General features: G+C 45.9%; 3 protein-coding genes across 17 annotated transcripts; 2 read left to right on the top strand and 1 right to left on the bottom strand.

Annotated features, from left to right (window-relative positions):
* Window positions 1-6,162: 6,162 nt before the first annotated feature.
* Window positions 6,163-15,020, bottom strand: LOC140897171 (oxidative stress-responsive serine-rich protein 1-like). Of its 11 annotated transcripts, none has more exons than XM_073309564.1 (6): window positions 14,833-15,019; window positions 13,316-13,353; window positions 11,739-12,817; window positions 9,493-9,614; window positions 8,746-8,856; window positions 6,163-7,036 (listed from the first exon to the last, which is right to left on the bottom strand). In XM_073309564.1, exons 3-6 carry the CDS (start codon window positions 11,739-11,741, stop codon window positions 6,334-6,336), a joined length of 939 nt encoding a protein of 312 aa, XP_073165665.1. In that variant the 5' UTR covers window positions 11,742-12,817; window positions 13,316-13,353; window positions 14,833-15,019; the 3' UTR covers window positions 6,163-6,333. The 11 variants fall into 11 exon arrangements, with proteins under 11 accessions (XP_073165665.1, XP_073165667.1, XP_073165662.1 ...); XM_073309566.1 differs by having other exon boundaries at window positions 11,739-11,826; XM_073309561.1 differs by having other exon boundaries at window positions 11,739-13,353.
* On the top strand, window positions 15,016-31,442 carry OSER1 (oxidative stress responsive serine rich 1). Of its 3 annotated transcripts, none has more exons than XM_073309571.1 (4): window positions 15,016-15,154; window positions 18,588-18,693; window positions 24,169-24,282; window positions 25,858-31,442. In XM_073309571.1, the coding sequence occupies exons 2-4, from the start codon at window positions 18,617-18,619 to the stop codon at window positions 26,549-26,551; spliced, it is 885 nt and encodes a 294-aa protein (XP_073165672.1). In that variant the 5' UTR covers window positions 15,016-15,154; window positions 18,588-18,616; the 3' UTR covers window positions 26,552-31,442. The 3 variants fall into 3 exon arrangements, with proteins under 3 accessions (XP_073165672.1, XP_073165673.1, XP_073165674.1); XM_073309572.1 differs by lacking the exon at window positions 15,016-15,154 and adding an exon at window positions 16,443-16,926; XM_073309573.1 differs by lacking the exons at window positions 15,016-15,154; window positions 18,588-18,693 and adding exons at window positions 18,730-18,778; window positions 20,753-20,831.
* Window positions 31,443-31,522: 80 nt separating this feature from the next.
* JPH2 (junctophilin 2) lies at window positions 31,523-105,660 on the top strand. 3 transcript variants are annotated; one of them, XM_073309559.1, is made up of 6 exons: window positions 31,523-33,516; window positions 47,180-47,963; window positions 75,370-75,488; window positions 89,326-90,248; window positions 92,961-93,058; window positions 105,592-105,660. In XM_073309559.1, the coding sequence occupies exons 1-5, from the start codon at window positions 33,138-33,140 to the stop codon at window positions 93,039-93,041; spliced, it is 2,286 nt and encodes a 761-aa protein (XP_073165660.1). In that variant the 5' UTR covers window positions 31,523-33,137; the 3' UTR covers window positions 93,042-93,058; window positions 105,592-105,660. The 3 variants fall into 3 exon arrangements, with proteins under 3 accessions (XP_073165660.1, XP_073165658.1, XP_073165659.1); XM_073309557.1 differs by lacking the exon at window positions 105,592-105,660 and adding an exon at window positions 94,239-96,957; XM_073309558.1 differs by lacking the exon at window positions 105,592-105,660 and adding an exon at window positions 94,234-96,957.
* The last annotated feature ends 16,615 nt before the right edge of the window (window positions 105,661-122,275 follow it).

Below are 122,275 nucleotides of genomic sequence, written 5' to 3'. Positions count from 1 at the left end.
ATGCAACTCCAAAGTCCACATCTCATCAGGAATGTTTTTGCAATTGATACTAACATTTGGATCACTTTATATTTGATAGATATTGGATAAACTGATTCAGAAATAAATGCTATCTGTAAAACAGCAGGTGCTTTCCTACCTACAGCCCTGTATGGAACAAAGAAGCAAGGACTCTTCAAATGTTCTCATGTTTCTGTATGTTCCGATTAACTATTAATTAATTATTTTGATTTATTTGTATTGCGGTAATACCTAGGGGGTCCCAGTCACGGACCAGGATCCCATTGTGCTAGGTGTTGTACCAGCACAGAACAAAATGACAGTCCTTGCCCCAAAGAGCTCACAAATGTGGGTTACAATTATTTTATTTACAGAATTGATGGCTCAAATTGGGAACATGCCTTTCATATGTAATTATTGTAACTGTGCATGCAGCCAGAGTCAGTGCTCAGGTAAATGGCTGGCTAGACATCTAAGGGCCTTCTGTAGGTGCAACTATTTTGACTCTGATTACATTCACAGGATGTGGAGGTACAGACTGGTTGTGCATATTCACACATATTTTTGGCCACATGATAACGAACACAGAGGTCTGGAAATCAGGGCCTCGCTGCCTCACCATTTGGCTTCATATCTGGCAACGTTTCCTGACAGTGTGCTCTGTCATCTGTACCACTGAAACAGTCGCCCAAGAAAAGTGCTAGAAGCACCACTTAAGATTAGACTGATTCAAGTCTGGGAAAATAAAATAAATCCTGTATGGGCTGGGAGGATGAGCTCAGTCACTGAGGGGAACTAAATTTGTGCCCACGCAAGATGCACGTGCAAAATGTGCTGGTGCACGTTTGCACCTGTGAAAACTTTGTGACAAATCGTGTCTAGCTGCTGGTTTGTGTGTGCAAGGGCTGGGCTTGGAGTGCACGAAAGGACAGACATGCACATTTTGCTGGGGCATTTTCAGAGACTGGTCCCCACGGGTCTTTCCCATCTCCAGCTTCTTCTGATCCCCTGACTTTGCCCCTCATGCTACAGACGTAGAACTAACCCTGTGGGGTGAGGGGTGGCTGGAGGGGGACTGAGACATTTGGTGAAATGTGCCCCTGTTTTAGACCATTTAACAGGAGCTCGCCACCTCATTCATTCCCCACAGGCATTGTCTATGGGGTGACGTGCAAGGCAGGTCTTAGGAAGGGCTATTGCTGCCCTTACTCCTTTCTCCTCTTCAGTCTCATGAAACAACCATGGAAGAGATTCACTGTCTATAGCGAGGGCTTGCAAAGTGCAGCCGGAGGCCTCAATGCAGCCTGTGAAGACTTAACAGAAACAGCTGTTCATCTCTAGCGTTTATGACAGGGGAACTCAAGCAGCAGGCAATTGCTACTCAACTGCCAAGAGAGATCCAGCTCGCAGCCTTGAGGCTGTGCACGCTGTATTACAGGTATATAAGTGCAAACGTGGGCCTGCCTTTAGGGGGCTGGCAAGTTGCTGATGTGGCCCTCTTTGTCACAAACTTTGTGCGCTCCTGATCTGCAGCTTACACAGAAGCACAGTATGAAGTGCAAAGAAAGGCAATGCCACCTTCCTCAGCTCATCCTAGTCTTGAATTTAGCATTTTCTATTCTCCAGGCACAATAATAAGAGGTGTTTTCATTGTCTATAAAGCATCTTTCCAGATCCCTTTATATTAATAACTCTCACTGACAATGTACATAATCAAATGGTGCCGCTATTTTGGGCTTAGAACAAGAGGAGAGCCACTCAGTATTAACCTATCAGACCAGATCATTGTCCACCAAGCACCATCTAGTGGACTATTTGATTTTATACTATATATTGTGCAGTCAGGAATAGAAATGACAGTCTCAGTATCTTTCTGAATCCTGCAGATATTCACATCCTTTGGGAGTGTGTACTTGGCTGGCAGTCAGACAGGGTGTGACCTAATAAACCAAGCAAAGGATTGAGAGGCAGGATTGCTAGGTTCTATTCCTGGCTCCGACGCTAACATTGTGTGACCTTGTGAAAGTTCTTTTCCCTCCCTCTCCTGTCATCAGTTTCCCCATCTGTAAAAACGGGGGTGAGACTGATCTCCCCTACCAGCTATTGTGAAGTGAATTTGTTAGTGTTTAAAAGTTGCTGACTAGAGATATGGAAAGCATCAAACTGAAGGCATGCTAAGGGTTAAAGTACTGTGGGCTTGCTAGCTAGGAGATTAGGAGTGAGATTGAAAAGTGGCTGAAAGGCTGAATCCAGGACTTCAGAAACACAGAAACGTGGCCCAACTTAAAAAGAATTGGTGAGTATCTGCTGCTTTGGTTTTTCCAGCTGGCCTGAAGCCAGGGAGTGCCAACATGTATCCTATAGAGTCATAAACATAGGGCTCAGGAGGTTGTCCAGTGAAGTCCAAGACCCCCAGGCCAGGACAGGATTAACTATACCTGCCAGATGTTATCTAACCTATTCTGAGAGTGGAATTCGTCCATGCCCCTTTGAGGAGAAAAATAATTCAGTAAACCTAGCTTCCCCACACTCAAACGGAGCCATTTCTGAGGCTGGCAAGAGTTAACTTATTTGATGTCTTTGTCTCGCAGCGCTCTAAGTTCTGTGAAAGTAACATGAAACAAATGAACATGGTGAAGAATTGGCCCAGCTTTGTTAACTCCTTGTTTTGTAATGATTTTGAGCTGTGGCTAGAGGAAGAGTGAGGAGCAGCAGGAATGGAGGAGCTCATGAGAATAAGGGAGCACAAAAGAGACAGAACCGTCAGAACTCCTCACTTGCCTTGCCTAGCCACAACCAACCAACATGGGTTTGTAGGCACTACGGTTGAGGTGAGGCTTATTAATTTTACCCAAGAGTTTTCCTCCGGTAGCATGGAAGAAAGCAGGATGGTGTTTAATGAAAAAGTTGAATGTTGGGTAAGGAAGCCAGATCGAAGTCAGCGGTTGACACCACCATGAGTTATTATTTAGGCTGAGATGAAGAGGGAGCCAATGAAGGGACTGATGTGATCAGAGAGGCAAGCTATGACGATGATCTTAGCAGTAGTATTCTGGATGGACTTGAGGTGAGCCAGGCTGAAATAGTCAAGCTGTGAACACTTCCATCTAACTCAGGGCACACTGGAAACTTCATTGGAGAACCTGCTTTCGTGCTATTTCCACCTGTTTTGCAGAGCTAAGTTCCATAGTTCAAATGAGATTCCAAGAAGGTCCTAGTACTTTAGGGTGTTTCTTGGAATGGTTTGAGTTCCACTCTTTCCTACATTTCTCCCCCAGCCCGGATCAAATAGCACGAGGACTTGATCCATGCTCTGTGCTGAGAAATCTGCTACATGATTGGTGCCATCTGATGCATTTACAACATTTGAGCTTGATGCCAAATGATCATAATATCAGCCTGTTGGCCCAGGCTCCCCCCATTTCCTGTACATCTTTCACAGCAGCAAGGTCATTGCTCAATTGTAGTTGGTAAGATACAAGCACCACTGCAGTGCTTAGCAAGAGCCACTGCCCCACCGTGACCTGGGAGTCCCTTTCACCAAACACAGTAACAATGGAGATCTCATTTTCAGAGAATGTGGAATGGCTGGTCCAGTTTTCAGTGCTCCTGCCGGTACATGGAGAGTTGGGTTTTGTTTTATGTTTGCTGTGGGTCACAGACAATGAATACCAGTTTCAAATGGAATACAGGCATAGCCTAGAAGCAAAAACACATCACACAGATGCTTTATAATATGGATTTGTTAACATCTTGGGCACCCCTCTCAATAGCAGGCAGTCACCATTTTGTAAGAGGGTATCTTTGCTAAGGGCAGCGCTGTAGTCTTACTCCCCTTGAGAATAGGAAATGGCAGAGGGCATTTCTTCATGGAATTCTCTGCAGATGAACATTATCCATTGACCCCCTGCTGAGAAGAAATGTTCTTTTTTGAAGAATGGGTTAAAAATCATTAATCCTAAAAATCTGTTTTAAAAAACTACCACTTGTGACAGATTTACTCAAAAGGAAGAAAACAAAGGACAGATTGGGGAGGGTATGAGGGGGCAGGAACTGTGTGTGTGTGGTTAGGAGAAAGCCACAGGAAGGGGAAATTGAGTAGTTTGGCTTATAGGGGGATGTGGGAGGGAGAGAGTGAGAAAATGGGCGAGAATATGCGCAGAGAAATACACGGGACATGAGGGAAACTTGGGTGAGTGTACAGGGGAACATGGAGGCCAGGAGCTGGGTGAAAGTGCCCAGTACGCTCTGGCTGGTTTGTGCTGCTCCAGAGAAGGGTAAAAACAGAGACAGCCTACTGCTGGACTCTGGACCTAAACGTTAAATCTTTTTTTCTTTTAATGCTGATATTAGATATCTTCAGACCATTAGAAATATTACATGGTATCATTCTCTTTGCATTTCTTGAGTGTTCCTGTATGAAACTTCCTTTGTATTGCTATTTATTAATAATTCCCACATAAAAACATTGAGCTAGACTTAAAAGGTAACAACATTATAGGGATTTTGTAATTATCAGAAACAAGCATTACAAGCCCAAGAGATTCAGAGTTAAGGCTAAACTTAAAAGAAATCCAAACTGTGTTAAGGTATGGAATGCACAGGAAAGGTACCCAAATAACCTTAACTGTGCCTTCTAGCGGCATGATGAGGGAGAAAAGACAACAAAATTAAAGTGTCTAAAAATCAGTTTAATCTAATCTGCGACTACAAACACTATTACACATTAATAATAGTCATATAGTTATTACATGGCATCATTAGAGGTAGAACCTGTCGGTTCCAGCTGACGCTTGGAGCTGCGGCACAACACAGATGTGAGCAACACAGACGACAATGCACATTGTTGATGAATGCCTGCTAACTAGGTTCAGCGGTGGCCTAGAAGAACTGCATCATGCTACTGAAGATGCCATCGCTTGGCTAGACGACTATACACACGCTAAATAAAATAAAGTACTACAGGGAAAGTTATGGTTCTTTAGGTGCCTTAGCTGTGTTTCCAGACTTCAGCATGTTTGGATTTCTTTTAAAAGCTTAACTCTGAACTTCCTGGATTTGTAATGCTTGTTTTGGGGATAATTACAATATCCCTGTAATATATTTATCCATAAATTACTGATCTATACTCAACCTGAACTCCAGATGTGAAAAAAAGTAAATGAAAATGGAAGGGGGGCGGGATTTAAAAAAAAACCAAGTTTTTGATTTTTGACAAATGAAAAGTGACGGGTCAGTGTGTGTTTTTACAAGTGTGTTTTTTGGTGAAAATTTCAGTTTAGTCAAAGTGCCATTTTCTGCCAACAGAATGTTTTGACAGAAAATTTTCATCCAGCTTCAGTGTTATTGCCCTATACCATCTAGCTTGTATGATGTGTATATAGACTCTCTGCCTATGGCAACATTGGCCCAGAAACAACCAATGAGGAAAAACCCATAAATTGATGTATAAAGGAGCTGATTTTTTCCTACAAACGCAGTGTGGCCTAGTGGATGGGGCACTGGACTGGGATTCAGATCTGAGTTATTGCCAGCTCTGCTATGGGCCTGTGTTGTGACCTTGAGCAAGTCACTTCACTTTTCTCTGCCTCAATTTCCCCATCTATAAAATACACAATACTTACCTCCTTTGCAAAGCACTTTGACATGTACAGTTGAACAGTGCTATGAAAGAGCTAATATTATATTATATTATTATTATATAGGGTGCAGAAACATGCTCTACGACAGTCTGCACTTCTAAACATAGCTGTGAGGAAGAAACCTTCAAAATTTGCTTCAAGTGGAACCATCTATGCAATACTCAGATTCAACAATGAGAGACACCCTGCCCAAAACACAGAATATTTACTTATCCTTCCCACACAAGTGGGCTGGTTTAAGACAGATCCCTAACTACATATTGTTTCTTTAAGTTACTGGGCCTTACTTTGTCTTAAATATTTTGCAGTTAAAAAGAGAAAGGATCTCCCAAATACCACAAATCCCCAGATTCAATCATAAAAGGCTATTCTTCTAAGACATATAGTGAAAGCAGTACAGGCAGCTCAAATGTCCACAGCACAGACCAAAGAACAGAGGGAGTTTATTTGATCTACAATGAATTCTTTGAGCTTTGCAGAGTTTAATGCATTCTTTTAAAACACTAAGCTCAGAGGCTACTGTCTGTTTTTCACTTTATTAAAAAACTACACTGTATGGTGCAAAGAAACATTTGATCAAATACACAGCAATGAGAATGGCCAAATTCCCACTCATGGCTCTGAGGGAAGCACTTCATCCACTCATTACTACTGAATTTCCAGCCCATGATTCTCCATGGATTCCTTGTAGTCAAGTGTACATCATTTCTGCCATGTGGGACATTTTCTTGGGAATATATAAGTAATATTCCATGTATCCGGAAAGATCTTCAATTGTCACATCGTCCACGAAGGCTCGAGCTTGCTCAGAACAAGATCGGGGAGAACCTGATGAAGCCATACCAGAGGGTGATTTGTTCTGCAGAGACTGGGAATGGACTTCTAGCACTGCCTTTTCACATTCTGACAGGACATTCCGCAAGCCAGAAAAAGAGTACACTTCCACATCTTGCCACTGTTTGCACTGGCATTCCTTGTCCACGCAAGGACACTGCTTGCTATCGCTAAGCACAGATAATGACTGGAAATCTGAAGACTGTCTAGAATCCAGGCTGGGTTCAAAGGACGACGAAACAGCAGCAGAATTCTCTCTTGAATTCTCCAAAGGCTGTTCAGTTGTGGAAGCTCCCAAAGGTTCATTTCTGGCTCTTCTACTATCATTGGCATCAAAGCAGGAATCATACTTGTCCCCTGTACACAGTTCTTCTGCAACACAAATGTCTGAGCTGATAGTACTCTTTGCAGTGTCTGGCTGGCTTTTGTATTTCAACTGGCTGCGGGCAGAAGATGCTTTCATACTGCAGTAGGTAAACTTGGGAGGATGCAGGACAGGAGACTTGGAACGCCTACGACGCTGGGTTCTTGATGACCCCCTGGAGGACTTCCTCGCACACCTGTTAGTGAACAAAAAATGAACAATTAGGTTACTCAGAACTCAATTCTGGAGCCTAATGCTTTCCAAAACAGGACCTCACTTAAAGCAAGACAGTGTCAAGTATCAGATCTGAACAATGATTATCTGTACAGCTATAGAAAATCCCAGCACTCCACTGGTATCTGAAACCCTCAGCAGACCAAGTCACAGAAAAAAATTGACAAGAGATATTCTGAATGCACATTCACAATAGCTATAAATGCCAGTGTTGGTGATTAAACTCGTGTCTTTAAATAAAAGGGGATGGGGAGAGAGAACTGACCTTTCCTCCACCCTAGATTATGCTGGAAGCAGAAGAAAGTGGGAGAGTAGCATCTAGAGAGGATTGTAAGAAGGATTGTGAGGGAGCTGATACCCCAAAGGAAGGATGCTTTCCTGCTGTAGGATGGTTTTTGTAATTGAATACACCAAACTGAGGAAGTTTTGAAGTTGCTGTTGAGGGAAGTAGCAACAGACTCAGGAGAAAGGAACTGATGCTGAGTTTTATTTCATTTATACTAAATTACAAAATGATCATCCAGGACACCAGGATCTGGGTGGAAGAAAGGAGAGGAAAGGACTGAGATGACAATTGTCACAGATACTGATACTCAGGAGGATGTAATTGATATCATGACAGAAGAGGAGCAGATATGGAATATTGTTATAAATACTGTAGGAGCAGGAATGTATTGATGTGTAACCTAGTTATTGAGAGAGTATACACTTTTACTGGGATAATGGAATGTTTATTGCACACCATAATGCTTGGATTCAATAAGGGCTGTAGGAAGAACAAACAGGGAAGCAAAACAATGGCTTCCCAGATAAGAACATCTAGGTACATACTTGAAAGACAATGGTGTTAGGATCAGGGATCCTGTCTCCTCTGTTTCCATCAAGTTTCAAACCTCCCAGATCAAAGGGCTACAAACAGGAAGTATTTTGATTCCTGTGAAGATGGGAAGGAGTGTCTCTGGTCAGCAGCTGTTTAAGGAAACAGGCTGGCATGGACAAGCTCCGTGGAGGGGTATGAAGGAACTGGTCCTTCCCGGATCTAAGAGGTGGTAAGCCTTAAGGGGCAGAGCTAGAAATACATACAGTCTGTTCAATTGTTTTTAAGATTGTTTTCTATTAAACAGTCTGTCCTATTGTTTTCTATTAAACGCTTTTGTGCTAAATAACTAATACTTTGCTTTAAGGAGGCTGTTTGGTCACTGCTCACTTCTGTCATTGCCCCAGAGGGAACAGAATTCCAGGGTCTGGAAATAAATCAGATCTGCTGAGGTAATCAGTTAGTACCAGGGGACTGATACCCAAAGCCTGGTCTGAGAATGGAAGAATCACACAGTTCCATTCAGAGCCAGGTAGCAGCTAGTGGCCTGAGAGCTGAAGGAAGACATACTCAAAAACATGAGGAGTGATCAGAGGTGAAGTTAGCCCAGTAACTGTGACACATATGGATACTAGTATCTCTTGAAGGGAGACAAAAGGCTTTGTTAAAAGGCTATTAAAAAGAATCAAGATGAACTCTAAGTTAAGGTTTCTATAAACACAAAAGGGGAAAAATAACGTGGCTCAGCTGCTTAATTAAACAAGCAATCCCTGTTTGAAATGATGTTATGCATGTTTTCATCATCTCTAATTAACAAGGAATAAATATACAGTTCAGTTAACAATGTGTTTTACCCATGCCAAGTCTCTTTGGCACAGACAGGTTGAGGTTTGGTTCCGTCCATAGCTGTTCTTATCGGTGCTCTCAGACTTGTTCCCTCATCCACAGACAGAGATGCGGTAGATCTGAGTGAGAGGAAAAATGCTACATTAAGATAGTTCTGCAAAATATGTTTCAAAGTGTCTCCACATTGATGTTGTGCCCTACCCCTCTCAGAAGGCTACTTTAATGGTACTAGAATGTAAATCCATGTTAAATTTCTGTTGTCACAGATTCATTGCTAACCAGAGACTTATGGTTTCACTGAAAACAGGATGACAGGATGTCTACAGCAGCAGATCAAGGAGCCAGTGGGAAGGAAGGGAGATGTGGGAACAGAAGTGAAGAGGCTACCATCGATTATTCCTCTCAGACAGAAATGAAATGCAAGGCAATTCCTGTATAGGACTCTAGGCCCTGTTTTTCAGAATTGCAAGCATACAACTGCATTATCAGAAATGCCTTGTTTGCCTAAACTCTCTCTCTCAACTGCAGTAAATGCAAATAGCCAGTCAGAAGTCTAATGAGCCATCTATACATACAACCCCTGCGATTAAACGTGTTTCCACCCCAGAGGTAACTACATTGCAGTGGTCATTCAAATGACTCCTTTATGTCCCTTACTTACCTGAGGGGAAATTAGAGGCTTAGGTAATGCCTCAAGTGTTTTTCATTTTATTAAAACTTGACAAACTGAGCTACTTTTCTACAAGCTCACTTACCCTGCTGCATCTACTCTTAGCTTTTTGAAAGCTGTCTGCAGACTCTCTTCCTCTCTGTCTTTATCTTCTGAGTCCATTGATGAGCTGTCAGAGTAACACTGATTGTGCCATGGAAGTGTGCACTGAAAAATATACAAATTGTGATTTGATATTGGGAACTGAAGACTTACCGGTTTCCAAATAAAACTCCACACAACTGAAATGAGCCACCATGTTGTGTTTCATTCCTCTAGTGTCAGTCCCATTGCCTTCAGATTGGAACCATTCCATTAATATTATTTGTTCACCAGGAACTGTGTACTCAGAGTTGTTCACAGTGCAGAGGAAGACAACCTAAGTTTTGCCACGTCCCTACACACTGTTTTAACACAAGATGTACTTTAACACTGTTTTAACACAGACTTGGCAGTTGGTATTAGTTTACAGAACAGTAATACTGGCATTTCAATTTCACTTAGGCACTTGTCACTGACAGAAGGGACACTGACCTCAATCAGCCCTACTGAGTAGTTTCTGGTCAGCACACTGAACCAACACACACTGAGGAACTTTTGTGTCAATAAGGTAAAGAGAACTGTACCGAGAAAGAGTAAGAAAAGTGAAGCCTATGAAAAGTATATATATTATCTGCTTGAAATAATACAGAGAAGAGTTAATTTTAGCCTATAGGGCTACACTACAGACAGGAGTGTAGAATTTAGAGATTAAACAGTTAATTGAGTTGTACTGCTTTTGTAACCTGTTACTTTAGATAGGCCACACCTAGCCTAGACAAGGAGATACAAATAACAGGTAGGGTCCTACCAAATTTACACCTCACTTAGGTCAATTTCACAGCCACAGGGTCTTAAAATCGGTCAATTTCATGATTTCAGATGTTTACATCTGAAATTTCAGTGTTGTAACCCTGGGGGTCCTGATCCAAAAGGGGATGGGGCGGGGGGCAAACCTGCTGTAGAGGGGTTACAGAATTGCCATTCTCACTTCTGTGCTGTGGAGTTTCCTGCAGCTGGAGGAGGCTCCCAGAGGTGGTGGTAGGTCTGATCTCCACAGTGCTGCTGGGAGCTCCCCAACCGGGTGCTTCTAGTCAAGGCTACTGATGAATTAATGCATGGGCCCCAGACAATTTGAAAAATGGGTGCCCCAGCCCTGGCAGGAGCTACAGGGTGGAAGCCTGGAGCCCCAGCAGGTGATGCAGCCCTAAGCCCGGGCAGGAGCTAGGAGGGGGCAGCAGCCTTGAGCCTGGGCACCCTGAGCCCAAGCCGGAGCCACTGGGGGCGGGGGGGTAGAGGGGTGGAGAGAGGGCAACAGCCCCGAGCCCGGGCAGGAGCCAGCGGGTGGGGAGGCTGAAGCCTGGAGCTCAGGCATGAGCTGGGAGGGCAAAAGCTCCAAGTCCCAGCTGGAGCCGCAGCGGTGGCAGACCCCATCCCAGGTCCCTGAGCCCAGGGAGCAGCCATGGTGGGGGGAAAGGCAGGGGAAGGGGAGCGGAGGCAGCCCTGACAGGAGCTGCAGGGGCTGGAACCGCAGGGGGTGGAAGCCCGATTCCTAGCTGGAGCCTGGGTGCCCCCAGCCCCGGCAGGAGCCACTGGGCGGGATAGCACCCCCGAGCTTGAGCGCCTAGAGCCTGGGCAGGAGCAATGGAGAGGGGGACAGCCCTAAGCTGGACTGGAGCTGTCCGGGGGTGGCAGCCCCCAGCCCAGGTCACTGAGCCCAGGCAAGAGCCACAGGGGGTCAAAGCCTCGAGCCCTGGCTGGAGCCTGGGCAGCCCCAGCAGGAGCTGCGGGGGGGTGCAGCAGCCCAGAGCAGCCCTCAGCTCAGCTACCTCAAGCCTGGGCAGGAGTCGCAGGGGACAGCAGCCCCCAGCCTGGGTACCCTGAGCACTGGCAGGAGCCGTGGGGGGGCGGCAGCCCTCAGTCCGGGCACCCCGAGCCCCGGAAAGAGCCGCAGGGGGTGGAAGCCTGGAGCCCAGCTCTGGGGCTGCTGCAGTGCAGAAGTGAGGGTGGTACTCACTTCTGCACTGCCTGTGGAGGTGGGTCTGACCTCCCTCTGATAACAGCCATGCAGGGGAAGGACAAGCCCCAGCCCAGCTTATTTTGGGGAAATCAGATTTCATGGGGAAGGGCTTATTTCACAGTCCGTGACATGTTTTTCACGGCTGTGAAACTAGTTGGGCCTTAATAATAGGAACTGAAGTGTTGGGCATAAATAGCATAATTATATAGAAGGACAGAATGTAGAATATTTACCATTAAACAGTTAGTAGTGCTGTATATTGCTCTTGCAATTTGATCCTGACTTGAAGGCAGTTTTCCTCCCTGCCACACCTAGCTTGGACTAGAAGCAGAAGACAATAAAGCCCACATTGGAAGAAAGTTCTCTGTGCACATGTATCCAATTGGTCCTTGGCTACAAAGATTACATAGAGCAAATGAAAGCATTTTCCTGTCTGAATCTTAAAGAAGTGGCTGAGCATAGTACTCACTATTGAGAAACTGGCTGATCATAATGCTTGCTATTAAGAATTCATTGCTATCTGTTGTTCTAGGTAGATTTTCTCTTCTGTATACTTCCCCACTGCTACTGAAGAACTCTCCCATAGGTCTAAGAGCTAATATCAAGGGATCACTTCCTTCCACTACAGCAGAAGGACCAGCACCTTGATCTGGGGCCTCAGACATCAGCAATGTTCTCCAATAGTCTATTCTTTCATGCACTATGTCAGTGGTTCCCAAACTTTTTACTCAAGTGACCCAGCAACTACCTTTGGTCTTTTTTTTTTTCTGCAACCAACTTAGGGGTCATATTGGGGGGGGTGGGGGGAGGGGCAAAATGAGAGGCCTCCGCACCCAGCTGGTGGGCACCAACCACCCACACCAGCACCCTCTGCCTTGGCACCACAACTCGAATCTTGGCCTAGTGTGGAGGGGAGGCCTGGAGACAGGAGGTTGGAGAGCAAGCACCCTGCACTCACATACTGGTAGCTGCTCCAGTCCCATGGGCATGGCCCAGTTACCCACTCTAGGTGCATGGGATTCCAGTGCCACTCAGGTTTGGCCCAGCCACCTGAGTGGCAATGTGACCCCATACATCAGGTCACAACGCCTGGAGCAAGGACCTGGGCCTAGCCCTGGGGGACAGCTTTGGGGTGAGTGCATGGTGGGTTCACTTTCCAACCTCTGCACCAGGTTCACAACCCATTTAGAACTTTGTTGGGACCCACCATTTGGGAAATGCTGCTCTATGTGCATCATAGGCTGCAAAGTGAAACTTCCAAATTACTTGAGTACATTTCCCTCTCTAATCCATAGTGCACATACAGAACTGGCTTCACGTGGCAACAAGACATGCAGGAAAAAGGAGAGACAACAAATCAGGGTGGAAGTAGAAAGATAAAATCAGTCACTCAGACAGGACAAAAATGCCTTAGTTGTACTCTCTGCTTATGAATTCCTGTCTTGGAGCAAGGTGCTACCACTCTCTGTTCTGATTCAACAGCATTCCAAAGGCTATTTAAGTGGGTAAGTATAAAGGTGTGCAATGTACCTTCAGATCTGGGACTAAACAGGAAGGTAGGTGACAACAACCTGACACTTTCTGTAGTGGAAGCTCAACTATTTTAATTTAATAAGCAGTTGTAAATGTATTAACAGATGCAATAAAACCTTGCATGCCATACAATGCTAACGACCATGCTTTTTGGGCAGCTGTGCTGTCCTTCAGCATGCCATTCCCAATGTATTCAAGGGGAGCGTTCTCAGCACATGCACCTGTTGTGTTGCTGGGTTTCCATTGTATCTATCTAGGTTTTTTACAGTTTAATCACCATGGTATCTGAGCACCATTGTATCATGACGTAGACATCTGCAAAGTAGAAAGGCGTGATAAAAATATTCATAGCCAAAAAGAAAATAACACAATGTGAAGTGTGATTCTTCTCTAAACGATAACTCTATAAAATGCCATTTTCCTACCCTATAGATCTGTGTGTATTCAGTCACACGTCGTTTTCTATCAAAACCATATTTTTATTTCTGTTTACTTCAGTTAGTTCTGCACAGCTCTGGGAGGGAAATGAGATTCTATTCTGGGAGCTTCTGCATCAACAAATTGTTAACCACATTCCCATTGCTTGCTCAGTTTCTGTCCTCAGGGCATGTAAAAACCATGGAAGACAACTCAAGGTAATGATCCTACACTGATGCCCGTGAAGGCGTAATTTAATCTCCATAACCTGCAATCTGATTTGACTCAGTCTTGGATGAGTTTCTGGCACTGGCACGTAGGAAACATCCACCCCAACACTCAGTTTACAAGTACAAAAGGCCACACTTGACTTGGAGTCATTGAGACACAAACATCAAGCCCCACAATGACTCTTCCACACAGCCTTCTCTGAAAAGTGTGATTTTATTTCCCACCCACCTACACATACAAGTTTTGTTTCAAATTTGACTCAGGCCTTGCTACACACGAAAGCGGTTCCGCTTTAACAAAGCCAGTATAGGTGAAGTAGTACAATCCTCCCTGCGGACACAGTTATATCTATACAAACGTGCTTTTTGTGGTATACCTTAGCCACATATATGAAAGGGAATAACCTGTACCGGTATCAGGTACCATTATACTGGTATAGCGTTGTCTACACTAGGGCTTGTACCCACATAACTATTTTCACGAAAAGCCAGAGCCCTGGCCGAGGGTTATGCTGCAAAACCCCCGTGTGTAGCTCAGGCCTCACTTGCACAGACCCTTCGCTCCTGGCCCGGTGCGGCATGAGGAGCAGCAGCTCCCCGCTCCCCTTGTTCTCTGCATTTGTCCCTCCTTGCGCTGGAGAGGAATGAGCCGCACAGGCCTCAGAGGCACCTGGCTCGGGAGGGGGCGCGGGTGGGCACAGAGCGCGCTGCTGCTGCCAGGCTCACTACGCAAACCGAAGGGCAGAGCCGCTCTCCGCGGCAGCGGGCGGTCGCCGTGTAGCGGTGTGCGTACAGCGCCGAGCACATGGGGGGCCCTGGCTCGCCCAATCCAGGCAGGCCAGAGGAGCTGTGGACGCTCCCTGCCGCCCGCAGCCGAGGGGGCACCGTTCCCCAATCCCTCACGCGTGCGATGCTTGCCGGCTGGGAGACCCTGAGCGGCGGCGGCGCTCAGGCGGGCTCCCCTCACAGCCAGCGCGGCCCCATGCCCCGGACGAGCCCCCGCTGCGTCACCTCCCGGGCTCCTGGGGTTGCCCGCCCCAGACCCCCGCGCGCGGCCCCGATCCTTCTTCCACGAGAAGGGGCACGGAGACCGGGGAGGGGGAGGGGGGAGTGAGACAGGCCCTCCCCACCCGGCTGCGTCACTCACCAGAGGGCCTCCGACTCGCTCTCCGAAAGGGGATAAAAACAACAGGAACTGACGACAGCGCACGCGAAAATCAGGACTCCCGAGACGCGCGCGCAACCGCGCCCCCCTGCAGAACGATCGTGCGGGGGCCGCACATGCGCCCTTTGCGTTTCTGCCCCCAGCGCTCCCGGAAGGCGCATGCGTGCAACCAGCCAGCCACCCGTCCCCTTTCTGGCGCTAAGGGTTTTCCCATCCGGGTTACTCGACCGCTCCCGCCCCGCCCCGGAAGAAGCCGCTGGGTCTCGGGGCGGCGGCGGGCTCCTTCCCTGCGGGGTTGAGCGCGGTAAGTGTGTTGGGCGGACCCTCCCCCCTCCCCGCCCAGCTTTGTCTGGCCCGTCCTCCCCCTGGGTGCCCCCTTCTCGGGCGGCTGCTCTGCCCCTTCCCCCGGGCCAGCGCTCGCTGCGACTCCCGGCCAGCGGGCTGTGTCCGTGCGGCAGGACAGCCCAGTCCCCGGCCAGCCGGGAGCCGCCCTCGCACGGTTCCTCCCCGCCCGGCCCCAGCTCTCGGCTTCCTCCGGGTGACCGCGGCTCTTGGTGCTGAGTCACCCCGGCCGGGCAGCCCGGTCCCCGCTGCGGGGGGCGACGCATCGCTCCGGGCTGGGAGCCCAGGGCGAGGCCGGAGCTGGGGGGGTGGCTGGGAACTCAATCACCGAGCTCCCGTCGGGTGTTGCCGGCCAAGGGCGGTGAACGAGTCCGGTTTCAAAAGCGCTAAATTAAAAATTCCCGCTGGACTCTCTTGGCAGCTCCTGGCCCTATAGGTATCGCTGATGTTCCTAAGTGCCTGAGCCTCCTTCAGGCCGGGCTAGACTCTGTACCTCCGGGGACGGACGAACTGATGTCTCGTTTCCGTTTTATTCACTTACAAGCGCCTTACCTTTCCGCCTCCAGTGTCCCCTCAAGGCTTCTCAGAGCCTGGTCTCCACATGAAATAGAACAGTGGTTTTCAACCTCTGGTCCGCGGGCCCTGGGGGCCACAGACTATGCCGAAGCTTCCCAAAGAGGTCCCCGCAGCTCCATTTGAAATTTTGTAGGGATCCGCAAATGAAAAAGGGTCAGAAACCACTGAAATAGAATGAATGTGTTTGCACAGTGATGTTCATACAGCCCAGCCTTTTGCCTGGTGGGGAGTTCCCTGTGATTGCTATTTGCAAAAGAAGTAGGTTCTTAAAAATATTTAACAGTCTCTTTCTGAAGGTAATAGAATAGAAATCGATTGAGATTATATAGTATGAAGACAGGTAAAATAAGAACATAATTTCGGCCGGCATTAACTTGTTTTAAATCTCCAAAACTTTCTTCTCATGATTACAGTCTTCAGAAGCTACCCAGATTATTGAAGATCACTCAGAAGGATTTAAATTCATCCAACCAGTTTATCATAAAATGCATAAGTTCACAATCAGTTTAGTTTTGCCAGTGAATAAAAGTAACAGGACCACATATCATGTAAAAATTCCATCCAAACTAAAACTGTCACTGTGTTAAACATCTTTTACTAAGATTTTTAAAACATTTTTGCTCCATTCCCTTGCTACAGCCAACTTCTGCTATGCTTTTCAGGCTGCTGTGATAGGAAGTGTTCTGGCATCAAGCTTCAAGTTTAACTTGGTATCAGTCTAAAATTGGCAAAAAAGTATAAGCTGTTTTTAAGGATAACTTTTCTTTGGGGCAGAGAAGAATAATTTTATTGAGGCTAGTCCCCACACTGGATTTATGATAGAAATTTTCACCCAAACATCAACGTAAAGTGGTACCAGTACCCAATTAAGAGTGTACCCTAAGCCAGGCTGTTTTGTTAATCTTTGCTCATTTGTCTGCTCAGATGAGCATCACAGTGACCAGTATTGTATTCAACCACTTCCCCTTGTGTTTATTTGCTGCTTCAGTTCATAGTATGTGCGTCAAACACATTATGACACATCCATCTTTCTGGATGTGTCATAATGGCACCCAGCTAGCGGCTAAGGAATACATCTGAGTGAAGTCATTGCAGAGCAAGTAGCAGACACACCAGCTGGGAGATCTGAGGGGGGCCAGATAGAAATGAGATTCTCAGGTAGAGAATTTACCCTTCATATTTACTTGTTTCATTTTGTCTTTTGAGAATCTGTGTGACTATTTAGCTGCAGCTCTTTCATCTAAATTTATTCTCTCTTCCAGCATATCAAAGAGTTAAAATTAATTTAGCAAATGTATTATTCAAATACCAATATAAGTAGTATTGTACTGGTAGCTTGATTTAATAGCCCTTATTAATTAGCCTTCATTATGGTAGTTGATATCTGTTGCTCTTAGGCATCTATCTCTCTAGTGACTTGAGAACTCAACTCTGTAGTCAGTAATATTCCATTTATATCTGTCATATCAAAAGAGCAGCTGCATAAGGAGTTGAGAGACAATGTCTGTGTATGAGGACTTGCCTGCGGGAGTATATGGAGTTCTTACAAATTAAAAGAATCATTTTAACCATAGTGGTCTAGTACTCCTTTACCAATCAAGACCACTTCAGTTTAAACACCGGGTGTTAAAGACTTGTTCTAGTACTTTAATCACTCTAGAACAACTACTAATTTGATTTTGGGCAACTGATTACCAGTAAAATATTGACAAATTGGGAGGAGCTGGAGAAAAGCAACAGAGATTGTTAAAATAATTGAGAGACTGTAAGGATTGCTGTCCAGCTAGGCCAACTGACTGCTAGTTGCACGAGCAGTAAGGGACACAAGTCTAGAAATAGTTTTGGGGCCTTAAACATCCAAGAGGAGATAATTCGTATGAAATGCTTAATATAACAAAGGTCAAAAAACTGAAATTAAGAGAGGGTAAATTTGGGCTGAAAACCTGATAGAACTTTTTGAGGCTGGGATCTAGGCCTGGTCTACACTTAAAAATTAGATCAACCTATCTGTGTTGCACAGGGCTGTGAAAAGTTTTGTGCCCTGGGACTGTAGTTAGGTTGACCTAACCCCCAGTGTAGATGCAGCTTGGTCAATGGAAAAATTATATCGTCAACCTAGCTACTGTCTCTGCGGGATTATTTACTACATAAATGGAAAACTGCCTTCCATTGGGTGTAGGAAACATCTGTGTTATAGTGCTACACTGGCACAGCTGTAGCCCCATAGCTTCGTTGCTGTAACATAGACATACCCCTGGTTTGTGGAGTAGTCTTCAAAGGAAATAGTGGAAACCATATCACTTTACTTTTATAAAACAGGACAAAGCCCCAAAGACTGTACTGTAGGGCAGAGGTTCTCAAACTGTACCAACAGTGACCTACAGGAAGTTGATTGGTGTTGTGGTGCTGGCCCTCCTTGTTTGCTCTACTGCTTCTGGAGTGCAGTTTTGGTTACAGTGGAACTAAGTATAGGAATCTATAGAAAACTCCTGCATTGAAGAGATCTATCCCATCCCTTGCCCCCACTTGGCTCAGAATTGACACCAAATTATTTTACTGTAAAGGTTTTTATTTGCCTAAGCTGTTACACATGATGATGACTCTATCATTCTTGCATATCTTTCTGCTCCTCTTTCTGAATCCTCTCCCAGAAGTGTCTTAATACAGTGACCAGGGCTATGTGTATGCTACAATTTGCTGCTCAGAATTTATTTCTTGAGTTATGATGATGATGGGAAATTATAGTAAAGTTTTGAACACAGTGCTGGTTGTCTCCATTTAATTTTCAAACAACTCACTTTCTGCTTTCAACACCATAGGGTAACTGTCAGCACCCACAGTGCCAAGGATGAAAACAGAAGCTAAGGATGGAGAAGAGGAAAGTCTTCAGACAGCTTTCAAAAAGCTAAGAGTTGATGCAGCAGGGTAAGCAAGCATATAATGATGTATTGAGGAACTATATGACCAGTGAATTGCTAGGGAACCACTCTACAAATCTGAAGCGATTGAGGTAGGTACCAAAGGATTAGGTAGTGGAAGGCTTAACTGTAGCACAACAAATTGAAGTCTTTTTAAAAAAAAAAAAAAAGTTTGTAATCAGAGGGCTATTTAGCTGTGGGGATTGGTAAATGGGATACAGATCAATTCCTATCTAAATTGCTGGTTCAAGTCCAACCTGGGCTAACAGTGACCAAAAATGGTTACTATTTGATAGCTGTCATTTGGCTGCCCATATTAAATGAATTTGGGCTGAGCCCTGGTTATCAGAGGACATGTACACATTATTAGAACGCTGCTAATGTAACTAGTATTTACCGGCAATACCAGCAGCAAGACCAACCACTGAATTGAACCAGGGAGATGGATTCCCTTCCTACCCCTTTGAGTTAAGTGGTCTTGCCACATCAGTATTGAAGATACTGGTGAGGTCATGTAGGAATCCAGTATTGCCACCATTGGACTCTAGTCTCCAGGAATGACAATTTCTTTAACAAAAACACTGAAAGGGAGGATGTTGTGTATATCTTCTCCTTACTTGGGAGACATGATATGCAGTACTTGACTTACTGCTCCACGATACTAGAGCACAAAGAATCTGTCCATCTCACTTTTAATACTCAGAATGGCAACCCTTTCCTACTTAATAAAAGAACACTCAATACAATTATCAAGTCTCAACTCTCAAACCTGGCCTACATTGGAATTTCAGCCACTGGTGTAGCTGCACCAGTGCAAACTCCTAATGTAGGTACAGTTTACACCAGAGCAGCATGATTTGCAGTGATGCAGCCTTCCTTGGTTTGAAAACCCAGAGAAGAATTTTCTGTAGTATCTGGCTGGTGAATCTTGCCCATATGCTCAGGTTTTAGCTGATTGCCATATTTGGGATCGGGAAGGAATTTTCCTCCAGGGCAGATTGGAAGAGGCCCTGGAGGTTTTTCGCCTTCCTCTGTAGTATGGGGCACGGGTCACTTGCTGAAGGATTCTCTGCTCCTTGAAGTCTTTAAACCATGATTTGAGGACTTCAATAGTTCAGACATAGGTGAGAGGTTTTTCGCAAGAGTGGTGGGTGAAATTCTGTGGCCTGCATTGTGCAGGAGGTCAGACTAGATCATAATGGTCCCTTCTGACCTAAATATCTATGAAACAATGTAAACTGGGCTCATGTAAATAACTCCTGTATAAGCTATTTGCACCAAAGCAACTGAACAGGTGCTTACAATCCAAGTATAGACAAGGCCTCAGTTTCAAGCTGGTTAGGGTGCCACTGGAAGCCTCGCAGAGCCCCAGTATATTCAGGGTCTTTCAATACAATTGACCAGGCTCACTGGAAATCTGTGACACCTCCCTTCCCTGCACATGCCCCTATCTCCAATATGCTTCAACTCTTTTCCAGTAAAGAGAGCTCAAAGAACTGATATGATCTCTTCCCACCTTCAGTCTCCAGTCGATTGGTCTGTGTTTACAGCAGAAAGAGGAGCTTCTTTCTGAATATTAATATCTTGGTCTTTTCTGCATGTCAACTGTTCTGAGCCCAGGACAGGGAATAAGGACAGAATTTCATTTAACAGGAAACCTCCACCTCCAATCTGAACCAATTTAGTGCAAGTGTTGCAAAATAATTCCCTGTTTGGCTGAAATCCAAAGTGTCAACCTGAAAGGATACTCTGAACTATTACAACTCCCTGAAAATGGGGGTTTGGGATGGATTTGTGATGTCCTACTTTGACAGTTAAGGAGCATCATAAATAAATGAACACCCTGCACATATCAAACATATTTAATCCAATGATCTCTGATTTGATTTTTAACTATTTGGTTCTATCGCATTTAAAATCTGAAGTTGGGTTAATTGTTAATTAATTTGTTAATTAGATTCAATGATTCCTAATATCAAAGATCAAACATTGCAACTGACTAAAGAGCCTGAAAATAATCCTATGAGAAATGTCACACATCTAAATATTCTTATCTTGCATTCCAGTACTGACCGTGACACTCACTGTATTCCCCATCTGATTCACTTCAGCTCTCCATACCCAAGTTTTTCTGTCTGTACAAATGTAGGTATTACCCTTATTTCAAAGCACTTAGGAGTGAAGTATTATAACAATAGTTTACAAACATCATGTCCACACAGAGTTTTCTTTGCAGGTGCAATACAGTAAAACATAGCTCGTATTCTTATTTCCCATGTTTGGGAGAGGACCAAAATACGTAAGGATATTACAGTAAGGCCACTTTGGTAAACTTAAAATATCAACGTCCTTGTATAAATACTGCTGCTTGGAGCTGGTTGCTGTATAATACTTGGACTTTCCACCGAAATGCCTTATGAGTAAAGATGAATGATCCATGGATTGGATATATGGAAACTGGAGGACACAATAGTGGTGAATGACACGGGTCTTTTGAGTTAGTGGGAGAGGAGGGAGTATGCTTTCCTGACCTGTCTTGTCAGGACTTTCCAGAAGGTCGATAGACATGGGCCTAAACTGTCAGAATTTCAAGCCTAATTTTCACTTGCCCTTTGAGTAACTGCATACACAATTGTAGTTGTGTACAGACTGTGGGCAGCTTTCAAAATGTGGACTTGGGGGGCCCAGTAAATCTTCAAATTCTATTTAAGCCAAGGCTCTGAAAATGTAATGTACTGTAACCTTTCAGCTCTGTTGGCCAAACCTACAATAAGGAGAAGAGTTTCTTGTAGCAAACATTCTTCCTGTACACCGGGACTAGTGTGTTCCAGTTAAACAGTCTATTTATATCCAAGGAATGTTTATATTTAGGAAAGACTGGCTTTAAGACTTGGGTGGTGTTGGGTTTTTTTGTTTTTTTTGTGGCTCTAAAAATTGAGGCATTTTCTGGGGAAAATTCCATTTAAGGCTGTTGTGTATAGCTTAGAGTTGCAGTGTGAAGGTCTAATTTAAAAGCTAGTGTTTAAACAGCTGCCATTCTAATTATTTGTTAAAAATTTTATCCATATAATGCTCCTAAGCATTTAATCAAAATTCAGAGAAACTCCATGAACATCCTTTCCTCACTCCCCCACCCCAATTTTCACCTAAGTGTAATTGACACCAGCAGTTTTTGTCCTTTCAGTTACAGAATCTTCTTTCTACCCTGTTACTCAGGTTGATTTTTTTCTAACTGTTAAGATTTAGTTCAGTTATATTCATCATTCTTCCCACACCATCAAGTTCATAAGGCAGAAGTCAAACAGCCCCTCATCCCTATCCTGGACTTGTTTAGCCAGATTTTTTTATATTCAGATATAATCATGCTTCTTCAGCCACTATCGTACTATGGAACATGCCTCTGTGTTTCTTGCCCTTAGAAATGCTATTTTAGGGCATTCTTGAAATTGACATATCTGAGACATCTTCTGTCTGTATTACTTGTAGGTGGTTGTGCCTATTCTGGGACCTGTTCTTTACTTGCTCTCAGTCCATTTTAGTTTGAATATTCTATGCAGGCACTTTCATTGAAAGCTGTTCAAATGTGCATTGGTCCTATTTTTCCAGGACCCTGCTCCCATATAATGACTAAAGATTTATTGCTTCTAAATATCTTAAGTTTGGTGTTTTTGCCAATCATATTGGACTTCCATACTTAAATTTTTTGAAGTACACTTGGCTTTCCTATTCTGGACTCTACATCAAGTTCTGTTGGATATGTTTTTTCAGCAGTTGGCTCTGCTTTTGTAGAGTATCAAGTGGAAGTCATCCAGCAAGAAAGGGTAATGGAGTAGACTTACTATTTCCATATACACCTCTACCCTGATATAAAGCGATCCAATATAACACGAATTCAGATATAACTCGGTAAAGCAAAAATGGTTTTCTGTCTCATCTACAACATTGGTTCTCAAACTGGGGGGTCATGACCATGTGGGGGTTGCGAGCCCCAACCACTGCACTGGGCTATGACCCCGACCGCGATGCATAGCTACGAGCATCAACCCCTGTGTGGAGCTGCGCAGCTGCGAGCCCTGACCCCGGGCTTGATGTGAAGGACGACATCAGATGTGTCTTTTCTAAAACAACACCAAGAATAAAACTTCTTATGTCAAATACTGTATTAACGGAAATGTTCGAGGCCAAAGCAAGTTTGATTTAACACGGTAAGATTTTTTGGCTCCCAAGGACCACATTCTATCTGGGTAGAGGTGTATTCCAAATCATACAGAGTCTTCAAATTTTACTTTGTGGAGAGATTTTTCCCTGCGCTTAAAGAAACTCACATTCTTGCATTAGGGGCCTGAGTATTTTAGTAATATGCAAGTAATGGTGCTGAAGAAGACTTGAGTTAGAAAAAGCTCACAGACTGATGTAAGCTTTCTCATGTCTCCTACTAGTATAGTAGTGTTGTACGCCATTTGAGAGCTGATGCATTTCACCTTGGTGGTTGATCCACAATCAACTATCTGTAAAGTGCCTTGAGATTCTCCATACTAAAAACCTCTCTGTAGAAAACTCATCCATTTTTACATTTAGTGGATTCAGAAAACATGGGTTTTAAGCATTCATTCATTGGTCATGGGAGGTATGCTTTGGTTAAATCTAACCTTACTTCCTTCTGGTCTTCAGCAATGAGCAGCAACACATAGTCTTCAGACAGAAACTGGATTCTATAAGCCTCTGTCCATTCCACTGCTAGTAATTTGCTTTTAAAACAGTTTTCAAACCTGCCTGAACATAGTTGTAATGCTGTTTGCCCACACTTAACCCATTTTATAACTGTGTGATATCTGAGCATTATAGAATGTAGCTATAGAAAAGACTTACTGGCTCATATACATCATTCCCTATTGCATATTTGTTGGTGTTTTCTTGCCCCGTTAATGCGTAATTGCAGGTATCATTTTGGCTAACAGCTTGCAACAAGGTATGATTTGGTAAATAAGGCTGACTGGAACTGTTATCTTATTTCATATTTATTAATTTTAGTGCCAAAAGGTGTGGTAAGAACATTACAGGACAAATTAAAAACCATGATCCATGCCCGGCAAAGCTTAGACTTCAAAATTAAACATAATGTGATATAACAGATGAGCGTAACAAATAGTAGGGTGAGGAAGGACACAGGTTACTACAATAACATCATATGCTTGCTTAATTTATGTATGTTCACATATTGGTGGTTCACTATGAAAATTCACTGAATTTTTAACACTTCAGTTATAAACTAGCACACTGTGTGTCTTTCCTGGTTTGGTGCTTCAGTGAAGCTTTTAGGAGACTGTTTGTTTGTTTGCAAACAGTTTGCTTAAGGCATTTCTGATGACCTATTAAAGTGTTTTTTGGGAAAGAAAATTCATAGCCTCTCCACAGTATTTTGACATATATATCTTTCGCATTCTCTTCAGTTAATTGCAGTGTATTTATGTTCCTCTTTCAGGTCCACTGCTTCTCTTCCTGTGGGTGAGGGTACAATTCCAAGAGCACTGGTTAGAACAGCTACAGATGAAACCAAACCTAAGAATGTGTGCACATCTAAAGAAGCCTGGCATGGGTAAGCAGAGGGCAGCCTGGGACTGACTGACCTGGTTTTTTAAATGTAAATGAACTGGAATTATTTTAACTCTAATTACCCAATTCTGTTACTGGTTTTGGATTCTAAACGGACTTATTTACAAAAATTTTACCTTTTTTAGTTTCCCTTTTAAAACAAACATGCCTGTCATCCCTTCCCCCTCATTCCCATGCCATTTGTGTTCTGTTTCTAAATTTACAAAGTGAAACACCTCTGAGCTGTGGGTGAAGTTCTGAATGCTACAGCCGCACCAGCATTAGGAACAGGAGCAGAGTAAACATATTCAGCAAGCTGCTGTACTTGAAAATGAGTCATTTTAAGTCATGAATCCTTTCTTGCAGGATCACTTGGCATCATACAGTAGAGTAGTAGGTACCTCTAAGGCACTTCTATCTCTGAATCTTTTGCCTTTTGTTTCCTGAATGCTTAGTGCTTATGCAGCACTTTACATTTTCAAATGACTGTTGAAACAGTCTTGAATCGCTACTATTTTCATGTTTCAGAGTAACAGTCGTGTTAGTCTGTATTTGCAAAAAGAAAAGGAGTACTTGTGGCACCTTAGAAACTAACCAATTTATTTGAGCATAGTAGTATTGTACGCCATTTGAGAGCTGCTGCATTTCACCTTGGTAGTTGATTGTGGATCAACCAATCTGTAAAGTGCTTTGAGATTCTCCATGCTAAAAACCTCTCTGTAGAAAACTCATCCATTTTTACATTTAGTGGATTATACAGCTGTAGCTCACGAAAGCTTATGCTCAAATAAATGGTTTAGTCTCTAAGGTGCCACAAGTCCTCCTTTTCTTTTTACTATTTTCATGTGGCCCCTGTGTTCTTTCATCCCATGTGCTAAGTACCCTGCCTCGCCTCTTTCAGATTCCTCCTTAAAACCACCTTTATTCATTCTCTTACATTGATCTCTCAGGTGCTAGCTCCACACCTTTGTTTACCAGAACTGGTATCATGTCTGTCTGAGTTAGTTCATACAATCTTGTACACCTGTTCTGTAAAGCTCAGTGGATGCTACTGCACTCATTAAAATGTAATATAAATACAGTAGAACCTCAGAGTTATGAACTGACCGGTCAACCACACACCTCATTTGGAACCAGAAGTACACAATCAGGTAGCAGCAGAGACCCAAAAAAAGCAAATACAGTACAGTAGTGTATTAAACATAAACTACTAAAAAAAAAAAGGAAAGTTTTTAAGAGTTGACAAGGTAAGAAAACTGTTTTTCATTCAAATTAAGATGGTTAATAGCAGCATTTTTCTTCTGCATAGTAAAATTTTAAAGACGTATTAAGTCAATGTTCAGTTGTAAACTTTTGAAAGAGCCACCATAACGTTTTGTTCAGAATTACAAACATTTCAGAGTTACGAACATTCCCTACAAACAACTTTCATTCCTGAGAATTTTGTAACTCGGAGGTTCTACTGTACAGTGGAGGAGGTTGCTTTTTAAATACTTTTCCTACTGTGATTCACAGAAAGAAAATACTACTTGCATCTGGTTATAGAGTAAACACTCACTTGTGTATCTTCTGCTGCTAGGTCTATGAGGAAACCTTCAAGAGGGGCAGTGAGAACCCAGCGTCGGAGGCGTTCTAAGTCTCCAATCCTTCATCCTCCTAAGTTTATCCACTGCAGTTCAAAAACGCCTTCTGTGTGCAGCCATCTGGTACACAAGAGCCAGGTTGACACTCCAGACAACAGCACCGGGCTAGGGGTGCCAGTCCCAAAGGAATTCTGTGCAAATGAACGTTCCAGTCCTGTTCTAGATGGCGTTGGCCACAAGGGAGTTGTTGCTGAGTGTTCGGGCGCTTCTGTTGCAGAGCCAATGCCAGAGAACAAACAGGAAAACTCTTCTGTTGCTGTTTCTCTGATGTCCAAAGCAAGTCTAAAGACAACAGATCTTTCTGACTTCCAGTCGGTGTCCAAACAAAACAAGAGTAAGCCATGTGCATGCATGGACAAGGCCTGTCAGTGTAAGCGGTGGCAAGACATGGAAGTGTACAAATTCTCCGGCTTGCAGAACACCATCCCATTGTCACCAGAAAGAACAGTTGCTGAGGACCACTCCCAGCCTTTGCCATCAAGAACTCCCTCAAGTTCTCCACGATCTTGCTCTGAGCAAGCAAGGGCCTATGTGGATGATGTGACTATTGAAGACCTTTCAGGATACATGGAATATTACTTATATATTCCCAAGAAAATGTCTCACATGGCAGAAATGATGTACACCTGACATCAATGGGCTTTAGAGAAAGGGTTTGATTGAAATCTGCCCTCAGTCGTACTCTACATGAGAAGCAATCCACTCCCTGCTCACCATGCTTGCAATAAAAACACTTCATTGCATCTCAGCTAACTTTTGTTATTTAAACCAGACAGAACACCTTAATTTAGAAACGTGACAGCTCTAACCCTAGAATCGTGGTTGATTTGGTTAGAGAACAGTCTCTTCCCATATCTGCTTATGGAACTAATAACTTGGGAAATTCTGCATTGATTAAAGATCTTATTTAAAAAAAAAAATCCTGCAGTTCTGGGTTATTGCAGAGACCAGTCCATAAAAAGCGCTGTATGGGATCAGACCTCTTTATTTGGGAAGTCTGATGCTGTATCTTAGCTCATCTGAGGTCTCTTTTTGATGTTCAATTGCAACTCATAAACAGGCAGTTATGGATTCAGGGTTAGCTTTGGAAACTTGTCAAGTGGGGCTGTATAGCACCAAATTATGGGAACACTTTAAAAGTGGGGATCATGCCCCATTTTTTTCCTTTATCTTTACATCCATTGCTCTAATTATTTCCAGATGCCTGAATTTGCTTTTCTGTGGGGGGTGGGAGGTGCAATCAGTGTTGCTTGTTTATGATTAAAGAGCAGCTTTGTTTCTAGTAGGATAAACTTTTTCTTCAGACTGACCTTTTCTTCCCTTTTCCTTTCTTCACAGCTCTCCTATTCTCCAAGTTAGTATATTATCAGATTCTAGTATTAACCTTGCAAGAGGTATTACCACATTAGGCTCCCTAATCAGAGAAATAATTCAGGTAATCAGATCTTCTACCTTTGTCTGCTGCAGCAGAAATAGATGGCTTTGTATCTTGAATGTAATTGTTCCTCATCAATAGCCAAAGGAAAAACAGTTGATGAGGTGAGTTGACTCCTTTGCAGTTTGTTTTTTATAAAAATACATCAAAAGACCAAACAGCATTTGCCAACTTCTTCAGTGTGCTTTTGTCTGCACATCCTTCCCCCACTGTAATCCTGATTGTAGTTAGACAAAAATACCCAAATTTGTCCTCCCTGCAATTGCTCATTTCTGAGGGCTTGTCTACACTGGTATGCTAAATAGGCATTGCTGTGATTGATGCAGCAGTGTACATTTAGCAGATCTGGTAAAGACACAATAAATCAATGGCAGAGCGCTCTCCTTTCTACTTCAGTACTCCACTTTCCAAGAGGCAGAAGGTAAGTTGGCGGGAGAGCATCTCTCACTGACATAGTGTGGTGTAGACACCACGTTCGGTCAATGTAAGCTGTGTCATTTGGGGGTGATTTTTTTTTTTTACACACCCCTGAGCAACGTAACTTACTTCGACTTAAGTGGCAGTGTAGACCAGCCGTTTGAGACATAGTTTTGACATAGTTTAAGCCTGCAGGTCTATTATGTCTCAATTTAATTAATGCTTGGTCAATTGCCAAGCCGGGACATCTTGGGCCTTCCTACTGCATCCATGTGTTCTCCTTTTCCCTTCCTTCTGGCAATCCATTTACTAAAACATAAAAATATTGGTAGTGTGATCCTTGTCTTGTCGTGAGGCAGAGTGCTGATGGATCCATGTACGGTTCTCCACTGCCTGTAGTGCGTATCTCCCTGCACAGAAGAGCAGCTGCAGCTCAAATCTGCATGTGATCATATCAAAGCAGCACCAACAGCTGTCTCCTGTTCTAGGTTTAGCAGTGGACAGGTACAAGGGAGTATACTGCCAGGTACTGAAACTAGCCCTTGGGGGGAAGGGTATGAACCAGTGTTATCATGTGCTGATGCTTTTACAGTTTTGTGCCTTGTGTGAGAGACAAGAAATAATTTAGGAGAAACCCTTCCATGCTAAATTCCATTAGCACCTCTGGTTATTAAGAATGTCATCCCTGCTCCATTATCTGCAGCTTGATATGGCTTAATGGCACAGGATAGTCATTGTCTATCAGTGTTATAATCTATCCTAGTGAAGTGGCCTCACAATTAAGACCGAATTGATGACCCCAAACTACCTAGCATTTCTTAATGTCAGAAGTCCTAAATAGGCAGGCTGTGCTGGGTCCATTTTCCCCTTCAATTTCCCTGCATTCAGATAACTTAAGATTAGTCACATGTATCTGAATGTGAAGTAACTCCATTTCCTTGTGTGTGGTTGTCTGCTGCAGGAATAGAACTAGAATTGTAAACTCTGAAAATTTCATTTTATCCCCAATTGCTCACTCTTTTGGATTTTTTCCTAATATATATATAATATGCCTGTGTGTATATGTGTATGTGTGTATAGTGTATATATATATAATGCCAGTACCAACTCATTGCATTGCTCACTTCTAATTCATACAGTAGATATTACATCTGGGGAATGGGAGTAATACCTTTCATAGGGAGGAGGGCCCAGTTACCATTCCACTATTTTGTTTTCTCATGGGAGTCCCATAGACTTAGGGGTAAGGATTTATATTTTGTTTGCCCTGTTTTGCAATACATGAAGTGCAGTGTGGTGGACTTGGTACAGTCAATTACTTTGTTCTGAATTTTACGGAGAGTGAATCCTGGAGTACAAGTCAATATCTAGTAGGGACCCTAAAGGAAAATTGTACAATACTTGGGTATGTACTGTTGATGGTTAGGGAAGGAGAAGCATCCAAACAAGTTGGTAATCCATGTCTGGCCACTAGATGTCACCTTTACTCCATGTAAAGGTGACATCTTTACTCCCTGACAATATAGACCCACTGGCTGACTGATACTTACCTTAAACTTCCTAAGTCGTGCATCAATTCAGTCATTTAGGAGTCCTATAGCCAAGTGGTGCTTAAAATATACATTTGAACATAATTTTCATTACAGTTTTGTTGTGGAACAGTGCTGCAGTTTGTAATAACTTTCATGGTCTTGAACTTGGCCTGTTTTTAAGACATTAACATCATTGGTGATGATAAACCAGATCAGAGTTTATTATTCCTGTCTTCTAGAACAGCATGAGATGTACTTGAAGACACTTCAGTGTTAATCTTTTCAGTTTTATCACAAGTCTTGCAATATTTTGTTTTAAAGTCCCAGCACCTTGAGTAAAGTGACTACATGAAATTCTCAGTTCTCATTTAAAAAATAAAAATAAAAAAATCTACCCCTCAGAGCAGAGTGAGTTGAGAATGTGACCTGTCTGTACCCTAAGGGCTCAAACCAGAAGATAGTGAAAGATCCCAACACTTAACTATTTTAGAATCTTCTTTTTAAGCCAATCTTATAACTTGAGGTCTAACTCATGATGTTTGAATGCTTGGGGTTGACAGTTCTGCACCTGGCATTTCTGAGCCTCAGATATGATGCTTAGATACTATGGTGATAAGTGCAATATAAGAAACTCTGTAGAATAGAATTTTGTCGCTAGTTCCCTTTTTGTTTGAATGACCTCTCTGAGAACCTGAGTGGCTGGGTAAGGGAAGAACACGGTTAGCCTAAGTGACTGTTGGGCTTAACTTTGTTGTGCGTGCATGCCCAATGGGTAGGTGTATTTGCATGTGGAGCTGCATTTAGGCACCATGTAGCATGTACTTTTGCAGTTCTAAAAACTGAAGCCCCTAATGATAGCATCAGTTGTAAAGCCCTGTACAACCATGCAATGGGTTGTCTTAATTTTACAGATGAGACAAGATTTTGCAGCGTGCCTGGACCCATACAACAAATCAGTGGCAGAGCTGGACTTGGAACTCCAGAGTTCCTATCTCAATACTTTACCTCTTACTAGGGGTGCATAATGTGCCAGCAGTAACACAGGTTAGCTCCGTAGCTGCCATTGTTTCCTTTGGGATAAGCACCTGCTCCTAGTAATATGGTGGTCACTAAATAGCACATCATACTTTTATGGCCTTGCTAAGCGTCGTCTTAGAGTATGGGACAGGTTGAAGGAGGGAAAGATTTGGATCAGTGGGACATGCTGGGGTAACGTCCCCCTCTCTTTCCTGTGTACTCACCAGTCTTGTATTTGAAGGTGGGAGTTATGTGCCCGTACCACAGCATCTGTATGCGGCTCTGTAGTTTAGTTCTGTCTTTTCCAAGCACAATGCAAATAAGCAGTGCTCACGCCACCTACCAGGCAGAGCCACTGCTTGTAAAGCTTTTGGAGTAGCAAACCTGTTGACTGACTATAAAAATAAATAAATAAAAGCAGACCCTAAGGTGAAATACCTCCAGAGATTTGATTTTTTTTTAAAGTAGGTCCTGTGGCCCCTCTGAAGTAGACAGGGAACATTGAAGCTGCCAGCAACCTCTCTTTGGAGATGAATGCATCTTCTGTGCAAACTTGGTCTCAGCTGACCAGGGAAGTGGATTTCAGCGGATGCTTTGCATGCATTTACAGTTGCTTGTTCATTGAGGGCTTGTCTATATTGGAAACATGTAGTGGCTAGCTAAAGCGATTTAAAATTGATCTAAAAATATGCAAATCCTCCCTGTCTAGATCCACCTCAATTGCTTTAAACTTTGCTTAAATCTGTTTAGTTTATTTCTGTAAATTACACATGTAAGCAAAACTGGTTTAAACACATCTACACTAGTGGCTTGAATAAACTAGATTGATTCAATGCAGACCAGGCTTAAGATAAGCCTGGCTCATACTACGCATCACAGCATGAAAATGGGAAAGTGCAGTGCTCAATTACACCTGTACTATTGGTGACAAGACCCTGGATTTTCAGCAGGGCAACTGATTCCTCTTGGCAGGAGTGATGGAGATGAGCATGATTTCAAATAATGTTTGTAACTCAAAACCTTTCTTGGGGTTTCACTTTAATGTGTATATTCTTGTCTTCCTTTCGCCCCCCTGTCCTTGATACTGCCTGTGAGTGAATAAATGGGCTTTAATTTAAAATTTTAGTGCTTCATGCAGCATACTTCATCTTATTCCCAAAAGTTTTTGTCACCTAAACACTAAACTGCCTGGTCAATGTGGCCTCTGCCGCATTCATGTAACGGTCAGAAATTTTGGTGAAAGGAATGGTGTTACTAGGGAACAAAGATTTTGCGGATGGGTGAAATTGTCAGGTAACAGAGACCTGAGCCACGTCCCTGCGGATGGTAAAGGTCCTACTGTGTCCAGCTTAGCAGGAGAGGCAGCCGGAAGTCGAGTAAGGCTGACTTCTATCCTAAGGCTTGTGGGACTGGTCTGAGTCTCTGATCTTGCTCTCTAACTGTGCTGGAAAGACGTAGTGGAGGGAAGTGGATACTTAGAAAGCTGTTATCCTTTCGCTTCAGTGAGCGGGGAAGGCGTGGGAGCAGTTTGCAGATGCATGGGGGGGACAGCGTTGCCTTAGAAACATTAGCTTTATATGAGCTTTTTGCCTTGGCTGGGTCGTTTCTGCTCCTCATAAGGCTGGAAGCAGGACAGCAGCAGCTGGGAACTCAGAACTGACTTTGGGGGGGACATCTTGGCCCTTTGCCATTCACCCTTTGCTTCCCCACCTCTGGTCCTAGCCATTGTTGTGGAATGACTGTGTTCTGAGAGCAGACCCCCAGTCATCTGTCCACTTTCTGCCTCTGGTTCCCCCTACTCTCCCCTCCCCTCCTCCCCCCATCAGGAAACATGCCCCAGCCACTGAGCAGATCTCTGTGCAATGGAGGAAAAATGCCAAAGTAACTGAGCAGGAGAAGCTCTCCCCCCTCACATGCACACCTCCCCTAGCTGCTTCCCAGGGTCTATTTTTAAGCAGGCACTTACTTACTTTCCCAGCTTCTCCCCTCCCCTCGTCTTTTCTGGATTCCTGCCCAGGCAGGGGGGTGTCTCGTTCCTCCTTCATAAAAGGCCCCTGGAGCAGGGGCTGGGCCTGTGGGGGTTTATTTTGGGAGCAGCTCCTGGGATCCGATGGCCTTGTTAGGGCAGCGCTGACCTTTCTACCGCAGGAGGAGGAGAGAGGGAAGAGGGAAGGGGCAGCAGAGGAGAGAGAGAGACACACATAATGGGACTCTGAGGAGGGAGGGACTCTGCAGGCAGCCGGAGCAGCAGCAGGAGCCGGGGGGTGGGTATGATCAAGAAAGGGGGACCCCCCCAGAGAAGCCCGGGGCCCCCCCGCCCTTTCCTGGAGAGCCTCTTAAAGGGGCCAGACGCTTCCCCAATGTACCGTCAGGGCAATGCAAAGGCTGCAGAGATACGAGTCAGGTCTTGCAACTGAGTTTTATCCCTCCCCTCCCAATCTGCCTCAGTCCCACAGCATGGCCCTTACTTGATTGTCCGGTCCCCTAGGTGGCAGGTGGGTGCTGGGTTGCAGAGAGGTCCCTGTGGTGTTCACGGTGCAATTTGCAGTGTCCTCACCCCCAATACTTCTCCAAGACAGGATCCCTTCCCAAATCCCTCCCTCCCTCTGTCCTCTGGCTGGGCAGCACAAGGCAATCATCTCCTTGGGTCAGCACCTTGCTTTGAGCATTTTTAATTTGGAAATGTGGCAACATTTTAAACTCCCCAAACTTTTGCTTATGAAAAACAGTCCAGCTAAGTAGGAAGGAAAGAGAAAGAAAGAGAGGAACGTAGGAGCAAAGTGGAGATCCTGGCTTGCTGAGCTTGGATGGCACCATGAGTGGAGGAAGGTTTGATTTTGATGATGGAGGAGCATATTGTGGGGGCTGGGAAGGGGGGAAAGCCCATGGCCATGGCATCTGCACTGGTCCCAAGGGCCAAGGGGAGTACTCAGGCTCGTGGAACTATGGTTTTGAAGTGGTGGGCATATACACGTGGCCCAGTGGCAACACCTATGAAGGCTACTGGTCTCAAGGCAAGAGGCACGGTTTGGGGATCGAGACTAAAGGACGGTGGCTTTACAAAGGCGAATGGACCCATGGCTTTAAAGGACGGTATGGGACAAGGCAGAGCATGAGCAGTGGAGCAAAGTATGAAGGCACCTGGAATAATGGGCTGCAGGATGGTTATGGCACCGAGACTTACGCAGATGGAGGTAAGGGTGACACCGGAGGGGCCAGTTGGGGTCAGGTCAGTGAGCAACATGATGTTTGACCTGTAAATCCAGAGGCTGTAAATCATCCCAGGAGCGAGGGAGTTCAATTGTGAGCTGTAGCTCACGAAAGCTCATGCTCAAATAAATTGGTTAGTCTCTAAGGTGCCACAAGTACTCCTTTTCTTTTTGCGAATACAGACTAACACGGCTGTTACTCTGAAACCGGAGTTCAATTCAGATCACCAACAGCAAAAGCTGGGGCAGAGAAATCAAGGCACTTTACTCGAACATTCTACCTCCACCATATAGTTTTATACATTTCTGTGTGTGAGCGAGCTTTGTGTGTGACACCTTTTTATCTACTCGCAGTTAGGTCCTAATTTCTGCAGTTTGGCTGCCCCTTGGAAAATTGCAACATTCAGTAATCTACATACATTTCCCTTTCCGTACACCAGAAAAGTGAGAGAGACCTCAAATAATTGTAAAGCTTCTGCATGACTATGCTTTCTATGTGAAAAACCTCCTCAAATGTCTTGATTATAGATGTTTCCTCCAAACTTTATTTTCTATAGCGTGAGGCTAGTGAAAGACTGGATTATATTATGGGACGTCTGATTGAAGAATTTTGGGCCCATGGCTACAGCAAATTATAAAGTGACAAGAATTAATTCTCATTGGGCAAAGAAAGTTGTGCTTGTTTTTGCCTTATACATCACTGTATAATCTACAGCATTTTAATGCTCTGTGTCTATTTACTAAATACCAAATTGCATGAATGCACTGAACTTGTGTATGACTAAAACTCAACCTGAATGTTTATCAAAGCTGTCTGGAGAATTGAGTCACCTATCTTCCACTAGTATAAATCCCCTAGACTTCTTTGAAAAATCTCAGCCCATGTTCATGCACAAAGGCACTCAGTATACAAGTATTTGTCAGACACTTTGCAAATGCTCTGAACGGTAAAGAAAAAATTTAATTAGACGAGGTGGGAAGCGTCTGAAACTAATAAATAATCGTAATGCAACATCACAGGAATCCTGTGCAAATAATTCTGCAACTCTTCAATAGTGTAACAGTGCGTGCTGCCATGTTTTGTATGGCTAATCAAGAGGGTGATTTGCGGGGAAGGGAGTATTCGCGGATATATTCCTGAGGATTGCACTTTATTATTATTCAGGACCCACAATGCCAATTATTTACAAAGAAAAATAATTTGAGAAATGTATCTCTTCATAATAAAAAAGCATATCACATTTACAGCGTTTCTCAGCTGCAGCCACAGCCTCCTGGGTGTTGACTGGGGGAGCGGCAAAGCAGCAATCCCTCCCCCAGTGTCGACAGCAGGTGCTGGTCCATGCCCCCTTCTGAAGCCACAACCACTGTAGGATCAGGTAACCTGTGTGAGTTCTCCATCTTCCCGGGGTGATGCTGGTTGAGCTTCAGCCCTGGCGTGGTGGGTGGTAGTCTCTGGTCGTGCGGCATAAGACTCCGGCCCCCAGCCGCAGGGCTTCGGGTTCCGGACCCAGAGATCCGGTCCCAGGCTCACCCCCCACATGTCACTCTAGCCTCTCCTGCCTCTTCCAGTCTCCAGCCATGCAGCGGGCTCACTCCCGCCCTCCATTGCCCCAACCCCTGCTGCCACCTCAAGCCCCCACATCACCCCTGGTCTCCCTCCCCACCTTCCCATTCTGGGCTTAATTTGTCACCCAGCTTGCTGGGGCTAAGTAAGTCTGCTGTGAAAATACTATTTACAAATATTACTTTTCACAGTAGCAGACTTACTTGCTAGCTAGTCTAAAAAAAAAAAAAAAAATCAACCAAAAAGCAAAACATGCGAAGCACCTTATTTGAGTTCCTATTCTGTTTCAGTCCAGTAAAGACTAGAGACAAGTGTCCATTATTTTTATTATTGAGTCTGCAAAAAACCCTACATAAATAAATTACAATTATTTGGACACATAAATGTGCATATTTATTTGTTTTTTTACTAAAGTTAATTAAGCATTTTAGGAAAATTTGTCAGAGTGGCCACCAGCAAGAGTTTTGTTGGTGAGAAAAAAATTTTGTTGTGAGAACCCCTTCAAATAATAGGAGAGTTCAAGCTACAGTATTGGCTTTCCGGGGCTTTGCTTTAATGTGCCCTTATTCAGCAAGTTACTTAAGCACATGCCTAACTTTAAGCAAGTGCTGAGGTTCTTACACTTATGGCACATGAAGTTGCAGTTAAAGTTGCAGATTAGAGATGACCAATTTCATTTGTCCAGTTCTTTAAACTTCATTCTTCTTCTATCTTCAGGCTGTGTGATTTGTTAAATAGTCCAAAGCAGTTTACTATACCGTGATAATAGAGGATAGGGGCTAAACTATGTGTTTGTAATGAATGGAACGATTGACATGAGGATCTTTAGGTCATTTGTAAGGTATGTATATGTTTAGTGTTATGACACACTCAAACAGCTGTTATCCAGCTAATATCTTTCATTTCTATAACACCTTTAATTCTGAAGGATGTCAAACTGTCTTAAAGCATATGCAGCAGTTGCTTCATCCACCAGTAAAATGCAGCTACCTTTGGGATGTGATGGTGCAGATATTCAATAGCACACATTAGCACTACAGAAAAGGGACATCTGGGCAGGCAAAATATTGGCACAAAAATTGGAGTTTAACTGCCGCAGGGTGAACTCTTCCCCACTCCTGCCCCCAAAACAAAACAAAAATCCACCACTATAGTGGTTTCCTCTGCCATGAGTCAGAACTTGAATGTTGTGTGTCATCTAAACTGTGGCCCCTCTGTTGGCAATAGTGCTCACTTTTACTCCTGGGGGAGTTCTGAGCCAAAAAATTAATTCTGAGCACAATATTTTAAAATTCTGCATATTTTATTTGTCAAAATAACACAATGTAATCACGCCAGTTTCAATTATTTTGGTTATTTATTTCAAAATACCTGTCAGCAAGTATGTCTGTAACAGTACAGACAACAAAAAAGATTCAGGAAATGTTTTTTGACAAATAGATCCCTTACTGGGCATATTAATACAGATCTTTGAGTAATAATTCATGTATACTACAATACAGAAATGGATTTCCCCTCAGAAGCAGTTCAAAGGCTTGGGGGAGTCGGGGGTAATGGAGGAGCGGAGGGAGAGGCAAGTAATTGCTGGGAAGGATTCTGGGAGTGAACCTGGAGGGTTGTTGGGTGTGGGTGGGAGAAGTGTGGAACAGGGTTTTTTTGGGGAGCGGAGGGAGGCAAAGGGATTGTTAGGGAGTTGGTGGGGAGCCTCTCCCATGCAGATCCTGGCTGACCCCCTAGCGTCTCCCATTCAGTCAGGCACATCTGCTCCTATCCCTGCATCCCCACTCAGCCACCTCCTCCTCCCTGTCCCCATGTGGTCCTGCACCCCCACGCCTATTCAACCCCGGGGTCAATGCTATCACCCCATTAGCTCGTGTCCCCACACCAGTCTCCCCCCAGTAACCCTTCTGAACCCCAGTCTGTGTGACTCCCCAGGATCCCTGTGCAACCCATTCTGCCCATTCCCCCCATATCTGTGCCTCCTCACCTGGGCCCATGGGCAGGGTGCTTTGAGGCACACAGCCTCCGACCCCTCCCTTTCTGTAGCTGGCTGCTCCAGACCTGAGCCAATTGCCCTCTGCTAAATGAAAGGTGTAATTGCAGTGCCTCCCCAGCAGAATCCATTTTCTGCGGTGAAAAGACCTGCGGGGGACATGAATTCTGTGTGTGCACAGTAGCACAGAATTTCCCCAGGCGTAGTGTCACTTACACTCATTGGGTCTGGTACAACATTAAAGCAGAACCCAGACTCATTAGGGACCATGCTACCTAATGTATTGTAACACATTAGAACATGTATGTTTGGGTTTTTTTAAATGTGGTTAACTCAAAGCCTCATGATATAGTTCTGTTGATAAAGTGTGCGACTGGAGCCCTTTAAGAGAATAGTGCATTATAGGTAAAGGAGAAGGTGATCTAGGATTGGGAATGCCCCGTGTGTGAATGAGGTAAGCACGTTAGAGGATTGTGTAAATGATTGCTTGAGCTTCAGTCTTTGACCTTATTTGCAAGCCCCATCATTTTTTGTGCAAGAAAGACATGGGGGGTGTCTGGAGGGGCTCTGGGTGTTTGTTTGATCATACTAAACCACACAGAAAAAGCTGTAATGTAAACATCTGGTCTTCAATCCCTGTTTTGCAATACAATGATTGTATAACTTTTAAAAATGTCTTGTGTTCAAGCTGTGGCCTGAAAACAGTGTTAAATAGTGCAGGACTGTTTTTGGGGAGCTGGGAGAAAGCACTGGTGTAAATTCATCTCAGGGGGAAACAATTAAATTCAGTTGTCATAAGACCAGGGGGAGAGGTGAAAAGAAACAATGAGGCGAGGTTCAGGTGAGCTGTGAAATGAGCTGAAGACTCAAGTGAGGTGAAGAGGTACAGAAAGGCTGTTGCAGCTGATAGGAGCTACAGAGAAGAAGGTTCTTGCACCAACAGTGGTGAAATAGTGCGCTTAGAGAAGTGATGGGAGGAGGCTGGAGAAGGAAAGAGAGAAGGTCCATGGGTTGGCCAAGGTGAGTCTGTGCAGAGTTTTAAAAACAGAGAAGGCAATTTTCTGGAACCTGGAAAGGGAACCAAGGAGAGGAGTGATGAAGCCATGCTTGTTTGTGTGTACCAGATGGTGAGCAGCAGCGGGGCTGTGCATATTCTGGAGTCTGAGCACCTGAGCCATGCAGAAGCCATCAAAGAGGGAATTAGCAGCAATAATCAAGCTGAGAGGGGACTGAAGCTTAGAGGAGGATTTCTGTAGAGCTGGAGCTGAGGCAGTAACCATGATTTTTCTGCTAGTTCTGCCTATTGCCAAGTGCAGACAACAGATAGCAAATGTATATGGAATTCTTCACACTTCCTACTGATTCTGAGCTGCAGTCCTCAGAGACCGCTAAGGGACTTGGAAGTTTGGGCAAAACTCAGCCCTAGTGTAACTTCATTGACCCCAAAATAACAATAACAGGGCTTATAAAGTACAGTTGCTCCATACATCTTAAAGTGCTTTACAAAGAAAGCATCACCATTTAACTGAGGATAAGTGATTCACCCAGGGTCATGCAGCAAGTCAGTAGCAGAGGTGGGAACAGACTTCCAGTCTCCCAATTCAGGGTCCAATTTCCTGTCCACTAGCCCATGTTGTCTTTCCAGTGGAGCTTTACCAACGCTGAATTTGGCCCTAACATTGATGCTTTTTAGTTATGCACTGTCTTAAATCAAACCTCCCTCAGGTGACTTTTGTTCTAACAGCAAGCACTAAGTTTTCATTAGTTTGTTTTACTTGTGGATCTATTTAATCTGTCTGTCCATGACACTAAGTACTTCCAATATGTCCATCATCATGGTATCTGTGCATGAAACTTTACGACTGTTAGAATTAAGGATACTATTTTGGCTGTTGCCAGTAAGCTGGCAAGTAAGCTCTTTAAAACTACAGTGAGAGTTTTTTTAACTTACACCTTATGCCCAGTGTGGAAAGGGAAGAGGGTGGTGCTTCCTGAAGAATGGACCCTGGTTCATGAAGTGAGATACACTATATGACACTCAAATTTCAGCACTGGCCTTTGAGCCCATTCAATGACCTGTGGATCATCCTGTCTCTGTATTAAATTGACCACAGCTACTTATGGAAGGTGTGATATATTATCTGACCTAAGCAGAGGGCACACACAATCCATTTGTGAATCAGAGTGATTGAGACTGAGGTCTTTAGAGACAATGATTAATCTGCTCTGCAACTTGATCCTTCCCATCTTGTGTGTATATAAATAGAAAGGGTCAGCTCCATTTAGGAGCAGATCCAGAAATCTCTAGAAATCACAGCAAAAACACAGAAACCAGCCAGACTCCCATATGTGTCTAACAGGTGTTACTAAGAGCCAGGTATGGTATCTTTTGGGTAAGAGAGGAAGTGGGCATTTCATAGGATTTCTTGTCATTAAAAAAACAGCAAAGCTTTCCACTGATGATGACATAAAGGGGTATTTTTGGCTTTTTGTTGTTTTTCTTTCCAATCTACACATCTCCCCATCCACCCTGTTACTTCATCTATCAGCCCTCTGCCCTGGCCCTGCTAACGATTGAGTGACTCTGCAAATTAACATTTTGGCCTTTCACCTCTGCCGATCTGTGTGTTCCAGCTTTGACTTAAGTCGTGGGGGAAAGCGAGGCTGTGGTCCATCCTAGTCCTAAATACAGGGTTTTCCACATCACAAAACACACTGCATGTTGGCTGAGATTTTGGGGCCCAGGGCTGCAGTAGCTGGGGTAGCTGTGGGTCAGGGTGGTTCTGTGTGGGGCTCACGACTGGAGTAGCAGGAGTTACTGTATGTCAGGGTTAAGATGCATTGGTGAAGCTCTGCTGGTGGAGACTTCAGTAGCTGTCCACACCAGCTCTCATTCTGGCCAGTACCCTTATTTAGGTTCACAAGCTGTTAAGAAGAACTAAAGAAAATATGATTCTGTTTACCCACTCCCACTTGCCTCTGTACATTCCTTTCCCTGCTTTGCATCATTGGGCTTGTCCTGATGGGCCTTGGCAGGAGAGGGCCGTTGCTTTCTCTCCAGCTCAGTGTTGAGTGGGTGTTTTTAGCCAGGCTGGACAGAACACAGCTGTGTGTCTCCTTTAATTGCCCCTCTCCTGCAGCCACCCTTGGTCCTGTGAACAGTTGTATTTCTCAAGGGAGTAGTGGAGAGAGGAATGCCCATTCTGTGATGTGGAATGAGACAAACCACATTCACACAAATCTGTGGATCTGAGGAAAGAGGCCAGGCTGACTGCATCAGCCTTTATTCAGATGTAATTTCCAGCTCAGGTCTCTATTCCTTTCCCCTCTGCCCCTGAAGAAACTACTGTTCCAACTCTGGACAATTTTTCATACCAAGAAGATTGTGTCATTAAGCAGAATTTTTCAAAACTGCTTTGAAGACTTTTAGGGTTTTTTGAGCTGTTGCCGGCTCTAAATCCCTGGTTACCAGCACCAAGCTTCTGACTTTAATGAGATTACTCAAGGCTTTTGCCCCATCAGGGACAAGAGTCACATTTTCAGGGGTCTCCAAACTGCTGCAGTTTTCTTCTATTGTCTCTGATTTGGGGGGAAAGCAACTGGGAGATTTCAGAGGCCGGGACCTGTTGTTGTGACCATAAAAAAAAAAAGTGTATTTGATTATTTTTTTGCAAGGTGAAGGAAGAGGAGAGGAAGTTTTCCCATTAAAATGTCTAACCTGGTCGGCTCAGCCTGAGCCCAGGCAGGGGGGTCATATTGTGATTTCCTCGGAGGAAAGCTGTTGCTGTGGGGAGTGCAGACATATTGCTATTTCTGAATGTGGATGTTCACTAAAGCTGGCCAGAATAGGGGGAAAATATCTAGGAAAAAATGTACACACATTTTCCGCACCCCCACCTCCAACCCACCCATATTTGGAGTTAATTTTTTAAACTTTTAAAAAGTCTGCAACCAGCTTTGATCTTCACAAAGTGGAAGATGGCAGATTTGCACTTGGTTCTAATCCCACATATATTAATGATGCAGAATAAATAGTTACACATTTCCATTTTACAGCTCCTTTTATCCAGGGAATTTAAAAGGCTTTACGCATACTAATTAGCTAAGGGCTTGGCTCTGTACAAATTTGCTGCAATTTAGTGCAAGGTATGTTTTTAAACCAATTTAGTTAAACCAGGACAAAACCCTGTCTGCACACTCTGCACATGTCTACACTAGGAAAATAAAAGATGGGTGCATTTTTAACCCAGAGTAGCTTATATGTGTTAAAATCCTAATGTTGACAAGGCAGTTGTAGTTCTGGCACATTAGCTTGTCAGCTTAAACCCTAAAGAGGAGCCCCACTAACATATGTTAAAACTATACTTATCTTGTCTACACTAAGATTTTTCCATGCTGGTTATCATGGGTTCAAATTACAAACTTTCCCCCCCTAGTTCAGACATTGCCTCTTTTTTAGGGCTTGTCTTCACTATAGTTTTATACCCTGTTAATTGATTGCCAGGCTCCAGGTGTTTGTGGCTTTTACCATAGGCTGACCCTAACGTTAGCCTGGAACACACATTTGGCGAATACCCAGACTGGCCTTTACATAGGTGTTAGGTAGGTCCATGTTGGCTTTGTCTTCACAGACACAAAGGTGGTTATTTACAGCGAGGTAAGTAACAAGGTCGCTAGGTGACTCAGTGCTGTATCCCTTTCACCCCTACTCGTGGTTGACCGCATCTCCTTTTCTGTGTGCCCTGGGCTAACTGCTGGGCATCCTCCTCCTATGACATTGCTTTTATGCCACTGTAATTCCATTAAATAGAAAAGGAGGACTTGTGGCACCTTAGAGACTAACAAATTTATTAGAGCATGAGCTTTCGTGAGCTACAGCTCACTTCATCGGATGCACCATTCCATTGACTACAATAAGAAAAGGAGTACTTGTGGCACCTTAGAGACTAACCAATTTATTTGAGCATGAGCTTTCGTGAGCTACAGCTCACTTCATTGGATGCATCCGATGAAGTGAGCTGTAGCTCGCGAAAGCTCATGCTCAAATAAATTGGTTAGTCTCTAAGGTGCCACAAGTACTCCTTTTCTTTTTGCGAATACAGACTAACACGGCTGTTACTCTGAAAATTGACTACAATGAAATCACTAGTGTAAATGCGAGGAGAATTGTGTCTCTGAGCAGGTTAGTGAGCTGTGAATAAAGGTTGACACTAACATTGATTCCATCTGGTCAACACTCCCGCCCCTGGCTTTTTCCTTGCCCCTCCTTGCTCCCTTTGCACTGATCGGGGATCTTGCTAGGAAGGGGCTAGGGGCATCCCTATCTCCTTGACTGTTTCCATATGCTGTCCTTTGCTGTGTGACAGGCAGGCTGGTGCAGGAATAAGTTGTCTTTCTGCTGCTCACTGACTTCATTATTCAGTGCTACACAGCGGTGGCCACCTCAGGCTTTCTAACTCCTCTCAGCAGCTGCCCAGCCAGGCCCTGGAGTTTGTTTTATGGCTTTTGCTGGGTAAGAGGGTGAAAGCTCTGAGAGAGGCTATAAATCATGGCTTGGGAAGTGACATGGAAAAACACAAAGCTGAGTCCGGGCACTTTACAGGGAATCCCTGTTTGTCCAGAAACGTGCTGTGAGCTCAGTCAAGGGCTTTCAGTGCCTCATCTTCTCTGCCTGCTCGGTCTGGGGTTTGTGCTCAGGCACCGTCTACGTGGGGCATTTAGCCGTGTGAGCTTAACTGTTTGAAACAAATTCATTTTTAACAAGAGTGGGCTGGGAAGAGTGGTCAGTGTCAAAACCAGCTTAAACTGACTGTAGAATCACGGGCCGGCTGATCTATATGTAAATCGAGCAGGCTGAACCATTCTAAACCAGCTCTAAAGTGATTCAGTGAACACACTTAAAGACCCAGAGTGGGATTTTCAAAAGTGCCTATAGGAGTTAGGCACACATTGACAGTCAGTAGGAGATGGGCACCTAATTGGGTGCTTAAAAATCTCGCCCCTCCAGTGTGCACAGGTGCTTACAGAACATGGCTGGGAGGTGGCATTGCCTAGTGGTCAGAGCAAGTTGTAGACATCAGGGGATCTCGTCAGTGGCGTTCATGTTGTGCCTCTGCCACAGACTCACTGTGTGACCTTGGGTGAGTCGCTTAAACTCTCTGGGCCTCAGAGACTTGCTAGAATTCAGTTTTAAGTTAGTTAATATTGAACCAATATTGAATGGAGTCTTCTATCCTTAAGGCATTGAAAGAGGCTGAAGGTCACTAATGTCCTACAGAAAGGTCTCTAATGTCATTCCATATTATGTGTCAGCTCTGCTTTCAGGCTGCAACCCCAGCACAAGCAGAGACAAAGCAGTTGAGTTCCAGGGCCATCCATACACAGAATGTGAACTTATTTATAGATGAGTAATAAAACTTGATAAAGGATCATTGTCACCATTTTACAGAGGGTCAGAGAAGGGGTCAAATTATGTGCCCAAGCCCCGCAGCTGGTGAGTGGCCAAGCAGGGAATGGAAACCAGGTCTCTTGACTCCCAATCCATGCCGTACCCACTAGACCATGCTGTCTCTTTTCTAAAGCAGTTTCTCCAAACCATGAAGAGAATTTTGCCATGGTAGGTTGTTTCCATTCGGCAGGTGGCCACTTCACACCCCAACTCTTAGTTCTAACTGAACCCTTTGTTTAGCTGCCTCAACAGAGAAAGCAAATGCTAAGTGAAGATTAGATTCCCCTTTTCCCACCATCTGTAGTTCTCCTAGCTCAGGGTTGAGGTGTTCAGGCACTGTGCTGAGGAGTACAATGTGAGAACGTAGATAGCTGGAGAGAGGCACATGGTGGGGAGGGATTCGTGGCTGCTGCTGCACCTGGGCACGTCTTCTGTTCCCTGTTGGAGTGTGTAAGTTGACACCCTGCTGACAGATTTAAAGAGGATTTCAATGAAACCAGCATCTTGAGAGTAAAGATTATTTGGCAGAACTGGCCAGGGAGACTGTAAAATGTTCACTCCCATTATTGCCAAAGAAGGAATCAGAAACCATCTCCTGGGCAGGACCATCTTGGGTTTGACGACTAGATTGTGGAATTTAATTTCTTGGAACTTGGCTGATCCTTCCCTTTGGGTGAGAGCTGGAGAGGGGAGGGAGGGAAAGTTAATGGAATTGACACACATGCTGTCATCAGCCTCACCTGATGCTAGTTAATTAAGCACTGGTTCCATGGTCTGCAGAGGATCATGCAGTAACTGACGTTGTGGCAGGGAGGATGCTTTCTGTGTCCTTCTCTGCGTAGGGTTTGCTTCTCTAAGGGTGACCGTACTCTGCCACCTGCCAGTAAATCACTGACACTGTATCTTGTCCCAATTTAATAGAAAGCGGCCCATTTAGAACAGATGCCCATAAAAATGTCCCCTGCACAGCTGGCCATTTGCCCGTGAGAAACTGAGCCCTTAGGAGGGGCGAGTGGTCATGCTTTGCAATGGTATTTAACATCGGCACTGCATTAGCACCTTTCATCGGCTGACCGAGGGCAGCGTGGTGCAGGGGTCCGTGGTCTGCGCTGTGGTCTGCAGATTTCAGAAGGGGATGGCCCATTCCGGACTCTCAGCAATGGCTGGAGGCAGAGCTGAATGCTGCTTTTGTCTTTGGTGGTTTGCCAGTTACTGAGGCAACCGTATCAACAGAGTAAGGGAAATCCAGGGAGAGAGGGATTCTGGTGTGAGTAGAATTAGCATTCTGGGGTATTGAGCGGGCAGGAAACAGGCTCCCCCTTGGGAAACCTCCAAAGCAGCCACAGCAGTGAAACTGCTTCTTTCCGATCGCTCTGTATTGAGGCTCCACAATGATATTCCTGCCCCAACACAAAAAGCAAAGGTTTTCCCTGTAGCCCATGCTACCCTTCTCTAGTGCCCTTCCGAGGGTGGATCTTGACATTAGGAAATTAAACTTCACTCACATCCCGGGGAACTGTGGCACAGGAGCTGAAGAGACTTCCCCAAAGTCTAGAGAAGAGAAGGTTGACTGGGGGACGTAACAGTCTTCAGATATAGAAAAGGTCTTTTCAAAGAGGATGGTGATCAGTTGTTCTTCATATCTGCCGAGGGCAGCCCGAGAAGTAAATTGGCTTAGTTCGCTGCAAGGGTGATTTAGGTTGGACGTTAGAAAAACGTTCTAACTATAAGGATAGGTAAGCTCTGGAACAGGATACCTAGACTGTGGAATCCCCAACCCTGGAGGTTTTGAAGAACAGGTTAGACAAACACCTGCCAACGAGGGGCTAGGTATACCCTGCCTCAGTGTGTGGGGATGGACTAGTGATCTCTTGAGATCACTTCCAGCCCTACATTCCTATGATTCGATGACAGTAGCTTGCCCAAGGGGCAGTTTGACTCCACACTGAGGTAATGAGTGAGGGGCGGCTGCAGTCCACACTGTGTTCCCACCACCGCAGACCCACCTGCTGATGAATTGCTAAGTCAGTTCTGCTCTGAATGGGTGGCTCACGGCAGCCTTTTGAACTCTGCACAGCAGAGGGCATCTTTTCAAATGGCTGGAGGCAAACTGGCGGGCAGGAGGGACATTTTAACTCCCCAGCGGAATCATTTTGGGTTGAATGTATCCAGACCTTTGTAAATGAAGGGACCACAAGTAAGGGCCTCCATGGTTGTCCAGTAAGAGCTCCTAGCAACTTGATCCAAAGCCCACTGAAACTAATGGGAGTGTGATTTCAATAAGCTTTGGGTCAGGCCTCTAATCACCTGGCACTGCCAAGCAGAGAGCTGCTTTTGGGAAGCTGGCCTCCCAGGCCAGTAGAAGCTGGGAGTGCTAGGGAGGCAGCCTGCTCACTCCTGACTGGGAAGGCAGCCCTTGGTGTAACTTTTGATGAGCCCCGTTCTGTCCCCTTCCACATGGGGATGCTGAGGGGGTCACCCTGAGCTCTCCTTAGCCAGAAGGAAGCTTAGTGTAATGCAAATCCTTCAAAGGGGTGAGGGGAAGGGAGAGGGTGTCCTGCAAACATCCCAAACTTGGGTCAGTGCTGGAGGGCCTCTGAGGTGTGGCTGCCTCTCTTTTCTACCTATCCCTAAAGCTCGGAGACAATAGGTTATGGGCTTTGTTCTGGGAACAGTGAAGGGCAGCGTATTCAAGTTTGCAGGAATTGCTCTCCAAGACAGACACTTTTAGACTTGTCTCCTAGAGTCTCTCTAGCGTTTTGAGGACAGCTTTGGTCTATCTAGATGCTTCTTTGGGCCCAGCCATATTAGTATCTGAGCACCTCACAATCTTTTAATGTATTTAGCCCCTCAACACCCCTGTGAAGTAGGAGGGTGTCGTTATCTCTGTTATTCAGATGAGGAACTCAGGCTGAGTGACTTGCCCAGGGACTCACAGGAGGAGCCGAAAATAGGCCAGAAGATCATCCTTCTTCCCAATCTTCAGTTAACTTCCCATCTCTGCTAGGCAGCCCAATGTGTGGATGGTCCCTGGGGAGATCACGTTCACTGTGTACAACATTAGCCATTTTCACCATATGCAGTATTAGTGGTGGACAATAATGTGAATCTCCAAGAGCGGAGCAAGGAAGTGGACTGGAAGGGGCTGTCATGATGCTAGAGAAGAACTGTTTACATCGCTGACTGTGCACACACAGAGAACAAATACCATGGCAATCAGCCATCAGGTGCAGAACACACAACCTAAAATTCCAGAAATGTTGGGGCCAGATTCTGTTCCCAGTCACGCTCATGTAAATCCAGAGTGTGTGCATTAGAGTGATTTTGGGTTTACAACTGGTGTAATTAGAGCAGAATTAGGTGAGCTAATGGAGAACACCCGCTGTGTGTTAGGGCAGGGAATATGGCTTGCATCTGTTCTCCAGGCCGCCTGCCTCTAGGGGCTGTGACATTTGCAAACTGATAATCACTTGTGCAGCTCTGAGCTTTCCCTCCCAGCAGAGGGCAGCAGCTGGTCCCCAGGCATGAGGCAGCCGTTATGTCATGCGGTGGTTTGATTTGCTGTGCTTGTTCTTTGTATTGAGGCATCGGTTTGAAAAATAAGTGCCGTGCTTAATGAGGTCCTTGTTCTTGCCTGTAGGAACGTACCAGGGCCAGTTCACCAATGGCATGCGCCATGGATACGGCGTCCGTCAGAGTGTCCCATACGGCATGGCGTCTGTGGTCCGCTCCCCTCTCCGAACCTCTCTGTCTTCCCTCCGTAGTGAGCACAGCAACGGCACCTTGCCACAGCAGGACTCGCCGGCGGGCAGCCCAGAAAGCATCCTCATGTCACCCACTATCACTCGGGGAGGCTTTGCCCTCAGTCTGTATGCGAATGCTGGAGCCAGAAAGCCGAAGAAAGGGGGCCTCTTCAGACGGGGCTCTCTGCTGGGGAAGCTAAAGAAATCGGAGTCCAAAACCTCCCTGGCCAGCCAGAAGAGCCGAGTCAGCTTCCTCAAGAGCGAGAGCGGCATCAGCTCTGCTGCCAGCGATGCCACCTCCACCGTCAGCTTGGGCGAAGGGGCGGAAGGGGAGGAGTTCCCGCCCTTCGAGTCTGACATCGACGCCACCACCACGGAGTCCTACATGGGCGAGTGGAAGAACGACAAGCGCTCGGGCTTCGGGGTGAGCGAGAGGTCAAGCGGCCTGAAGTACGAGGGCGAGTGGCTGGACAACGTGCGGCATGGCTATGGCTGCACCACCCTGCCAGATGGCAAGAAGGAGGAAGGCAAATACCGGCAGAACATCCTGATCAAAGGCATGAAGAAGAGGGTGATACCACTGAAGAGCTCCAAGATCAGGCAAAAAGTGGACAGGAGCATGGAAGGGGCTCAGAGGGCTGCAGCCATCGCCCGGCAGAAGGCTGAGATTGCAGCCTCCAGGTAGGAGCTCCAGCTCTAACAAAGGCACACCAGGTTTCATTACTGATTGTGTTGTTTGTTTGCAGTTTTATAGAAGAGTAGCTAGGAATCCTGCTTTTCACAGAGCAGAGCTCCCTGCAGCTGAGCGATATGTTGGAGCATGCAGCCAAGCTATCTTCGGCGTCTGTTTGGCTCCCATTACTGTAGGATCTAGCACCTCACTATCTGGGTATCTTCACTACACCCCTGTGGGTTAGGGGGCCGCTGTTATCCCCATTTCACAGATGAAGAGCTGAGACACTAAGTGGCTTGCCCAAGGTCACACAGGAAAGTCTGTGGTAGAGGAGGGACTTGAACCCATAACTCCAGGGTCTTGGACTAATGCTCTAACCGCTGAACCATGCTTCTTCTCTGCTGCATACAGTTGCTTGCACTGATCAGTTAAAACCCTTGCAGCTGATGGGACAGACTTGGGGGGCGAGGAAGAAAGATTGGCCATGGTCTGAGCATCTCGCAGCTCAGTTACTTAGGTCCCATGAGCCTTTCAGGTTTCTCTGTTCCCACCCCCCAAATCTAACAGAGGCCAGACCTAGGGGATTGGGAAAGGCTACCAAGCCACTAACACTAACCTCAACAGGACAGGAAAAGATGGGGTGGCTGGGCCAGCTCTTTAGCTGGTGTAAATTCGCATGGCTCTGTTGACATCCAGTGAGACAATGCCAGCTGAGAATCTGGTCCACTGTGTGAAACATCAACACCTTAATAGATGCCAATACTCTTAAGCATTTATAGAAATGTTTGGAGATAACAACGTAGGGAGGAACCTTTAGTCCCCAGTGAAACACATTGGAGCAGGTGGATTTTTTATTACTAGGGCAGAATGAAAAATAGTCTGTTCTGGCTACAATAAATCAGGACAGCCTTCTGCATAGGGACAGTATGGCATCTGGGTGACACCTCCTTCATTAAGAGAAAAACCCAACAACAAAACCACCACTACAGAAACATTCCGTCTTACAGTAGCGTCATTGCAGGATATGGGGTCTATAATGAACAATAGTGCAGCAGCTGCTGGTGGTCTTCTCATGAGGGCTTTCCATCTGCTGGGCACATAGTCGCATCTTGGTCACATTGGGCTACAAACAGAACATCGCAGCATTTCCTGAGAAGTGTGTGCTGTACCCTGGTTTCCACTCCTTCCCCTCACACAGTGCCACAAGGGTGCAGGGCATGTAGTGATTTGGGGGAACAAGGTTGTTGTCACAACCTAATTTTAGCAAGCAAAACAAAGTCAAGGGCTAAAGCCAGGTTCTGCCTGGATTTCACCACTCAGGAGGCAGGTCCCTGAGTTGGGAACCATACTGAATAGTGGGAGATGGCAGATTGGTGCAATGAGTTTCACTGCTAGTCCGTGCACCACTCCAGAGGCCGGGGACCTGCTCCAGTGACCTATTTGCATTCACTCAGGTTTTTGAATGATTTACTAGGATTCATGTGCCATGAGGCAGAAGTCAACTAGACTCTGCTACTGACAGCTTGGAAACTGTTCTCGCAGCTCAGACCGCTTTAAGATACTTTGGAAAGTAATGATATGAAATACTTTGGTTAGGTTCTCTCTGCTTTGCCTATGCACTAAGAATATTTTGTCAAATGGCTGCAGGTTGTCCGTCAATGCTTCTGACTCTTTGCTTAAAGCAACACTGGCTAGTAGCTCAGGCCGTAAACTTAGGTTTGTATTAAAAAAGAAAAAGATGGGGCTTGCAAAACCTCAGAGAATAGAAATATTGGCACACATTTAAAATAACTGGGGTTTTTTTAATTGATCTTTCTTCCTGTACTGTTAGAGACCCAAACATAACAGGATGCCACCAAAAGCAGAGAAGAGATGCAAAGTGAAATGGGCTATAAATAGAAGATGGAATTGACCCATCTAGTTTCACCTGACAAGCAGAGTGAAGTGCAAGGGAGCCAGCAGCAGTGGTGAAAAAGTGCATTTAGATTTTTGAAAGTTTGTTCAGCTTTAATGATCAAAAGAGTTATTGGCAATGTAGAATAGGAGGTTTTTATTAAAATATACAGGGCCAGGTGCTTAGGTCTTTACTGAGGGATAGGTTCTGCCACCCTTATGCTAAGTAGTAGCTTACTTTGGTGGTGTCCCTCTGATTTCAGCGTGAGTGATGGTGATGGAATCTAGCCATGAATAAGGACCAAAGGATTTGGCCTTATATATTTAAAAAACCCAAGCTGTTCCTTTTGTATGTTACCAGTTTGATTTCAGTGGCATGAGTAATGTACTATTCAGTGTGAGTGTGGGTGGCAGGATCTGGCACTAGATTTGCACTTACTCCTTACCCAGGCAAATGGCTATTGAAGTCAATGGGAGTTCGGCCTGGATGTGGCTTGTGGTTCTTTCTTGACTTGTCCCTTTTAACTTTGTTCAGTTTCTCAGGAGATGATTTTTTGAAGACTTTGCCTCATTGCCAGGCAGGTGCGGGGAATACCATCCACCTGGTGAAATACAGCGTGGTGCCTCCATTTAAAAACCATCAAAATCCCTTGGAAGCCAGGCAGATACTTTGCCCGATACTATTTCAGCTCAAAGTTTTGAACCAAGGCTCCTGAGCGAATGTTGAGTTTGGCTGCTTTTAGCGAGCTCAGTTAGTGCAGAGGCTGTCAGAAAAATATCGGCAAGTTTCAATAGAGTGTCTTGGTGGAGACAGTGATGATCAAAATAACAGATCCGTGCTGCTGCCTGAGTTCGCAAGCGGCACTGGGCCATGTTCGTCTTGGCACAAGGCGCTCCCTGTTACATCATCTGGACGGGCCTGGTGCTCTCTTTGTTCCTGCGTGACTTTGTAATGTACTGGAAAAGGCATATTCAAAGAGCAGCAAGGCCATAAATAATGCTGTTAGAGAAGCAAAGCTGATCCCCAAGCACTGGTCAGTTTATATAAGGCCCTTTTTAGTAGACACGATTTACACTTCAAATCCAAAGGAGACTCTGTAGTGTTTTCCATCAGGGGTTGGAATGCGTCCACTGCTCTCACAGGGGCCGGCATCCTCTCTAGTACAGCTTGGAAACCATTTCCTATTAAGGGAACTTTTGAGTCAGAGGAAATAAGGCATTACAACCCTTTTCCTTAATGAGTCCTCCTCTCTCGTGCATGGTGAGACAGTGGATAGGTTATCTCTGAGCATGCTTCACTGGTTCTCCAGCTGGGTGCCTACCTAAAACCAAATGTGTGTCGAGGTTCGTGTGCTGCCGTAGTCTGTGCCAGGCAGTGCCAGCCTCACTCCTGCAGTGCCTAGGTTTGCCCTTGTGACAGTCAGCTCAGGGAGCCTGACCCGATACTGAGAGCGCTGCTCTGGCTTCCAACGCCTGCCTGCAAGGAGTTCTGTTTGCAAATTTGTGTTCGAGCAGCTGCAAGGGGAGGACTGGCCCTGCAGGTGATCCAGCCAGGATGTGGGGGCGCAGACGAGGAGCGGGTAGTGACTTAGGAAAGGGGTGAGCAGAGCTTTGTCTTCTGTTCATTTCACAGTCAAGTCACAGTTTCAGTGAATTTTTACCTTTGGGGCCATAATTGCTGCCTTTGCTTCGTAAGGGGTTAGCATCCCTACTCACAGTGTCTTTTTTGTTAATGTGTCCCTTCCCCCTCCTTTAATCTCAGCTCTAAGGACTAGAGTAAATCTAATGCTCAGAGTGTTGACTGGAGAAACTCTTGAGCTCTAGCCCTGCCACTGACTTTCTCTGTGACATTGGGCAAGCCACTTGCTCCCTGCCTCAGTCTCCCCACCTGTAAAATGAGTCTAATATCTTTCTGAGGGCGTGAGAACTAGGTGACTAATATTTATAAAGTGCTAGATAATCATTCACCTTCTTCTAACCATAGCGTGTTTTCCCTCTCATCAGTTTTGCCACGGGGCTTCTGGGCACTCTCGCAGCTGGAGCTATCTCTCTAGCTAAGGTATTTATGGGTATGTCTACACTGCAGTTTGGCACCCATGGCTGGCCCATGCTAGCTGACTCAAGTTCGCGGGGCTTGGGCTAAGGGGCTGTTTAACTGATGTAGACATTCAGAAACGTGGGCTCAGGTTGCAACCTGAGCTCTGGCACCCTCCCACCTCGCAGGGTTCAAGAGCCTGAGTCCGAATGTCTACACTACAGTTACACAGCCTCTTAGTCCAAGCTCCAGTCACCTGGCACAGGCCCGCTATGGGTTTTTAATTGCAGTGTAAACATAGCCTATGTGGCCCCCATCACCACAGCAGCTGAGCACCTCATAATTCCTAGTGTGTTTATCTTCACAGCATTCCTGTGAGGCAAGGCAGTGCTATGATCCCCATTTTACAGACGGGGAACTGGGGCCCAGAGAGACTAAGTGACTTGCCCAAAGTCACCCAGGAAGTCTGTGGGAGCAGGGACTTGAATGCAGGTCTGCCAAGTTCTAGGCTAGCTCCCTATCAACTGGACTATCCTCCCTCATTTGGAGACCTGTCAGGACCAGGGCTAGTGCTGGCTTCTTGCTACAGCCCTGTCCCAACTCCCTTTCCCTTTCTGTGTCCCACTAGTGACTCCACACCACTGAAGGGACCTTACGCAGTGTTTGGGTGACCTAGACAATCCCCTCCTGGAGTGCATCCCTAAACCATTCTAGAGACAGGAATTGTTTTCAGTATTAAGAGAATTTCCAATCCCTCATCTCCAATCAGAGCTACCCAGAGACTCTCGGTCCCTGGGGAAACCTCCCTATACAGCCAGTAGTGACCTATAACACCCTGACCAAAATCCTCCATCCTAATGCCTACTGTGACCACCTGCTGAAGTAGGAGACCTTGGCATGTCCTGGGAAAAGAACATTCTCATGACTCTAACAGGATAGCTGCACTGACAACAAAGCTGCATGTGATGAAACGGGAGTTGGCCCCTTGCCTGTATAGGGAAGAAACCACCAGCAGCCACCTCATCTGGGTGTATGGCAGGGCATTTGCCAGTGAGGCAAACTGAGGGAAGCCTGGGTAAATGTGCTGATGTTATGAAGGGGGAACATATGGCTCTGCAAATTAAGGGATGAAATTTGTGGACTACGAAGGAAGTGACATTGGAATTTAGCAGAAATGGGAAGGTGGCTTCAGGGTGGTAAAATAGTTTCTTTAACGCACAAATTCTAGGGTAGTGAAGCTGGGGGATCAAAATACAGAATGAGCCTCTTGAATTACAATATGAAAGTGCATTGAAGTCAATGGAACTGCCTTGCTTACCCCAGGGCGGAATTTAACAGCATAAAACCCTGGTTCCAATTGATGAAAAGTGTCTTGGCTTTTTGGTCCCTATGGAAATGTCTTTAGCTGCATGGTAAGGCTACATGACTCCTCCATTTAGAGGATAGTGCTCATCTTTATATGGGAATGCGAGGGTATTGTTAGGGTTTGGTTTCTCAGGCCAAGCAGTCAGATGCTGCAGGAAATCTGAGCATCTGCGTACTTGTACATGATCATGATTTTTCACTGGCTTTTTATACCTCAGGGAGCCATTTAAGGATCGAGTTCTGGCCTCCTCTCGGCATTTCCACCATTCAGAAAGGGAAATATCACAAGAAGACCAGTGCTCACTTTTTTTTTGGCCCCGTAAAAGGTTCCTTGAGGCATGCTAAAACCAGTGAGAAATAAACCCAAAATGCTAAAACCTGCCCAAACCCCGCTCTTTGCAGCTTTGGCGGCTCAGGCAAGCTGCAGAGGTGTGAAGAAAGAGAAACCCCAACCTATGCCTCACGGTCTGTGTACAAATGTACTTCCACATTCTGACCAAAACCCAAGCCTTTGTTTGGAACATGACAATCTACATGGAACAAGCATTGACAGATCAGGGGACATACATGTAATAGACCACTTTACCCCTGGGTCACACCTCTTCCACGTCTCTTGCTGTGAAATGGAGCAGCATCTGTGCAGTGTTTCAAAGGGAGCAGAAACTGGGAGCAGCCCCCTGCTGGCTGTGGATTTTCTCGTGTCTCTGAGCATCTCCAGCCAGAATATGGCACAGTTGAGTGTGTTTTCCTTCCAGAACTATATTGTTTTGGCCCTGACAGGTCCCATTATAGTTCTTTCTGTATTAAGAAAAGGAGTACTTGTGGCACCTTAGAGACTAATCAATTTATCTGAGCATGAGCTTTCGTGAGCTACAGCTCACTTCATCGGATGCATCCGATGAAGTGAGCTGTAGCTCACGAAAGCTCATGCTCAGATAAATTGGTTAGTCTCTAAGGTGCCACAAGTACTCCTTTTCTTTTTGCGAATACAGACTAACACGGCTGTTACTCTGAAACCTTTCTGTATTAGAAATCCAGAAGCATTCCCTGTTATGTCACCTCACATTCAGAAATTTTGATTTTTCTTTTCATGATTTTAGTGAAAAATTGTAGAGGTTATGTTCATGTAACCCTGAATGTACTGGCCAAGTGTGGGCAGGCTGTTTGCAGAGTTCTCTCTTGCAGCTTTGTCAGGACACTGCCCTCCCGCCTGCCTGCAACCCTGGCTGTTCCAGTCTGGGATCTGCCACACAGCTCTGCCAGTGTATCTCGTTCAAGACCTACAACAGCCAGTCTAATGAGCAGAGGCTCTCAGTTAAGCCCAGTTAATGTGTTTGTGATGTTGCCAAAGTGTCAAGTGCAAACTAGATTGCCCGTCAAGCTGGCTTGCAACCCAGATGTTTGGTGCAGTGAGGCACAGTATGAATTCACTAATTGCTGTGCACAAACCGACCCTCGTCATTCATCAGTTACTCTAGTCTGGGGGGCTCGTTAAGTGAAAATGTATGATGCAGTGCAGGTAATGTGGCTAAGGAAAGACGACAAATGAGGTCTTGAGATACCACATGGGAAGTTATTTGTCAGTTACCAGTGTACAATGGTTTGCTATAGGACAAGCATCATGTTAGGGGGAGTGAAAAGAAAATACCTTGTAGAGGCAAATGACCAGGTTGTATAACAACCAAGAAGGCACGGTCCTACATGACAAGAAGCTGTACTGGGATGTTTCATTCAAGTGGGAATCACAGTGCCAGGGAATGTTGCTCATTCTAAAGAGTGGCCTTTGATTTTCCATTCTTTGTTCTGTGGGTATGTTCCCCTGTGAACTGGCAGAGTGAGATCCTCTGTATGGGGCATAGTACTAAGGCGAGAGAAATAACTATGTTACACATGCATCTAAGGCCAGTATTTCAGTTTGGGGTGACCCTAGTCAAAGGTGCTCTCCAGGCTGCTAGGTTGCGATTGGAAATCTCCCCTTAGGCCAGCCCGAGATTTGTTGAGTCTGTGCAGTAGAGGCCCCCAAATACACGAGACATCGAGCAGCTGCTGACATGGCTTGTGTGTCAGGCTGGCATTCTGCTTCCCTGAGAAGCTCCTGTTGTTTCTGGTCAGCAGAAACAACTCAGAGCTACTGAGAGCTGTGCAATTAGGAAGGCTGGTGTCTGTGCGGTTACCTGATGGCATCTGTGCTAGAATGCAGGCTATGTGCTAACTTGTCAAGCAGAGGGTAAGTGATCCCTTTGAAAACAGGCAACTGAGGGACAGCTTTCATCTCCTTAAAAATAAAAATCCAAGATGAGGCACAGAGCCTGGCTGCTTTTTGAGGGCCCGAGCCTGGATCTAGGTAAGACTTGAGTGATTCAGCTTGGTTGGTTTTCTGGAGGCCTGAGACCCCCTCAAGTCATTAGCTACAAAGGAGTCCTTACAGTTGCTAACGAGAGTGAATTTCCTTCTTTGCCTAAGAAGACTTTTAAAAGGGCCAGATCTACAATGAAAATTCAGCAAACCCTTCTCACTCTGGGTCACGCTCAGCTCTTCGTGACCCCGTCAAGTCTCTGCAATTTGGTATCTGTGCCAAATGAAATCCTAGCACTTCTTAGCCAACTGGAATGAAAGCAGTGTTTTTTAAAGGGACACTTCCATGTGTTCTGTAATGTGTACACTGTAGCTTTGGCCCTGTCTTTTGAACACCTTGAAAGTTGTATATTGTGTTAACAAATATCCTCTGGAATATATCTGTCATGTGACAGATAGTATTTATTATCACCAGGAAAGCCACGTATGTGACAGCAGGAAGAAATCACTGCCACCCTTTACTGATTTATCCATAGCGCCTCACATGGAGGTATCTAAGCACCAGGATTTTTTACTGGAGACAAACACAAATCAAAATTAGCACAGGTTTATGGTTGGGCTATACAACATCTAAAATCAGTAGGGTATCTGCTATTTGAACATACATTTTTCCACGGCTTTATAACATAGATTCAAAGTGCTTCCACATTGTCCTTTTAATACATAATGGAAAAACTCTCAAGAATACACTGAAATAATTTAAGGAGAGGCCAGGCAGTGTCTAAATAGCATAACAGAAATGGGATGAAGTTGCGGGTACAGGAAAACACTCTGGGACTTTCTTTCCCAAAGGCTGGCCTCAATTAAAATTGTGTGTGAGACTCTCTTCTTGCCAGATAAATGGTTTACTCCAAGGTTTTGAATTCTAAATAGCCTTGCTGTCTGTGTTCTGTGGCAGGTTTCGGAGTAACAGCCGTGTTAGTCTGTATTTGCAAAAAGAAAAGGAGTACTCCTTTTCTTTTTGTGTTCTGTGGGGCACTTCTGAGCTCTCCCTTCGACAAACAGAGGCACTTGTCTGCGGAGACGTGAACTGAAACTCTCCTATCGTTTTTCTGAACTATTCTGCCCATTCACATTCTTAAGCAATGTTACTTATATCTCCCTGTGCTCAGCCTTTCAGACTTACATTACCTAGGCAGGAATGAGCATCTCCTTAGGGGACTGTGATGTATGGTGTAAATGACGCACTGAAAACACTGGAGTCAGCAGAGAGTCCCTGACTAAATAAGGGAATGCACAGCAATGGTTTATCAGAGCTACAGGAGAATGCAACAGCTGAGAGCCAAAGCCTGTGACTCTTAGTCAATAAAACTTGAGCCCACTCAGGTGGACCTTAGCTGCATGGGTTCCAGTAATAAAGTACTTGAACTGTCAAGACTTGCTTAAGCCGCATCCAAGAGCCATCATCCATTCTGTCCTGGGGTATTTGAAAGGGTTACACCAGCCACTAGAGAAATCAAACAGCAAAAGGAATGGCTCACAGCCTTTCACAAAGCAACTCCATACATAATGTTCAGAATATCTTTGAAAGAGCTGGACCCCCACCTGTGACGTTTGGAGCCAAACTGATGCCTAGTCCTGGAGTATGGACTTCCAATTCAGTCTATGATATAGGCAGCTGATAACTGCAAAGTCTGTACCTGTATGTAAACTTCCCCAAAGTTGGGGAGCATGTGGATCTGGGAGGTTCAGTATTGCCAGCCCCCAAGCATTCAAAACTTACTAGCTGGGCTTCAATATTGTGAGATTTGGCTTTAAAATAATGAGATTTTTAATAACAGTACATTTGGGGTTTATTTTCTTTCCCTTCTGGTTTGTGGGTGTTTAGCATGCAGTCAGGTCATGGTGTAAGCTCTTCTCCACAACGATGAGGGGTAGAAACATACTTTTTGATTATTATTGATGACAGCTAAGTATTCACATAGTGTGTGGTTCAGGCCCATCAGTACTAGGGAGGTTTCCCCAAGTTTAGACAAGGCTCCAGGCCCTTCTGCATTGTTCTGATTTTTGTTCTGATTAATGCTCTCTCCCAGCTTGGGTACCACATGATGGATGTGTAATGAATAGAATTGCGGTCTATCCATGTAACAAGCAGACAATATGGAGGAACTAAAGTGAGCCTGCTTACTAAGGAGAGAATCCCATGCGGAGTGCTACAGAATCCCATGCTGAGTTGCTAAAGTACCCCTCCCAGATAGGGTTGCAAGGGAGCTAGAATAGTTGGGAACAGCATTTACATAGTAACGTGATCAGACCCCGTAAGAAAAAAGAAAGAGTCAACCAAAATAAAGTTCTGTTGCCAGTTACAGTTCCACAGTCAGTGCTCACCGGTCCCCGCTGCTCCCATGAGAGGAGACACAGGTCATGTCACAGCGCACATTCTCATTCCAGTCCATTTCCACAGTATGAGCAAAGAAACATTGAGAAGGCAGGAGGGAGAGATCATTCCCGGTCCTTTACTTTGCTCCATTGAAGAACCCTTCTCCTTGCCAAGTTGGGTTATGCACAATCCCCGCTAGAGCCCGTTAAAGCTTCCCTGAGTATCCATCACTTGAAGCTTTACATTTTCTAAAAGATATCAGCTGGCTCAGCCGAAGTCATTGGGCTTGATGCAGGAATCACTTGGTGGAATTCCCTGGCCTGTGTTACATAGGGAGGTCAGACTCGATAATCATAATGGTTGCTTCTGGCTTTGAAGTCTATGAATTAGTAAGAGGGGGAGTCACTCCAGGTCTGCAAAAGGCACCCCAAGCTCATGCTGTGCGGGGGAGTAAGTGACTGAACCGTGGAGCCAAACTCAAATCCCTTGCGCAGCAATATGTTCAGCCTTCACTAATCAGCCAGGCTGTCCACGCGTCCTTTGATCTGGAATCATATGAATGAACATCTCACCTGCTCAGTAGACACAAACACATGGGGAGTTACTGTACATATGGGCAGGGAGATATGAACATACCCGTGACCCACAGGCCTGTAGCCTGTGTGCTACTCCCCAGGACTCTGGGATCATGAATGCAGCGGTTAAGGGAAGCTGCTTGTTCTCTTTCCCAAGTGGGTGTGTGTCTACACGTCGAGCTAGAGGAAACATACCTGTGCTAATTGTGCTCAAGCTAAAATAGCAGCAAGGCTGCAGCAGCACAAGGGGTGGCAGAGGCTAGCTGCCCAAAGGACGATCCTGTCTGAGGCTCTAGGTATGTACCCAGGGCAGCTAACTGGTCCACGGCTACACTTTATTTTTAGGTAGGTCTCCTCACATTGGAGATTACACCTCCAGCTTGAAGTATCAATGTACCATGAGACAGCTCCGACACCATTAAAATTCCATGTATTTGAAAAGGGTGTGACACTAAATAAAGCCTATTAATTCATCATAAAGTCATAGATCCCTAAACCACCTGCCGTTATTTTAGCACCAGCTGAAGTCTGGGGCCTTAATACATTGGTTTGTGGCTTTTTATAGGCATGCTACAGCTGCACTAGCCCCAGAAATGTTTGTTTCTCTCACATGAAGCAAAACGAGTAATGCTCTTCCTTTTGCATCTGTGGAGCCCTGCACTGTGCATGACGCTATTTGTCTGCATGAGCTGGGCTGCTGAGCACACGTGATCCTATCTGTGCTGTTTGCCAGTGCAAACTCAAGCTCTATGCATATAAAGGAGGGAGCACAAGCACAAAAGGGAGAATTGCTGAAAATTTGGGCTTCAACAGTCAGGCTGCCAATTTTGATTGGACATATTCCTGGAGGTTTCATCACATGACATAATCTTTAATTAAAGATTAAACTTTAATGCCTGCAGACTCCAGGACAATCCCAGAGGGTTGGCAACCCTATTCAACAGCCACAGCATTGAGCTTATTGACCCATCACCAGCCTCCTATAACATATACCCTGAGGGAACCTTTGGCTGCGGAATCACCTGACAAGAGAGTCCTCAGAGATTTGACAGAATCTACTGCCTGAACCGTAGTGGGTTATTGTAGTTCACACTGTCTATTTTGGAGGAAGAGAGCATTTCCACGCTCCTGTTTGCTTTCCTTGACTCAGATTTTCACGTATCATAACTTCCTTTCCAGGCTGACTCATGTATGCACATAAAATGGGTCTGTCTGCAAAACACGAGGAAAGTCCATTAGCCTGCTAGCATGGATGGAGCCTGGTGCCAAGCACGGGAATGCCTAGAGGAATCAGTTCACTGGTTTTGTCACTAGAGCTGGGAAACAAGAATGGCTGCGGTGGTCATGGGTGGAGTAGCCTGGCCACCTTGGATGTTTTGACATAGATTAATGTGATCTGATAACCTTTGATGTGCATTGAAGAAACATTTTCCACCACTTCCTTGACAACTATCTATAGTAATTGGTCCCTTTCTTTAGAAAGTTCAGCAGAGAGGCCAAGCACTGAATAGGCCACGGAGACTCAGCTCCTTTCTCACCCTGCCTTACAGGTCGTTCCTCCAGGCCAGGGATGAAGAGCATCGGTGGGGAGGAGTGCAGGGGAAGCCTGTCCTGTCACTGCCTGAGACACACTGGACTGTAGTTCTTAGCTCTGGGGGGAGTGTGGGCGATAATACAGACACACACACGGATGGTGTGGTCTGAAATTTTCTGGTGCTGCTGGGACATTAGCCGCGTTGGCTGGAGTGGGTGTAGTCCTTACCTCTCGTATGTGATGGCTGCAGAAAGCTCCTGCCTCTGTTTTTCCCCACTGTTGTGTTGCTGAATGGATGTGAATGTCACACTCTCGGCTGAGGTCAACCTTGCTGGCATCGGGACAGCGCAGGCTGCAATGCTAGGCAGTACATGCTGCTGGGCTGCTTTTCTCTGGTGCTTCCTCTCACGTCTACTTTTCTATCTCCCCTCCCTGAAGTGACATTTCTCCTAGAGTTTGGGCCACAGTTTGCCTCAAATCGACTGGGAAAAAGACTTTGCAAGGCCATCATGAGTTAAGATTTGGCTGCGTCATTCGGGATTACTAGAGAAGGAAGAATATTTCGATTAGGATCTGTTGAACACCCTACTCCAGTTCTACTCCCCCAAAGTGGCAGATCAGCAATCTAGTGGCCCTTATGACACAGTTTGTGTCCTGGAGCTACTCAGCTGGTCACTTGAGCTTCATGAGCCTGAATTATAGGGGCTGGTTTGGGCTTTTTTTTTAAAACCAAAGAGCGTGGCCCTCCACCTAGCCAAGAACCGCAGGGAAACAATTCTTGTGTTTGCAGAGATGGCGCAGGGCAGTTGTCACTACAAACATGCTGAAAATTAAATCAGAAGAAGGTTGTATTTCTTAAAGAAAAAATGACAAGAAATACTTTGGTATTTGGCAGTACCACTCCCAAACACCAATACCAAGCCCTTATAAAACGCTCCCCGTGTGTCAAAGCACTCTGTAAACTTCAACTGCTCTCTCCTCATCCCCTCACTGTGAAGGAGGTGTCAGGATCCCTGGGGAGACTGAGCCCACAGGTGTCAGAGGGATTCAGCATCAAAGATGAGATTAGAAGTCGGCAGTGTTTGTCTCCTCTCTCAACTGACAGGTTTCAGAGTAGCAGCTGTGTTAGTCTATATCCACAAAAAGAAAAGGAGTACTTATGGCACCTTAGAGACTAACAAATTTATTTGAGCATAAGCTTTCGTGAGCTACAGCTCACTTCATGGCATGCGTCCGATGAAGTGAGCTGTAGCTCACGAAAGCTTATGCTCAAATAAATTGGTTAGTCTCTAAGGTGCCACAAGTCCTCCTTTTTTCTCGACTGAGTGCACTTTCCTAGTCATTACCGAAGGGTTATTCAGTGCGGCTCTGAAGAAGGGCAGAATGTTTTAGTCAGGTTACAGTAGCGTCTGCTTCTTTCTTTTGAATCAGGTTTTGTAAGGAGGGACTGAGACCATCATGGGTTTCTATTCTCCTTTTTGAATCTCGCTTGTATTGGTAGGAGTGAAGAGTTTAAAAGTATTTAGGCACCAATAGATGTAAATAGGTGCCCAGTGGGATTTTCTAAAGCACCTAGGTACCTAATTCCCATTGAAATCAATGGGAGTTGGGCACCTAGGCACTGTTGTAAATCCCACCAGATGCCTGTCTGTATCTTTAGGCACTTCAGTGCCTTTGACAGTCTGGCCATAAGGGACTGCAGTGTTTCTGGAAGGTGCCAGTTGCTCTCAGAAAGTTGAGGTAGCTATGGTCTCACCTGTAGAATGCCTCTGATTCAGGGTTGGAAGGAAGGATGGCTGCATGATGCTAACTCCCTTCTGGGTGTGTGGTAAATGATGCTGCAGGGAGCCTGGTGAATGGAGAGCAGCCCCTTTAAGGAAATCACATTCACCTCGTTTGTGGACTCTGCAGGCTCATATAAGCTTCACCTGGTGCACTAGTACTGTTTGTGCAGAAAGTAGGGTTGCCTGGGGTGAGGGTGGTTACTGCTGTGTTTGCTGCTATTTTACATCACTAGCTTAAGCTGACCTTAGGCAGGTTCTCTAACATGGGCAGGGGGCGAACATTATGCACCTGAGTGTAGCTGAAGGGGATTTTGTTCCTTGCAGTTTGGCTGGGTGATATTTTGCCACCGGTGCAGCTAAAACACTTTCCATTTGTGTCAACAGTTTCTGAGTGCTCATCCCTGGGCTCCCAGACTTTGCCTTCCTGGTGCCTAATGAGCACGGTCCTGACTCCCAGTGTGTGGGCTTCATTGCTCTTGGTGGCAGTAGTAAATATTCATAGAAGAGCTTTGATGTTCTGGGTGGACTGGGAGGGAAGCTGAGGTTTCCAGGCTCCTCTGATTTCAGACATTTGACGTGGGTGGGTGCGTTCAGAAAGGAAGACCCAGTGTCGTATCTTCCCATCCCTGCCCTTCTCTGTTCTATTGTAGCCCAGGGCCTGTAGAACCATTTTCACTGAATCCCTTGTATTCTACTGCAGGTTTACCATGTCAGTGGGGCTTCTCCTCCAACTGGGTTCTCATAGAGGTCGTCCTGGAATGACTTTACTTGTCTTTTAATTCTAAGGAAATGGAATATCAAAAAGTCCTTGCTGCTCTCACCTGTTTTCCTTTTCCTTTGGTAACCTAGCAGAGAAGTGAGATTCCCTTTGGTTATTTTCACTGACAGTTATTCTGGGAATAAAAGGGTGGAATTTGGGTTAACCTAACCATGCTTTCCAGTGCGCCTACACTGTGAGCCGAAGGACAGATGGTCTTGGGGTTAGGGTACAGGACTGGGGGTCAGGAGAACTGGGTCTACTGCTAGGTCTGCTGCATAGTTCCTGTGTGCCTCAGGTTTCCCATGTGTAAAATGGGGCTGATAATACAGGGGTTGTGTGAGGCTTCGTTCATTAATGTTTGACACGTGAGAAGATTCTATAATCATGAACACCAGAGAAATGCATGTAAGACACTTGATACAAATTGCCTTTTTCAGATCTTCCCCAGAACTGAGTCTTTATCTAAAACACAGACTAGCCGCTGCTTCTGTAGAATCAAAGCCACAGGTGTTGATATATTTTTGGCCTAGCACATTTTTAAACTGAGAAGGATTTCATCTTCCAAAGGCATTTGCACACAGCCCTGTCAGTTTTCCAGATCCCTCATCTCAAGAGGAAAAATACAGGGAAATCAAAGTGTGGCTTCACTCTGAAAAGTGACTGTAAAAATGTCAGCTGCTTGATGGACAGAACTGCTATGTGTGTGTACACAGCCACAGCCACTGCGCTTCTGACAAACAGGAGATTTTTCTTTTTTTATTCCAGTTAGCCCTGCCGAGCCTCTACACACAAGACAGGGAGCTGGATTCTATTCCTTCACGTGCACTGTCAACAGAATTGTGTACTGAGTTTCAATCAGTGACTCTTGGGCAAAACCACAGAAGACGATGCGGGGCAGAGGTGTCACTGAGGGGCTATATTTACTGCACAACCTTTCTGACTGGTGGTGATACTGTGAGGGAGATAACCCAGAACTGCACGAAATTCCACAGTCTGTGTTATGCAGGAGGTTGGACTAGCCGATCATAATGGTCCCTGCTGGACTTAAAATCTGTGAATTTTGACTCTTGAGGCCAAAAGGGCTGGTAGGAAAATTTTGTGTCAAAGCTTATTTGCAATGAATAATTGGCTTTTTGCTTTAATGGAACATTTTTCGCCGAAACTTTTTGTTTTCCTTGAAAATTTCCAATTTTTTCTGTTTGTTGGAAAATAGAAAAAACCCATACTGAAAATATTTTCATTTTTTTACCGTTTTAGGCCAAAAATATTTTTGGTTTATTGTTGCCAAAAACTGACCAATATGTGGTGGAGTTTTTGTTTTGTTTTTTAATGAAAAATCAACATTTACCTCAGGGAAACATACCCATTACTGATCAGCTCTTTAGCCCAAGTAGTTTGCAGGGCTGTCAGTCAGAAAAACATACCTTTACTAATAAATGCAACATATTTAATCTTGGTGCCACTGAGAAATTTGCTCCCTTCATCATTCATGGAATCTATATTTAGTCCTGTGACCCCACCTTTCTCCCTTTGCCACACTGCACTTGAAATGAACAAGAGGAGGCTGCTGGCAGGGTGTTCTCCATGTGGGATCCTTGACTTTGGAACTGATTTCCTCCCACCCCCCTTCACACACACACACACACGCATGCATGCATGCATGTGTGCACTTGGTATGGAATAGTCCACATTTGTCAACCTAAGGTGCATGCTGTTAGGCCCAAATGCATAACGGGGAGGGAGTGGGCTGAAGATTGGAAGAGCTTGATTGCTAAAGGGGTTATTGTCTTTAATGTATTTGTCCGTGGAATGCATCATCCAGTTTGACCTTACTGTGAAAGTTAATTATAAAAGGGGTGTCCTGAGCATGAGATGAGCTGGTTTTTATATAGTTTATAAATCTAAATCACTAGCATTGGCAGTGATTGTTCACTGCATGAGGTGCATCCGATGAAGTGAGCTGTAGCTCACGAAAGCTCATGCTCAAATAAATTGGTTAGTCTCTAAGATGCCACAAGTCCTCCTTTTCTTTTTGCGAATACAGACTAACATGGCTGTTACTCTGAAACCTAGCATGAGGGCAGTGTGCCTTGGTGCATTACTGTGGGGCTGATCGCAGGCACTGGGCTGCACAGACTGATTTGTTATTGTAGGGCTGCTTGGCTGTGCACTCTGACTGGAAGAAGTTATATACTCATGCTCACCCTCCTGCTAACAGGCAAAGCAGCAGACAGAAGCCTGGGAGCAGGCCAAAAAAATGGGTGAAAGGAAGTGTAGCCTCTAATAGCGAGAGACTGAATCTACCCTTCTGTCTGCAGAGAACTGCACTGACTTTGTCATGACATACTTTCCAGCCAGGTTGGAGGGTGAATGGAAAAGCTTTTCATCAGCTGAAACTCTAGTCCAGGGCTCTGTGTTCTTCCTGGAGCAGGAGATGACAGCAGTAAGAGTTAAAGCATTTGTTACATTCCTTACACTGATATCTCTGAGGCCCTCCACTCTTGCAGGGCAAACAAGGCCCATGTAGTTGTTTAATACAGCCCGCTTTATCTCTGATAGGTGCGGCCTATGGAGACTGCAAGTCCCAGTAGGCAGCATTCCATCCTGAGCTGTCTCTGGGCACTGCATGTTGGGACCTGCAATGTGCATTAGCGGCATCTCCATAAGAAAGAGAACGGCAGCTGACTCCCAGCCAGTTGCTCGTGTTGGCCTCTCATCTAGGTCAATGGGGGCCAGAGCTGCAGTATTAAAGAACATGGTATATTAATGAAGCAGCAAGAAAGCAATACTGAGAATTAGAAAACCTCAGAATGTTTAGCTAACCAGTTTCCCTTGCTCAGAATGGGGCTCCTTTGGTAGATGTCTTGAGGAAGATAGCTGCCGATTCGTCTGCTGTAAGATTAATATCGCTTTAACTGTTCTGTGGGGAAGTATCATTCACTGAAGGATACAAATGGCTTTGAGCTATTTAGGGCTGAGGATAATATTTTAGTATTTTAAAAATTCGCCAGGTAATCATAAAGACTAATGCTCACTGAGCTTGTTAGTTTCAGTGAACTTTGACAACAATTCCTTGCTCCTAAAGCATTCCCTAAAAAAACGATACTTTTTTCTAAGACAAGATGGTCTGGGCATTACCCTTTATGCCAGAAGGAAGGAGAGAAGGTACTGTTTTGCTAGCTAGCTAGCACAGGTATTTACACAATGCCAATCACTTCAGTAGCTGAGTGCCGGTACAACAGAGTGAAAATACCAGTGCATCTCACAAATGGGTTGTTTGAGAAAGGAGATTGGAAATGAAAGTAATTTCAAGGTTATTATGTTTTATCTTTTTTTTAAAATACAGAGACATGCTGTAGAACAGTAAGTACATTTCCTGCATTAAGTAGTTGCTAGATTGTTTGTATTGTATTGTATTTATGACATACACCGCACCCTTGGTGTACATGAGCATTAACAACTATCAGTAAAAACCCTGCCCTAAGGAGCTTACAGTCTAGATTGGATGGATACGAAACACACAAGGTTGATATGCAAAGGAGGAGCGGGCAGTGAGGCTGCCATCTAGCCTCTAGAGCAGTCACTTCTGTTTGTAGAGGGGTGAAGGGTTGGGAGATGGAGATGGATGGGATAGATCCAGAGGTGAAAGTAAGCCGGTACACCCCGGTATGGCGTACCAGCAAAAGCCAGTGCACCGTACTGGCAGCCCGGCTTTCCCAGGGGGCAATTTAAAGGGCCTGGGGCTCCCAGCAGTGGCTGGAGCCCCAGGCCTTTTAAATTGCCTCCAGAGCCCCGCTGCTCTGGAGGGCCGGGGCGGTAGAAGCAGGGGAGCCGCGGGCCCTTTGAATAGCCCTCAGAGCCCTGGGGTAGCGGGGGCTCCAGGCGCTATTTAAAGGACTGGGACTCCAGCTGCCTCTGCTGCCCCGGTCCTTTAAATAGCCACTGGAGCCCCGCCGCTTCCCCAGGGCTCCGGTGGCTAATTAAAGGACCGGGGCAGTAGAAGCAGGGGAGCCCCGGGCCCTTTAAATAGCCCCTGGAGCCCTGGGCTGCTGCTGCTACCCCATTGGGGGAGGAAGAGAAGGAGGGGGGCACTTACCTTCCAGCCCCAGTCCACCCTGTCTCTGACCCCCCCCCCTTCCGCCCTAGGCCCTGCCCCTTCCGGGGGGCCAGAGCTGGCACCAGCGTACCTGTAAGTCACTCGACTTACTTTCACCCCTGGACAAATCTGAATAGAAGTATGGGCAGGGGAAGGAGGAGAAGAGATGATTAAAAGGGAGGAGATAGAGCAGAATGTTACAGTAGAGTTATGGGTGATCAGTGATGTAAGGCAAAAGATGTAGGCTTTGAAGAGATGGAAGGTGGCTTAACACATGAGAAGAGAAGGCTCCAAGCATAGAACTGAAAATGGAGAAGCAGTCAAAAGCATCTGTACTTTACACATATCGACCCTCCACCCGCACCTCCCCAAGAGTTGGCATCTTTCTGGTACCAAAATGAAAGTTCTGATTTTCCCTTAGGCAAAAATGTGCATGGAATATTCCCTGTTTTTTTCAGTGTTGTAAATGTTATCACTGAACCAAACTATTATATCTTAAATTTCCCAGGAAGGACAAAATGCAATATACTTCATATTTGAAATATACAATATCTTCCCCCTCCCCTCCATACGTTGCAGGAGTAGAGTACCAAGTATGGCATTTATTGATTAAATGGACAGCAGCGATCAAGACCTGGACTTTTAGAAGAGTTAGATGTGCACTTTGCAGGTGAAGTTAGAGTGATTGTACATGAAAAATCAGGTACTTGCACACTCAAAAATGAACATTATCAGCCATTTGTATACACAGTTATTGAGTCTGGACTTGCAAGTGCAGCAATTGTGCATTCGGTTAGATGTGCAATTCTGTCTTCATTTTGCATTTACGACTTTTCTGAAAATCTAAGGCCAACAAACATGTTACATGCATGATATGTAGGGCTATCTGACCTGTCAGATTAAAGCATGTAATATACAGGCAATTGTATTATTATTTGTATTATGGTAGCACTTAGGAATCCCAGACAGGACCAGGGTCCCACTGTGCTAGGCACTGTACAAACTAGTAACTAAGAAGACAGGCCTGCCCCAGGCTGATCACGAGACAGGACACAACAAGCTGATGAAACAAACGGGGTAGATGTGGGTCGGGAATAGACTGTAACAAAAGAACAAACAGGGTTTATCAGAGAAGCCAAGTTGCCTTTCATTTAACATGTTAATTAGTGAAAATTCATGTAACATTTTTGAACCAGTGGTAATTTGAATATCAGAAAAAAGGGGCTCAGTTAGTCATTCCTGATGGGGGTCTCTGACTCAGTCTGATAAGGCAAAACACTGAGTGGTAAGAGCTGTGATGAATGGGCTGTACTTTCTGGACCCTGCACAGAATAACACTCTCTGCCGAACGTGAAATAGTTGGGGCAGGCATCTGAGTTATTCCACTATTTCTAGCTACAAGGTCAACTCAGTACCTGTAGATTGTAAGTGGCTCTCAGGCTGTATCTGGCATTTGCAGTATTCTCTGCTCATTCTAATCTTATCTACAGTCCAACAAAATGTGGATGCGCAAAACACAAGAACAGTCCAAGAAGACAGGTTTATTGGCTTGGCTTATGGGCTCACCTGTTAGTGAGCGGGCCCAACTTTGGCTCCGATACCCTCAGAGGATTTTAGTAGCAATCAGAGGAATGGATTGGGCAGCAGCACTACTGGGAGTCAGCCAGAAAAGAGAGGAATGGTGCTGTATCCCTGCCCTTATACAAAAACTATTACAGCAGTAGAGCTTTTCTACTCTCTCCAATTGAGTGCGAGCTAAATCGTAAGCCATGCTGGTGGCTCAAGAGCAGCAAAAAGCATCACCATACGGGAAAGGGTGATTCTGGATCAATAGCAGGACGCCAGCTCCCCAAAGCACCATAAAGGGGAACTAAAACACAGGGCAATGCACTCCAGAGGCAATGGGCAGCGTGCAGTGTGCATCATCTGCACATCTCCTCCTGACCTCCGCTTTAGACGAGTGCTCCCCTTCCAAAGAATTCAAGCAACCTATTTTTAACCGAGCTGACTGGGGAGCTGAAATTAGGAAGAGAACTTCTCCACTGCAACAACCTGAAGTCTGTGCTCCCTAATGTGTAGGTTGCTGCTGGCTGTCCCTGGGAGCGCATTGCTAGATCACTGCCTTCCTAGTTGGGGTAGAGAGTTCTGTCATGATTTTTAAGGGGCCTTTTCCTTCCTTTCCATTTACTGTTACATATGAGATTTGGATTGTGTATTGTGTAGTTCCGTTTTGAAGAAGAGCTATTGACTTCCGCCACCAGTAAGTTTAGAGTGGAATTTTCAAAGGCGCCAGTCCCTGCAGCACCTTCCTTCCCACGCAAAGATTCTGCCCTGCTTGTCTGCCTGTTGAATTGCTTCTTGGTGTGGTGCTAGATTTTTGCGTAAAGCTGGTAGCAAAAACTCACCAGCTGGCTGAAAAAATTCAAATTTCTAAAAATTTTTGCAAAAAGTGTTCCTGTTTTTACCAGCTCTAGCCTTGGGGGAAATTGCTGGCTCTTAAGCTCTTCGAGGTCTATAGCTGAAAAGCTACTTCTTTGTCCTCCTTCAAATCCCTCCTTAAAACTCTCCTTGGCTGTGATGCCTACAAAAAAAGGAGTGATGGTTGGGCGGCTGGTGTGCTGAGTCCATTGCCCGTCATGCTGAATGAGCAGTATTGTCTGGTCATTTCCCAGTGCTTCCCTGTCTCTCTGTCTGTCTCTCCACTTGTTGCCTTTTGTCTTAGACTGGAAGCTCTCTGGAACATCTTTTTGTTCTGTGTTTGTACAGCCTCTAGCGCAATGAGGTCTGGTCATGTCTGGGGCTCCTAGGCATTATGGTAATACAAATAATTCATAATTTCAGAAGGGCTCTGTGAGAGCTAGGATTTGTTATTATTCAGAATCATTAATCAGCATCTGACTGGCCAACAAACACTATGATTGCATGCCTGTTCCTATCCTACTGCAGCTGGCTGAATACAAGCTCCTCTGCTGTAGAGTTGTGCCTTATCTCCCCCCCCCCAGACCCCAATCCAGCATGTTAATAAATCCTTAGTGGTCCCCCTCAGATGGTAATGAACAGTGGCAATCTCCACTCATACCTTCCTGGCCGCTACAGTCCCAGTAACACCTGGCCATGAGCACACTGTCTGTGGAAGCTGAATGCAACATATTTATCTCCAAAGCCCGTCAAGGTGTGCAAAACACAGGCACTAATCACAGAACCTGTGCTATAATAAATTATCTAAATCACGGTAGCACACAAGCCCAGGGAGTCAGGGTCTGTGTGGGGCAATCAGACATTGAACCGGTTGACAAATGCCCGTGGGGAAGAGAGCACAGCTTTGAGAGCTGACTCAGCTGCTCAGGCTCTCAGCGCCTGGTAGATCCCAACACATGATGCGAGTAAGGTGCCAGTTTCTAAGCAGCAGCTCCAGAGCATGCAGCAGCTGTTGTAGCTGTAGGCCCCAAGTTCATGGTGTTAGAAGAATTGCAGGCAAATGCTATATCAGTGGGAGTGAGGCAAAGGCCAGCCTCACAAAGTGAGGGGAATCAGCTGCCATCATAACAATATCTCTTATTTACACAGCACCTGGAGGACCCCAAATTCAAACTATGTCCTGGGGGGGGCACATCACCATCAGTTATGGTGGTGAGAATCCAGACTCACTCCATCATCTGCAATAACTGAGGTCAGGATTGGCCCCGCCCACATCCCAGTGTGGCAACTACAGGCTGCTACAGACCTGCTGCCTAGGGTGACCAGATGTCCCGATAAAATCAGGACTGTCCCGATATTTAGTTATTTGTCCCGTGTCTCGACTGATGTATGATCGTGACGCCATTTGTCCCGATATTTTGCTTCGGTGGCACTCTAGTTTGTTTGTTTGTTTGTTTTTTGCTTCAGTGGCATTCTTTTTCTTTTTTTTTTGCTTGGGGCGGCAAAAAACCTAGAGCCGGCCCTGGTGTGGGGGTGAGCCTGTGGCTGACCCCCCATGTGTCCCCATATTTTGTTCTTGTCATCTGGTCACCCTACTGCTGCCCTTTCAGTTGGGTAGTGTGCGCTCCTTCTCTTCCAGCCCTGAACTCCTGTGCAGTTCCCTGGGAGGAAGGAGCTAGGCTCTGATCTCACACCAGTGTAACTCCAGAGTTGCTCCATTGACTTCGGAGGAGTTGCACCCACTTATGCTCGGGTTAGGTCAGGATCGCCATCATCAGGCCCTGCAGCCTTCCTCATCCAAGCACAGAACTCAGCCGTGCTTAGCTTGGGAGGACTGACAGAATCATTGCCCCAGGTCACGTGGTTCACGCTTACTTTACTGTACTGTTCTTGCCTGGCCTGGGTCTGGGCCTGTAGGAACTGTATTACTTCAGAGGAAGCAGCCTGCTTGTCCCATCACTAGAGCCTCATGCAGCAGCCTGATAAGCACAAGATATAACAGCCTCTTAGGAGGAAGGGAAGCCTCTGTGTACCAAACCGGGACTGCCACGGGATTAGAGTAATCAGGAGTTGTCTTGTCTGGTGTAACCTCCAGGCCATGCCGAAGCTGTGTTTCATCCTGGAACATTAAGGAATGAGCTGGGGTATCTGTACCGGCCGTTGTTAACATGTTAGCGTGTGCATTCCTCACGCACCAGTGAGGAGGGAAGCCCACTTTCTGTGTATCAGCGTGGCACCAGGTGTCCACTAGAGAGCCATATGTACCCGCTCCAAGTCCCTCGCCATCCTCTGCTTGAGTAGCTTGTTGTAATAACTGAGCCATGCAATGCCCCACTTGGGGTGTCTGTGCTGACCAAGCCTGAGCGAGACAGGAGTTCCAAAAGCTCTGACCTTCCACACCTCACCATAAATCAGTATGTGACATGACTGATGGCAACTGTGTCTCAGGCCTTGTCAATTTGCAGACTCTAGAAAGGGGATAAGAAAACATCTCCTCACATGGCAAATCACTTCCTCTCTTTGCCCTTCAGGGAGAGACTGAGGTCATGTCTACACAGGGACATCCAGGAAAAATAATCTGATTTAACTAACAGTGTGAATTTGAAGTGGATTTATTAAACTGCATTGAATCCCTGTGTGGATGCAGTTATTCAGAATTAAAGTGGCCTTAATTCGATTTAGCATAATTCACTTGGGAAGTGAATTAAACTAAACTGAATTAAGGCTACTTTAATTTTAAATGAGGGTGTTCACACAGTGTTTTAATGCAGTTTAACTAATCCACTTCAAATTCAGATCTTTAGTTAATTTGGATTAATTATCCTCAATGTCCATGTGTAGACAAGCCCTAATACATCCAGAGTTGGTTCCTAGTTTTAGTTCTCTAAAAGTCCATTCAAGTTAATCACCTTAGAGCGAAGCCCCACTATCATGTTAGCCAAAACTGCAATATACTAAAAGCAAACAGGCTGATGCTGATAGGGAGGTGACCCTCCATCCAATTTAGCCCCCAGAATGGCAAGTTAAGGTGGCTGCAAATAGGAAGGTGCCTGCCTAATGTCTCCCAGTCTGGGAATGTTTCTTATTCTATCATGTCTCTCCCTTGGACATTTTGCTACTGAACATCCCAATACCCTATTCTTCACAAACCCTGGGCTTTGGTTTAGCAGCCAGATACCACAACAAGGGCTGGATCTGTGCATCCCTTCCTGGCTATGGCAAGCATGTGCTCCTGCAAGTGGTCCCACTGGGCCAGAGTCTGTGCTCTGCTCCAGCCTCTTCATGCCACTCCACCAGCAGTAAACCCTGCAGACGGCCCCTGGGGATCACAGTATGTCAGAATGGCTCTACACTGCCTCTCTCACAGCCCCCAGCATAGAGGGTGCATTGCGGGAGGAAGGGGACATGGCCACAGCATGATGAGTATAAGTTAAAGTGGCCATGAGGCAGCTCTGACTTAAAACAAGGGCCAAGAGAAGTTCAGAAATGCAGGAGTTGCAATGGTGGCTTAAAGCCCCTCTGTCCCTGTGCTGGAGGAACAGAGGATCTGGCCCTTCCTCTTCAATGGGACTACAAGGGAGTGAGCGCTCACCAACGCACACAAGGGTGGCCAGTTCTAGCCCTAAGCATGCAACTTCAATCACTTGATCAGTGGGACAGATAACGTCCTCAGACACTGTAGGGCAGGTTCTGAGATTCCCACCCTAATTTAGTAGCTAAAGCCTGGGCTTCTTTCTCTGGATTGCCCCCTCCGGGATCCAAGTGCAAGAGCGGCACTGTCAGTGTCTGTCAAGCTGCACTCCTTCCTGGAGCATTGCTTTGGAGAGTTAAAAGGAACACCTCTTGGCAAGGTGAAGGCTGCTTTCAGGCTCTGTGCTGAGCACTGGGAATCCACAGAGATTCCCCAGGCACAAAAAGCACATAAATATGCCACCAGCCCCTCCCCAGATTGTAGTGGAATTAATCACACTGATTATATGCTACCAAAAAAGGAGACACTTTCTCTGTTTACAGCTTCCCGTGATCTCCTGCATGCAGTCGAGGTTTAAAATTGCAGACTTCTGTCTCATCAGCTAGTGTCTCTGGATGTTTCAGGAGCTCTAACAATATTGGACAGAAAAACAAAAATTGTAGAAAACTATCCCAGACAGCTCAGCTTGCAAGCTAAGAAGGAAGATGATGAGTAAATGTTAGCAATAGGCTGACTCCTGTTTCCAACATAAAGGGAGATCATTCCAGATATAGGAATTCTGAAGTACAGGGGGGATGTGTATTATGGTCGTTTGCATGTTAAGAGTCAGAATGCCCTTCCAGTTCACAGGTATTTTACAGCATTGCTGAGCATGAAGATTTGGGAAATTGCTAGCCATTTAATTCTTTTCCATAATCTTTGTGACCAAGAATCATGGAAGTTTCTCTCGCTTTTCACCGTAAAGAAACTTGGGGGAAAAATTTCAGCAGCCTCTTTTATTGCATCTGCAATATTTGCATGCACCAACACCCTCCCCCCTCACACATATGTAAGTGGGTATTTGGTGCAAGAGAATTCATTCTGGTGTCCTGGCTAAATTTGAAACTCGGGTCATTACATTCTATCTAAAATTCCCTTTGCAGTCTCTATGGAATACAGTATCTTTCCTCAGTTCCAGTTCTAAGATGTTGCTGTACCATTGTGTGCCATCATACAGCATCCGTGTTTCACCCCAAAGGGATCTGTGTATCAGTGTGGGGGAAAAGGATCACTGGATGTCACTTAACTAGCTCACAGATTATTGCAAGGCTGAATTAATAGTATTCGAGTTTACACGTGCAGATCGATAATCATACATCTAACTGTCCATATGCATACAAATGTGTGTGGTTTTGCATATGCACATTTACATATCCACAAATATGGATTGGCATGATTCTGGAAGCTGCTGAAAATCTGGTCATGATGACAGTGTTAGGAAAACAAGTATTCTTAGCCTTGGATGGAACAGGGTGGCTTGTGTGTGCACAGAATTGGTCTCTTCTGTTTTGAGGGTTGAGTTTCACTGTTGAAGTCAGTGTCATACTACACAGGGATCTTTGTTCCAAAGCTAGCTTAACTTCTCATGTAAAAATCATAGGAACCAAAATGCTAGGTATCCTAGCAATATCACACACAGACAGATAACTTAGTCACCCTTATGAAGCAAGCAGGAGACATTTCTCTACAGGACTCAAGAAGCCAAGGTATGCAAGAGGAGGCCACCGGTGGCTTTCATATTACAAGGGCAGCTCTGGAGGTTGGTATGGATAGGGGAATCTGCCTGGAAAACTGGACTCTTGTTTCTTTTATGGTCACTTGAGAGGCACTGAGGACAGAACTTGCCAAACTTTGCCCACTGTTGTATACTGGGATCTGCAGTTCCATAGGCCGCTCCTATGCAGGAAAGATGAAGCTGGCTGTGTAGCACACTCGAGACTTTTGACGCTGCACTTAGGCCATAATGTTGTTGTCATGTACATTGTATAAATGCCCAAACTGTGCAAGACACATATGAGGGCATGGTCCCTGCCCCAAGAACTTACAATTTTAAACACAAACAGACAAAAGGTGGGGGAAAGGAGTGGTCCTGGGTGTTCCCTGGCTATGGAAATGGAATCCTGCCCTACAAAATGCAAGGATGCCACATCTTGGAGGGAGCCTTTCCCTCCATGTCCCACTCCAGCAGGTGTGATTGGCTGGGGCACTCCTGCTGCAAGTCCCCAAGGTTGAATGTGTGGAAGCCATGCAATAGAGCTGAGCCATTTGTTAGCATAATTACTGGCTAATTAGGCACATTTGCAAGCACAGTTATCCTATTCTTATGCACGTGAACACACACTATGCTCAAGCAGTTGTGCACCTAACTTATTTGCCAGTCTGTCCCTTTTTGCTTGGCTGTCCATAGGCTGTGGATTTTAATTTCCATGGGGTGGCTTCTGTTTGCTGGCTGGTGGGGTTAGCTTAGTGTAGTGCTAGTTTGCCACCTGTCGATGGCAATAATCATGTCTGTTTTTAACTACGTCATGGTGCCCAGATCTATGGCAGTAGGGGTGGCAGTAAACATGCGAGAAAAATTACTAGTTGGCAGGTGGATAGGCTACACTTTTCACTGCTCCTTCAGCCCACTTGTCAAAGGGATTATTGGGAAATGAGGCGCCAGATTTTTAATTCTTCAGTGTTCTCTGTGTAGCCAATGTCATGTGCTTGGGCAATGCTGATCATAGCTTCGGAAGGTACTTAATGTCATGATGGTGTTCTCTTCACAGGACCTCCCATGCCAAAGCCAAGGCAGATGGAGCTGAGCAAGCAGCTCAGGCAGCTAACAATGAATCGAGTGTAGCCAGGACTATGGCCAGGGAACTATCTCCAGACTTCTATCAGCCAGGTAAGATGTGGGAGCTGCTTCTACTTAACCCTCAGCTGCTGTGCCCCAATCAGCAGGGAGCAAGAGGGTGCAAGAGGAACAGAGGGTGAGAAGGGCAGAGGAGTGTTTTGCAAGTTCCCAGTGGGTCGAACGCAGTCCATTGGTACAATGTGGGTTGGCCAGTTTAGTCAGTGATACTGACCCAAGGCACTTTCCCAAAAGCTTTTTGCTCCCCAGGTCAGCAAGGGCGAGAAATGACTTGGAGGAAAAGAAGCAAATAAATAATTAAATAAATTGGCGCTCGCACCCACCCTCCTCTATTCCCCCCTTTCTATAGGTCCAGCTGCAGATTTGCCTGGGCCCCAGTTGTGTTCCCATGATCCCCTGCTTGTGAATTGGGGTTGTAGCAGATCATCATGTGCAGGCCTGCACTTTTGAAGAGCTTTACCTTGATTTTTGTTGGTCCAGCTTTGCCAGAGGAATACATAGTTTTATGTGTGTCCACACTGGACATGTGGCTTGTCAGGTTTAGCTAATTAATGCCTGTAAAATGCTGTGAGAAAGTTACTACTGCAAAATATTATTATTATTTACTATTTAATTTCTTCCCACGGATGCTGATTATTCTGTTAGGAAAATACTTGGGAGGCTATTTCTTGAGATCCAGCATTAGGGAGTTCATAGATGTGATGTTTAGTACTAGAAGCTGATCATAAATGCCACAAACTTTCCCTAACTACAGCCCACTGGAAATGCATTCTTCTAAGTTTTGTAAACTTGACTTTCTCAAGCGGGGGGGGGGGGGGGGGCAGATCTAGTGGCTAATGCAGACAACATGCAGTCCTAACTCTGACATCTTTCTCCTGACTTGTTTTGTTACCTCAAGCAAGTCACTCCATCTCTCAGTGCCTGAATTTACAAAGAGGCTCGGTGATTTGCCTAAGGTAATACAGGAAATCAGTAGCAGAGGTGGGAATAGAACCCAAGTGTCCAGACGCCCAATCCCCTTCATTAAACAGTAGGCTGTGATGTTTACTTCTCTTTTGATTTGAATATGTTATGGATTACAGTGATCTCTGGTATTAACATATGAAAACAGGACACACAGTAGGAAAGAAAAATTGCTCCTCTCCAACACAGAGAGAAATTCTGCTGGTTGAAGGAGAAAAATCCCCACAGATATTGGCCAAATTCCTTGCAGACTTCTGTTGTCCCTGGCTCTAATAGCCGAGATACATCATTCTGTGGGAGGACTTCCTGGGTACCCAAAGCATGAGCTGGCTTTAAGCTGGGAAGCACCATCACATGTTGGCATGTGTGTGAGCCAACATGTGACGACGCTTCAGTTAACAATAGCTCATTTGATCCCAGCATGAGACTGTCAGCTGTCACTTGTGTTCCACAATTCACCCAGCACACACCAGGGTATTTATAGCATGCATGTAAGAGGAAATTGGAATTCCCAGTTGGGGGGGGGGGTTAAAGTATATATTTAGATTTTTTTTGCATCTGTGGTGGTTCAATAACGTAATTTGTGCAGCCTTTGCAAAATGGCCCCCCAGGCTGAAACAGCCTGTCATTCCTGTTTCAAGCCTCAAATGCTTGAATCATCTGAATGCCTTTTGAATTTAGAGTCACATCAGATTCTTGCATCTTCTACTATTTTGTTAGCATTCCTGTTTTCCTTCCTTTACTCTCTTTTTAATGCAAACTATGTTTTACTGAGAGAGTGGAGGACAGAAAAGCAAAATGATACAACAATACCAGGAAAACATGCATCTGTAAACAAAACTGTAATGGCCTGAATCTTCATTTACACTCAAATCCCTTTATACCACTTTGCCAGTCTAAAAGGGCGTAAACGTAGCGTAACTGAGAATCTGGCCCCCTAGCAATCAAATTCCAACCAAGTGTTGTACAAATGGAATTCCTTCATGTCAATCTTTCTTATGTCAGGATGTTCCTCTCTCTTTTACTGAATTTTATTTTAAGTACGTGATTTTTAAATAACCGCAACAACGTTTATCTGCAGACTTGAGTTTATGGGGATCAAATAAAGACCCAGAAATCACATGTACACAAAAGAGAAAATAAATGTCATTTATTCTCTTTTGTATGGTTTCAACCCATGGCAGTAACTCCCATGATTTCTCATCACGTGACACATCAGTCATTTCTATTCACAGTGCTGTCTCCTCCAGATTCAGGCCACGACTGGTTGCACACATCTGGCAGCGTAATGTCTCATCACAGATGCGTCCTTCTCCCTCTGTTATGGGTGCAAAGTAGAGCTGGGTAAAATTTTTTGGATGAAACATTTTGGCAACAGCAAAAGTTTCACAAATTCATATCGGTTTTGTCAGTTTGGTTCAGATGCAAAAAAATCTGATAAAGTCGTAACACTTTATGTCAACTTTTTCAAAATGATATGTTTTGATTTTTTAGGGTCAAAATGACTTTTTATTCCAACATTTCTGTCTTATTTTTTAAAAAATGCAAAAAGGTACAAACACTGCTCAGATTTGAAACCAAGTGTTTCATTTTGGGTCAACCAAAATATTTCTTTCAAGTCAAAATGATTTTTTTTTTTTTTTACTTTTTGCTTCACTGAAAACTCCAAAAATTTCATTTTTGGCTAGGCTTGAAACAATTTTTGTCCTGATTTTTTGGAACTGCCGGTGAACTGAAAAGTCCATTATTTGCCCAGCTCTTGTGAGAGGAGTCCTGGACTTACACAGCTAAGTTCCCAAGGGTACGTCTTCACTGCACAGTTAGCCTGGGGGACTGGAACGCAAGTCTCAGCACCCAGACTAGCCTAGCCTGGCTGTTAGTATCCCCACAGCAAAGCTACACCTATGTTACTGTGTCCTCACTGGTTCTGCACTTGACCATGCATCCCTGGGGGCATATCCCGTGGTTCTTCTTTGGGTGCTTGCTCATGTCGATTCCATTCTAGGAGTGTGCATGCCCATGCCTGTGGCCTTTGGAGATTTTTGCCTTAGCAGTACCTGTAGGACCGGCTGTAGTGCCCTCTAGAATGCCACACTCATGCCATGGTTATCAGGCATTGCCTGCCTGCACCCTCTCAGTTCCTTCTTACCACCCAGGGAGGTCAGCTGGAGCACCTCTCTTGCTCGTCAAGAGCTAGCGGTTTCTCCGATTGGACTTCATGCCTTCGGGTCTTTGTTCGATTGTAGTTAGTGTTAAGTAATTGTTAAGTGCATAGTAGGTCCCAGCGGGGACTTCGCCCCAAGCGGGGCATGCCCTGAGCTCCCAGGTTTAAGCCCTGCTCGGTCTGTGGCAGGCCTATGCCTGTGAGTGACTCCCCTCCCCCCCCCCCCCCGACAGCTGCCTTAAGTGCTTGGGGGAATCACACATCAAGGAGCATTGCCCGATCTGTAAGAACTTTCTACCTCGCACCCAGAAGGAGAGGGACATTCGCTCATCTGATGGAGTCCGCTGTCTGCCCAGCTTCTGAGCCCTCTGCACAGGCTACACTGAGTACTTTGGCCTCTGTGTGCAGTGCGCCACCAGCGCCCAGCTCCTCTCAGCACCGTTCACCGTCGCCGGTGCCGAAGAAGAAGGCAAGGAAGCGCCCGCCAGTGCCAAGCAAGAAGGCCCAGAGGTCATCCAGTAGAGAGACCAGGCCTGTCTGCCAACCTTCTCTGGAGCAGCACAAGCATGCCTCCGTGGCTGGGGCTCTTAGCCCTCTTAAGGGTCCATCACTGCCTCTGGTGAGCAGTATGGGACCCACCATCCTGCCGGCACCGTCATCATCCCAAACCCAGGCACAGAGAGAGCACAGGTCTCCACCTGCTCATATGGCATCTCCGGTGCCACAGGACCAGGCTAAGGCTCCCCGAGAATGCAAGCCAGCTGTTAAGTCCCCTCCAGGGGCAGGGGAGGCGCCGTAGGTCACTGGACAAGCAATCCCGTGGCAGGTCGTAACTGCACCGCCAATCGCCCAAACTCTCCCCCCCGGGTGCCGAGACATTCTTCCACAGTCCAGGGCTCCCCATATTATGACTGACACGATCACCCTCTTGCCGATCCGTGTCTAGACGTTGGTCTTGGTCACTGGCACCATGGGACCACTCCCCCTCGTGTTACCTGTGTCCGCAGCACCGTTCTCCCCAACGCCAGTTCTCCCCAGTATAGCCATCAGTCACTTACGCCTGGTCAGTGCTCACCGGTAGCCACAACCAGCAAGCAGACTCAGGAGTTGACGGCTCCTCCCTGGTCACTGGAGAGTGGTTCCCCTGGTGCGGAGGCCCAGTTCAGCCCATTGCCTCGGTCTCCGCGACGGGATTGGGCACCAGAAAATGTTCTGCCATCCCCGGCACCACAGTGGCAGCAAGGCCAGTGGCCAACATAGTGGCCGTATTGGGGAGCATGGGGAGTTCTGGTGATGACAATGCCCCCTTCACAGCACGCATCAGTGGAGCAAAGATTGATGGCCCACTGGTGGAGGTGGGGGCCGGAGGTGGAGGATCCGGTACCCACCCCCAAACCTCCCTCTCCAGTGGCTGCCGAGCCCTCAGTGCCTCCACCGGTGGCCAGGGCCTCCTTGTCTTCTCCGGACGAGGAGGTCGTGGGACCTTCCAGGGCCAGGCCCCCAGATGACTTTAAACAACACCAAGCCTTTCTGAGGTGGTGGCTGAGAACTTGGGGCTGGAAGTGCAGGAGATGGTGGAGCAGGAGGACACCCTTTTCAATGTCTTCTCAGCTGCTATGTCTGCCCGGATTGCCCTATCTGTACATGATGGGGTCCTCAAGATTCATAGATTCATAGATATTTAGGTCAGAAGGGACCATTATGATCATCTAGTCTGACCTCCTGCACAATGCAGGCCACAGAATTTGCTAAGGCTCTGTGGCAGACCCCATCCTCTATCCCACCCACCTCGAAATGGGCTGAGAAAAAGTACTTTGTGCCAGCCAAAGATTTAGAGTAGTTGTATACCCACCCTCCCCAGGCCTCACTGGTGGTGTCAGTGGCCAACGAGAAGGACAAGCAGGTCCCCACCCCCTCTATCCCCAAGAACAAAGAAGCCAAGAGACTTGATTTTCTATTTGGCAGAAAAATTTATTCAACAGACAGCTTACAATTCCGGGTGGAGAACCATCAGGGCCTGCCGGGCCGATACAATTTTAACATTAGAGACAGCTTCCAGAAGTTCCAGGACTCCCTTCCTCAGGGTCAGGCTCAGGAGTTTGGTAGCTGGTAGAGGAAGGGACTGCTGTAGCCAGATGCTCCCTGCATATGGCATGGGATGCGGTAGACTTGGCAGCAAGGGTTGTCGCATTGGTGGTGGGTATGCAATGCAGCTCCTGGTTCCAAATGGCAGGCCTTTCCCAGGAGATGCAGGCATCAATTCAGGACCTCCCCTTTGATGGAGTTGGGCTCTTCTCTGATCAAATGGACACCAGGCTACATGGGTTGAAGGACACTAAGGCTACCCTTCGCTCATTGGGCATGCAAGGAGAAGGGACACTGGGTTTAGCCATCGCCGCCCTTCCTCCTCTCACTCGCTAGCCCAGCCCGGACCTGCTAAGCACCCGGGGGGCCAAAAGCGATTGTTTTGAGGGTGTGCTCGAGAGCAACGCCACAATCAGCTGGCCGGATCCTGCCCATCCTTTCCTCAACCACCTTTCTCCCTACCACTCGGCCTGGTCGCAGGTCACCTCATTCTTACCAGATCTTTCCGTACCCCGATGACTGGCTCATCAAGGGCAGGTCTCTGGGACAGGTGCAGAGAAGCCTCAATCTGGTGCGCTCCACCTGCAGCAACCTGGGCCTGTTGATAAAAACAGAAAAGTCCTTGTTAACACTGGTCCAGCACATAGAGTTTATCAGAGTGGATCTCGATTCCACGCGAGCCAGGGCCTTCCTTCTGGAAACACGCTTTCAGGCCATGGTGGATATCATTGCCCACGTGAGGAGACATCTGTGTCTGACGGGCCACATGGCAGTGTGCATGTACATGGTCAGGCACGCCTGGCTTCATCCGCGACCCCTGCAAACGTGGCTAGCAACGGTCTACGTTCCCAGCAGGCAGCCCCTAGACTGAGCGGTCACTGTGCCCGACTGTGCCCTCTCGCTCTTGAACTGGTGGCTAGACCCCAAATCAGTGCTGCGGGGGAGGGTGGGGGGGAAGGTGTTCCCTTTATGTCCCCATCACTGTTGCTCATCCTGGTCTCAGACGTGTCAAATCTGGGCTGGGGAGCCCACCTGGGCAAGCTCAGCACCCAGGGTCACTGGATGCAGCATGACTTAGCTCTTCATATCAACGTCAGGGAGGTCAAGGCGGTGTGCCTGGCCTCTCAGGTGTTTTTGACCCACCTGAAAGGCAAGGTGGTGCAGGTTCTCACGGACAACACGTCCACGATGTATTACATCAACAGGCAGGGCGGAGCCAGGTCCTCGGCCCTGTGTCAAGAGGAGCTCAGCCTCTGGGACCTTTGTGTGCAGAATGCCATCCACCTGGTGGCCGCTCACTTATCTGGAACCAGGAACATCCTGGCAGATCACCTCAGCAGGACCTTCTCCTCTCACCACAAGTGGTCACCCCATCCGGAGGTGGTCAACCTGATCTTCCGATGGTGGGGTACTCCCCAGGTGGAGCTGTTTGTGTCCAGGCAGAACAGCAAGTGCCATGTGTTCTGCTTCCTATATGGTGGGGACAAGGGTTCCCTGTTGGACACCTTCCTGATCCCATGGTGGGGAGCATGGATGTATGCCTTTCTGCCAGTGCTGCTTATCCACAGAGTCCTGCTAAAGGTGAAGCAAGACAGAGTGTGCGTCATTCTCATTGCCCCGGAGTGGCCTCACCAGCACTGGTTCAGCATGCTGCTGAGTCTTTCGGTGGCCAACCCGCTGCAGTTACCTCTCCGTCCGATCTGCGATCCCAGAACCACGGCAATCTGCTGCACCCGAACCTGACGTGGCTGCACCTGATGGCGTGGCTGCTCTGTGGCTAAGCAAGGACGAGCAAGAGTGCTTCGTGGCAGTCCAACAGGTCCTGCTGGGCAACAGAAAGCCTTCTACCAGGGCGGCCTATGTGGCCAAGTGGAAGCACTTTGCATGTTGGACCTTGGACAAGCGCGTTTGTCCTGAGGAGGCTCTGTTGCAGGACATCCTGGACTGTCTGCTGCATCTAAAGCTCCAGGGCTTGTTGCTGTCTTCAGTCAGGGTGCACCTAACAGCCATTTCTGCATTCCATCCTCTGCTTCAGGGCAGATCTGTCTTCGCCCATCCCATGACAGCGCAATTCCTGAAAGGTCTAGAGCGCCTGTACCCACACGTCCAAGACCCGGTTCCCCTTGCGACCTGAATCTGGTGCTCTTGAAGCTCATGGGCCCTCCTTTTTAACCCCGAGCTTCCTGCTGCTTCCTGCTCCTTTCCTGGAAGGTGTCCTTCTTGGTCACTATAACGTCGGCATGGTGGGTGTCTGAGATCAGGGCGCTCACATCAGAGCCACCTTATACGGTCTTCTACAAGGACAAGGTCCAGCTGCACCCGCATCCGGCTTTTCTGCCCAAGGTTGTTTCCCAGATCCACATGGGCCAGGACGTTTACTTACCAGTCCTCTGTCCAAAGCCTCACGCGTCGGACGAGGGGTGCAGGTTGCATACGCTGGACGTCAGATGGGTGCTGGCCTTCTACATCGATAGAATGCGGCTGTTCCACAAGTCAAAGCAGTTGTTCGTTGCTGTCGCGGACAGGATGAAGGGCTGCCTGGTGTCAGCCCAGAGAATTTAATCTTGGATCACGGCGTGCATCTGCCAGTGCTACGAGCTGGCGAAAGTGCCCCCGCCAGCGGTTGTGACGGCTCATTCCACTAGAGCACAGGCATCTTCGGTGGCCTTCCTGGCACAGGTGCCAATCCAGGAGATCTGTCGGGCCGCCACCTGGTCGTCGGTCCATACGTTCGCGTCGCACTACACGCTGACCCAGCAGGCGCAAGACGCCGCCGGCTTTGGCAGCGCTGTACTGCAAGCTGCACAACGGTGAACTCCGAGCCCCCCTCCATTGATCCTGCTTGTGAATCACCTAGCATGGAATTGACATAAGCAAGCACTCGAAGGAAAAAAGCCGATCGCCCACCTTTCGTAACTGTTGTTCTTTGAGCTGTGTTGCTCATGTCCGTTCCATTACCCGCCCTCCTGCCCCTCGGTCGGAGTTGTCGGCAAGAAGGAACTGAGAGGGCACAGGGCCGGCAGCACCTGATATACTGCGGCGTGAGCGCGGCGCTCTAGAGGGCGCAACAGCCGGCCTTACGGGTACCGCTAAGGCAGAAATCTCTGATGCCCATGCGTGGGGGGGTGCGCACACCTAGAATGGAATGGACATGAGCAACACATCTCGAAGAACAACTGTTACGAAAGGCAGGTAACCTTTTTTCCTTTGTGCTGAGAGGCTCTAGGAGTCATTCCCAGTTAATTGTGTCAACTGTGTGAGAACTTGTCTATCCCCTGGGTGGAATCGTGGGAAGGCATTGGAGGACTGTCATTACTTGGGTGGTTTTGCCTGCACCCTCGCTACAAAGTGAGCAGTTTCCAGTTTGAGTGAAGCACCCAGGTTCTAACCCACACGCTCAGCTGGGCCAACCAGCCCAGACTTAAAGCACCTCCAAATGCAGGTCAGAGGTTTATTTGTGTGGACGGTTGGAGGGGAGGGGGTTGGGCTAAAACCCAGATAGGGGCCTTGGTAACTGTGCAGTAAAGACATACCCCGGGAGGGCTGTCCCTCTTTTGTGGTTGCCACTCAAGTAGTTAGAAATACCAAGGGTTCATATTTGCACCTGCAGTTCATTTAGACGGGTGCAAAAATAGTGCCTACGTTGCCAGTGCAAATCGCACCAGCCCTTTAGTAAGCATTCTGCACACTGTCCCAGCCAGTATCACAGTGTAACAAACAGGGGCAAAAATCCTGCAGAGAAAGGGCCTCACTGAAATGTTGCACTTAGAGGCAGGCGACAAGGCACAGGCTGAACAAACGCTGGAGACTGAGAGAGGTGGGGAGTGACGGCATGTTTGTGAGATTGATTTTTCTTGTGTGAATTATTCAGAGGGAGAAGACGGCACCAGCTGAGAGGCAAGGAACCCAAGGCGGGCGGGGAGGGTGCTGGGCGCTATTTTGAGGAGACTGAACAACTGGTGAAATGGCCTCCAAATAATCTAGTTGCAGCCAGAAATAAATGGCCCTGAATGGGTCTCTTCATGATTGACAGGAGCGTGCAGGCAGGGCAGGGTGGCTAAAATAAATCCTATACCTCTCCCCTGCCCCCACCTTTGGTAGGAGTCACCCTAGACAGGCCAGTGTTAGCAGCATACTGCTCACGCCGTTGATTTTTTAGCAGGAGTAGATCATCAAAGTCCAACTTCCAGGCCAGGCGCAAAACCTCAGTTAATACTTGGGGGAGGGGAGAAAAAGAGATTGAACGGCTACATAGTCCACTGTAGGGAGACTTACAGGCCCTGTTCCCTTTGTAGCACGTACTCGGCTACATTCATCTGTGTTCCCCAGAAGCTCTCAGGTTCAGCAGAACCATACAGGGGATGCTGTTTCCAAAGACAGTTGTAGGTGGCATGGCTTGAACAGGAGCCAAAAGCATAATTCAGAGCAAATGTTTAATGTGTGATGCCTCGGTCTGTTCCCAGACTGCACTTTAAGATTGGCTCAAATTATTATTTATCATTTGTATTACTGTAGCACCTGCGGAACTCCTGTTGTGGACTAGGACCCCCATTGTGCTCGTTGCTGGACAAACTCATTTTTCAAAATGATTCGCCAAGTAACTCCTGCCAGTGGTTCTTGCTCTGCTGATCAGTCACAGACAGCACGTTGCATTCAATGTTCAAAACACAAACTGGACACCTGGTGTATTTCTGTTTCCTGACCAGCTAAGCAGAGCTTTTGGAATCAGGTTTCTGGTCTGAATAGTCAGCATTACAAATGTAATATTTGCTTTACGTGAAGGATATGCTTGAATAGTCCCTAAAAATTCACTGTCTCTGCCAGCACACTTGTTTGCTGAAATACTGGCAGAAAGTGACCACAAAAGGGGCGTGAACTCAGACTGAATAGGTTTCAGAGGAACAGCCGTGTTAGTCTGTATTCGCAAAAAGAAAAGGAGTACTTGTGGCACCTTAGAGACTAACCAATTTATTTGAGCATGAGCTTTCGTGAGCTACAGCTCACTTCTGAGCTGTAGCTCACGAAAGCTCATGCTCAAATAAATTGGTTAGTCTCTAAGGTGCCACAAGTACTCCTTTTCTTTTTTCAGACTGAATAGAGTCTTTTACTCAAATGAATAGCCACAGACATGTTTCTCTTAGGTACCCACCTCTAATTTAAATCTGGGTTGTTTGCTCTAGTGTAGGCAGGATTTTTTGGCAATTGTACTAGACAAAACAGACTCCATCTTCTCCACCACCTCTCAGAAGGATTCTTAGCAGGGGTGTTGGTTTGGGACCATGTGGAGTGGAAGGAAGCTGTACTGCAACCAGTGGGAACATGACATGGTCTCTACATAGGGCATTAGGGCTCTGCCACTAAAATGCTATGTGACCTTGGGCAAATCACTTCCTCTCTCTGTGCCTCTGTGACCTTTCCCACCCTTTGTCTGTCTTATCTATTTAGACTGCAAGTGCTTTGGGCAGTGGCTATCTCTTACAATGTGTATGTACAGCACCTAGCACAATGTGGCCCTGGTCTCAGTTGTGGCCTCTAGGCACCACTGTAATATCAATAACAATAACCACCCTTCTGTAGACCAGGGGCCAAAGTTCCATCCCTGCATCCTCACCTTTGCCTACTGCCCTTTGACAACCGGCATAGGCCAATGACTCTATCCTATTCTGTTCTGATTCCTGCACTCGCCCCCCTGGTATTGCTCCTTCCAGCAGTACTTTAAGCGATGTGACCACACATCTATTTGTTGTTTGTTTTTTCATCATCTCCCCACAGGGAGAAGCATGTGCAGGGCATGTTGGGTTGGTAGGGTTTTGTTGATTGTTTTAAAGAGGCCAGATTGTACTACTGTACTTCAAAATGTAAGCAGGTTTGTTTGGTGGGGATTTGCCATGCAGTCTTTGTGCAAGGTTACCGAGAAGCAAAGATTTACTGACAGGAAAACAATAATCTAAGCTGTGTTGACACCAGCAAGTCAGATGAGGTCAGACATCAGAGTGAAATCTAAATCCTGGAGTCACCTTGTGGAATTGGAATGGGTCTTTGCTCTGCTGTTCTGAACAGGATCTCCATGCCAGAGGTCACTTAGCTGGACATTGCACAGGTCTGTGGAGCTGCTTATAGTCAGGCTTCATCTACGCACTTGGCTGTCACAACAGGCCCTTTTGCCTGGATGACTCATCTGGCTTTCCCCATACAGGTGCAGGGAAATCCAATCAAGGAGTGACTTTTTATTCTGACCTATAGCTCCTTGTCTCAGTTTTCCCTTAGCTGCCTGTTTGAAGGGCTGTGTCAGAGATAGAAATAAGCATCTATTTCCAATGTGTGGTGAATCTCTTCTGAAAACATACTGTGATTTTAAGAGTTTAGATGTACTGTGGAAAATCCAACTTGGCTCTTTTCACATGAGATGGTTAGAAAGTCCTTTCTTCAGGCAAAGGGAAATCAACGCATGAAGCAAATTTCTAGGGCAAGTGACTAGAACAGAGAATATAAGAGTGAGAGACATTCACATTTGTTTCAGAAGGAGGGGAGCGAAGGAATGTGGAGAAAGACAGGAAGGTGAGCGTGAGGCTACGTCTACACTGATTTTCCTGCGCCAGTTCACATACTCGCACTTGCTGTCATCATGCTAGTAACAGCAGTCAAGGCACAGCTAAGCCGTGTCAAGTACAAACCAGTGGGTATGTACTCTGCACAGTCAGGACTCCGAGATCCTATTCCAGCTCTTCACATGACTGACTGGGTGACCTGGGAATACCACCTTGTGTCTCTATGCCTCAGCTTCTCCATCTGCGTAATGGAGAGAACAGCAGCTAACTCGCTGTGTTTCGACTGAGCTGTGATTGTGATACTGGTTGTTTGTAAAGCATATTCTGCTCCTTGGGTGAAAGGAGCTACAAAGATGTATGGGAGAATTTTTATTTCCTGCTCCCTAGAATAGCAAGGATTTTTCTTTAGTTGACAGGTTTATTAACAAAGAGGGAGAGAATCTTCTCTTGGGTTTTTCAGTGTATCCTTTAACCCGGACCAGGGTGTTATCTTCAGCAAAAGTCCCAGCTAGTTAAGTCACTCAGAGAAATGCAGCAGGACTGTTTAGCTGCTGGGAAATGCAACAAAAGGCCGGTTTGGGAGGAACTTGAATGCACTCAGAGGCAGGCGACAAGGCACAGGCTGAGCAAACGCTGGAGAGTGAGAGAGGTGGGGAGTGACGGGGAGTGGGAAGAACCTTCTTGTCTTTCTGCATATTATCTGTTTTTTCAGTGGAACTCTGCAGGGTCCAGTTTCAGATAGGAATGTGTTGAATCACCGACTGGTGCTTGTATCAGACTGGCCTTGCAGAGCACAGGATGAACCCATAAAATCAGGGCTTGTCCTTAAAATATAGTATGGGTGGTACACAATCTTCCTGCTGGGTCACATCCAAGCTATTGACCTAGACAGTCTCCCGTGGAATTAGACAGTCCCCATACGTGGGCTTCAGTATATTTTAAGGTAAAGGCTTACTTACTTGAACCAGGTGCTTTATATAGAGTCCATGTCAGAAACAGCACAGAGCTGGCATGACCGAGTTCAGGCAGGAGGCCTACAGGAACCAGCAAGCACACGCAGAGAGAGTTACGTTACCTTGACCTGAAGAAGAGCTCTGTGTAGTTCAAAAGCTTGTCTCTTCCACCAACATCAGTTGGTCCAATAAAAGATATTACCTCACCCACTTTGTCCCTCTCATTTACCTTATCCTAGGCTAGGATCTTGGCAAAGTGACAATGTAGACATTACAGTCTGAGCAGGTCCTGCTTCTAACTGAAGGGAACAATCCTGGCCAATCCAACTAGGCTACAGGATCTTTCCCATCTATAGTGTCTATGATTCTGAAAACACCTTGTTCCTGATTTTCAGATATTTAGTTCTGGAGGTGCAAAGTTGGGTCTGTGATGCATATGGTGGCAGACTAATGATTTTGCCCCCCTTAGGCCCTGAAATAATTGCCACCCCCTTTCTTTCTTTTGTATAGCATTTTTTTAAAGCTGAGAACCGCTTAATTTCTTCCTTCCGGTCATATTATTAACGTTTAGGATTGTCGTGAGTATGTTTACTAAATGGCGTTGTGCCGTCATTGGTGGTTTCAGTACGTGCTATGGTTAGTGGAATCACGGCAGTTTGGTGCGCAGCTACAGTAGGAATAAACGATGATACAGGCATCTGACAGGCAGTGGACTTCTGCAAAAATGCCGCAATTACAAAAGCGCTGCTATTATAAATTTGCCGCCCCTGCAAATTTGCCACCCTAGGCCTAGGGCCTTGTCGGCCTAGGCGATAATACGCCATTGGATGCATATTACTAGAGAGGGTCTAACTTCCTGCTTGTAACTACAAATCAAGTCATTTGATGTGCAGTATTTGCACCTGCAATGAAGTGCAGACACAAAAATGTAGGTGCAGTTTTTTGCAGCCACAAACTTGCACCCTCAAAACCAGTTGTCAGGTCATGGGGCACCAGAAAAGTAGGTTCCTGTGTTCTCACATGGTAACAAGGATCGTAAGGGGCCCTTGAGCATGTGTTCACTCAGACCCTTTAGCTCATGAGAACTAAGAGGCAGGCAGAGGGTGACCAACTACTCACAGAGGATGCTGAACATCTCTTCCTTTCCTCTCCTCCAGGCCCTGAGTACCAGAAGAGGAAGTTGCTCCAGGAGATCATTGAGAATGTAGAGAATGTGGGGAACATGGAAGCAGTAGCTCCGCCAACCAAAGCGCCACCACCGTCAACCCCTCCAGAAAGCCCTCAGCTCCATGAGAAAGACTCTGCCCCCTGCAAGGAAAATCCAGCCCGAATGCCATCTCTGAGTCCTGCTGGAACGCCGCCGGAGGCAAAGCGGGCAAAGCAGAGTTCACAGAGGGATGGCTTCCTCAGCCCTGGCAACTGGAATGGGGATCACAGCAGAGACGGGAGCCTCACAGGAAGTAGGCCCAGCACACCATCCAATCCACTGTTGGCACACGGGGAGAAGGCAGCAGCCAGTAGCAGACCTGCCTCACAGAACTCCATTCGGCTCAGCAATACCAGGACTTCAGCAGACCAGATGGAGATCAAGCCCCTTCAGAGGATAGTGCAAGAACCTGATGTTGAATTATACCAAGGCTATCACAGCTACGCAGTGAGGACCTCCCCAATAACTCCCCCCTTGGACTTCGAGGAAGAACCATTCCCTGTCCCCAAATCACCTGCCAAGTCGGTCTCCCCAGAGCCAAAAACTGACATGAGGGCTATTGAACACAAAGCAGAACTTCAGAGGAGGGGAGGTACACCCATCACTCAGCAGGAACCAGCACTTGAAGAGAAACCAGTGCCCAAAACAGAATCTAAACCAGAGCAGCCCACGCCAGAGCCCAAACATAAACAAGAGCTGAAGCAACACCATACAGCCGAGCACAAGGCTGCTGTGAAAACAGAAGCTGCAACTGAAGCCAAGCCTGAGCAAAAGACTGAGATCAAGGCTCTGGTTAAACCTGAACCTACAGTGGTAGCTAAGAAGGAGCCTTCGCCTGAAGAAGTGACACAGGAAGTGGATGAATTTGAAGAGGTGATGTTGCATGATAGCCTTATTAGAATAGGAATTGTATGTGTGTGTGGCCACATTTTCAAAGCAGCCTTTGAAATTGTGCGTTCACTTGGGGTGGTTGCACATCTCTCACCAATTTGCATGTGCAAGGGTACAAAATCTGCACATGCACTTTGGAAGGCTTGTTTCAGAGTTCAGCTTCTAGTGAAACATCTTGCCAGTATCTTGGTTAATTGAAGGTAATTTGAATTTAATATAACTTTAGGTGAGACCAGATGCTCCAAGGTTTCTTCTGGCCTTAAAATCTGTGAAACTATGAAAGATCTCTGGGATAGTTTTATCCATGCCTAGTGCAGGGTTTCCTGCTAGCGACAGGATAGCTCCAGGAGATTGGGAATTGACCTTTCACCTCAAGTTCACTGGTTTGTATCTGGAACAACTGGGCAGTAAATATTAATAGGTGAACCTCAAAAGGGTCTGAAAGTTTAGATACTTAGAATTTCAGAGGCTTCTTCAAACCTTTATGGCCAAGAAATTAGGCTGGAATCCTCATAAGAAGTGGCTTTCCCAGTGTCTGCTGGGTTAAGCTGGACCGGTAATACCACAAAGATGGTGTTTCTCATCTTATTTAAAGATAGTTCTGCTTCCAGTCTCAGGTGAAAGAGGTGCTTGGAATCTTTTGTTACAAATATTAATTGTTTTGACTGTCATATGAAGTTTGGGTTTGACTTTCTGCCTCAAGGTTTGGGTGATTGATAAGGTGGGTTCTTATTTTATCCTCATTGGCTTACCTCTTCCTAATTAAAAGCCCTTGTTACCACCAGAAGGGATGGTGGCCTGTATCAGGCGAACCAGTGGTCTAAAGCCAGCATAGTGGCCTAGTGGACGGATGCCCACATCACAAAGCCCCTGTGCACATAATCTATCTAAGGTACTTTTATGGCCCTCGTTGCCATAGTACCTGAGCGCCTCACAACCTTTCTACTATATTGAACCCCACAATGTCTCTGTGTTTTTACAGATGGGGAGTTGAGGCACAGAGAGACCAATTGTGAGTTTCAGAAGTAACGGGTGATTTCACGTGCTTCAATTTGGGGTGCCGCAACCTGAGACACTGTAAAGGGCCCTCATTGTCAGAAAGAGCTGAAAATCAGGCCTATTTCCGGTTTCTCAAGCTAGGCTCCCCAAATTTTAGACACTCAGCATCCGATGAAGTGAGCTGTAGCTCACGAAAGCTTATGCTCAAATAAATTTGTTAGTCTCTAAGGTGCCACAAGTACTCCTTTTCTTTCAGCATCATTAGTTGCTTTTGAAAATCTTGGCCTAAGTGACTTGGCCACGGTCACACAGGAAGTCTGTGGCAGAGTGGGGAATTGAATGCAGGTTTCCTGTGCCCCAGGCTACCACTCTAACCACTGGACTGTCATTCCTCCCTGATAGTGGGACAGGCCCCTGCCCTGAAATTGGAATCTGAATGTTCCCTGAAGCTCCTGGTTGTGTTCTGATGCCAGGTTTAAGTTTGCCCACTAGAGAGGAAGGGGCTGGCCAGCAGATCAGGATCCCAAGTCCTGGGGGCAGTTGAATCTGGGGTTGTGGTTTGGGCTCATGGCTTGAAAGCAGAATTCTGTTTAGAAGTTATTCTGATCCAGTCTGAGGCAGCCCTGATGACAAGCATGTGAAGGTGACTGATCGTTACAGCCTCAGGTTACTGTATAAAAGTGGCCCCCTGAGAAGGAATCCAGTTACTTTCAGCCTGAAAGTAATATGCATTCAGTTTGGAGACTTTTGTTAGCAGCTCATTTCTCCTGCCCCAGTTCAGGTAATGGCCTTCCTTTCCCCGGTCATTGTAACCCCAACTGCTGCTGCAGTCTAGCTATTCAATTCACACACATGACACAAAAGGGACCAAAATTGATCCACAACTTCTAGCTTTTGTGCAGTGTAATCATTTACATGCATCCAGTTCCCTTTTGGATCCCATAGCCATTTGTAAGAGGGGTTTGTTTGTTTTTTCTCCTAAAGTAACTTTCACAGCCAGTCCTGCCTCTGGATGAAAAATAAATTGTCATACAGAAAATTTTTGTCCAACGTTGTATTTAAAATGTCCCTTTGTCGCTCTCTTTTCCTGGAATAGTTTTCGTACATCAGATGTTGGTGTGTAAAATAACCCCGTGCTTCATCTATCTCTCCACCTATGAGGAAATTAAAATTTTCTCCCAGCCCCATGGCAGTGTTGGAACATCAAATAATACAATAAAACAACAACGTCGAAAAATCAATATCACAAGAAAATGGCTTTTCTTTTCTCAACATGCTATTTTCTCTTCTAGTCCCAAATTAAGACAACCTAACAAAAATAAAGTAAGTTTTTCTTCTTAAAAACAGCAACATTGCAAACATGGGCAATTTTTGGCAGAGGCAATGGAATTTTAAGAACAACTTGAAATGAAATGTACTAGTTGTTTGCACAAGCCCAGAGAGGCTGCCGTGGTTTTTGCAGCCTGGTCAGATAGCGAAGAAGATTTAATCAAAGAACAAGAGTGAGAGTTGCTGGATACTCAGCACTTTTTTGAAAATCAGGCCAGTTATTTAGGTGTCTAGATTTAAGCACCCATTTTTGAAAGAAATTGGTTTAAAAGTGTCTTTTGAATTGGGTGGTAGCTCAGAGAACTGTGTCTATGTCTGCATTTGAATCATGGTGGTTAATACTTTGCTTTGGCTTTTTTCCCTTAGGGACCTAACACAATCATGATCTGCATGGTCATCTTATTGAATATTGGTCTGGCCATCTTATTTGTACATTTTCTGACATGATGTGCCCCTCAGTCAAGGTAAGATTGACAAATGCATGGAAATGAAACAGTGAAATGAGTTCAGTGGGAGAAAATTCCCTGCTCCTGTTTTGAATATTTCCCTAAAGAAAGACTCCAACGTCTTCTTTTTTTAAATGGCCAACTTTGCCAGCTGGGCCAATAATTCACAGCCAATAATTTATTCAGTAAGTGTTGCCTCTTTTTGTGTTTGCAATTAGTTTGCAAACTGATAGGGATTCTCAAATGTATTCATTATCAAAAGTATTAGTTGAAGAATTCCTGGTCAGTTGTTTTTTCTTGGGGGTGGGACTTCGTTTTTCAGCATTCAAATCTGAACTGTTTTGATTAAGAGTAAATCACATGATATACTTTTAACCTCCCTCCCCCACCCCAGTTAGATGAGCATGACTTACAGAGTAAGATTTCCAGCTGTAGTTGAGCTAGCCTGGTTCAGGTTAGGGTTAAACTGGGGTTCAGAGACTGGTCTGGACACTGAATGGGGATGAAGGTTTAGCTTAGGCTTGGTTGCATTAAAATCTTGCACACAGTCCCTGTGAGGCTACAGGCCCAAACAGTAAATCTCTCATAAGTTCACACAAGCTTTCTATCGTCTTGGGCTGAAAATGTGCAAGAAAACTATTGAATCTGCATCCTAACCTTAGTCCTGACTTGGCCTCAAATCTGAACCTAATGCTCACAGGCCCATGCCCATTCAAAGCCTGATTCATGCTCCTGTTCTGTTGGGATGACCAGTAGCTAAAACAGCTCAGCTAAACTCTGCTTTATTTAGCTTAATGTATTAATCATTATTCCAACAGTGTGAATGAAACCTGTGGGGGGAAATACATTAATAGCCTTTACTGCCTTTTGCAGTAGGATAAACAGCAGCTCTTAGTGGCCAGGTTTGGTAAAAGGCTCTTGAGCCTTTTGTTTACTGGAGAGAGATGTTTTTGAAAGTGGGGGATTCAAGTTCATTCCAAATCTGCCCACAGACAACTTGCAGAATGTGAAGCATGTGTTTCGGTCTCAAGGACTGAGCCTAGCTTCCTCCATTATAAAGGATCCAGGCAGAAAGGGAGATGCCATCCTTGCACACTCCCTCTGACCAGAAGCTCCTCATGCTCTCCTACAACATACCCAGGAATGGTTGTACATATTGCTCTTCACTAACCTTTCCATTGATCTTTGCCCAGAACAGGTGTTACCATTGATGTAGACCATGGACCTTGGCAGGGATTAAACTCTTGGACATATGGAAACATCAAAGAGGAGGATGTTAGAACCTAAAGTTGCACAACAAACATGAATCTTAAAATAAAGCTTTCTGATTATCTGGTGAGCATCACTGCTCCCAGTCGGTGGGTGATTCTCCAGTCCAACAAAAAGAAGCCTGGATTTTTGCAACCCTTCCTCGTTCTTTCCTTTGTAGGAACTAGCCGTTGCCTTAAAGTGTTCTCACCAAAGTCACTGATTGTGCCAGGGAAGAGGGATTTATCTGTAGTTGTAGAAGCATGTACACTTAAGTGCCCTGTGTTCTTTGGCTCCCTTGACTGACTCTGTTTCAGTGATTTTCCCAGAGAATGTCAATAAACACAATGAGATAATCCAATTCACACGTTAGCCAGGAACACTCATACTAGCCAAGCCAGAGTTGGGGATGTTCAACCACTCCACTAAGTCCAAGAGTATTATCAATCCACTGTTAACAAAAGCCTTAGGCTGCTTCCCCTGCTACTACTGAAATGGAGTTAGATTATTTACTAACAAGGCATAGTCTTGAGGGAACCCATACTTGGAAGTCAGTGAATCTAATATCATCCAAGATGAAGAAACCAAAAGCATTTCCTCTCCTGGCTCCCGTAGTAATTTCCTGCTAAGGGGCAACTGAAATTGGGCAGAGTGTAAAGCAAGCAAGCAGCCTCAAACCAGATAGCTGGATCACACATGCTGCTGCTGAAGAACCAGTAGGCAGGTTGCATTGCATTGTATATGCTTGACAGAATGGCTAATCAGAGGCTGTTTCGTTTGAATGGGCAAATACTAGCAGATGGAGACCATGTCCGCTTAAGGACTACGCAGCACCGACACACTGGGTCTTGTTGCTGAGAGTTGTCCATGTCACCAGCAGTTAGATAGGATCATTTTGCAGCAAATTACTCCACAGCTGTGATTTTTAAAGAAATATTTGGCCGGAATTCCTTTTTTTTTAAACACACACACACACACACACACACACACAGTTAAAATGTTGCAATCAGAACCTGATGTAAGCTGCTATTAAACTAGGCAGACGCCATTATTGCGCATCTCCAGTGTCTTCTCTCTTTCATCCTTGGGCTGCAGGCATGGCCCTCTGACCTTGTTGGTCCAACAAAAGGGAATGGATTTTTCAAACAAACGTATGCAGCAGCATTAAAATGAAAGAGGTCAGGTTTTTTTGGTGAGAAAACAAAATAAGGGATCCAGACAGACTCCAGTGTACCTGGGCCTTCGGCTGAAAAAGACACAGCACGTAGGCTTTAACCAGCAATAATATAAAGAGGGGATAATTCTAGGCATTGTTCTGGTGTTCTAGACATAAAGGCCTTAGTGATATGTAATAATCCTTACAAAGAACTTCAAACTGACAGTCCAGCTGTGCTTTTGTAATGAGATACTTCCTTCACGATATGTTCTGACCCTTAGCAATACAAGTATATAAAGATGGCACAGATGAAGTTACAGTTTAGTGTGAGACTGAGTGCTTGGACAGTTCTTTCTTTTTAAAATCAATATGTATTTTGTATCAATTTCTAAGGTATTTTAAAAATGTATTTACAGTGGATCATGCACCTCATGTACCCTGAAGTCCCACAGCACAGTACCAGCTGGGAGAAAATGAGAGAGAGAAAAGAATGGCAGAAAACTGATGGTTAAAGGAAAAAACAAAACAAAACAGTTCCAAATGCCAATCTGTAAGGATTTCAGATACAATGTGGCAAATGTGCAGGGATTTGAAACACAGGGGTAAATCCTCTGTGCAGTTTAGGTATAATTTATCAGTTGTTGAAGATAAAATTCAGATAAACAGGAGTGATAGTTCTTTTCTCCCCCCCCCCCCCCCAACCAGGTTTATTTTGTGACTATATTTAGCTCAGGAATGTTGCCACAGTAGCACTTACATGGTATTAATTGTGGGAGGAGAAATTAATTTGATCCCTGTCTGGAAACCATGTGGCTGTTCCAGCCCTGAGAAAGCAGAGAAGTATCTCTTAGGAACTTTCACAGAGCATAGGGTGCTAGCAATTCATCTTTTTTGAACCTGTCTTCTTTTTCTAAATATAAATGTATTGTAAACACCAGGCTCAGTTGCTTTGAAATTTTATGAGCCATTTGCTGGCACTTTGTTGCCAGCTGTACAGTTTCAATATGCCTGTTGCTTTTTTTAACCACATATATGATTGAGAGATCGAAGAGATCTTTATTTATCTCTAAGCACAAAACCGGATCTTTTAAAAAATGCTAAGGCGATTTCTCTCCCAGTTTGTATGCATGTGATGTACACTCAGTAATGTGCTTTGTTCCCAGTAATGTTCTGAGAAAAGTCGGTAGATTTGCTTTTATAAACAAAAGCCCTAAAGGGGCTCCATGCATATATATATATATATATATATATATATCACCTCTTAGGGCTTTTGTTTCTTTAGATGCAAAGTAACAGATTTACCTCAAACTGCATGCCTTCAAAAATGGATAGGATATTTTGATAAACTTTTCAGGTCTTACAAAGACAGAGATACATTTCATTCTTCACAAGGACTGCCTTCTTCACAGGTTTTGCAAGATGTGTACTGTCCATGATCGGTGTAATACCGGCCAGAATTTTAAGTCAGTTCTGCTGGATTACGTGCAATAATAAACAGTTATCTGCTCACAAATTTATTGTGTATTTTTAGAGTCAAAGGCCGGGGAGGGTGTGTTTAGGACATGGTAACATGGCATCCTTACCTCATTTTTTAAAGGAATGCTCAGGATTGTGTGCCCCAGAATTTGACTTATAACACCTAGCTTTGTTCCCTTACATCTGTGTGCAAAATTCATAGCTCTTTTAAGGAATGCTTTTTCAAAACCCGTGTCAGTTCTGGTTTTTAAAAACTTTGATGCCAGCAGCCCAGTTCCCTCTTAGAACCCTACAATAAAAAACCATGCATGCTGCCCACTGCTCACGAGTGATCCTACAACACTGTAACAAATCAGTGCACGCAATTCAGCATTACGGGGGAGACCTTACAATAACAAAGCAGGGCATGCTGCCCATTGTTCACGAGTGACCCCACAACACTGTAACAAATCAGAGTACAACATTTCAGCACTCAGGGAAGAGACCCTTCAATAAATAACGAGCTAGTGTGTGCAGATCTGTGCTCATGAGCAACCTACAGAAACCAATTTATGAACACCTACAGGTACAGTAGAGGCGAAGTCATTCTACTTCCTGAACCAATTTTAATTTCAAGGAAGAACGTTTCAAAAAGTGGGCAACTTTGACTACAGTCCAGAACAGCAATGTCACTCGAAGGGCTGGGGACGGGGTGGATGGCGTGGGAGCACTACAGAGGCAGCCTACTCTGCCCTTTGGCCCACACAAGCCCCTCAGTTTCCCCTGCAGTGTTATTCCCGGGCTGCAGAACGCTTGCTGCCTTCCTCAGTTGAAGGGTTGGTTCAGCCTAACGCGGGTTGTTGGTTTGGGAGGGGGACAGTTTTGGAGAAATAAAGGGGACTCTCACCCTCATCAAGGCATATCTGAAAGCTATGAGACGATATGCATGTTACTGCAAGGGAAAGATTCCAAACCTAATACCCCACAGAGATTCCAGCCCAGAAATACCAGCTGCAGTATAGAATGGAGAGGCTGTAAAATAACCCCCCGGGCAGAAAGTGCAGCAGTTGTCTTCCCTATTCCCTTATTTTTGGGGCTCTAGAACCCTCTGCTGGAAAAGTGATGCCATTACAGACTCAAGTGCGATAACACACACAGACAATGGATGTACACTGAGACGAGAGCAGGCTGTGACTATGGCTTTGGGTGTGGTTTCGCTATACAGAATTCTAATGGAAATGGTGAGGTCACCAGTAATGGGAACTGATCCTGGAAAGAGTGGGTGAGTGGGATTAAAACCCTACAGTCAGATTTTGAACAGCGCTCAGTATGCAGCAGCTCCCACCATTCTCAGATGGGGGACGGGGACCTGCACACTTTTGAAAACCTGGCCATCAGCTTCTATGCCTAGTCAAGGTGACAGATGATAGTGCAGCAGCCCTGGGAAGAGGCTGTGAGCTGGCACCTTGGTAGACTCCATACCTGGGTTCTGGTGCCTCGCCTCTCTCAGATGCTTTCACTAGCCCCTCCTGCTGCCTTTTCTGGATTCCTTACAAGTCCTGGCTATCCACATAATGTGCACAATGGGAGAACAAGTTATCTGCTCTCCAAATCCTGGCCACTAGTTGCTAGTCTTATGCATCCATACATAGAGACGCACCCACATACATATGCATATGTTTCGACAGCCGTGACACATAAAGTGGTCACCATTGAGAAGTCAGCATTTACCAACAACTGCCACACAGTGAGATGTGATATAGCTCAGTATTTTCCTACATTTAGAATGAGAAATACAGTAGTGACTAAATAAGAATAGAGCCAGTAAATATAATTAGAACACTCATATACTGTGGTGTGGAAATGCAATGAAGTTCAACTTTACAGTGGTGAGCACAAGACATTCACTCATACATGCAAACCTGTCCTGTGCATTGAGAGATACAGACAATGGGTGTACAGACACACAATTGTGCAAATATGTCACACACACACACACACTGCACAGAATCATAGCATTGTAGGGCTGGAAGGGATCTCAAGAAGTCCTCTAGTCCTGCCCGCCATGCTGAGGCAGAATAAAGTAAACCTAGTCCATCCCTGACAGGTGTTTGTCTAACTTGTTCTTAAAATCCTCCAGGGGCAGGGATCCCACAGCCTCCTTGGGTAACCTATTCCAGTGCAGAATTGTCCTTGGAGTTTCTCTTAATATCTAACATACACACATAGACACACATAGAAGCTTCTCTGATACTTATTTGTAGGACCAAAGTTTCAGAAGAGCTGATGCCCCGCCTCCCTTCTTGTGGGTGTAATTGGGGCCCACATTTTTGTATGTCAAGGAACAAATCTGGGCACTTGCTCCTTTCACAACATCGTTTCCAGTGAGATTAATTTGCTTTATTCGGTGGGACGGCTGCTATGTTGCTGGGTGATCATTCCAACTGGACTAGGAATTCTGCGCATTATCCTGATGCCCAGGGCTTGCCTAGAGGCTTTTAAATTAAATCGAAAGAGGCTATAAATACTGTACAGTGCAGGTGGTCTGATTGGTACCCACAATTCATTTTGTAGGCAGAAGAAGATGGGTGTGAATTCATTGCACCCCCATAACAGAAGGTGGTCAGGCTTCAGGCCTTTTGAAAAATCACCCCATACAACCACAAACAGGACACCACAGGGTAATGTTAACGGTGCAACTGGATGGTGACTTTTGAGGCTGACCTTCCATCCTTAACTCCCTGAAAAGGTGACCCCTCTTCGTCCCATACACACACTGGCTGCTGGCGGCTCCAGCCTTTCAGGGCGAACCCTGGGCTCACGGCTTGACTTTTAAAATCGTTGGGCTGAAAGCTGGATTCTTCTTCTTCCTTGCCACAGCGTGGCACAAAGGATGTTTTGCAGCCAAGATGTGCACAGACAGCACTCTCCAATGTACAGACCCTCGGTTTCTTACAGCTGATTCTAACCTACAGGTGTCTGGGCAGCAGCCCCTCACGTATAGGAGTAAGCATGTTTGCCCTGTGGCTTGCTCTCAGCAGCAGTTGTGACTGTGTATGTACATTCTCCAACCCAGATGCCTAGGTGGAATCAGAATCTTAGCAACACCTCCCTGGGACGAGCTCACCATAGCCTCAAGACTGGGTAAACTTACAGCTCTCCCTTGACCCAGGGTATTTTGCTCTGAAACAGGCCTGTAATTAGGTCATTAATCCCATTCCCTGTTACAGTTAATTGACTTTATTACTTGTCCACTGTGCATTTCTGTAAAGCTCATTCTAACTCTTACCTCCGTTCTTTCCCTTCTCTCTCCTTCACTATGAATGTAAAATGAGACCCAAGGTCCATGTGCCTTTTTTCACAGGCGACTTGCAAATGCAAACAGTTTAAAGGTCTAATCACCCACCACATGCCCATGTGGCTGATTTGCACACGTAAGTAGGGTACCACTTAGCCCCCCTGACCCACCAGCCTGGGCTCCCTTTACACTGTACTGCTGGGACCAGCCTGCCACGCCCTCTCCCAGGCTCCAGCCTGCACTTTTACCAGCACACATACAAGTAGGGACACACCCAGCTGCAGTTACATATAGATGCTGTAATCAGCTCTGCATGGGGAAGCTTCAGCTAAGAAACCACCCAGCTACTCAGGCACGCACCCCCCTCTAGAGTGTAAACCCAAAATTATACCATCTTACACTGCACAGTGAACTGTACAGCGTGAGCTCATGAAATTCACCCCCTCCCTCAATGTGGAGAGGATATATACAACAGCTTTCTGCCCCGAGTTATGATTTCCCCACACACTGGTTTTAGACAAAGCAAAAACAAGTTTATTAACTACAAAAGATAGATTTTAAGTGATTATAAGGGATAGCAAACTGATCAACGCAGATTACCTAGCAAATAAAACCCGCAAACTAAGTTTAACATACTAAAGAGATTGGATATGAATAGCAGATTCTCACCCTAAGTGATGATAGCAGCAGGCTGCTGATTCTTAAGGGGCAAGCTGCACTAATTTACAGCTTAAAATCCCCAGGTGTTCCATTCACAGGCTAAAAATCCCTTTAGCCTGAGTCCAGCACTTCCCCCAGTTCAGTCTCTCTGTTCCTTAGGTGTTTTCAAGAGTCTCTTTGGGTGGGGAGTCAGTGAAGAACCTCGATGATGTCACTCCCCTGCCTTATACAGCTTTTGCATATGGCAAGAACCTTTTGTTTCAAGCTAGGTTCCCATGCCAGTCAGTGGAAAAACACTGGTGTCCCAAGATGGAGTCCGGCACCAGTTGATCTGGTAGTGTCACAGCGGCCATGAGTTGGAGGCTGTTTGCAGCATCCTCAGGAAGACTCCCCAGGTTCAGAAAGATAAGCTTCTTCTAAGGCCTATTGTTTTCCTAATGGCTCATTATCCTGCATGGGCCCTTCCCAGCCAGCCATCTAGATTGAGGGTATGTCTACATAGCTGACGTTAAAGCACTGCTGCAGCTATAATAAAACCACCTCCGCGAGGGGAATAGCTACCAGCGCTGTAGCACTGTCTACACAGCCACTTTACTGCGCTGAAACTTGCATCGCTCAGGGGGGTGGTTTTTCACACCCTGAGCAAAGAAAGTTTCAATGCTGTAAGTGGCAGTGCAGAAAAGACCAGAGAATCTTTTGCCTAGTGGGCATTCCCCAGGTGTAAACACATTTGTAATACAGCTATATAATCAATCTCCCTAAATTCAGATACAAAAATGATACATGCAAACAAATCCATGTCCAATAAATCATAACCTTTCCAATGATATCTCACATGGCCTATCTTGCTTAAAATACATCAGAATTATGCCATAATCATATCATATAATAATATCACTGTGAAGAATATGGGGTGTGGTGTCACACTCACAAATCTGTGTACATGTGTATATATATATTTGACAGCAATAATACACAGTGGAAATATTATATTGTGCTGTGTGTGCATAGCCACAACCACCCAGGTTCAGACTCATTTGCTGTAATTCTGGATACAGATGTACTAGAGCTGTGCAGAGGATGGTAATTCCATCTCATGAAGGATTCTGACGTTTCAAAATTTGGCTTCATTCCAAATCAGAACAAAACCTGAAAATTCTCTGCAAAGCAAAAGGGGTTTATTTTTACATTGTTTTGGGTCAACTGAAATGTTATAATAATATATAGTATCGTACAAAATGAAAAAAGAAACAAAAAGTCATTTTAAAATGAAATATTGAAATATCCTTCAGAACTCTTTTTTCCCCAATTTTTTTTCCAAAACAAAATTTCAGCTAAATTGACACAATTTCATGAACCATTCTAGTTTTGATGGCACCTTTGAAGTTTTTCTCACCAGCTTTACCATATACATCTTTCTCTTCAGCTATGTCATTCTCACTTCCCCTCCTCCATCATAACAGGAATATTTCAGCCATGCCAGCAATGCCCCAATACATTGGTCAAACTGGACAGTCTCTACGTAAAAGAATAAATCAAACGTCAAGAATTATAACATTCAAAAACCAGTCGGAGAACACTTCAATCTCTTTGGTCACTTGATTACGGACCTAAAAGTTGCAATTCTTCAACAAAAAAACTTCAAAAACAGACTCTAACGAGAGAATTGGAATTAATTTGCAAACTGGATACAATTAACTTAGGCTTGAATAAAGACTGGGAGTGGATGGGTCATTACACAAAGTAAAACTATTTCTCCATGTTTATTCCCCCACCCTCCACTGTTCCTCAGACCTTCTTGTCAACTGCTGGAAATGGCCCACCTTGATTATCACTACAAAAGGTTCCCACACTGGCCTCACACGTTCAGTTGCATATTGTGAAGTCCCGATGCACTGCCTTTGGCACGGTTCAGATAATCTTGGTAATGATGGAGTCCTGTTGGTTTGTCTCCTTTTATTCTGCAATTGTTGCCATTCGGTCACTTCTGCCTGCTTGGTGAAGTGCCTGTATTAGGCCATTCCTTAGCTTCCTTCTTTGGTCTCTCTGATGAGTCTTTGGGAGGAATGTGTCCCAGGGAGAGGCTCATTGGAAGTATCTGGATATTACAAGTGCTGCCAGTCCCTAGGATCTTTCCACATCCTAAGAAGATGATGGTTACTTCACAGCCTCTCATTATTTAATGCAGCCACTTGCAGCTGTTAATTTATTATTCATTATTTGTAATGCTGGACACAGCGCAGACATTGATCGACGGAAGCTCATTCACCCCTGTGGACTGCATGGTAGCAATGCAGACAGTCATACATGTGGTGGAGAAGTGTACGATTAGAAGATGGAAGGTGTGAGGCAAACTTGCAGCCAGACCAGGGCTGCTCACTCAGCTTCAGTGACTCACCCCTCCTGCATCAGAGCCTGCAGTGGCTCATCCCTCAGACATGCTGCAGAAGCAGCCTATCCCTGGGCAGGGCCTGGGTCAGATGACCCCCCCAGGCACAGGTGTTTCATTCTCACCACCAGAGCCATGAGTTAGTCTCTGCAACAGCACCACTCAGCTAGGAACCCTCCTGCTGCCTTGTGGTGTTACAAACTTCCTAGGTTTCCAGCCTGCCCTCAGTCCTGTCCCTGATCCTGCCTCACTCTTGTTCCAGCCTGCTTCAGCCTTATCCATGCCCTGTTCCAACTCACTCCAGCCCTGCTCCTGAACCCCTCCAGCCTGGCACCCACCTCTTGACCCTGACACCCTTGGACTGACTCCAACCTGTTTTTGACCTTTGGCCTCCATCTGGACTCCAAACTATGATCCTGATTTGGCTTGTCTATCGATGGTGACCCTGGTTCTGACCCACAGCCTGTCCCCTGGCCTCAGTTTCAGCACAGCCCTTGTCCCAGTCCTGATACTACATCCAGTTTCAACCGTTGGTACCTATTCTGAACACGCAGAACCTGACAGACGGGTGGACTGCGCTCTCGTGCCACTCTCGATGTTCAGCCATCTGACTGCTGGATCAGTCTAGATAGCGACTTATGACACAGACGAAAGAAGAGGATTTGTATTATGGTAGCACCTAGGACCCTCAGTCATGGACCAAAGAGCCATTGTGCTAGGCACTGTACAAACACAACAAAATGATGGTTCCTGCCCCCAAAGAGCTTACAGTCTAAGTATAAAGTAAGAGACATCAGGTGCATATAGACAGGAGAGCACAAGGAAACAGACAATATTGGTCAGGAGAAAGGCAGTGGTCTCCGCACACCAGCTGTCTAACCATTACCAAATTTTTGTAGGCATCCCTGCATGGGAGAGCTTTTAGGAGGGTTTTGTGAGCACAATGAGGTGGTTTTGCACATGTTCATAGGGAGACGTGACGGGAAGCATGCAAGAAAGCATGAAAGAGCCGGTTTAAAAATGTTTTAAGTGGGCAATGAAGGCCGGTACCATTGGCAGAACGGGTGGGAGTTGACATCTAAACTTGGTACTCATATTCACCGCTATTGGGCTCCTAGACTCCATTCAGCAAACCACTTATACATGTGCTTAAGTCTCAGTGGCTTTTATAGGATGTAAACTTATGCTTAAGTGCTTTGCTGAATTGGGAGGAATAAATGTGGGCCAAAGGCACGTATGTATAGTTCTGGGACAGTGACTGAAGAATGCCCTAAATATAGCAGGAATCCCTCTTTGCACCCCAGAGCCGGGGACTGAACAATCCCAAAGCTGATAAACCAGTTTCCTGAGTATCTTGCTCCCTGGCTTCCTGAGACAGTTTTGTGCTTTGGTTTCTATTGCACTGGAATTTACCATTGGCTCTCAGCTTACTCCTTCGTCTCTATAATCTCTCTGGATTTACAGAGAAAAGATAAAGTGGCACAGTAATTTTCTTTCTCTCTCTCTCTGAACAACTGCCTTAAAGCCAGTTTGTGGGTTGATTTAAGGGCTTTGTGATGTAGTCAATACCCTACAGTACTGACAACCAACTAGGCAGCTGTACTGGTCAAACTCAGATAGGAACAGAGATTTGATATTAGTTTAGAATTTAATTCAAGACTTGTTAGTGAAAGCACATGCTCTGGCTGCATTTCACCTGCAGTACTTGCAATTTAAAATTATAGCAGTTTATATATTTTCTTGTATAGCACCTTTCATTCTAAAGATCACAACGTGCTTTACACAAAATATAGATAGGGACTATTCACTCACCATTGAAATTCACAATCCTCTGGAGTGGAATATAGCAAGAATTCACCACACAGTTGTTGCTACAACAGGAAATGGAAAATAATCTCCTTGATAGTTTCAATCAGGGAGAAAGAAAGAATGTAGTTACCTGGTTAGAATTTAGCCTTGCTCACATCTCTCATTTCATGAAAAGCTCCTCAGTCTTGCATCTCATATGAAAGACAGACAGAGAGGTCGATTTTCAGTGGGGCCCTACCTGTACTCCATATCACAGCCCAATTTTGTATGCAGACATACTTGTTGCTAAACAGCTACAACCCAGCATCTGCAAACACAGAAATATTAGCACTTGCATCTGCAAAGCCATCCCCTTCAATTCTAACACTTGCACATTTGCAAGATTAGACTACGGTGCACAAACAGATGTTAATGCACAAAAGCATATGTTATATACCTGCAAAGTACTGGTGGAAATGTGAGTGTTCACCAAAGGGAAACTGGACCTTGTGTGCAACACAAAGGGTATTCATACACTGAATCCTTTTGTTTCCTAGGTTACAAAGGAAGAGGAGGGAGTCTCTGTGACATACAGACTGAAGAGACTCCAGAGCTGTCAATGGGTTAATAACATTTTTTCTGCTACTTCCTTGCTGAATTGCATCTGGAAATGGTGTATAGCCCTGTCTTAAAACTAATGACTCAGGGAACTAATTAAACATTGCGTAAAACAACTGGGGAATGAATGAGAAGAAAAATGAACTATCCAGATGCCTTTCTGAAAGAGCTTATTGGAATCCACACCTGCACTCCCAGTGGTGAATAGACCAGTTCATGGCAAACCCCTGCTCATCTGCTAGATTGACTAGGCCTAAAGTTGCAATCCATGGTCATCTGTTTTACAAGACAAAAGGCTGGTGTGTTCAATTCAGGGTACATCTACACTGAAAAAGCTACAACCGCACAGCTGCAGCTGTACCACTGTAGAGCTTCAGTGAAGACACTCACTACAGCAATGGGAAGGGGTCTCCCATTGCTGTAGTTAATTCACCTTCCCAAGGGGTGGCAACCAGGTTGATGGAAGAATTATTCCATTGACTTAATGCTGTCTACACTGAGGGTTATGTCGGCATAGCATCTCTCAGGGGTGTGGATTTTTCACACCTCTGAGAGACGTAGCTATGTCAGTGTAAGTTTCCAGTGTAGACCAGCCCTTGGTGTATTTAGTGTTGTGTGCTTATTACTCTTCTCAATTAATTATCAGTATAATCGAAGCAGATCTACCTATTATAATCATGCCGTTTGCAGTGGTGTTGTCTCAATGTTGGTCCCAGGCTATTAGAGAAACAAGGTAGGCAAGGTAATATCTTTTACTGGACCAATTTCTACTGGTGGCTGGGACAAGATTTCAAACTTCACGGAGCTCTTCTTCTGGTCTGGGGGGCTAAAGGAGAGCTCTGCAAAGCTCAAAAGCTTGTGCCTTCCACCAACAGAAGTTGGTTCAATAAAAAATTTTCCCTCACCCACCTTGTTTCTCTATTATAATCATCAAAAAGAATGAGGAGTACTTGTGGCACCTTAGAGACAAATTTATTTGAGCATAAGCTTTCCTGGGCTAAAACCCACTTCATCAGATGTATGCAGTGGAAAATACAGTAGGAAGATGTATATATATACTGAGAACATGAAAAAAATGGGGGTTGCCATACCAACTCAAACGAGACTAATCGATAAAGATGGGCTATTATCAGCAGGAGAAAAAAAACTTTTGTAGTGATAATCAGGATGGCCCATTTCAAACAGTTGACAAGAAGGTGTGAGTAACAGTAAGGGAGAAAAAAATTAGCATGGGGAAATAGTTTTTACTTTGTGTAATGACCCATCCACTCCCAGGCTTTATTCAAGCCTAAGTTAATGGTGTCCAGTTTGCAAAATAATTCCAGTTCTGCAGTTTCTAGTTGGAGTCTGTTTTTGAAGTTTTTTTGTTGAAGAATTGCGACTTTTAGGTCCATAATTGAATGTCCAGGGAGGTTGAAGTGTTCTCCGACTGGTTTTTGAATGTTATAATTCTTGATGTCTGATTTGTGTCCATTTATTCTTTTGCATAGAGACTGTCCGGTTTGGCCAATGTACATGGCAGAGGGGCATTGCTGGCACATGATGGCATATATTACATTGGTAGATGTGTAGGTGAACGAGCCCCTGATAGTGTGGCTGATGTGATTAGGTCCTATGATGGTGTCTCTTGAATAGATATGTGGACAAAGTTGGCAACAGGAGATCTTGAGAGACAGGCCAGTCCTTGCTTACAGACAGCCCCCCAACCTGAAGCAAATACTCACCGACAGCCACACACCACACAACAAAAACACTAACCCAGGAAGCTATCCTTGCAACAAAGTCTCATTCGAGTTGGTATGGCAACCCCCATTTTTTCGTGTTCTCTGTATATATATAGATCTTCCTACTGTATTTTCCACTGCATACATCTGATGAAGTGGGTTTTAGCCCACTTATGCTCAAATAAATTTGTTAATCTCTAAGGTGCCACAAGTACTCCTCATTCTTTTTGCTGATTCAGACTAACATGGCTACCACTCTGAAACCTACTATAATCACGTTTATCAAGACAGAACCCCAGCAGTGACACAGGGCATTTCATTAATCAATACCAGACACGATGGAATGAGCAGATGGACTTACAAGCTCAATATGAAGAAGTCACCCCGTTGGAAAAATCTTTGAGGGATGATATCCCCAGTTGTTCAGAAACTCTCATGTTCATGTTGGCCTGTTCTTGCCACTCTGCATGGGGTGTTCAGCCAGCACAGCTGAAAAAACCAATGCTCTCACCCCCTCCTCTGGTACTTTCACAGCAGTTCGGAGCCAGTGGAATGTGCCGTGGTTATGCACTTAGGCATTGTGCACCAAGAGGAGTAACCACGTACACTCCTAACTTAAGACCAGCAATTAGTTGCTGCTTTTCTTGTATGCAAGATTTTCAAGTGTGCAGGTGGTAAATTAGTGGGATGCAAGACGCTCTGTGTGTGTGTGTGTTTTGGGTTCCCTCTAGGCTCATTCTTTTGAATAATCTTTCCCCTTCATGCTGTTCTTTCTGTAGGTTCTGAGTTTTCACCCAGGCTGAAGGGTAAGATGGTACATTACACATTACATGCAACCAGCCCATCTAGCTAGATCTGCACAGAAATAATCATTTATTATCAAATGTTCCGGGGAGTCATAGTTTCAAGAGTTTGAGGCCCCAGAAGGGACAATTAGAGCACCTAATCTGACCACCTGTAGAGCACAGACCATGTTGGGCCCAATTACTTCAGTTAAACCAAAGCTTTCTAATCCTCAGGAGGAGAATAAAATGTTGTGTGCCACAGGCAGAGGTGCCAACAACACCGTGCTCCTGCAACGGCAGGGAATTGATTAGGTGAGACAAACGTTTGCATAAAAGCAAAATGTTTCTTGTTTTTACTTTGAATGGTTTGGTGAAAGTGGCAGGCAGTTTCCCCAGGAGGGAAATGGTCATTTTTACCATGCATGTATTCATCAAGTGAAAACAGGTTGTTTTGCCAAGTGCGACCCTTTACTGCCACCTACTTTTGGTTCCTCAGGTAGTCAACATTACCACCACACAACAGGCCCCGCCCCCTCCCATACTAATGATCTGTCCTGGAATTAGCCCCCCACAGTAGGTGGGAGCTGTGCTTCCTTAAAGACACCAAAGCCAGATTTCAGGCACCAATTAGTCACGAAAGGTATTTCAGGCAATGATATTTTTGTATTGAAGCCAATTCCAGCCGCGGGTGCTTAGCACCTCTGAGAATCAGGCTGTAGGTGTCTCAAGTTAGCCACTCAGAAATGGAGGTGCCAAAATCAGTGGCCACTTATGAAAATGGGAGCCTTACCTGCTGCATGACTCAGTTTCCCCCTCTTTAAAATGGGTGTAAAGCGTGCCTACTTCACAGGGGAGCTCTGAAATTTATTTCATTAATTGCCTCAAGTTAATGAGTGCGTGTGCTGGGAGTATTAAGTCTGCAAGCCTCTGAATCAAGGTGCTGTAGAAGGGCAAAATATTGTTAGCATATTATTTGAATATTATTCACTATGTTAAAAATGTACCTAAAGTTCTTCCTCATTCAGCTTTAACAGACATTGTTCAAATGAGGGGAAATCAGGGCACCGGTACAAACCAACCCACCCTCTTTCTCATGGATAATTAACTTGCATCTATGGTCTGCCTAACCTTTCTGTCTAGAGTATTAAGGTACCTATCTCCTTGGTATCTCGGCACCATCCAAGAGATCAGAAATGCAGAGGAAAGAGTTGGAATGTTTCATGTAACTGTTACTAAGAAAAAACTGGCAGTTTGGGTTCCTCATGGTTGCTTGGCTTTCTCTCTTTCCCAGACAGGTAGTCACACAGCGGGGCACTGGGGAAGCTTGTGAAAGAGGGAACCTGAGCAGCAAATGCAGGGGATAGACTTTGAAATGTAAAAGAACAAAGGAGAGAGAGGGAGAGAAAACAACAAATTTATTCTAAAAGTATTGGAGTAAACGTTAGCATCTGAACCCACTGCTTTAATTACCTCCTCTGCAATGGCAATTACAAACAACAGCAAGTTAGCGGCAAGGATTTAGGATGCATTAGCAACCCAAACACCATGCACTCTAGTCATTAAGCAAATGTTCCCACCTGAACATTTAGCTGTACATGCTGTGAAGCAAATTTCCCAAGAAATACACATGTATAATACCATTTTGCATGGGTGTCTGTAGTGCAAGCATCCCTCCGTGCTTTGAAAATACGCTAGGGAGGCAGTAGGTGTAGTGGGAATGTCTGAATTCTGTTCTTGGCCCAGCCATAGACTCTCTGTGTGATCCTGGGCAAGTCACTTCACCTCTCCAGGATCAGTTTTTCCATCTGTAAAATGGGATTAATCGTACTGTGGTACCTCTCTGGGGGATTGTGAACATGAATTAGTGATTATTTGTATGGTGCTGTGAGAAAGTGTAAAGTGCTCAGTAAGTGCTACGGCTTGGGTCCTTGGTGACCTGTGGCACCTTTGTGAAGGCTATGTGAGCACAAAGGAGCCACAAAGCAGCTGTAAGATGCCCCTCCACCCTCTTGTCACATTGTCTGGAGTGGTTCAGGAGCACTAGTGCCAACCTCAGGGCAGACTGTCCAGGAACAGGGCACAAACCCAAACTGGCTTTATGTTCTATAATTAGATTTCACCAACCAAGTATCAAGTGTGAACTCCTAAAGCACGCTAACAGCCTTACCATGGAGTCACAGACACTGTTCTTGGGCACTTTGGTCTATCTTGCCACCCTGGCAAGCTTGTCTCTGTGATAGATGGTCCCTTACACCAAAAAGCACAACAATATTCAGGTTACTCCTTGTCTCAAGTGACCAGTCACTTACCCCAGGTCAGTTGTACGCGGATCTCAAACCAAAGACAACACTTGCAGCCAGTCCTGTAACAAACTAACTAAAGATGTATTAACTAGGTAAAAGAAATAAGGTATCTCCAAGATTAAATCAGGTAAACATACACACTCAAATGAGATATAGTCTTAGGTAACAAAAGATGATAGTAGCTGCTATAATATGCAAGCTTTATATATGCCCTTCAGGGCTAACCCAAGCTTAATAGGTGGAGACCCCTTGCTTACGTTTAGAAATCTTCACCCCGAGAGTTCAAGCAGCATAAGAATAACAATTTCTCCTTAACAGGCATTTTTATTCTCTCCCCCTAGTGTTCAGGCTGTGAGGGGATGAGGGTTTGTGCATGTACCCTCTTCAGGTATGTGGGGGAAGCAATCAACAAAGTCTTAGGTCCACAATGGCTTGTCTGATGTCTGTAGACCTTCTCTTGTTGGGGAGGAGATGACACCTCTTGTGGTAAATTAGTATTTCACGCTTGGAAATGCTTCTCCCCTGACGGTGGGGGATTTACAGTCTTAGCAAACATTTTTAAAGTTACAGAGCAAACATTTAAATATTACCTTGTACCATGGGATACAAATATTATAAGTAGGTCTAATACATGCAGCAACCTACAGGCATTTCATAAAGTCTGAACACATTCTTATAAAACTAATATCTATTGTAACTATATTAACCCACAGGTGAGCCAGACTGGTTCCAGCTATGCATTTGTCAGTGTTCAGTGAGGCCTGGGGACTTGGCATGAGCTGGCATCACACCTCTGTCCCACGGTATATGTCTGTGCAGGGACTGGCTTGGGGGTGAGGGAGAATTGGGGGCAGATTATGGGCAGGAGGAGGCCTGAGCAGGATATTCCTACACCCCACCAATTCCCGAGCTGCTCTAAGGCCCACAGAGGCTGTGACAACCAGGACACAATTTAGGACAGTCTTCAATTTAGGACAACCTGCCCTAGGGCCATAGCATGCCCAGCAGCCACAGGACAGGGGTTTCATCGGGTGCAAGATGCCCACCCTTGAGCCTTATCCTGGCCTTTTACAGATGGGGAAACTGAGACACAGAGAGAGTAAGGTGTCCAAATCAGTGGAAAAGCTGGAAATTTAACCCAGGAACCCTGATTTCCAGTCCCTGCTCTAATCACTGAGTAGCGGTGCCTAGATTCTACCAGCAACTGGGAGGGGCAGCAGATAAGCTGCTTCTTCCCTTTCCCTGCCCAGTCTTGCATTGGGTCCTAGCAACCAAGTGTTTTTTCTGCTTTTCCACCCTCAGCCAGTGGCATGCAACTCAGTGATGTATGTCCAGGTCATGCCAACTTCTCAAGGTATTCCACCTAGTCCAGTTCGACACAGCCCCAACCTGCTTGGCAGACATTGATCATATACACCAGGGGCCACCGAACAGACAGATTCAAGGAGCAGCATACGAAGCTCTGGGTGAAATCGCAGGGAAAGGTGGGGTGAGTGAGTGCAGTGCTGCGAGCCCAGGGGACCAACATGGCTCTCTCCGCAAACAGAGATGGAACTGAGCTGCAGCAGGAAGAGCTACTCGAATTCGTACCCTCGACCCGAGCATTTGGACCTGGGGTTTTGGCTTCAGTCCAGTGGCAAATCTGCACTGTTAATAATCAACAGGATATCACCGTTGCTCTTACTAGGCATCTCCAAATCAGTGATGAATCTGGGAGTCCGTGCAGTGCACTGCACCCGCCGCTATATCAGTTCCTCTTGGGAAGATGGTTTTTACACCAATCTGCCAAACAACCCCCCGGCTGTGAACTGTTTGCTAACCCTCCAGGCAACAGTGACATCAACATGAAGATGGCGGGAAGATTTATGGGTGAGGACAGGAGAGCAATGCTTAGCTCCGCCTTCCTGAGCCCAGCAGGGGCTGATCAGCTAACAGCAGGGGAGGAATCCAGAGTAGCTGGAACCTCAGATTCATGTTCTATTTCTGGAGTGTTCGACACGGATACCAGCCAGTCGAGACAGAGTAACCATGCAGAGTGACTTTAAGGACACAGGCTCAGCTCGTGCAGGGAGGGAGGTGTACATGCAGCTTTCAGACAGCCTTGGGGGGACTGGGGGAGAGGTCTGGTGGGGGGATGGATGTTCTAATTAAGATTGAGAGGAGAGGAAATCATTCACACTTCATGAAACTATTGGTTCTCTCTCCTGCTCAGGAGCATTTGCCCTGAAGAAACAGAGCACCTCTCATTCATCCACACCATGTGAGAAGGGTTGGGGGGCGGGGCTCAGTAATATGAGTTGCGTGGCACCTAATAAATCACATGCTGGTGAATGGAGCTGCTCCTGTTCCCCATGATCAAGGCAGGGCATGGGGGTGGGAGGGGAGCGGGGACTGGGCTTGCTACTAAATCAGTGAAAAATTGCTATGCAATTACTCATAATTAAAAAATAAAAATTGTGACTTTCATGCTGGAAAACAGTGCTGGGTTCTAGCCCTGGAAGCTGAGGGCTGCAGGGCAAGCTCACCTATGCTGCTTTGTGCCACTGTGCCACCTCGGAGAGAAGGCGAGCAAGGAGTTCAGCAAGTGAGAGCCTGGAAAAACAGATTACCCCTGAAGGTCAACAGCTTCAGGCTCAGACCAGGTGAGATGAATGTCAGAGCTGCTGTCCTTTGAGAATGCCCTGCTCTGAGCAGCCACCCTAGGGAATGCAACAGCTGACCTCAGCTGTCATGACAGTGCGTACGGAGGTCAGCTGGTCTCTCTTGGGCCCAATCCACCGAGCGGCTTACATAGTAATATTCACTCCTTGTCCCTCAGTCTCGGTCACTTACTCCCTCCACTAAGCACAGGAATGGAGCTGGGACAGACTTGGTCCTTCACGTCAGTAGAGCTGTGGCATAAGGGCCATGGGAAACAATGAATATTTATTATTTATCTTATTAAACCTGCCCCCTCCCTCCCCAAAATGCCTCTTACACCATGGGCTTGGGCTGGGCTGATGTAGGGCTACTCTGGCAGCTCGGTGCCAGGGGAGAGGTCCCTTACGCAGAGGGTATTTCTCCAAGGAACGGGCCTGCCACTAGAGTGGCATAAACGGGAATTAGTGCAGGGAAAAATCAACCCCCTTGGCTTCCATGCTGCAGTGAATTGCAGGCCAGTTCTCTGGAGAACAGGATAATATGGTCCAGATGGCTATCGAAGAGCCTGGCCCAGCTCCCAGTGAAGCCAATGGAAATACTCCCATTGACTTCTCTGGGAGCTGGCTCAGGCCCTCTCTCAGGGGTCGGCAACCTGCGGCATGCGAGCCGATTTTTACTGGCACACTGCTGCCAGCCGGGGTCCCGGCCGCTGGCCCCACTCAGCCTGCTGCCTGCCTGGGTGAACAGAACCCCGGGCCGGCAGCAGGCTGAGCGGGGCAGGCAGTCAGGACCCCAGCTGGCAGGAGCTGGCAGACGGAATCCCAGACCAGCAGGGGGCTGAGCCGCTCAGCCCGCTGCCAGTCTGGGGTTCTGTCCGCCAGCCCCACTCAGCCCGCTGATGGTCTGGAGTTCCGGCCCCTTGCCAGCCGGGGTCTCGGCCGCTGGTCCCGCTCAGCCTGCTGCCAGCCCGAGTGAATGGCACCCCCAGCCGGCAGCGGGCTGAGCGGGGCCAGCGGCCGGGACCCTGGCTGACAGGAGCCAGCGGAACCCCCAGGTTCTGTCCGCCACCCAGCTCAGTCCCGGCCATCTGCCCCGCTCAGCCTGCTGCCGGCCTGGGATACCAATCGCTGGCCCCGCTCACCTCGCTGATGGTCTGGGGTTCCAGCCGCCCGGCCCCGTGCCAGCTGTGGTCTGGGCCTCCAGCCCTGCTTACCCCTCCTGCCAGCTTGGAGTACTGGCAGCCAGCCCAGAGCTCTGCTCCTGGCCTGGGCCCAGCACTCTGCAGCCCTTATCAAAAATTACACTACAATTAGCTTAAAAACTTGAAAACTTAAAAACTTTGTATATTACAAAAAGAAAAGAAGTACTGTGGCACCTTAGAGACTTACAAATTTATTTGAGCAGAAGCTTTCGTGAGCTACAGCTCACTTCATCTGATGCATGCAGTGGAAAATACAGTGGGGAGATTTATATACACAGAGAACATGAAACAATGGGTGTTACTATACACACTGTAACGAGAGTGATTAGGTAAGGTGAGCTATTACTAGCAGGAGAGAAAAAAAGCCTTTTGTAGTGATAATCAAGGTGAGCCATTTCAGCAGTTGACAAGAAGGTCTGAGGAACAGTGGGGGCCGGGAGGGGAGGGAATAAACATGGGTAATAGTTTTACTTTGTGTAATGACCCATCCACTCCCAGTCTTTATTCAAGCCTAAGTTAATTGTATTCAGTTTGCAAATTCATTCCAATTCAGCAGTCTCTCCTTGGAGTCTGTTCTTTGAAGTTTTTTTGTTGAAGAATTGCCACTTTTAGGTCTGTAATCGAGTGACCAGAGAGATTGAAGTGTTCTCCGACTGGTTTTTGAATGTTATAATTCTTGACATCTGATTTGTGTCCATTTATTCTTTTACGTAGAGACTGTCCAGTTTGGCCAATGTACATGGCAGAGGGGCATTGCTGGCACATGATGGCATATATCACACTGGTAGATGTGCAGGTGAACGAGCCTCTGATAGTGTAGCTGATGTTATTAGGCCCTATGATGGTGTCCCCGAATAGATATGTGGACACAGTTGGCAACGGGCTTTGTTGCAAGGATAGGTTCCTGGGTTAGTGGTTCTGTTGTGTGGTGTGTGGTTGCTGGTGAGTATTTGCTTCAGGTTGGGGGGCTGTCTGTAAGCAAGGACTGGCCTGTCTCCCAAGATCTGTGAGAATGATGGGTCGTCCTTCAGGATAGATTGTAGATCCTTGATGATGCGTTGGAGAGGTTTTAGTTGGGGGCTGAAGGTGATGGCTAGTGGTGTTCTGTTATTTTCTTTGTTGAGCCTGTCCTGTAGTAGGTGACTTCTGGGTACTTTTCTGGCTCTGTCAATCTGTTTCTTCACTTCAGCAGGTGGGTATTGTAGTTGTAAGAATGCTTGATAGAGATCTTGTAGGTGTTTGTCTCTGTCTGAGGGGTTGGAACAAATGCGGTTGTATCGTAAAGCTTGGCTGGAGACAATGGATCGTGTGGTGTGGTCTGGATGAAAGCTGGAAGCATGTAGGTAGGCATAGTGGTCAGTAGGCTTCCGGTATAGGGTGGTGTTTATGTGACCATCGTTGGCTTGAGTTATGCTATTCACATAACTCACATAACTCAAACTGGGTAGCTTAGATCGACTTTTCCCTGTAACGTAGACAAGGCCTGAAACATGCACTGCCACGGCTTCACTACTCCAGCACCTGAACTAGCTTGAGCAAAGCTAGCTCGGGCATGCCTCCACGTGTAGGTATAGCCAGAGGAAGCCACCTTCTATTCCACACACCCAATTCCATCCAGCACTTAGTCCCTGGCTAGAGGCACACACCCCATGTACACATTACCGTGGGGCTTCTTATTTCCTGTGGCAATATTGCCTCTGGCAGGTTTTTCTTTTTTTCTTTTTCTTGCTTGCCTTCAGTCCTTTTATCCCAAATGCTACTAATTCTCTATCCCAAACCAGCTACACCTCCCAGCCCCTCCTCTCCCACCCGTCCCTGTTTGGAAAGGTCTCTCTGCCAGGAAGTGGTTTAAGTTGCCAGCCATCTCAGGGGCAACTCTCCTCACCTTTGCTTTTACTCAGCCTTATCCTTCAGTGAGCAGTGACCCTGCAGGACTAAGTGATGGGCCACAACCCTTGGGACTTTGCCTTTCACCTTGAGCTGCTTGAGACCAAAAGTCTGATCAACTGGTTGGTGGCTGCCCTAGCTGACGAGGCTAGTGATGCTGTAATTGGCTGGGAATTTGTCTTCTGATCACCATGACTGGAACTTCTTGGGAAAAGTCACTTCCCAGCCTCACAGTTCCACCCAGGCTTGAGGTGACAGTGTTGGGAACAGTGGTGGTGTCGTTTGGTGCTGATGGCTTCATTAAGCAGGGCTTTCAGCAACTTCCTGCAGAGTCAAGGGAACTTTGGCAATGCCCGCCTCTGGCTCTGAGCTTTGTATGGCTTGGGGCTGCATGGCAAGAGATTCTGAACATGCCTAAAGCTCACAGAAAAGGCCTTTTCCCTGCCATGTTTCCATCTCTACTTGTTTTATTGAATCAGTTCTTTAGCGGAATTTCTAGCTGCATTTGAGCTTCAGCAGCCACAGGCCAGTGCCTTCTCCTCCAACATGCATGTCTAAATCAACCAACTTCTTCTGTCTACCTGAAATGCAAACAATTCTTATTCTGCAAATGAGCTCTTTACTCAGGGGGGACAATAAAGGGAATGAGGGAATAAACATGGAGTTAATGCCCTCCATAGGCAGCAGACAATATAGAAAATCAGAGCAAGGTATAATACTTTATTGAGCTGGCCGAAATCAACCCCCTGTCGGAAAATGCTGATTTGATGAAACTGAAACATTTAGTGGGAATGTATTGATTTCATTGAAACTTTGGGTAGGAAGTTATCAAAACACCTATAATATAATATAGTATAATATTCTAGATGATAACGTCAAAATGAAACATTTTGATAAGGTTGAACCAAAACAGTTTAGAATATTTTGTTTAGCAAAACTTTTCCAGATTTTGATATTTGTCCCAATTTGGGATGAAACCAAATTTTAAAATCTTGGAATTTCCCACAGGACAAAAAATTCCATTTTTTGACACGCTCTAGTACTTCATTTATTCACCAATAGACTAACAGCCAGTAGTTGTTTACCACTGGCAGATTAATGTTATGATTGGACAAGTAGGTCACATGACCTGTCTCTGCTCCCTGACTTGATTAATATAATTCATAGAATCCGGTTTCCAGTTGGAACACTTGCAAGTAGGAATTTGTATTCTATGAATGTTCTGTGGTATTCACATAAGAGTTGCTACTTCCATGCATGTGCCTGTCAACAACCTCAACCTCAACAGAACACCCAGGAAAGAAAGAAAGCTAAAAAAGGGTATTGACATATTTCAGGTGAAACACTTTGTTCAGTACTTACCCAGCCCTGGTATCAACAAAACTCACATAGCGGCTGCTTAGAGAGAGGTACATGTTAGGTGCATAACTTGCTCAGGTTGCTTTTGAAAAGCTCACTCCCCACCTATCTGCCTCTTTGGGTGCCTAAATCCCTTTAAAAATCTGCTGCTCAGTGCCTGAGTGACCTTTAAACGTTGGACTTTGGCACCTAAGTCACTTAGATGCTTCTGATTTTTTTACCCAAGGCGCCAGACAGTGGAGAATCAATCCCCTATTCTGCAATGCTCTTGGTGCACACACAGATTCAAGCACAAACACCACTACCCCCGACAGTAACACATGCAACCTTGCATACAAACAGGTCCTAGGGGCAGGTGAACAGGGGGGCCACTGTACCACACAGAAACTTCCAGGGGCAGGGGGCACTGTACCACCCAGTCTTTTTGTTTGTTTGTTTGTTTGTTTTGGGGTTTTTGGCCACTTTTGAAACTGGGGGGTGCCAGAAACATTTTCTGCCCTGGCCAGCAAAACAGCAAGGGCTGCTCCTTGCGGACAAACACCTCCATTTACAAGAGGCCAAATTCTCTCCACTAAACTGTGCTGATTCATTGAAGTCACTGGGCTGTTTTGTCTGAGTAGGGCAGGATTGGGCCCAGCTGTCATATTCTCTGTAGGTACTAGCTGAGCCACTGTACTGATTTTCTTTCAGCTAAAAATCAAAGCTTTAAGGCTGCACTGCACAGAGGAGGTATCCCGATGCCCTGCCCTTCCAGTGAGGATGTTCCCAAGAGCCTCTGAAACGCCTTCTGGCTTGCAAAGTCAAGGTGATGGTGAGAAGTGCCTGACAGATAACGAAGGGCTCTGAAGCTGTAAAGTGACCCTTGCCTAGTTCCACCTGAAATGCTGCAGGTAAAGAAGCTGCCAGCTGCAGAGCCTGTAGGCATGGAAATAGGGTTGATTGTGCCAGCCAGACAGCTCAGTGCAGCAGAGCTATATAACTGGGCACAAGTGATGAGCTCCACTGTTTAAAAAGTTTAAAATCCTTACTAAGGAGATAGACTGTGGAGAGAGAGAGATTTGCCATCTTGATTTCTCAGGCCTGGTCTATGCTACAGAGTTAGGTCGACATAAGGTAGCCTGTGTCAACCTAACTCGGTAAGCGTCAACCCTAAAATGTCGCTCCCACCGATGTAACTCGCCCACGACACCGACTTACTAACTGCACCTCAGCGAGAGGCGCAGCGCTTAGGTCGGTGTAGCTAGGTCGACGCAGTGCCAATGCAGACACTGTGCTGCTTACATCAACTGTCGCTGCCTTTCAGAGGCCATCCCACCATGCGCCACCCTGACAGTTGCATCCATGCAGGCGCTCCCGGTGAGGCCGTGCACCGCTGACACAAGGAGTGCAGTGTGGACATGCAAAAGTGATGTAATTACTGCAGTGGCTGGACGTCGATGTAACTTAGGTCTGTTTAATTTTGTAGTGCAGACGTGCCCTGAATTTTCAATCACAGCAGCAACCTAGGGATCAGCCAGCACATGGAAGCCAGGGCTCCTTCCACACACTGAGCAGCTCTTGGAACACCGACCTCTGCAAACAAACTGAACTGAGCGTCGTTCAGTCACAGGTGTACAGTCCTTTCTCTTGAGCTTAAGCCCTGGAGCTGTTCACCCACATGGGCAAGTTATTCCATAAACATCCCTATCGGGGCTTCTTGTATCCTCCTCTGAAGCATCTGGCATTGGCCCCTGTCAGAGAGAGGTTACTGACTAGATGGCCTATTGGGCCGATTGTCTCTTTGTTTCTGTGGAATGTTTATAATAAAACTATGTGAACCCCACCTGATTTCCTGTCCGGTTATAAATTTTAATACAGACCAGGCAGGGTTCGTCAAAGATTGGTGTTTGGGGTTGATTGCTAGTTTCACATCCCCACCAAACCTGGTGGAATTCTTCATCCTACCCATTTCTGGCTGCTACATGAATCCTGGGGAATCTTGGCAGTTTTGATTGATTTTTTTGGGTCTGTGACACAGCGTAAAACTCCAGAGGACATGAGCCATGGATGGGTGATGAGACCATAGGGGGAGGAAAAGAGAATCCCGCTGCAAACCCAGGTGGAACAAACTCACAGAGAATAATTTGTACAAATCCATGTAAGGGAAACTGAAGCATTTCACCCATCTCTGCTAGGCGCCAGGGAACCACTTGCTCAGAGATAGGGAGTCAGCACACAGCTCAGCTCACTGTGTCCAGAGAAATCTCATGCAAGAGGATGAGGACAGGCCAGGGGGATGGAGGGATGGAATGAAAATAAGGCAGGAGATGGAGCGTGTTTTTGTTTCTTTGTCTTTGAATGTTCCCAGGGACATACTTTTGTTCAGGGGGGTGATTACCATGAGAGACGGGGAGGAGAGAACAGTGCAGGCTAGCTGTGCCTTATTACCCTGACCAGCAGCATTGCCTTTCACAAAATAACTGAATGGCCCTGCCCATGCAGCCTGCTGGCCCAGGGCAGGCTAGCAAGGGAGTAGGAGAAGTGCATGTTGCACTTGTTTTGTAAAGGAGCAGGATGCCTCCCTTGCTAATGTGCTGCCAGCTACAATATGAGCATTGGCCAGCCAAGGGCCTGACCATGCCAACAGGCCACCCCTTCCCTCACAAGGCCATGGTGCTTCAGGGGGCCAGAGAGCCAGCTTCCCTTCCTAGCACTCTCTTGTGGATGAGGTATGGCACCTGCCCTGCTGCTTCACTAGAGTGGAGGGGGAAAAGGGAAGAGGGCTCCCACCTCTCCCACCTGCCCAGCACAGAGCACGATTCAGCCCTGAGAGTCCATCATGGTCCTTGTTCCATTTGGCAACTCAGTGCACGTTTATCTAAGGGTTTTCTTCTCCGGGATTTAACTTATAAACAGAATAAGCTATTTCTGGCCCCATATAATGACTTTATAAGGAGCTCTTGGAGACCTTCAGAGCTGACAGCCTGGCGTCAAGCATATGCCCAGAGATCCACAGCAAGAGCAACTAGCTGGAACAACAGAACTCCCGCTGCTGTGTGAGGGAGTAGGGAGCGGGAGAAGCAAGAGGAGCCAACTGGAGCATGCATCAAATTCCTGCAAATGCAACGGGGTGGGAGGGGTGAGGATTGCAGCCACAAGGAGAAGAGAGAAATAGCAAACGTTGCTTCTCACACCCTCTGCTGCGGACTGAGGTTGGGAACAGATGATCCCATGGATGCTACAACACAATAATCAGCCACCAAGGGAGTCCTGGCTTGACATCAACTTACTCTGGAGGTGCCAACCCTCCAGTCACCAGTGCAGGGCTGCCAGCATGCTAGCAGTCCATCTGCAGGGGAACGATTGTGCCTGCAGCAAGATCAGAGAGGGCCAGTGTGCAGTGATACGGTCAGGCCTGCTAGAATCAGGCAGCCAGCTGGAGAGCCAGGTTGCAGAGGGGATAGCTTTGTGGCCTATGTATCAGTTTCAGAAAACCCAGGCTCCACAGAGCCATACATTCAAATCTAGGTACAGTTTATTCCCTTGTTAGCTTTCCCTTGCAGAGAAATGCAGCATCAGGCCTGGTGGGTTTGTAACCTCTGGAGCAGGGACTGTTTCTTACCATGTGTATATACAGTGCTTAGCACAGAGGGGCCTCCATCTCAGCTGGGACCTTTCAATGCCACCATAACACAAAGAATAAAAGTAAATATGAAATGGATGGATTGCTTTGCTCTTTCAGGCTTATCCTCCGGGGCCCATGTGGTGGGGGGAAGGGGGGTGCTCTTTGTGGTGATACCTGCTGCCTTGCTCTGGCTGGTTAAAGAGCGAACCTCCTTCAGTTTGACAGCCCCCGCCCCCATCTCATCTCTGCACTACAAACAGCAGCCATGGGTGACGTGCAAATATGTGCATTCCAGCGTGAGCAAAACCCCTCACAGATGCCCAGGGCTGACAAATTAATTCCTTTGATAGACTAAGGACTAGCTGCAGGCTAGAACTTATGAGGCATTCAGAAGGGGCTTGGCACGGAGAGCAGCTGTCTGAATTCGATCTATTTCTGTGTCTGAGAAGTGTAGCAAATCCCTGCCACTGCCTGTCTGAGATAAACACTTTTTATTTTAAATAACGGATGGTATCAGTCGGCGAGTGTTTGCCTTGCTGGGTGTCCCACATCCTCGCATCCACTGAACCCTGAGGTTGGTCTAGGCCTAGAATCCCAATCACTTCTCTTCCCCTTCCCCCTCCTCCTCTATGCCCAGTGGCGATACCGTTCCCGAGAGCCTGGCTGCACCTCAGCTAAAGTTCCTTGACTTCAGTCAATCAGGTTTTCAGGCCTGGGTATTGAGTGATCTGAGACATCACTGCCTGCTTTGGTTGCTGATCTCTTGCTAATGGGGGATGGAGACAGCCCATGTTGATGCTTTTACATCTGACAGCAGCTTTTGATGCCATTGACCATGAGGATTTTAGGGGTGTTTGGAGTCCCTGGCAGAGGTGGATGGAGTTGCCCTTATCTTATTTCCTTGGAACAGCCTCTGCCTCATGTCTGCAAAGACAGACAGATGGACAGACATCTCCTGAACGGATTCTTTTTTCCAGAGACAAGCTGGGTGAGGTTATATCTTTTACTGGAGCAACTTTTCCAGACACTGACAGCTTCCTACGCAGTTTAAAGACTCAGGCTCTGATACAGCTATTTATTCAGGCTGCTGGCTATTCATGCACAGCTCACCGTTTGAAAA

The sequence above is a fragment of the Lepidochelys kempii genome, chromosome 13, assembly GCF_965140265.1.
Source record: "Lepidochelys kempii isolate rLepKem1 chromosome 13, rLepKem1.hap2, whole genome shotgun sequence".
Taxonomy (NCBI): domain Eukaryota; kingdom Metazoa; phylum Chordata; order Testudines; family Cheloniidae; genus Lepidochelys; species Lepidochelys kempii.
This window is presented reverse-complemented; position numbering and strand designations above follow the sequence as displayed.

Bases quoted from the DNA above. Each gene is read 5' to 3' on its own strand.
- OSER1 (XM_073309571.1), top strand. From the start codon at position 18,617: ATGAAAACAGAAGCTAAGGATGGAGAAGAGGAAAGTCTTCAGACAGCT. The intron at 18,694-24,168 runs GTAAGCAAGCAT...TTCCTCTTTCAG, and splicing joins CTAAGAGTTGATGCAGCAGG to GTCCACTGCTTCTCTTCCTG. The intron at 24,283-25,857 runs GTAAGCAGAGGG...TTCTGCTGCTAG, and splicing joins TCTAAAGAAGCCTGGCATGG to GTCTATGAGGAAACCTTCAA.
- JPH2 (XM_073309559.1), top strand. From the start codon at position 33,138: ATGAGTGGAGGAAGGTTTGATTTTGATGATGGAGGAGCATATTGTGGG. The intron at 47,964-75,369 runs GTAGGAGCTCCA...TTCTCTTCACAG, and splicing joins GCTGAGATTGCAGCCTCCAG to GACCTCCCATGCCAAAGCCA. The intron at 90,249-92,960 runs GTGATGTTGCAT...TTTTTCCCTTAG, and splicing joins AAGTGGATGAATTTGAAGAG to GGACCTAACACAATCATGAT.
- LOC140897171 (XM_073309561.1), bottom strand. The intron at 8,857-9,492 runs GTAAGTGAGCTT...CCTCTCACTCAG, and splicing joins CTAAGAGTAGATGCAGCAGG to ATCTACCGCATCTCTGTCTG. The intron at 7,037-8,745 runs GTAAAACACATT...GTTCACTAACAG, and splicing joins GCCAAAGAGACTTGGCATGG to GTGTGCGAGGAAGTCCTCCA.